At 42.3% G+C, this 144179-nt stretch overlaps 2 protein-coding genes across 9 annotated transcripts; both read right to left on the bottom strand.

The window, feature by feature from the left end:
- Positions 1 to 35507: 35507 nt before the first annotated feature.
- PSAT1 (phosphoserine aminotransferase 1) lies at positions 35508 to 65895 on the bottom strand. The gene is made up of 9 exons (XM_007182298.3): positions 65741 to 65895; positions 61884 to 61944; positions 60880 to 60949; positions 58312 to 58517; positions 57306 to 57478; positions 55272 to 55441; positions 47607 to 47735; positions 37352 to 37489; positions 35508 to 36683 (listed from the first exon to the last, which is right to left on the bottom strand). Exons 1-9 carry the CDS (start codon positions 65798 to 65800, stop codon positions 36578 to 36580), a joined length of 1113 nt encoding a protein of 370 aa, XP_007182360.1. The 5' UTR covers positions 65801 to 65895; the 3' UTR covers positions 35508 to 36577.
- A 10511-nt stretch (positions 65896 to 76406) lies between these two features.
- Positions 76407 to 132573, bottom strand: CEP78 (centrosomal protein 78). 8 transcript variants are annotated; one of them, XR_009008546.1, is made up of 19 exons: positions 132052 to 132551; positions 128764 to 128936; positions 128600 to 128672; positions 127443 to 127546; positions 125266 to 125440; positions 123140 to 123253; positions 121307 to 121371; positions 120905 to 121016; positions 116963 to 117098; positions 115731 to 115776; positions 114222 to 114350; positions 105122 to 105199; positions 103738 to 103904; positions 102713 to 102884; positions 102343 to 102390; positions 101532 to 101793; positions 95965 to 96815; positions 86515 to 86701; positions 76407 to 76481 (listed from the first exon to the last, which is right to left on the bottom strand). XR_009008546.1 is itself a non-coding variant. In XM_057547791.1 (17 exons), exons 1-17 carry the CDS (start codon positions 132302 to 132304, stop codon positions 96805 to 96807), a joined length of 2118 nt encoding a protein of 705 aa, XP_057403774.1. In that variant the 5' UTR covers positions 132305 to 132551; the 3' UTR covers positions 92464 to 96804. The 8 variants fall into 8 exon arrangements, 7 of the variants coding, with proteins under 7 accessions (XP_057403774.1, XP_057403775.1, XP_057403770.1 ...); XM_057547791.1 differs by lacking the exons at positions 76407 to 76481; positions 86515 to 86701 and having other exon boundaries at positions 92464 to 96815; XM_057547792.1 differs by lacking the exons at positions 76407 to 76481; positions 86515 to 86701; positions 95965 to 96815 and having other exon boundaries at positions 101161 to 101793; positions 132444 to 132573.
- Positions 132574 to 144179: the final 11606 nt, after the last annotated feature.

Genomic DNA, 144179 nt, shown 5'->3' with positions numbered 1-144179 from the left:
TTTCACACTAGGAAGTCAAGTATTCGCATGTCTGTCTGTCTCTCTCCATCAACAAACTCAAGATCTAGTTGCAGGCAGGTTGCAGCTCTGCTCATTCCTAACTGTTGCCTAAGCCAGTGCTTCTCCAATGTTAAGGATCCTCCAAACCATGAGTCACAGGGATCTTGCTTTAAAAGCACACTGATTCAGCAGGTCTGGGGTGGGGCCTGAGAGTCTGCATTTCTAACAGGCTCCCTGGGATGCCATTGCTGCCCGTCAATGGACCACACTCCCAGCAGCCAGGCCCTAAATGACCTTCAAACCCAAACCCAGCCTCTATGTCATATTGCCAGTGCTTAGTACACAATACAAGGTTTGAGTGACTACCTCCGCCAACCAGTTGTTAAATGACTAAGTCTACCTACCAATTCTCCTGTCTAATAAGCCCACAGTAAGACCTCAGTCACTTAGGCTGCTTGTCACTAGAAACAATTCAGGTGCGCAGACAAATGGATCATTAGCCCTTACTCCTGTGAAGGCTCACCTGGCTCACCTCTAGAGGAAGCTGAGTCCTCCCTCCTCGCTCCCCGAAATCCGTCAGCCCTGTCACTCCCAACAGGTCCAGCACGCTTCGTTTTCTTTGCAGCACTACTACTGCACTCAATTTTAAAAACCATTCTATCCACGTGTCTCTTCCCTTGCTCATTGCCCATCTTCCCACTGGAGGGCAAGGTCCATGAAGGCATGTCTGTCTCTCGCTCCATCACCTCATCAGTGCAGAACACAGCGCCTTGCATTTAGGCATCAGAAGTGCTGCCCGAACCACTGGGGCTCTTCTTCCTCTTATCAACACTGAATGATTCCAAGAGCCAAAAAGGCAGAGACCCCCATGGAAGACACCCTGTTTTCACCCTGGAGCAGAGACAGGGGTTTATCTGGAGAGCACTCTGTCATTTTTTTAACCTCAGTTGGTTTTTTAAATGTTGGAGTCCTCTGGAAATGCTGATTTGCATGAAAAGCAAACAAGTACCCTTCTTTTGTAATGATCTTTATTTCTGAGGACCCTAGTACCTCCTGTGCTGTTAACATGTGCTCTGAGACTGAGGAGAGCTTTCCATTTTCCTCCCAGTGCTTCAATCTTCTAAGGAAAACTCTTGAACAAAGAGCCCACCCATGAAGCTTGGCTGAAGGGGAAAAGCTGGAATATGATTTCAGTAAGACAGCTTTGAAATTTAGAACAATACTTAACATTGCAGCCGAGGAGATCTGCATCTGGGTAAGATGTCTGGGTAAGAACACTGAAGGTTTTCCTATTTTCCTTAAAAATTCAGCTACACAAATTTCAGAAATTGTTTACCTGGAGAAAATTGAGAAACAGGGTAGGAGGGACAAATATAGGCCTGTCCACCCTCCACTGTGAATTTCTGAATTTCTCTGAATTTCTGAATCTCTATTTTGTTCAGAAGTGTTTTAGGAGTAACTGACAGGAACCCAATTCATACCAGCTTAAGCTGAAACATAGAAGGAATTGATTGGCTCATGTAATTGTCAAGTTCACAGAAAGATCTAGCATCAGGCTTAACTGGACCCAGGATCTCTACAAAGGTCAGGTGTTAGAAGATCTGTATTTTCAAATGCTTCAGCACAGACATATGAAATCATGTCTATGTTGGTTAAGCTTCAATTCTAGGGACAATCTGTAGCCCTAATAGAAACATTATACAAAAAATGGGAACCTACAAGAGACAACTACACACAGTTCTATCATCCAAATCTCTATCAACACCAAGGCTTTGCCAATTAACAGTGAGACTAAGAGGATAGCGGCTAATTAATTAACATGATGAATGTTAGGATTAAGTTCTTAACAGTCAAGTTAAAGATATTCAAGATATGTGGACTGGCAAATCTTTGAGACGTTCTTCCCCTTGCAAGAATAATGTTTGCTTATCATTTCTGCAAGACCTATGGCTTTTACCCCTGGCGATCCCCTCCCAGTGCTTCATCCCTAACCAGGCATGTGCCAAGCCACGGGTTTGGAAGATTTCTAGTTACTTATGCTGATCTTAACGGAAAAGAATCTTGCCTCTGGGATACCATCATCTCTGCCTCAAGCGAACCTTCCACGCAAAGACCTTGATGTGGCCACTCTGCAGACACAGGAGGGACTCCCACCCAGAACTGGGTTCGGAGGTCAAGACTGAAAAAAAGGAGACTGGCCCGGGTTCTTACTGTGATTAGGAGGTGGGGCTGGAGAGAGAGTTTGCACAAGGAAAGGGGTGCGTGGTTTGAATCCCGCCCCCTCACCAAAGGAAGGAGCACCCAGGCTTTCTGACCTGCTTACCCACACGTGGGACAGGAGGGGAAGAGGAAGGAAAGAGGTTTAAAAGATGGCAGCAAACATCAAAAAAGGAAGTTAGACTCCTTACTGCAGACCTAAAAAAATAAGGATTTTAAATTCATAAAGCTAATAGAATAAATCAAACTACGTGGCTCCTGCTCACACTTAAATGTACTTATTAGCTGTCTGTATACGTGACAGAATTTGTGTGAGACCGGCTTTCCTTATCATCAGGAAGCAAGGTTAGAGAGCAGTCAACCCTACCCACCTGAAACATTCTGATGGTTAACATTACCAGTCAAAAACCGCCTCAGGGTTTCACATGACCCACTTGTTTCAGGTAGGGTTACAAGACCCCTGCTTTCCTTTATGTCACACCCACGCTCAGGCAGATTCTCTGCAAGTGCTGACAAAGGTTAGCACACTGTCCCGCAGCGACGCGAGCCAAGGGACAGGCCTCTGTTCCAACCAATCCAGATGCGGCTTGGGTCACATGCCTGAACTGGAACCAAGCTTCTGATGGACCAGGCCTGGTTCCCCTGCCCTGGCCTGAGGATCAGCTTTTATACGGCCTCTGAGCAAGGAGCAGAGGGGCAAAAACGACAGCTGTCCACCTCACACCCTTCCCCAGTCGCAGAGAAGACAGGGTCCTCTCCGGCTACCATCTTTCTTTCCCAAATGGCAAATGCAAGATGGTGTACCCAACAATGCAACATTATTCAGCCATAAAAGGGAATGAAGTACTGATACATATTTTTAACACAGTTAAACCTTGAAACATTTGGCTAATCAAAACAAGCCAGGCATCAGAAGACCACATGTGATTCCATTTATGTGATGTGTCCAGAATAGGCAAATCCAGAGTCAGGAAGTAGATTGGCGGTTGCCAGGCAGTGGAGTGGAGGGGGATGGGGAGTGACTATAATGGGTACAGTGTTGCTTTTGGGGGTGATGAAAATGTTCTGGAATCAGAGTGATGGTTGTACTTACAAATATCCTTATATCAACCTTATGAATATCCTGACACCACCAAATTGTATACTTTAAAAGAGTTTTATGCTTTGAGAATTGTACCTCAACCAATAAATAAATTAACTGAAAATTATATATATATATATATATATATATATAACAGGCAGCAAATGTGGCCTTACAGATAAAATTACTCCTGGCAGAGAAGAGTTTGTGCTGCGCGGTTTGGATCCCCTCTCCCTCAGCCTCTAATGTGACCCAAGGAGGCTTTAACTATCCAGTGGTAGTTTATCCATATTCTTGCTTCTCCCCCTAAAGCTTCCTTCCTTCAAATCACAATTTCCCAAGCTGGTCTACTGCTGATCACCTTGAAGTTTGGAGACACTGCATGGATTAAACAAAGTCAAAAAACTTCCTTCTGCAGTACTTCTGGGGCTCTCGCCGTGCTAATGAGCACTGTGGACCACTGAGAAGAAAATGGCACTCCTCACACTGGACTACCAAACAATTTGGTTCCCCTCCACCACCCCTGGAAGAAACATCTACTGGAACGAATTCCATGGAAAGTGGTTTGAAAAAACACTGTTCTCCAGAACTAACTGGTTCTTCTTTTCTTTGGATGCGGCGAGATCTGTACATAACAGATCTCATTAAAGCTTTTTCTTTTTTAATCTGCTCCAGGGTTTGATTCCTGCTTTGCCCTTATTTTGGCTGTGTGACCTTAAACAATTGCCTCAGTCTCTGAGATTGTTTTCCATCCATCAGATGGAGATAGTACCTACCTCTCAAGGTTGTTAGAGGAATCCAATAAGAACAAACGTAAAATGCCTAGCACAGTACTTGGTACACAGTTGGTGCTTAATAAATGTGCATCTTCTTTCTTTACCAAATATATTGACATCAAACCCTTCTGGAAGAAGCAGGCACATCTCTCTCTAATCCCCACGATGCTGGCACGTGCTGTGTCCATCACGGACTTGAAGTATTTGCTAAATGCATGGATGAATGAATCGTCAATGCCCTGCTAGACCCCCGTCCCTGAGCCACACAAATCCAAGGTAGATGACCCATGACAATGGGACAGTCATAAAATGGGAAGAGTTCTGGCGCTTACAACTCGATATCTAGAAGAATAATTTTCACCAAACCCCCCCAATAGATATTTAAAGTGCAAGGCAGGGAGATGTAAGTGTTCCTAATCTCTGCTTAAGGACACTGATGACATGATGTTGCTTTTCTAGTGCAGGCAGATGGACGATCCTAACTCAGAAAGCATTAATGCAGAGAGAACAATCAGTACCCACAGAAAACCCAGCACTTGGACCTTGGAACGAGGCCACAGGGGTTTGAATCAGAGTCCGGTCAAGTGTGACCTTGACCTCCTCACGTCTCGGTTGCCCGTCTCAGCACCTACTTGTAGAGCTGCGGTGAGGATTCGAGTTAACAAGTGAGATGTGCTCAGAGCAATGCTGAGATCATAGTAAGCAAGCAACAAATATGGACTGCTATTATATTCATGGTAACTGACACTCTTACTAATGCCTCATCATAAACCCTTTGCAGCCCTGTTCCAAAAGCCTTCTCTCATCTAACTGTCCTCTAATCTCGCAGGTGAAACAGAAGAGACTCAGCCATGCAGAAGGAGTTACTGAAGAAACCTTATTCACAGAACAAGTGTGAAAATGTTTTTTTATTGGTATTAAAAGGGAATTTTAAGGCTGTAATACCAGCTCTTTATTCCTTAAAGGGAAGCAGTTACTATAATGATGTACTTGGAGCCACACAGCTACTTAGCACCTTCCCTCTTCATTGGGGAACCATGAAATCTATTATGTTCCCCCAGGAGGGCAGTTTTCAATGAGAAATTGCTACATTTGTAAAGAACATATTGACCATGATGAAAAGACTTTATCCACACCTACACGACGATGACAAAATTGGACATGACTAAAAGGTTTGGGCAGCCCGATTCTCAGGAACAAAACCTAGAAACAAATGTCATGATACCCATAAAAATGCCTTGATGTGTCACAGGACACCAATCTAAGCCTTTAATTCACATTCCAGTGCAGATGGCCTCAAAGGTGTTTTGGATCAGCGGTTTTTAATTTTTTTTTTTTTTTAAGCGGAACAGCCCTTTTCTCAAAATTTTACATGGAACCCAAATATGTAAACAAAAAACTATATTGCTGGGCCAGTCTAGGTTGAAAATCATAGGATGGCAGTTATACCCAGCAGTGGCCCCTGAGCTCCTCAAAGAATTTTCCAGGCACCATGAGATCTCATGAGCCCCCCTCATGAATTGATACTAAATTGAAGAAAATCAGGAAAAATGAAGGAGGGGGTATGGCAATAGAAGAGACTGTGCAATTATCTCCCAAAGACTGATCACACTCTAAAGGGACTTTACAATTACTGGATCCTACCAAGTTCTAAACCACATTAGACTTCATAGTGTTCATTTTTTTCCTTCAACCTGGTAAGTGGGGCTTTTGAGGAATATCAGACCAGCTCTAAGCAAATTTAAGAAACATTTTCTCTATACATTTCAGTAGTAGTTTCAGTAAATTTACAACCTGTGTGCTAAGGATATTCTCATTCTAGACCTGGCTTTCTCAACCTCAGCACTATCTGCACTTGGGGTTGGATAATTGGGGGGGTTCGGGGTAGGAGCTGTCCTCTTCATTCTAAGATGTGTACCTAGATGCCAGTAACAAGCCCCAAGTTGTAACAACCTACAACACTTCCATACGTTATCCAGTGTCCCTTGGGGGACACTATCCCCAAACCCCGTGAGGATTCTGTTCCGGACTCACCCCTTCCAGACCATTCCTCACAGTGGCAGGCAGGAGAAATTTAAAACAAATCTAATCAGGGGCCTCCCTGGTTTGAAGTCCTTCCTTTCGTTCCTTCAGCAACATGGTAAACATTTGTGAGCACCTGCTGTGCGCACGAACTTGCGCTGCTCCACGTGGCCTCCAGAGGGCGCCCTTCCCGACCTGAGCCACCTCCACTGGCACTTCCACCTGCAGCCCTCCACCACCCGGCCATCACGTAAACCTGGAGATCTGTTCATACTCCTGCGACTCTGTACTTGCTGTCCCCTGTGTCTGAAATTCCCTTTCTCAACACATCCACCTCCTTGGGAGTCTTTTTTTTTAACCATTGAACAAAGCTCCATCTACGCGACGTTCCGGGGATAAAGTTAGTAACCCTACACAATCCTTGCTGCCAAGTCTTAGCCACCAAATACAATCAAACACCTCTCTGAACCTATTGCAGCTGAGGGCTGATCATCTGCCTCTTCCTAGAGACTGAAACTCCTTGAGGAGTTCCTATAAGCTCAGCAACCACTGCAACTGTTAGAAGAGTAACTGTAGTAGGATAAGAGTTTCCTGTAGTTAATCAAACATTTGAGGGCCACTCCCACAGTGTTAAATGCCACTAGAGAGGATAAAAAGCAGAGAAACAATCCACAAAGGAATATTCACTAGGAAAAGACACTACCACTTTTTATAATTCATTGTAAGGACAGCAAAACAGCAACAGATGTTTGACTGGAAAAATGGGTAATCGACCAATTGCAGTTCCACTGATTTCAAGATTGCTGGAGAAAGAGAACCCTGGTTGAAGCTAATTTTGAGCCCTCTTTTCAAAAGCTTTGTACCAGCCAAAAGCTGTTTATTAGGCTAAATCTCCGTTGGCTTCTCTAAATTTGTGTCCAGACAAATTGCAAATATCACACCATCCAGTGGTCACTGTGAGTCTGCTTTTCACAGGCTGATTGATTTTTATAATGTTCCAGGCAATTTCAAGTTGTCAGTAAGAACTAATTCTGTCTCGTTATTGCCTTCACTCTTGGCAGCTCCGTGACCACTTATTGGTTTTTTTTTTCCCTTCATGTTCATTTTCTCCTGCTAACTCGAAAGCCTTGTTTTCCCTCTCTAGCCTCATTCAAAGGTCTGAAGCTCTAATCATAGGGAGCTCCCCCAACACAGTTACAGGTGAAAGCATCAGCCCTTCTCATGGGCTCCAAAGTTGAACCTTAAAGCCCCATACCCCATGAAACCTCCTGCCAAACCTATTACGGCCTGCAAAGCTGTATTACTTCATCAGTCCAACAACTCTGTAGCCGAAGCCCTCTCTCAAGTTGATATTAAACCAACTTGTCAGTCTGTATTCATGGAGTTACACACACTCAACTTACACAGCTGGGGAATAGAAACTGGCTCTGGCACGGCTCTCTGTGTATCATCATACAATCTAAAACAGGCATCATTTGTGAACTTCTTTACTCAGAATCCATATGGTGGGTGAAGCCTCAAAGTCATGAGATCTCAAGCAGCACATTTCATAGTAGCCAAATTATTAAATATAGTCCTAGGAGGGCTTACAGACTCAGAATCAAATTCTTGCCATTAAGCAGAAACACAGGCAATTACTTCCTTTGTATCACACATACTTCTTAGGCAGTGGAAACTGCTGGAAGACCTGTACTCAAAATAAACACTAGCTGCATAGCATGCCAAGTATTAGAAATAAAATGCTCTATGCATTTTCCCTAGTGGATGAGATCTATGTTTTAGCAGGAAAGTACAAGTCTCTAACAAGCTTATATACATATCTTACTCACATGATTACCAAGAACCAATTCTTTAGCCAGAACCAGTAAGATGAATAAAATATGCTTATGCCCTTGAGGAACTCAAAATCAACTGAGGCTCTTAAAACTGAGGCAGTGCCGTAAAAGCGGCATAGACTCTGGAAGTCCACAGATGGGAAAACCATGGATCCTCCCAGGTGTGAGTGTCAGGGAGAGTCCCACAGAGAAGATGAGAAAAGAGCTGTGCCCTGCACAGGGAGGGCCCTGAAAGGTACCCAGAGAGGAGGGACACGCAGGAAGACGTAAGGCTGCACAACACTTTCTAGAGTGGCCCAGACACAGCCAACAGTGCGGGGGTATCAGTAGGCCTCAGGAAGAGGCAGGGTGGACACAGATGGGGCTGTAGCAGACTAGGAAACAGTCTTGATTATCCTGAAGATGTCAGAAATTTAATAGGAAGATGATGTATCTGTTTTAGAAACTGGCCAAGATGGCCTTAATCCCCTCCAGCTGACTAAACTTGAGATAGGATTCTCCCTGACTCTAGGCCCCCAACTTCCCTTTTCTTAAAGCATTCTCTTTAGAAAACTTGTAAATTCTCTCTGCCCCCTTTAAAAAGTACGTACATCTTTTTAAAAGCCTCTTGGTTTTCAGCCCAGGACTGTCTTTCTCCAGGTCCTGGGAAATGTCTCTTGAAATACAATCCAAGGGGACAGCACGTTCATCACCCAGTTTCTATGAAAGGGTAGGAGCCTAACCTCAGTGGGCACCTTGCTCCAAGTTGTAAAACTCCCTCCTGTCACTGAGATATGAGAAGTTTACTTTTCCTTGGAGTAAAACCAATTAGCAAACATGGATGGCCTACAGCTCCCTCTCACTACAGCCCTTAAAAACCCTACCACCCTCTGCTTCAGCTGAGTTGGGCTCAGACTGAGATCTGGCCTCTTCCCTATTGCAATAGCCTTGAATAAAATCTTCCTTGCCCATTGAATTTTGCTCAGTATAATTTTTGCCATGACAAAATATCCTCTTGGACCCACTTTCCCCTTCAGCTACCTCCCTATTTGTCTCCCCTTTTACAGCAAAACTCCTTCCAGGACTTGTCTAGACTCACTGTCCCTCTCCTCTGCTCCACTCTGACTTTTGCCCTCACCATTCCACCAAGACTTCCCTGTCAGTCCCATAAGTGGCCTCTCTTTGCTAAATCCCGGGTCACTTCTCAGTCCTCAGTGGCATGTGACCCAGCTGATCACTCCATCCTCCTGGAAATGTCTTCAGCTTCCTCCATGTCTTATTCTTCCTCTTCCCTCAAGCTGCTCCTTCTCAGGCTGTTACTGACCCCCTGATCTGTAAACTCTGGAGCATTCCAAGTCTCAGTCCTTGTACCTCTTCTCTTCTCCACCTACCCTAAACTCCTAGATGTTGTCATCCAGTCTCACTGCACTTAGTACGATGGATTTGCTGACTGCCTCTTCAGCCTGTACCTCGACCAAGAATTCCAGATGTGCATTACAAGGGGTTATACGTAAGTGACTACTAAACATCTCCACTTACATGTCTAACAAGCATCTCAAGCTTGTCCAAGACTGAGCTCCTGTCTGTCCCCCCAACCTGCTCTTCCCAGAGTCTTCCCCATCAAAATAAAAGGAAAGTCCATCCTTCTAGTTGCATAGTTTAAAAAAAGCTTACAATCACCCTTGATCCTACATTTTCACATAACTATGTCCAATTTGTCATGATATCCTGTCACTATCAAAATACATCTGGAGGGACTTTCCTGGTAGTCCAGTGGTTAAGAATCTGTCTTGCAATGCAGAGGACGTCAGTTTGATCCCTAGTCAGGGAACTAAGATCCCACATGCTGTGGGGCAGCTAAGCCTGCACACCACAACTAATGAGCCTGCGGGCCAAAACTAAAGAGAAGCCCACGCACTGCAACCAAGAGCCCACACGCCGCAATGAAAGATCCCGCGTGCCACAACTAAGACCCGATGCAGCCAAAAAATAAATAAATATTTTAAAAAATACATCTGGAGTCCAGTCAATTCTCACTTCTGCCCCTACAGCCACCCAGGGTCCAAGCCATCATCTCTTGCCTGGATTACTGCAGTGACCTGCGACTGGGTCTCCTCTACTTCCCTTCTGGCACCACCTCCATAATCGACTCTCACCGCAGCAAGCAGACACATCATTTTAAAATATATGTCCGTTAACATCACTGCCCTGCTCAGAACTTCCCTGACACGTCCCACCTCCGTCAGCACGGCCACGTCCCTGCAGGCGTCCAGCAGGCATCACGTGACTGGTCTCCACTCCTCCGCTGATCACAGGCCCCACTACTTCCTCTCCTCCCTCCACTCCACTGATTCTCTCCTTCTCATTCTTCCACAAATCTTCTCCCACTTCAGAACCTTTATACATGCTGTTCTCTCTCCCTGGAGAGCTTTTCCTTGGGCCTCCAACTAAATGTTATGTTCACAGAAACGCCTGCCATGGAACTCTATTCAAAGTTGTTCCTCTTCTCCCTTCCTTGATTGATTTTTCTCCAAATCTCTAATTCTCTCCTATACTGCATATTTTTCTCTGTATTCTTTTTTTTTTTTTTTTACTATTACATAGCTCCCTTCACTAGAATATAAGCTCCATGAGGGCAGGATACTGTTGTATCCCCAGCAACTAGAACAGTGCCAGCATCCAGCATGGGCTCAGCCATGAGTGAATGGAGGTAACATGTAAGATGAATCAAAGATGGTGGGGAATAAGGGGATGTGGGGATACGAGAAATAAGGCTACTGCAGAGGTCCAAACAAGCGAGAAAAGGGGTCCTGAACAAAAGCTGTGACAGATGGAATGGAACTACAGACACACAACCTGTTCCTCTGAGAGGGGGATGTCATAGGAGGGATTCCCAAACTTAACTGGGCATGGAACCCTTCTAGGTGGAAGTGACTTACAGGCCTACAAGTTTCACGGAACCTAACGCAGGAAACCCAGGATTCGAAGTTCTCTAAAGTTGTTCCCCCAGCACTAAAGTCCAATGATCCTGTGTCAAAAGTCAGATGACTCAGTACACTTAGGCCATGTGCTCTCTTGGTTACATAATAGTCACAATAATGAAAACCCATCTGTGATGTGGGCGTCTAATCTCAAAGACGAGTATTAAAATGCTGCATCAGTTAGAATCCTTCCAGTCTCCAGTAACAGAACCAGATTGGCACATGTGATAAAGACATCTCATCGGCTCACGTAACAGGAAATCTGGGAGCAGGCAGTCCAGTTTGGTGACAGCCTGCCAGTCAGGCCTCACCTGGTTTCTTTGATTTTCATATAGTTTTTAAACTTAGGGCTGTAAATTGGCTGCTACTGCTCCAGATACTGTATCATCACAATAGCATTCCACCTTGGGAAGAAGGAGGGGCATAAGGCTATTTCATTACGTTCTGTCTTTATATGGGAATTTTTTTTTTTTTTTTGGCTGCGTTGGGTCTTCGTTGCTGTGCCCGGACTTTCTCTAGTTGCGGCGAGCAGGGGCTGCTCTTCATTGCGGTGTGCGGGCTTCTCATTGCGGTGGCTTCTCTTGCTGCGGAGCACGGGCTCTAGGCACGCGGGCTTCAGTAGATGTGGCACACGGGCTCAGTAGTTGTGGCGCATGGGCTTAGTTGCTCTGCAGCATGTGGGATCCTCCTGGACCAGGGATCGAACCTGTGTCCCCTGCACTGGCAGGCGGATTCTTAACCACTGTGCCACCAGCGAAGTCCTATATGGGAAATTTTTAAAAAATTTTTCCTAGAAACCACCAGACTCGTTGGCCAGTGTCACATTGCCACTTGGAGTTGTAAAGGAGGATGGGTTTGGGAATGGGTTTATTATAACTGGCCCAGACCTCCATGCTTCATCCCTTAGGATTAAAAGAAGGGCCCCTGTTCCCTAAGATCAAGGGTTCTCCACCCTATCTGAACAAAAGAGCAGTCTCTTAACGGGAAAGAAGTGGGGAGAGTGGGCAACGAACAATGGGCCACGGCTGCGGGTGACTGACTGTGCCTGTTACCTTTAATGCCACCACACCAGTCCCAGCAGTTTCTAACAGTACATGGGATGCCTATCACCCAGCAACCTTGACTGACTAGCAGTGGCACCCTGGAAACGCTGTGTTGGGAAGTACCTACGAATGAAGTACTTGTAGGACCCCAGGAAAGAAGAGCTGTACTTTACAGCATCAGCTATGACCCAAATAGCCAAGGAGGTAGCAAGCAGCATGATATCTGTACCGCAGATCTTTTCTTGTAGCTGGAAAGCCCCAGCCTGTGATGGCAATTCCTGTTTTCTTCCCTCTAGAAGATCAGTCCCAACCTCACTACCCCTGCTTCTGCTTCCTCTGAGTCTGAATGTCATCTGCTCACATTGAGGAGGAAAGGAGGAAGCCCAGGAGAGGCGTAGGCAGGAGGAATCCCACATTCCTCCTGACATCTGATTGAAGCACAGGTAAAGTGAGTCTTATGCTGTCCTTACCGAGTTCTAAGTATGATGGACTGTACTATACACACAACCCCAGAATAAGAACTGGAGGTAAACCAACTTGCAAACTTTGTATCTGAAAAATCGCCTCAAATCTGGTATCACCAATATTTCTACACCATTTCTAGCATCTATTTTTACGAACCAGTTTTCAAAAGCACCATCAGCAACAGGTCTAGAGCGTTCCTTTCCAAACCTGAATATTTTTAAGCAAACTTTTCATCTTCCTTAGTTAGCCGAGTTCAGGAAAAACATTTCATTGATTAAAAGGGCTGCATTACAAAGGTTTGCCCCAGGACAACACAAGCTCCTCGAGAGCAGGGATTTGGGGCTGGTTTGCTCAGTGTCCCAGCATTTACCCCAGGTGTCCTCACATCAAAGCATTCCATAAATATTTGTTGAATTAATGCCATCGCATGACCGGCCTTCTTGTGCTGTATGATGTGAACTGCATGACTTTCCCCCTGAGGATTAAGATATTGATGGAGCATCCTTCAAGATCAATGGCATGCCCTAGATGAGAGATAGGGATGTGTAGGAGGAAATCTTGCCAGTCAAAGCTATCTATCTATTCAGTCTTAAGTGGAAACTCAAAAGACATGCACCACGGGAGCTGGTTGTAGGCCCAAAGTCACAGCTCTCCTTACAAGGAACTGTGTCATGCTAGGAAGTCACTTAACAATCATAGCAGACACGTATGTAAGTGTCAGGCCCTATTCCCAGTGCTTTATATAGATTATCTCACTTAATCTTCACAACAAGGCTGTAAAGCAGATTCTGTTACCATCACGTCCCTTTAACGGATGAGCAAACTGAGGCACTGAGTTAAATCACTTGCCCAGTGTCACATACAGAACATCAGAACCAAAATTTGAAACTGGCAATCCGGCTTAAGTATCCGTGTGAATAGCACCTGCATTGTGTGGCCACCTTGGCCTCCCAGGACCTCCGGGATTTCAGTTTCCTCACTGTCTGGGGGTCGGGTGCAGACAGTGAGGAATGATGGATACATCAGGAGGTTAGCAAACCTTCTCAGCTGCTTGATTGCTTTTTGAAGAGAAACCTTACTTGGCTAGTCAAATTCTTAGGAACAACGTAGAATGGTGGTTACCAAGGGCTGGAGGCAGGGGAAAAGGGGGAATTGTTATTTAAAGAGAATAGAGTTGCAGTTTGCAAGAGGAAAAAGTCTGGAGATCTATTTAGCACTGAGTATACTTAACACTACTGAGCTGTACACTTAAAAACAGTTAACAAAATTTTCCATCTTATGTATTTAACCACAGGAAGGGAGGAAAGGAGGAAAGGATAGAGGAAAGGACGGATGAAAGGACTCTTATCTGGCAGCTCAAGAAGTAAAACAGAGGCGGAACTGCTGAATCAGTGGGAAAAGGAGCCTAAGGTCCCAGCCTCTCAGCTTCTTTCCCCAGATCCTCCCACCAGAACAGCCCCTCAGGGAGATCATCAAAGCAAAGGTTTAAAACCACTAGACAGGAAAACTTCTCAATTCTCTTTAAGACAATTTCAAAAGCCTCGGGTCAAATCACACTCTCAAAAGTCTCCAGCTCAAAAACCCTCATGGCCCCTCAATGCCAAATCAGTTCACACTCATCACCATGGTCCTTGAGATTGTCCACAATGTAGCCCCAGTGTAAGTGTCCAAGCTTACAGAGCACCGCCGTGGCCCCGTGCACTCAGAGTTACTCATCACAACGGTCTCTTGAGCCTCTGTGGGTTGCCTATTTCATCCTTGTTTGTGAAGTGAGAACTGCGTGCTCACCCGCCGCCCCAGCTCAGAAGGCTGTTTCTACTCCCACCTTAGTTATGGGCGAGGCGCTCCATCTATGCCACTGTCACCTGCACAAGGTGCCCAATTCCCCCACCTCGTCTGTTCTGGGGGCTTAACAAGTATCCAGGACTCTCAGATGGAAGGGTGGATAGGGAGTAATTCAGAAGAGACTTAGGCACAGGGGAGCATGATGATACCCCATCCCTCCCTATCCCTCAACCATGGTTCTGAGCCATGGTTCACGATCAGGGAGAGAATGAACGCTGGGAAAGCAGCCAACGCCATAACCAGCCTGTAGTAATGAGGGCCAGAGAACTAAGACGAAAGTACGCGGGGGCCATTGGAACATATTGTTCAGTTAAAAAAAAAAAAAAAAGGAATGCTAACTAAAGGACAGAACAATTATTATCTTTGACTGTAAACCTCTCTCTACATCATCCTTGGGTCCTAAAGTGACCTATTTCCAGCACACATACATTCCACCAGCAGCCGAAACTCACCTCAGCACCCATGTTATATTCTGACCCAGTTTACATGGAGCTGACTGAAAGGCAAAGAATAAGAAAATGAGGCATTTGAAAGGGAAATCCATGCTTCCTAGTTTAGAGCTGCACGAACTCCTTTGCCCACCACATGAAGGGATTAGGCTACTCAAACCGAGTAACCCATTTCTGTTTGTTTGGGAACATGGTGATTATACTCATAAGGCATAAATAAAATAAAGGACCCACGCATGCTAGATTTTTCATTTGGCGAGCAGAATGAAAATCTGAACATATCCCTGTGGGAAAATAATCAATTTTTCATAGACTTGTTATAGGCTTCACAAAATCTACTGCACACATATTTTTAAAAGAAAATGGCTTTTTAATGATACTTAAAATATATGGCATGGCAAAAATTATTTAAAATGTGTTTCTGAGGCCTGTAGTTTGGTACTGCCTGCTAAAATATAGATGATTTGGACAAGGCTGTCTTCTCGGGATAAACGTGAGACCCAAGCTCATCTTATTATAAAGCTAATAGGAAGGTTGGTATTCAGGCAGTTAAGTAATTGGTATAAATCCCCTGAACTCACAACAGTTAGCGGTTGTCCATTGGCCTGTGTGCATTAAATAACTCCTCTTAACCCAGAGGCCAGCAATACATTGTTCACATAAAGTCAACACAAAGCAGAGCAAGAGGAAGCAGAGCTGAATCCAGGAGATATATGACCACGACTCACCCAACAGGTGTTTCCCGAGCAGCACGCCAGGCCTGGGAAAGTGGACACGTGATCCACGTGGTCTGGATTCCCAGTCCCCATCCACGCAGACTGGCTCCGTTTTTATGAGCCATAGGCTTGACTGTCCACATTGATGGGCATGCTTTTCGCAGGAACACATCTCGGTTCTAAGCTGAAGGCTATGCCTATACCTGGGACCACCCCTGTGTGAGCGTGTGTACGTGTGTATGTGCGTGCGTGCGTGCACATGCGTGATTGAATGAAGTTTTTTTTTATTTCTACATAAAGCGGATGTAATATACGAAGATCTCCGTTTACAAAAAGGTTTTCATTTTTTTTTATCACGCAGCAAGTCACTGAAATATTACACTATTTTGTGTCCAGCATCTCCCTTCAAGGAGCTATGAAAACAAGAAGCATCACTGATGTCAGAAATCACAGCCTAGCTGAGAAGACAAGTGACAGACCCGAAACAGAGAGCACAGCAAATGTCTGACACCAAGTGTAAAAGCTTCAGGAGTTCACAAAATCCAAAGTCGCTAAAAACCCAAGTTGCTGAGAGGACTTGGAGCAGTGGGCATTAAGAAGGGCAGCAAAGATGGTAGGCTTTAGGTTACTAAAGGGGCGGAGATGGCGTTTCACGGAGGTACAAAAAGCAGAAGCAATGACTTAGAAGCAAAAAGAAGCCTTCTGTTTGCCGATAGCAGTGACAGCACCTGCCCTGATCAGAGCCACAGGAAACAGGGCTCATTATAGTGTGGTTACTCGTTATGAAGGGGTAACAAGATGCCCAGAGAAGTTGATTTGTTACATTAGGGAGTCATTTTAGGATCCTGAATGGGAGCAACCAGGTGTTCCTTCCGCATGGTGAGAACTCACCCCAGGATTCCTTTAAAGAGCACGCTCCCCTTGACATTGAGTTAATGATTTCATTTGCACTCAGCTTTCCAATATCGCATCTCAGTGGTTCCCAAATTATGGACCACAGAGTTATGGCAGAGGTCCCTGAAGGCAGATAAGCACCGCCCAGAAACGACTTGCTCCTGGCATATTGCCACTGTCTCGTTCTACTATCTGTAGATACCGTGTGAGACATAAAACGCAAATTCACTCCAAAGCCACAGTCACCTGAGTGGCCCCAGGCACCAGGGCTACACATGGAGTCACTTTAACAATAACCCAAATGTCACTAGCTCCAATCTCCTTGCTGTTCGTGCAGGACTTCAGCCTCCAGTAAAGTGCCCCTCAAGCATTCCTAGGAGTTCCCAGGGATTTGGTGTCTGTGCCTGCAAACAACGCCGTCGTCCTCTCAGCGGCCACTGGGTGGCGCTGGGTCTGCACAGCTCCCTCTCCTGCGCCTTCAAGCACCCCGAGGCCTCCGCAGGCCAAACTGCAGGATGGTCCATATGGAGTAGGGGAAACATCTCATTCCTCCTGGGAGCTACCATTCCCAAAGCAGTCACACCGGTGCCATACACGATAGCTTACCGAGGGTATTTTAGAAAAACAACTCTGACAGTTGTTACTTACAGCCCTCAAGCTGTGAATGAAAACTGTATGTGAAGGTGAATCTAGCGGAGGTTGGGCAGGAAGAAAAATACCAGGGACACAGCCCATGCTGTGCTCACAATCAACCTTCCCATAATGTGCTATCAAAATGCACATCCTGTTTGACCCAGCAAATTAAACTTTTAAGCGCACAAGGAAGTGAGAAGTGTAGGAGGATTTTCAATGCAGATTATTTGCAAGAGTGAAAAAGGATAAACACACATCTCCTAGTACAAAAGGGGTTAAATTATGACACACTGACAGGGTAGAATACAGGTAGCTGTTAAAAACAATGATGTCAGCTTGTAAGTACCACTGGAGATCTCTGCGATGCATTGTTAAGTGAAACAATGCCAGTTAGAACAGGGGTCCACAGCCTGTTAGGAACCAGGGTGAGCGGCGGGCAGGTCAGCGAAGTTTCATCTGCCGCTCCCCATCGCTTGCATGACCGCCTGAGCCCCCAACCCCCCATCCCCCATGGAACCATTGTCTTCTACGAAACCGGTCCCTGGTGCCAAAAAGGTTGGGGACCGCTGAGTAAGAAGACATTAGGGACAGCGTGATTGCATTTCAAAAATGTGGAGGAGGGGCAGGGGAGATGTACATATGGATATTATATGTCAGGAACAAAACCTGTGGAACTATTGACAACCTTTCTCCCTCACACCCATTCCTGAAGGGGAGTCGTTTTTTTACCACTCAGATCCTTTATGGAACTGATCTGGGAGACAGTAAGAGAGATACAGGTGTTAAAGAGTCCTCAAATGGCCCGATTTGTCTTCTTGAGAAGAGATGGAAGAGGAAGTAGTGGATGAGAGAGGCAGGCAGGCAGCCAGCCAACCAGGAGATGGAAGAAAAGAAGTACCTGGAGTTTTTAAAGAGGGGGGAGGTGGAGGTCCTGGAGCAGCTACTGAAGACTTGGTGTACGGGAGAGAAAGCTGGGTGATGTAGGTTCAACATGTTTTGCTGTGTCATGTGCTGTGTGACCCCCTCCACAGAGTCTACAAATACACCCATGACAAAGATCTAGAACACGCATGAGGTTTTGAGATCAGATTGGTGTTTCTTTCCCATGTTTCTGTGCTGCCCATGAGATGAGAACAAAAGCTAGTTTAAGGTTGTATGAAAAACGCCAGGAAAGACACCCCAGAAATTGTCCCAGCGGTAAGCTCTGCCAAGGTTAATTAGGTACAGGTGGACTTTGTTACAACAAAAGTGTATCACATTTATAACTTTCATGGGCATGTATTTTACTTTCACTCAGGACAGGGATTTGGGTGAGGCAAGCAGGGTGACTAGAGTGCAAAATTGAAGGAGACACTGACTCTCAGCGTCTTGCTGGTTCAGAGCCGCATGTAAACACCCCCGTGATGGAGTGCCTCCTTAACTTAGCACCCTACCCACCCTGCTTGCCTCACCCCATCCTGGCTCTGCTTACCTTGTTAATCATAGTTCTGAATCTCACTTAAATTCAAACTGGGATGCTATCTGCCACACACACTGCATACAGAGTACATTGCCATTCTGAAAGCACTTTCGTATATGTATTTCACTGTCTCTTCATGACACTCTCAGAGGAAAACGAGACTAGTATTATAATTCCCATTCTACAGATGGAGACCAGAAATGTTCAAAGACCTGTCCAAGATCACACTGCTAAGTGACAGCAAACTCAGTTCAGCTGACTCTAATAATTACCATCCCCAAGTATTTCCATGATACCACCCACATACAAAACAAAGCAAACAAAAATTATCACTCATACCTATCAGGAAAACAATGAATCTCTGAAGTGAGCCTAGCCCAGATATTCATGTCTGCCATCAAATAAGGCCCGGCAGCTCCCATCTGCCCCCTTGGAAACCACGGAGGCAAAGCCCACAGAAGATGCAGGCAGCCTCTAGCCAAGACGGCGCCCCATGAGGAGCAGCCCCTCTGGATTCTCGAGTAGCAGCAGGTTTTCAGGACGAGCAGCAGGCCTTCACGAGGGCCTACAGGCAGGGCCGCGGCTGCTGGCTGGCACCAGGTGTGAGCCATGGGAACTCTGGGAGCTGGGCGGGGGTGTGTGTGTGGGGAGCATCTGCACAGGAGGCATGAGCCTAAGAGAATCTCTCAGCATTGGACATCCCACAAGGCGTACATGCAGCTACTGGTGGTCGGCACTTCCGGGTTTTCGCCCTGAGATGAGCGGAAAGGAATAACACGGCACCACTAGCCACCAGCCTGGAGCTCAACCAGCCGGCCTGGCAGCCTAGAAATTTGCTTAGGGAGTTAATCCAGGCAGACCCTGAACTACCCTGTTCATCCAGCTGTGTTTCAGGGCACAGCACGATTCCAACACTGCATGTAATAAAAATGAAGAATACCCCTCCCCCTGCCCTCTGCAGATTCGTTTTTCTCCATTCCCACTGGTACTTTCTTTTAAAACTAAGTTTAAAAATAAAGAAATCAGCAAAGCACACTCATTTGCCAAGTGTGCTTTTTTCCCTTCCTTCACAAACCTAATTCATACCTGGCAGAATTCATCCTGTTCTTGTTTACCGGTTCCTCTAAGAATATGAATCCATTTCCCTCTAGCCTGGGTTTTAGGTACATTGTTTAGCCAAGCCTTTGCCTCCCTCTTCTGTTAAGAAGAGGAAAAACATACAGCAAACTCAAGTTCTATATTTGTGAAAACGTTAAGAGGAAACTACCCTAGGGTGTTTACACAAGCTGTGTAAAGTGGCTTTAAAGAGGCTCTAGTATTACAGTATTACCCATACTACATTCGAATTAATACTTCCCAGAAAAAGTAAACTTTAAATAAGATCAAATCAGGATCAATTGCACACCCACGTGAGTAGCTGAACAAAATCAATGGAGCAATTCTTTGGTCATCGGACTAAAAGATTCAAGATTGATTTTTTTTCCCCCCTTTTAGTAAAATATGAAACTCCCTGGTAACCTGAAGTATTATTGGGTCCTGTATCTTGCAAGGATTTACGGGCAATCTATCTAAAAACTGTCTTTCAACAGCTACACAAATGGCTGAAATTGCTTAATCTCGTCAGGCAAAGATTTTTTAAAAACATTAACCTCACAAACAGAATATATATATATATGTCTCCTGCTAAGTACCAGAGTTTTCAATCATGAAATTAAATATTCCTTTGCAAACTCAGCTACATCCTAAAACAGCCAATGATAACCTCTTGCAATACTCAGCATTCTGCAGAGAATTGAGTTTCTAAAGGGCCTTATACTGTCCTGAACGTAATGCGAGATTACTTTAAGGGAGTTTTTCTTTCTGAGGAAAACAGCTACACACCGTGGACCACTGAAAAGCCCTGCTGGGCCTGTCTTATTTATGAGATGTTTCCACAGCGGGGTCTTCTGTGTTTACATGGCGCTGCTCCTCTTAGTGAGGGTGACCACTACCGAGCCTTGGATTAGGCTCTCAGCGTATATACACACACTGCCAACCGGGCACCATGACCCTCACTTCTCAGCGGAGGAAACAGGGTTAAAAGTCACTTACCCGAGGTGGCGAAGCTCAGGGAGAAGCGGAGCTGGGACGCAGTCCTAGCAGTGAAACCGCGAGGCGTGTGCTCTCCAAGGCAAACTACCCCCAACCCCCCACCCCCGCAACTGCCTCTTTTAAAACCTCCTCCTTGCCTGGTAGGCAGGCACACCTGAGACCAGTAGTTCCCTGGGGATAAGAATCACCTGGGAAGCTTGTTCACTCTACCTACCCAAAGCTCCTTCCCTGGAGATTCTGACTCAGGGGTTCCAAGCTGGACCCAGAAACTGTCTTTTTAACAAATGATCCAGGTGATTCTTATCATCAGAGGACTGTGGGAACGGTCTTAGATCAGGGGTGGCCGGGGCCAGGGAGTATTTTTGGCTTTGTGGGCCGTTAGGTCTCTGTTGCAACTACTCAACGCAAAAGGAGCCAGAGAAAATTCCTGAATGAACTGGCCTGGCTGTGGTCCAATAATTTATTTACAAAAACAGGCTACAGTTTGCTGACCCTTCTCTTAGACCATTCATCATACCATTAAAAAAGAGACATTAATGCCTGCTGTTTGTCACCTCACTAAGGCTGTGTCTCAATCAGGCAATTGACCCAACGAAAATATTCCCAACACCATGAAACATCACTCTCATCAAGAGGATAAAGTCAAGGTTGTGTCTTCCCTCCCTCTTTAGGGAGCAGCACTTTTAATGTCAGATGCAGGTTTGTGACATCCTCTGGCACATAGGGGAGGACGTAAGTCAGGCACCAGCAGATAAACAAAGCTTTCACTTTGGCATTGGTGAGTGCAGTAGGTGGAATTCTAAGATGGCCTCCAGGATCGCCATCCCCTGCTGAGTACACACCTTCCTCCAATGATCCAATCACACTAATTTAAGTGCTACTTTGCAGGGATTTTGCAGATGAAATTAAGGTCCCAAATCAGTTGACCTTAAGATAGGGAAATCACCCTGATGGACCTGATCAAATCAAGTGAGCCCTTTAAACCTGAGTCTGGACTTCAGAGGTAGAGAAGTCAGAGAGAATTAAAGGGAGAGGAGGATTCAACATGGAAGAAGAGTCTCCGTTGCTGGAGTTAGAGATGGAGGGGCCATGTGGCAAGGACAGTGGGTGACCTCTAGGAGCTGAGAACACCCCTGCTGACAGCCAGCAAGGAAAGGGGTGCTCAGTCCTACAACCATAAGGAACTGAGTTCTTCCAACCAATGTGAGCTTGGAAGCAGACACTGAGCCCCACATTAGAACTGGAGCCCTGGCCAAGGCCTTGACATCAGCCGATGAGACTCCCAGCTCAGCAGAGAATTCGGCCATGCCATGCCTGGACTTCTGACCTATGGAGACTGTGAGATAATAAAGTTATATATGGCAAACTATTAAGTTTGTACTGATTTGTTACAAGGCAATAGAAAACTATTACAGAGATGCCCAGGACTTTGATGTCGGAATTAACTGCTGGGGACTTTTAAGTCCAATAACTTCTGGGTTTAAATATAGATGGATGTGTCCCTTTAGATCCATATTCATTCATTCTGTCTGAATTCTCATGTGGCTCAGGCCAGTGTGCACAGCCCACCTTTCAGGAATGTGATTATCAAGATACCAACTGCAATAATGTTTACCCAAGACCAACTTGCAGGCTTATTTCAACACGCCTGTCATATGCAAAGCATCAAACCAGATATTGGGGGTGGATGGGTGATAGGGGATGAAAAGATAGACAAGTTTACATCTTGGAGGAGGGACAGACGTTTGGAAAATTAACTGCCAGGCAGGTATTATAATTGAAGTGTAAGAAAACCATATGGGAGCTCAGAAAGCAAGAATAGATGGAATTTACATGAGAGGATGCAGTCTAAGCCAGAGAGAAGAAGCACACTGTATTTTAAAGGACAAGAACGAGGTGGTAAGTATAAGATGTTGGTGGAGATTGTAGAGGGTTTTCTTTATGCAATGGATCTTCGAGGGCCCCCAAAACTCTTCCTGCATCCTGGGAATTAGTAGCTTGGACCACCACATCACTTTTCCAGGTGCCTATTGTTATATTCTTTTTTACTCCCTCATGAGGATGACTGATGCTCAGCTGAATTCAGAGGAGCATTTGATTTGCCTGCCATCCTCTGGGAATACCCCGGCTAAATGCATGAAAAGTCGCTCAACATCAAGGATCATTCAGCCACGGACGTGAGAGCTACTGTCACCTTATAAAGCTTACAATAGCCAGCGTCCTCTTAAAATTTTCCCCAGTGCAAGCTACAGAGGTGGGGAGGGCTGGAGGGAGCACGGGTTAATACAAGGGAATTTCCTTTGGCACCAGCTCCAAGCTATCTTTTAACAGAGATGTTTAATTGATCTTTATTGAGCAGAACCTTGCCTTCTGCTTATAAAAGAAATGATTGCTTTTCCCTCTGGTTCTATCTGGAGAAGTTAATAGCCCCAGTTTTCTCTTACAGCAGATACTTAATGACTGGGAGACTATCATAAATAGAGTTTATTGTCCAAAATACAAGCCCAATTCTAAACAACCTTCACACTGAGATTGCCTTGCTTGTATCTGTTGATACTTGGAGGAGCTTTTCCCAACTGACGAGTGCGTTGTTCTTTCCACTCAGGGTCTGCTGTCCAATTAACAAATTGGACAGTGAAGTAATCTATAGGCCTTTGCCAAAGACCGCTGAGGATGCCCTAATGTGTATCAGTTTGATCCTCACATGCAGTAGCTCCTAGATGAGGCCCAAGAGCGGAGCCATAATCATTTGCGTATACGGTGCAGGAATATTTTGCAGGTGTGAAGACGATCATTGCAACACTTCCAGGATACAGAGACACTTCTGGGATTCAGTACAAATAGAGCCTTTACTGCTCAGTAGCTATGAAGAGTGACTGAAAAAAAAAAAAAAAAGTAACACTTACCGAGTTCCTTTAGCTCATTTATAAAGGGTTTTATTGATATTAGCATTACTTTTTGAAATAACTTCCAAACACAACAAGCAGGTATTAATATTTCCGTTTTACAGCTAGGAAATTTTGTATTAAATGTTCTGACGGCTGTGCTACTTGAGGACTAGATTTAGCAGTAAACTGGAGGCTAGGACTTGCTGCTACAGTAAACTATTACTATTTGGGAATTTATTCTAGAGTTATGAATTTCCTGGGTCTTTTTCTTTGTCTCTCCTCCTTCTGGCTGCTGGCTTTCCCCACCTGCCACTGGCCACGCCCTCCCCAGCCCTCCAAGTTGCCATCCTGGCATGGCAGGCACCATGACCATGATTTCTGAACCACATTTTGGAACCTGTAGTATGAAAAAATACCAGTGTTCTTAGGTGGACAAGAGGACAGAATTTTTGAAACCACGATTGTTCAGAAAAATCTGAGATATGTGATCACTCTTACAGTGTAGCTCTAGCATATTCTCCAATGATGAGCAAAGGAAGGTGTGGAAGGGAAGCACCTACCATTTACTGACCCAGTTAATAGGAATATAATCAAGGCAGGTGTAAGGCCTGGGCCTGAGGTCTTCCCGGGAATGTGAGAGGGAAGGAGGGAGGTTTTATACCTAAGGTATTGGATTCCTTTTTTCCCCCCATTTTACTGAGGTATAGTTGTCATATAACATTATATTAATTTCAGGTGTACAACATAGTAATTTGATATGTGTATAAATTGCAAAATAATTACAATAAGTTTAGTTAACATTTATCGCCTCACATAGCTACAATTTTTTCTTGTGATGAGAACTTTTAATATCTACACTCTTAGCAACTTTCAAATTAAAAAACAGTATTGTTCGGTGCTTTGTTTCCACCTACAGGGGTGGGATAGGGAGGGTGGGAGGGAGATGCAAGAGGGAGGGGATATGGGGATATATGTATATGTATAGCTGATTCACTTTGTTATACAGCAGAAACTAACACCATTGTAAAGCAATTATACCCCAATAAAGATGTTTAAAAAACAGAAAAACAGTATTGTTAACTATAGTCATCACGCTGTACATTACATCCTCAGGAGTTGTTCCTCTTATAACTACAAGTTTGTACCTTTTGACCATCTTTCTCATCCCCCCCCCCACTCCCACCTCTGGCAACCACTAATCTGTTCTCTGTTTCTGTGAGCTCAGTTTTCTTCGATTCTTCATACATGTGAGATCATACAGTATTTGTCTTTCTCTAATTTCACTTAGAGTAATGGCCTCAAGGTCTGTCCTGGCTTTTTTTGCATCTGGTATCACAGTTAAACATTCAGGACCATGTTGGTGTTGTTATCAGGTCCTTGTCAGGTGTCATGGGCTGAGTTGTGTCCCCCCCCCAAAATTCACAGGATGAAGTCCTAACCCCCAGTACCTCAGCATGTGACTGTATTGGGAGATCGGGCCTTTAAAGAGGTAATTAAGTTAACATGAGGCCATTAGGGTGGATCCCAGTCCAATCTGACTGGTGTCCTTATAAGGAATGGAGATTAGACACACAGAGAGACACCAGACCTGCCCAGAGGGTAAAAGCCACGTGAGGACATAGGGAGAAGGCAGCCCTCTGCAAGCCAAGGAGAGAGGCCTGGAACAGGTCCTTCCCTCATGGGCCTCAGAGGAAACCAACCCTGCTGACACCTTGATCTTGGACTTCCAGCCTCCAGAACTGTGAGAAATAAATTTCTGTTGTTTAAGCTACCCATACTGTGGTGTTTTGTTATGACAGCCCTAGCAAACTAATACAGATACCAAAAAGTAACACGGAATGAGGCCTGGAACACCTACCACTTACATGTTGTTTGCTACATGCCAAATACATGCCAAATACTAACTCGATCCTCACCATAGCCCTATGAAGTGGGCACTATTATTCTCACCCCCATTTTACAGACAAGAAGACTGAGGCACAGAGAGGTTCAGTGAATTGCCTAAGGCCATACATCTGACATGTGGAAAAGCTGGAATTTGAACCCAGTCACCAGTCTCGGAGTTCTCTGTCTTGTCTCAATTTTCTTCTACCTGTTATCCTCCAATCGATCATCCACAAACCTTCCAAAACTGGTCCAGGAGGCAGCGTGGAAGGCAAACCTGAGGATACTGTGCCCCACTCTTGAGAGGCAAGGACTCACAACCTGGGAAGCTTAGGAGAGACAAGGAAAGCTGGTTCATCTCAGAGGCCCACGGATGGAAGGAAGAGACACCTGGGCCTTGTGAACCGAAGGCCTGGAGGCAGGAAGGTTTTTCCCATGATGGCTGTCACCCTGATCCACAGCTCTGCAGGACACAGCTCTGCCATCAGGTAGCCTTGGGTTCCTCCAGGCACGTTGGCCCTATGAGTACATGGTACACTACAGGCTGCTGGAGCATACTGGATGTAGAGTCAGAAATGGTTCACTCCCTCTCCAGCAGTCATTTCTCCAGAACAAGCAGGGAAAAGATACCAGAGACAGGGAGGTTCACCTTCATCCTCTAGACCCGCGTTTCTCAGCCCCGGCTCTAGTGACATTTTGAGCTAGGTAATGTGTGACTTTGTTTCTTTGTTATGTGTGACTGCCATGTGCACTGTAGGATGTTTAGCAGCATCCCTGTCCTTACCTACTAGATGCCAGTAACACATCAGCTACTTGTGACAACCAAAAATGTCTCCAGATATTGCCAAATATCCCCTAGGGGACAAAATCACCCCCACTGAGAAGCACTTCTCTAAGAGAAACAGAAAAAGGTACTTCCTCAAGACACCATTTCCATCTGTCAGAAGGCTGTCATAATAATATATGCAAACGTTCTACATTTATGGTGTTGTACAGTGCACAACCTGCCCAACTGCCCATGGTCATCCACCTCCTCCCTCCCTCTCCTCAAGCTTCACAGGAAAATGAGGCTAATCTGCCCTACACTTTATCATTCCTTTCTACTTTCCCACATTTCTGAGATAATGTAAGGAACCCGAGGGCTTCCTGACCTAAACTTGGGGTTCAGTTCGGGATTGACCTTTCTCCACTCTGAGGTAAGGATTAAGAAAATAAAACCTGTGCTGACCCTTCTGATTTTCTAGTTCAGCCATTAAGGTGACAGGCACGAGGTGCTGATAACATTTTTTTCTCCCTCATTGCTGAAGCAATAGATAATTTTATAGCTGTGTTCTCCTATCCCTAAAGCAGGCAGTATTAATTAGGAAATAAAGCAATGACAGGGTGTGCGTTAATGGGCTATTAATGCCTGCCGTGGGTGCCCGGCATGGTCTGAAGCCAAAGGCCAAGCGATTTCCACCACCCGGTAAGCGCACTAATGGCCAATTAAAGTCCATCCTGAATCGGCTCTTTCCTCTTGGTCGGGAGTTTTTTCAATTTAAAAAGTAGTGAAGTTTCCAAGTATGCATAGGTTTGTTTTAATGCAATAAGAGGTGAATCCGCCCACAGAGGATAAGGGGGAGAAATCAAAGAAAAGACTGGAGTGTCAGGGACCGACACACTGGCCCTCAAGGCAGTCCCTTGACTCTGTTTGCTACAGGCCAAGAGGCCCCTAGTGTGGGCTTTTTTACTCCACCCATTTCTTTCCTGTGTGTTCAAGATGCAGGAGGGAAGGAGGCTGACATTTTTGTAGGAGCTTTTGTTTTAGAGACTATTTAGTCTTGTTGACACCATATCTTCTAACAATACTGGTCTCCTAATAAAAATAAGCGCGAAGGTAACGCACACTGGGTGTCTCCCATGTGCCTGTGCATGCGTCTATATCTCACTGAACCCCCATAACAGCCCCCAAGAGAGGGACTTTGAGTGTCCCCATGCTGCTGGTGGAGAAAGAGGCCCAGGAAGGTTCAATAATCTACCTAAGATCACACAGAGGGTGGGAGAGCCCATTTTTAAACCATCTGCCTCCGATTCCAGGTGCCAGGGGGCAGACTCTCTTCTGCTCGCCTGGAGGTGAAACCATGTGTAATGATTAGTCAAATCCTGTCTTCGCTCATCAAGGTAGCTTGAAGACTTGCATGTCCTCCAAGTAGCATGTAGCATAAGCAATAAGATGTTTGCCCCAGTATTGTCCAGGAACTTGGAGTCAGCTGTGTCTAGTTAGGCTGAGCTGGTTAAAACTGGATAGAACCACCGATCTTCCAACTGGGTAAGTGCATTTTGACCTTCTCCCATCAGAGGGCCGAAAACTCCACCCTGAGAACGTGCTGAGGCCTGTAGCCTAGTTACACCAGCTCACAACAATGATGAGCACACCTTTTCCCAATCACCTTTCCTCATGCTCCCCACGCCTCATACTGCCCTGCTTCTTTATTCTTTACCCCATAGATACCCCAAGCCCCTTGCCTTTGGGGAGGCGGATTTGAGACCTTTTCTCACGTCACTTCCTCGCTTGGCTGCCTTGTGAATAAACCTCCTCTTTGCTGCAAACCTCAGCATCTGAGTGTTTTGGCTGCTGCGCCTCAGACAAAATGGTTGGGAGCAGTGGTACAGGTCCCTTGCCTGTGAGGGAAGCTGGTTACTAGTAGTCACGTTGCGGATGTTTTCTCCTCCCCGGGGGGGGGGGCAGACGTCCTGCTCTACCGGAAAGAAGGGAGAAAGGCAGGAGCCGGACCCTTGCTATCAGGGTCACCGTCACCTAGGAGCTTGTTAGAAGCACAGAATCCAGGCCCCACCCAGAACTACTGAACAACAGCCTGCGTTGAACAAGACCCACAAGAGAGGCGCACCCATATTAAAGCTGGAGAGGCACCAAGCTGGAGTCCAAGTAGCTCATCCCTACGGTCATCCTCTTCTCCGCAGCTAATGAAAACGAAGCAAAGATTCATCCCGAGCCTACTCTGCCTCTGTCACTTGGATATCACATGAGCTCATTTAATCCTCCCCAGAACCTGCAAATGAGACTGAGGCTCAGAGTGGTCAAGCACCCAAGGTTCCATAAAAGAACACGAGCAAGGCTCACTGGAGCCCAGACCTCCGAAGAAGAAGGCCCCTGGGCACAGCATGGCATCACAGCAGCCCAAACCGTGGGCCTGGAGGGGAGGCCAGGGTCCCCACGCAGAATTCACACCATTCGACAGATGCCCACGGCAGACCACAAGGCAATGTGAGAAGCAAGCTCTTATTGTGAAATCTCTGAATTTTGAGATTTAAAGAAAAAAATCTGTTTTTCTGGGCTGGTTAAAACAGTTCTACTAAGGAGTAAAGAGAGGGCATCTCAAGGCCCCTTCTGGACTTAGAATTTAATGCCTATTTATTGAGAACCTCTCCGTGCATTTGCTCAGTCCTACATCAAGATGAAGTTGTTCTCTGTGCCCTGAAAGCTTAGGTTCTAAAAAGGCCACAGAAATGGGTGAGACGTAAAAAATGCCAGAACAATGCAACGGCCTTAATCAGACTGTCTTTGCTTTGCTTTGCTTAGAAGTCACTGACTTTAAATTTAATATAGTGTCATGTCTTTATTTTTCTTGAAGTCTTTTTTTTTTAAAAGACCGTATAAAGATTTTCTTCCATGGTAAGACTTTTATATTGTATTTTTCTTAAAATGGAGTATGGTACATTTACCCTCCATCAGATGATTACTTATAGCTCACCTTGCTTTATTAAGAATACCGCTAGAGGCTTCTATGCCCCTAGTAATAAAAATGTATTTTCAGGCCCATTCAAACCAATGAAAATCCAAGTTTTCAGAGCACAAGATAATGAAAATTCTCTAGATCGGTGTCTTTTACTTCTTTTAATCTGTTAACAGACCCTAAGTGTCTCAGATGAAAGGTACCGTAGGGTGAACTGCCATCGTTAACAGCATTCCATACAGGTAACTCTTGATTATTCCAATTTCTCAAAAATTTGGACACTTTTACTGCCTCTATAACATCTCTAGGGTGTGTGAAAGAAAAAAAAGAGGCCTGTACAATTTAGTTCTCAAAATATACACAGAAATATTTTGCACATACAAACAGGGAAACCTTATAAATAATGTATGAGGAGCAATGTAATGTCGATAACGGAACTACTCATTTCGAAAGACAACACTGTCACCAAGTGTCCCCTCACCAAAACTGATTGGGAATTTTTAGAGGCCGCCAAACCAGAGGTGGAGATTTATAGGAACCTGGGATGTTTGAAAAATGGTTTTGGACGACCTCCTTGAGGAAGGCAACAAGCGTCATCCCAAATTGCAAAACTGGCTCCAGGTTGACTCCTTGTGTCCTCACTCTTTCAATGTGACATTCCAACTTCTCCCATCAAGAGGCAGAGTTGATTTCCCCACCCTTGAACTTAGGTGACTTGCCATGGCCAATAGAAGGCAGCAGAAACGATGGTGTGCCAGTTCAGAGCTAGGTCCCAAGATGCTTCTACTCTTCCTCTCGGAGCCCTGCTACCCCCATGTGCACAAGCCCCAGTTACTAGCTGGGGCATAAGAGGCATGTGGCCCAGTCAGGCCCCTGGCCCGGCGGACAGCCAGCCCCCAGCTGACCCCACAGGTGTAGGAGCAATTCCAGCCATGATAAGCAGGGTTGTGAGGAAGAATTAAGAGCGTAAGCATATGCTATAATTTATAAACCACTCTGTCAACTTACGACATTATTTTTCAAAAGCATTTTTGTTATTTTGAATCCCTGCATGGACATATTGAAAACAGCACTCCAATGATTGTTGGAGAGCAAAGGATGCAAACTGAAATTGAGAGTAAAATATATTCGTTTATCCAAATTCACATATTTGTATAAATTAGTAGACAATCATCTGAAGAAAAACAGACATGAATGAAAAAAACAGTCCAAAGAACACAGGTGAAGAAACATGTCAATTTAACACCAACTAGTACATCAAAGATGTAATGGAAAGTATATGTTTGGTTCTCTGTATAATTTTGTATAATCTTCATGACAAAAGCATTATTTGATTTGTACATACTTGGAAGAAAACAAAGCATTAAGATTATCTGCTGGTGTGAAAACTGGCCCCTATACACAGAGGGCAAGGAGAGACTGAAGAAAGAGGCAGCCCCCTCCAGACTAGTCGGTGGCAGTTTTAACAAGCGAGGGAACCTGCTTACAAGGCTTGCCTTGGTCAGGCGAAAGACGAATAGATCTCAGCACCCACCCGCCAGAATCTTGAGTTTACACAAAGACCTTAACAGGGTTCAGTCACGTATACTGTCCACCTGGTCCCAAGAACACATTACTCTCTCAAGCCTGCGTTCTTGAAAATGGTTCCCACTGTGGGAATGGTGGGCAGAATGCACATTCCAAGGTCAGGGGAGGGAGTGAGGAGTCTCTGATTGCCAGGGTCCAGCTCTCGGGTCAACTGGCGGTTATGCCCTCTCAATGGCCTCCTCTGACATTTCAGCAAGGAAGGATGCCAGAAAAGATAGCCTAGGGCAGAAACCACTCAACTTGTTATCACGAATGCCAGGGCAACCCAAGCAAGTGGATATACAAGCCTACGTAGGGCCTGGAAGTAGGAAGCATTGGGGGACTACACCTGGGCTGGTACTGACCTCCCTCCCCAAAGGGACAAGGAGAGCAGAAACCTGGATGGAGTCAAGAGAGAGAACAAAGAAAGGCAAGGTTAGACATGGAACAACGTGTGGATCCAGGAGCATATGTCTCACAACTGCCGGGGCTCTGCAGACCAGCTGCATCCCCTTTCTCCTTGACCCTCATTGGTATAATTAACTCAGGGTGGGCTCATTCTGGCTGCCAAGTCACTTCCGCCTGTCCATGGAGTTGACAGTTACTTGCTCACAGTGAACCAACCTCCCTGGACCTAACAGCTACTGCAGGAGGCGGTGGTGGACAGCAAGGTGACGACAACGACCAGATGCGAAGGAGCAAGAGACACTCAGTGGACCGACTGCGTGGATTGATGGTGTGGGGTTAAGTCTGCAGAGCTAAAGGGGGCAGATGTAGAAAATGCAAAAGGGGGCTTCCCTGGTGGCGCAGTGGTTGAGAGTCTGCCTGCTAATGCAGGGGACGCGGGTTCGAGCCCTGGTCTGGGAAGATCCCACATGCCGCGGAGCGGCTGGGCCCGTGAGCCACAACTACTGAGCCTGCGCGTCTGGAGCCTGTGCCCCGCAATGGGAGGGGCCGCGATAGTGAGAGGCCCGCGCACCGCGATGAAGAGCGGTCCCTGCACCGCGATGAAGAGTGGCCCCCGCTTGCCGTAACTGGAGAGGGCCCTCGCGCGAACCGAGGACCCAACACAGCCAAAAATAATAAAAAAAAAAAAAAAAAAAAGAATCACTTCACCTTCTCCATCAAATAAATCCACCTGAATTTCCAGTTCTATGAACCAGATATGTAATTCAAAAGTTTGATGAAGAACAGAATACTCTGAGTCTCAAAATATCCCTCCATAAATTACTTATTAACTACCAAGGGACAAATAATAACTTGACAGTGGAGAAACTTCATGGGCACCACCTTAACCAAGATGCTAATGAGACAGAGGACCATCAGGTGACTCCTGTAAGGATGCACAGAGAGACACACTGTCACCTCTGTGGAACCCCATCCAAAGCACATAACATGAAACAACCATGAGGAAACAGAGGACAAACCCAGACTGAGGATCATTCTACACAACAACCAGCCTATACTCGTCACAAACTCTCAATAATATGAAGAACAAAGAGGCTGAAGAATTATTTCATACTTAAACCAAAGTGACATGAGAACTAAGTGCAACGCATGATTGTAGACTGGTTCCTGGCCTGAAAAAATTAGCCATTAAGGATGTTACTGGAATAAGTGGCAAAATTTGAATATGGACGGTAGATCAGTCAACAGTATCAATGTTAAATTTCTGACTTAGACCACTGTGCTGGGGTTTGGTAAGAAAATGTTGTTTCACTTAGGAACTAATCACTATTTCCAGGTAAAAGGGCACAATGTCTCCTTACCCTTAAGGGGTTCAGGAGAAAAAAACATGTATATATGGAGAGACAGTGAATGCCAAAGCAAATAAAGCCAAATATTAATAATTGGTGAATCTAGGTAAAGCATATACAAGAGTTCTTTGTACTAATCTTGCAATTTTTCTTTAAGTTTGAAATTATATCTATAACTATATATCTACCTCTATATAGATATGTAAAATAAACACACAATTCAAAATAAATGCATCAACCTAAATTCCACCCTATTCTTCAGGTATTGTTAGGCAATCTGAAGAGAAACAAAGGCTAGGATACCAACAGGGATTGGGTCAGTAGATTCATTCATTAGGACCCTGAGTACATTTCTACTAACTTAAATTACACTTTCATTTGGATAAAACATTTTGGACTCCCTTAAACTCAGTGCCAATTACTTATATATTTAAACACTCAAAGTATGTATTCCATACTTTTCCCCAAGTGAGGCCCAAGGCTGTCAATATTCTCATGTGCTAACAAGTAAGCAAGGCCAATTTCTATAACCTAACTATAGAACCTCTGTGTATGTAAACTTTTTCTAATATGCCCAGTTCCCTATTTTCTTAGAAAATCCAATTTGCTCTGGGATTTCAAATATCACAGGCTCTTGTTTTTGTCACAACAAACAAACTATTTTATTCTTTAGCTTCTTAGAAAGAAATTCAATAAATCTTTGCTCACTGCTAGCTTTTCTAGCTCTCTCCCAATATCTCTTTGATCAAGCTTTTCCACCCACTCTGGAAAAATCCAGGGGTAATTAGAACTTCTTACCTTCTTTAGCCCAAAAGGAGACAATTTATCACTAACTGTCATGGATTCCGATTCTAAATTACCAAGAGTCCAATTACTAACAGAGGCGAGGAATCTTCTTTCCAATTAAAGTGATTGATTTCTTTGCAGCCGCAGTAGCATTTCACTTTTAATTATGTTCATTCTGATCAAATGTGAGAAAATTCTTCTTCATTTTATTTTCCTTCCAAAGAACACGATACAACAAACATTAATCACAGAGTGATACAAGGCCAGACCTGCAAGTGCCTTCGGCAGAGCGGGACATCTATCAATGGGTCTTGTCCATTTTACGGGGTCTTAGTGGCTCCTTAAGCTCTAAAGGGGAAAAAAGGGAATAGTTATTTGTTACATCACATAGTTCACCTAAGGGCTTGCCAAACCTTCCAGCATCTGCTAAGTTGTGACGAGACAGCATTAGATATTTAGATAAACACAGACTAGCGCAGAACAGAACAATTCCAATTTTGTTTCTTGTGCAGGCAAAGAACAGAGCCACAGGGCTGGGGATGAAGCAGTGTGTGGAGGTAAACATAAGCAACGTGGGAACAAAGCTGTTTTTTCTCACGTAGGTGGTATTAACATGATTATGTGTTGTCAAATTTTGAAAGAGAAAAATAGTCAAAATCAGTTTGGGAGAAGAAGGACACTTTGGAGGATCTAAAAGAAGATGAGGCCACCAAGCCTTACACAGATTTCCCAAGGCCTGAAAGACACCTGTCTGTCCACTTTGCTTTTAATCTTAAAGACTGGCCAGTGGTGGCTCCCGCAGCCTGTTGACCCGGGGCCTGCATCCTTATCTCCCCTTCCACCTCTCTCCATGTGGTCAGCAGACTGGCATCAGTTCACTCACTTGACACATACAAAGGTCAAGGTTTTCCCTCAATGAGTATCTTCCAGCGATCTGTGGTCCAGACCACAGTGACTACCCTTTGTCCTGGTATGAATGCAGTTGCTGACCGTTTTCCAAATACTTTCACACAAATATAAAGAAGAGTCTGGGAGCCCTCCAAGATTCTAAATTTTAGTAAAAAATGAAATTACATAGTAAGCTTTTGAAAAATTAAAACATCCACGTATGTGAGATTGTACCTCTGCTTTTACTGCAGGCTGTTTGCGAAATTCAGGAAGCCCTGCCTTTCCATTCATTAAACGGACAGTCGTTGAGCACCTCCTAAGGGCAAGGCAGGATGCCAGGTGATGGAGGTGGAGAAACAGGGCTTGTTCCTTGCTCTGATGGGGAAGGCACGTAAGCAGGCACCTTCGGCACAGGAAAACACAGAATGGAGGTGCTGTGACGGGATAAAAGGGTCACGCTCATAAGAACAAATGAAAAGAGCATCCTTCCAATGCAGGAGACACAAACAAGGTCAGGAGGTTGGCAGGTGTCTTGAAGGAACGTCAGTCTTGCTGAGCGGGGGCAGGAACTCCAGGCTTACCTGATGTAGCATGGGCATATATGCACGCCACATTCCAAGAACCAGAAACACAAGAAAGAAGAAGCCAGACCAGACACCACAAAGCTGTGACCGTTGGGCTCAGAAGCCTGGGCTTTTTTATGAACCAAGGAGGAGCATGAAGGGGAAGTGATGGTCCAACTGGCTGTGCTGGTAGGGGCAGGTGGGGGCAGATGAGGCTGCTGAAATGATCCGCTGAGAGCTGACAGAGCTGGCTGTGGCAATGGGAATGGAAACAAGTGGAGATTCAAGAGATTTGGGGCCGGTACAAACCACAGGGACTTGTCACCATCATATGAATGGATGAGGAAGGAGGCAAAATAGACTCTGAGCACTATTCTATGTGAACACTTGGATGGCGTCCAAGCACTGGCTGGCTTTTGCTATTTAAAAATTTACTGTGGTTATTAGTCACATCCTGAACTGAGCCCTCGTTTTAAGCTCTTCAAACATCCCTGAGATAAGTGGGGGAGTTATTTCAATTCTCCTTTTCACAGATGAGAGAACCAAGATTGGCAAGGCTTAGCCCTAAGCAGGAAACACAACTAACCCAACTAATTGGTGCAGAGCTGGGATGAAAGATCAGTATAGTCCTCATTACACAATCCAACAAAACACGAAGATAGCTCAATACTGTCCTACTGGCATGTTTCCAGCCTAAGTGGGACAAAGTTCATAGAACCTTATACCATGAGCTGTGTTGTAACGTGGTTTGTTGATATTGTCCATTCCAAAAGCCAACAGAAAGCTACCAGTATGCTGAACCATTAAAAACATGGATGTACAGGACTCAAGTCTTACACCTTTTTGAACAAAATACCCTTCACAGATGCTATTTTTAGACTCAAGTTTTTCCGACATAAAGTTTTTAAAAGAACAATCTGTCTAAAAAGCATGTAAAGAAATTCATTGACAAAGATTTAGTTGTTTTAGGACTTTAATGTCCTTTGCACGGTCAACATAAAACACTGACAATGGATAAACAAGAGGGGAAAAGACTCTTCAGCAAAGATCTTCCCGAACTCATGGCATCACTGGTCAAACACCATAAAGAGAACAGTCACGTGAACAAACAGTAAGGGAGTTTAACAGAGATTTTTAGTTTAACAGCAAAACTGAAAAGCAAAGAACCAACCAACCAACCAACCAACCAACCGTTCTTCTACCCACTGAAAGGAAAGTAAAAGTGAATCAGGGAGCTTCCAAATCTTGTGAAGCAGCTTAAAAAGGGAGAGGGGAGGGGGAAGGGGAGGCACACAGCTGTTGAGAACGTAACACTCTAATGCACAAGGTCAAGGACCCTAACAAATTCTCAAAGTCTCAACATATATCAACAAGAACCGTATTATTAGAAATATAAATGCACAGAGATATAAATGCATAGAGATATAAACTATTTGGTATTAAAAACAGACCTTGCTACATAAACATATAGTATGTCACTTTTATCTCTTTATGAGAATAACAGTATAAAGAACGATCTCCAGTTTGCCTTTGAGTCTGGAACATCACAACACGGTTGGTGGTGACCTGAATTAATAGCTGCAGAATCCAGAAGACCCCACTGCTGTCATCTTGCAAAGGATCAAAATTCAGCACCTAGAGGGCTCCACTCACCCTCCATGCTGTGTGTTTGTGTGTCTCTGAAAATAATAACCTGCAATTTGCATATAATTAAACTCATAGGCAGCTTTGAATATGAGATCTAGGCAGAAAAAGTAGCAGCAAAGACAACAGTAGTTAGAATTTGGTAGAAAAGCAAGAGAAGATTTTTTAAAAGCTTCCAGTTCAAGTCAGAATTAAGGTTAAGTTTCAACAGCTTAGCATAGCTGTGGATGTTTTGCTGTTCTCTGAAAAAAGAAGAAAATCTATCATAAGCATGTTCATTCGAGAAAAATACTATGTTTGTTTAGTTTTGTTAGCCATGCCCAAGTGACTTTCAATTTTGTACATTGTTCAAGGGCAGAGTGTATATTCGTTAGGATGTGCTCATAGCTGGTGCATCTCCAAAAAATGCTTCATGAAGGCTGCCAGCTTCTGGACATCTTCGATGGTGACAGCATTATACAGAGAGGCCCGAATGCCTCCCACGGACCTAGAAGAACCACAGATGCAGCCGTTAAGAACAGGAGCATCTGGTTTAACATCAGGACGACCCTCCTTCCCGTCACCAGCTCCTGAGAGCGTCACGGCACCTGAGACCATCGTGCCCAACCTCCCACCTGAAAGCCCCCGCAGGTGGCCAGGAGCTCAGTCATTAGAAAATTCCTTTCCAACGCAGTGAAGGACCGTCACGCTCACATGGAACCTAGGTTAGCTCAACTCTTCGATGAGCCTGCCGTACAGGGGGCAGGGAGCGGGCAGCTATTCTCATGCGTGAGAACATACATTTTTCATGGAGCTTACAGGATTAACTACTCTCTCTGATGTTCAGGGCAGCAACAGTGATCTGTTCTTACACTGAACAGGCTTGTGCCAGCTGCACCAGAGCTGGGATGGCACCTTTGTGCTGTCAGAGCAGAGATTTTCAAAGGTAGTTTTGACCAAAGCTCCTAGAAGGTGTGGCCCCGCCATGCTCTCGGCCGTGCAACCGTGCTAAGGGGTCTGTAAGCAGCAGCAGGAGAACCCCCGTAACAAACGGTCTTTCCCAACTAGTTACAATAACTGCTACTCCAGGATGGGCAGGCTCCTAGATGTGTTTCCTTCAGCGTCTGAAAACTAAACCAATTCTCTGATAAGCTTCTGGATGGGTCATGTACTCACCTATGCCCTTTCAGGGAGATCATATTGAGTTCAAGAGCTTTGTCGAGAAATCTTTTTTCTAAAGCATCATCTCCTTTGGTGTTGCCAATGCGGAATGGAATATTCATTCTGCTTCTATTCTGGGGCTCCACTGGACATCTGAAAAACATGGTTTTTGTTCCAGCTATTTTTCTGCAATGTGCAACTGCCATTAACAAAGCAACAGAAAAAAAAAATTTTTTTTAAATCCAAATAAACCCATTTATATATTATACTTAATCATTCAGTAAAATAAGAATCACATAATTCCAGGAAAATGAATATTATTTAATAAACAGAGAGGGATAATTGTAGTGCTGTATAGGGAAAATTGATTTAGATCTAAAACTTATACCCCAAATTAACTCTATGTCAGTTATTTGGTTATAGAAATGCAAAAAGAAAAAAAAAGTAAAGCATTAGTTACAAAAAATAGTTATGCTAACATATGAAGAAACATCATAACATTGGATTACTTGGACATTTTTTGTATGTTTGAACTATTTCCTTAAGTCAGCTTCCCAGAGTAAAACTGTTGGTGTGCGCACACACGCACACACACACACACACACCCCACACAAAACACACACACACAACACACACCCACACACACCCACACATACCCCCCACACACGCACACACACCCCCCCACACACAACACACACACCCACACATACCCACGTGCACACACACCCAAACACAACACCCACACACACACCCCACACACACACACCCCACACACACACCGATGCACACACACACACACCCCACACACACATACACACCCACGCACACAACACACACACCCACACACAACACACACACACACACACACACACACCCATGCACACACACCTACCCATGCGCACACAAACACCACACCCACACAACACCCACACACACCCACACACACACACACACAACGCATTTACATGGTTCTTGACAGGAGTTGGGAATCAAATTCAGAACACATGTTTTGAAAAATATGAGAGTACATATTTAGAGATGGAATTAAACAAAATATCTGAACTAAAGCCCATCCAGAACATCATATATTCTGTAATTAATTACAACAGGTAAAGTTAGAAACGACCTATGTCCACCATAGAAATAAAATAAATTATAACATTTCTTTATAACTAAATATTAAGATGGCACATAAAAAGATAAATATAAAGATTAGGCTGCCAAATGGAAGTGGTTTATGATCTAACAAGTGAAAAGTTTTAGATGTTATGGCTACTCTAATTAGAGTATAAATGTGGATATAAAGATTCTAAGGAAGCAAAGAGAAATAGAAAATATTTGTGTTCAGGATGTGAGAATATGGGATAATTCTATGTTCCCTTTAATGTTATTTTAATAATATGTTATATATTTAAATATCATAATGGAGTATACTGAAATGTACAGGTGATTAGAGTAAGACTGTTCCCATCAACTTGCAATTCTATTGCCACTAGTTAGGGTGAAAGTAGACTATGAAGTAAATGTAATAAATGTGAACTGGATGCCCTAAAGCACAGCTGCTATCTAATCCAGTTTTAACTGTCAGCAACAAAAAATTTTTAAAAACCATTTTCCAGATGCAAACAAGAGATTAAAAAAAGATCTGCGCCAGGACATTTATAATTTACTTAGGAAGACCACTCTTGCATATGGAACAGTGAGTTAACATTCTCTTATATGACTCATACTTAATTTCCAAGAGCCTCAGTTTCCTCATCTGAATATTGGGAATGATAATATCTCCATTTCATACTAGTTATGACAGTTCAGTGGTACAACATATATGAAGCTTCCAACCCATGGCAGCCACACAGCAATGTGAATGACCCTTTCTCTACAAGGCTGCAGAGAAAAAAAAATAAGTTGGTCCGAAGAGTGGCTGTAAGATTTAAAAATAATGAGCAGCAGCTTTCAAAGCACTTAAAACACTGTATTGTCCCAAGCTGTGTGACCTTGAACAAGTTACTAAATCTCTCTGTTGTGCCTCTCTGATGTGAGGACTAAATGGCCACAAATTCTCTGCAGCCCTCCCAGCAAGAGGTGGGGTCTAGTGCTCCACACCTTTTGAATCTGGGCTGGCCTTGTGGACTTGCTTTGACCAAGAGACTGCAACAGGAGTGATGCTGTGCAACTTCCAAGCTGACGCCTCAAGGGGCATGCAGCTTCTATACCTGCCCTCTTAAAACATCACTGCCATGTAAGCAAGCCCGAGCTAGCCTGCTGGAAATAACAGGCCCACAGCCAGCACCAGCTGCCAGACAGGTGAGGGGGGCCATTTTAGACTCTAGGTGAATCACCAGATGACTTTGGTTGAATAAGTGATCTCAGATGAGACCAGCAGAAGAAACCACCCCACTGAGCCCAGCCCAACCTGCTGACTGAAAAGAATCCTGAGCAAAAGAAATGGCCGTGGTTTTAAGTCACTGTCTTGAAGTGTTCTATGATGCAGAAGTAGATAACTGATAGAATTTAGAACAGTGTCTGGAACACATTCAATGCTATGTAAATAACTATTGAAGTCAATAAATTTGTCTTTTTATTCTCAGCACCTTACACAGGGCTCACACAGACTCTCAAAAATGAATGAGTCAAGTTTCATCTAGGATACGTTAGTATTTGACTTCAGTTTCTGATTTGGAAAGTAAGCAAGCCAAAATTATCTTCCATTGACAACCAAAGGAGACAAACAGAAGAAGAGATGACATGCTACTCTGGATTACAAGGAAGATATGTAACAACTCTCTCCATTTTCTCAAGCACATCCTATTTCATTCTTCCACTTCTACAGGGTGGGATTCATTAAAATTAAACAGCAAATAAAAGCAGTGTGAGGATGCCCCCATTAAAAGCTATGCTCGCCCCTCAGGGCACACACATAATTCCTGTTAAAGTTAATATGAGTCAAATGCACATCGACGGACAGAAGAGACACAAGAAGGGAAACCAAGTATCTGGTAATAGGCTTTGAGCCTGAATTCTGGGCCCCCCTTTTCACAGGTAGTAGGTATCCTGGTTGACATTTAAATTAAAAATTTAGTGTCTACACTCTTTGATATTCTGCTGCCTCAGGCTCCCCAGGTGAGAGTCCAATTATAGAGCTGGAGCAGCAAAAAGGACATGTGATTTAAGGGGAAAAAATATTAAAAGGGGGAAGAATGAAGAACCTGGATTTACAAAGAATCTGTATTTACAGTCATCCCCCACACCTTTACCCATCCTACTGTGAACGTAGGTGGTATCATGACAGCAACAATGTCATAACAACTAGAAACTGAAGATTAAATTTGCACGGTGCCCGAGAGTGTCCCTGGTGTGGGGCTGAGGGAAGGAAGAAAAAGATGAAGGGGAATTGGCTGCTCCCAACCTAGCAAGATGGCTGTGGAGGGAATTCAAATTCCACAGGACAAGTGCTGTGGAAGCACAGAGCTGAGCAAGTAACTCTGACTGAGAGAAGGTTGAAGATTTCAGAGGAAGGGAGGTGGGAGGGGTCAGCACAGGGGGAGACGAAGGAAGGGCATCTGGCAGAGAGCTGTGTCTGCCAAGGCACGGGGGACCCCAGCAAGTTCTCTGCAGCACCTGGGGTGCTGGGTGCCTGGCTGGGGTCAGGACTGCAGACCGCAGAGGGCCCTGCAGACACCCTCTCCTGGGAGCTGGATCGATCGGATCCTGGAGCAACGAGGAGCAATCAGGTCTGCACAACAAGGAGTTCTGCGTTTTAGAAAAAGCACTATGACATAGGGGCTGGAGGGTGGGGACACGGAGGGAGAGGCCTGCTAGAAAGCTCCCACAAAGAACTTTCTAGGTCAACAGAATTCGGGCTCGTGACCAAGACAGGGACACTGGGGAGTTTCAAGCATGGGCAGTAAATGCAAATGCCAATAGGGACCCAACGGTCATATAAATGAGTATAACAGGCCCATCATGACAGACTGAACACAAACTCCCTACGTTACCTGTTAACTGTGAGGGCCCATTCTTTACTTCCACAGAGAAATAGAGTCTCTCTTTTTGCTTGAAACATACGGCCCTCCCAGTCTGTTTCTGCCACTTTCAGAGACACGGGGATTATGAAATAAGACATCTGGATTTAAATCATCTTCCCATGTTCCAATAAGGGCTCACATTGTGTGTTTTAAACCCTGTGAGCCACACCGAGCACTGCCGTGGGCTGTGCTGGGCCACCGCTCCCAGGCGTTATCACTGAATCCCAGAGCGGGGGCAGGGCCTGGGGCCTGAACGAGTTGGGGGGCAGGGAGAAGGTGCCACGCTGACAGAGCGCTAGCACAGGGCCGGGTGGGCGTGGAAGCAGCGGGTAATCCTGGGACTACAAAGCTTCCAGGACAGAGTCTGAGCAGCGCTGCCCAGGGAGTCTATGACAGAAGCTGATGAGGATGGTTGTGACTGGAAAAGCGGTGCCACAGTCAGTCACAGACATTTAGGAAATCCTGCATGAACAGGGCTACACAGGTTTCTTGACTCAACTTCCTAGAGCGTCTCAAGAGCTCCTGTGAATCGTGAACTCCCAAGAGAATAATTCATATAGGAACACAGTTTTCCCCAAATGCATGTGGCTGAAAAACCAACCCATTGCATCTCTGGGATGAGTATTCTAGAATGCCCACTGAGAAACCCCGGGACTTCCCAAGGTACCAGAGGGGTATGTGTGTGGGGAAAGGCACCGCCTCAGCAGGAAACAGCATCTCACCAAGGTGGTGAGGGTTAGGAGGGCGCAAGAAAACCGCAGGCAGTTGGCAAGCGATGACAAGACGCTCATTTCAGCGGTGTCTGCTCCAAAAGACAAACCAGAAACAAGAAGGGCGTGAAGAGTGCATCCTGAGGTGAGAGAAGCCCACAGAAGAGTCACTAGGCCTCTCCTGACTGCCTAACTTTTAAATAAAAAATTAACTCTAAATTTGCACACGATTAGGAAAACTAGAGTAAAAATATGAAGATCTATTCCCTTCCACAGAGGTGGTTGCCATTAAGTCTTTTGCGCATTTTCAGGATCAGATACACAAACGTGTATACGTGTATATATGCGTGTTTCCACATGTACATATATACATATATAGTATTTACAAATACAAACATTGTGGGTTTCTAAGTGGAATAATAGACATGTCCTTTCTACACCTGCTCTTTTTTCTTTTGACCTGATGACGTATCGGGTCATCTTCCCAGTTTGCTCACAGACCTTCCCCATTCTCCACGCACACGTTACTCCATACTACGGATGGATCTTAATTTCCTTCATCAGACCCCTCCTGAAGGACACCCGGGTTATCTCTAGATTTTCCCCGTTACGTAAGTATCCCGCATTGGACTTGTGGGTGCCCGATTTTGTGCACACTTCTGTGCAAGGCAGAGTACTGGCAGAGGGCAGGTGCCTAGAAGTAGAAGTCTTTGGTCAAAGAGCAACAGAGTTTTGAACTTTGATGTATGCTGCAAACCTCGCTCCAAAATTGAACACATTTTTTATACCTAACATACGCAAAGTGTGTTTGTTCCCTTGCCTACACCAGATGTTATCAGTCTTTAGAATTTCTGCTGATCAGAGGGGAAGAAAATCTCATGGTTTTAATCTGCATTTCCTAAAGAAGTTGGCCCCTCTTCATTCGTCTATTAACCAGCTGTGTTTCTTCTGAGTTGTTTGCTCATACAGTTATAAACCACCCCTTGCCTTTTTAAAATCTGGTTATCCTTTTTCATTTATTTGTGGGTTCTTCTCTATATCAACAGTAACCTTTATATGTTAATACACTACCAAACTTTGGTGCCTGTCATTTTGTTTTGTTTATGTCTTGAACTGTAGAAAAGTTTTAAATTTTCATGTAATGAAATATCTTTTACTTTATGGCTTCTGAGTTTTATGGCTTATTTAGGAAGGCTTCTGTACTCGCTACACTTACACAGAAATTCTCTCCTGTATTTTATATTTGCTTCTTGCATTTAGTTGCATTTGCACCTTTTCGACTGACTAGAATTTGTGTATGCTGTGATGCAAATATCTAATTTCTGTTTAAATGAAGTATCAATGCTTCAATCAGTCAATTAGACAAAAAGTCACGTTAGACTTTAAAACTAATTTAAAATGCAATTCTCAAGTAAACATGGACCAGTTTCTGGACTTTTCCACCTATCTGTCTTTCCCTCTGCCAGTGGCTTTATACGTTAATAGATCATATGTTAACATTACATTTTATTAATGTTAACATATATGTTTAAAAGGTTTCATCTATCCTTTTGCACTAACTTTTTCAGGTGAACACTGAACTGACTTCTAGATATTTACTAATTTTTGTGACTACTGCGAATGGGATCTTTCCTTGTTTTTTATTGTTATTTCTGGAGTATGGGAAAGTAACTGACTTTTACATATTTAGACACAACTGATCACAATTCTGAACATGATCATTTCTAGTTTTTCCACTGATTCCTGCATTTTCAAAAAAAAAGTCATTATCATCTGTGATTTTTGTTGTTTCCTTAGTAAAGGCTCTGGAACCAGCCTCCCCGACTCTCCCCATGTTCTTATCCTGCCTGATCCCACTTCCCCGCTGCACCTGACCCTAACCTGTCTGTGCTGCTGTAAAACACTGTCTATTCACAGGGTTGTGATGACAATAAAATGTATTAATATCTGTAAAGCGCCAAGGGCTCTGCCTGCTTTATTTTATTTTGAGGTTGTCACTAGACACATCACATGCTTCCCTCTCTTTCCTAAGGTCTGGACCCCACATGAAAGTGAGAAAAGGTGACCTCAGATGTGGATATGGATTTGATCACTTCAACAGCTTTATCATATTAAAATTAATATCTAATACACATTAAACACTATGTGTCAGGAACATCCTAGGTGCTTTCCATAATAACCACAAATACTATTAAGAGCTAACCCTTAAGGAATGCTCCCTAGGTGCCAAATACGGTTTCTGGTGCTTTACACAAATTACCCAGTGCAAGAGCCCATGTTCTTAACCTCTATATTACATACTCTTTATTCACATGCATTTTCATTTAATTGCTCACCTCCCCTTCAAGGCCGTATTTCCATAGCGAAGAACTTCCTGAAAACCCAAGTGCACACAGAGACAACTAGTGAGCGTCCAACTGCTAACACAGAGGAGAGAGGGAGCAAAGCCTGCTCCTGACCCTGGTAACAAGGTCCCAGAGGAACACCATGAGCTGGATGACCTTTTCCAGGCAGGTGGCCCAGGGGGTGAATGGAAGTTCCCAGAAAGAGGTTTATTCGGAAGAGGATGCAAGTTCGGGGTCGAGGCTGTTCATAAGTGCATGAGGAGTTTTGCATGGGAAGGTGATGAGATTCCTCAGATGACCTGCCTGCCACATTGGCTTCGACAGGCTGCCTTCTGGAAAATGCCAGGTTGGGTGCTTGCAGTTAAAGGATCTCAAGTGGGGGGAGAGAATTCAGGGGATTCTTGGTGTTCCTTCTATGCTTTGTTTTTAATTTCCTGGATTTCTTCTGGAGGTATCACCATGCTTTCTGTCCTCCCATTTTGTGCCTTCACATCTCCTGAGAAATATACAGAGCCAAAAGCTCATAGAAAATTGGTCTCCCCTCCACAATAGCTGCCATGTGCTCTCACTCACATTCAGATCCTGAACACTCTTATGGAGCCAGGAAAGGTGACTTATTCTTCTGGGTATCCCCAGAGCCTAGAACAAGGCTAGCACAGAGGAGTGTTCAGGCGCCATCTGCTTGATGGATGGATGGACGGACGGACGGATGGATGGATGGATGGGTAGATGGATGGGTGGGTGGGTGGATGGATGGGTAGATGGATGGGTGGGTGGATGGGTGGGTGGATGGGTAGACAGACGAATGGATAAATGAGCTAGTGAATTAAACATGTCTTCAGACCTTTCCAAACTTTCTTTCCAATCCCAGCACAAGCCGTGCCCTTCAGGGAGCCCACTCTCTGCTCTCCAAACACACTACTTTCTTCCCTCAGTTCTTTGCAGAGGCCATTCCCTGCCTTCCTAAAAATTCCTAAAAGTACTTCCGCCTTCTTCTCTGCCTAATTCTTACTCCTGTCCAAGGCTCAAGCTCATGTAAAAGCCCTCCCTTCGCCTCCAGCCAAAGCAGTATCTCCCTGCCCCCAGCTCATGGCTCATTATTTAGCCCTTGGCCATGAACTCCTTGGACCATCTACTGCTGATCATGCATGCTACAATGGCTCCAGTAAGTGCTAGTGGAGTACCCTGGCCTCCTCTCTCACACGTCAGGCTCTAAAGTGGAAGATTCCCAAGGGCCAAGCCACAGAACCACAGAGCAGGCAGAAATGCACAGTGTGTACCCCTTCCCCCAGATGGCATGTGGAAGAGGACCCCAAAGGTCAAGTCATTCAGCCAAGCCAGACTCCCTGAGGGCTTGTGGCTGGGGTGTCATTGCAAGCCAAGAACTCATAGGAGCAGGCAGGCATTTAAGGGCAGAGGGGACAGCAGCAGTTAGGGCTGTCCCAAAAGTACAACCCCACCCATGGATGGTTATGGAGATGTGTTAGCAAATCTTGGGTAAAACATACAATTCTAAGGCAGGATTGAGGCACCATTTTTTTGTCCTACGAGGCCCACTAAATTCTTAAAAGAGTGAAAATTCTTGGGCTTCCCTGGTGGCGCAGTGGTTGAGAGTCTGCCTGCCAATGCAGGGGACACGGGTTCGAGCCCTGGTCTGGGAAGATCCCACATGCCGCGGAGCAACTGGGCCCGTGAGCCACAATTACTGAGCCTGCGCGTCTGGAGCCTGTGCTCCTCAACAAGAGAGGCCGCGATAGTGAGAGGCCCGCGCACCGCGATGAAGAGTGGCCTGCACTTGCCACAACTAGAGAGAAAGCCCTCGCAAAGAAACGAAGACCCAACACAGCCATAAATAAATAAATAAATAAATAAAATTTAAAAAAAAAAAAAAAAAAAAAAGAGTGAAAATTCCCTTGTTATTGTCAGCCAGATATTTTTTCTTACAACACACTCAACTCCAAAGAGTAAAGGCCGCTAAGAAGGGGGTCCTGGCTCGGCATATGAGTGTAAGTCTTTACGCATGTATGTGTATAAACACACGTGCATACAGAGCATAAAGTCTGGTCCTCCCACAGCTGTCCCCTCCTTCAAGGTGGGGAAAAGCAAATGAAAACATCATCTGTCAAGCTCCTTGTTTGCCAGGCACTGTACTAGGTACTTTATATCTGGCATTTTGGTGACAGGCCTGTTGTAGGGGGTTGAACGGTGGCCTCTGCAAAGGTTTATCCACGTGCTCACCTCCAGAAACTGCAAATGTGACCTGGAAAAAGGGTCTCTGCTGATGCAATTAAACTAAGATCTCTAGATGAGATCAATCATCCTGGATTATCTGGGTGGACCCTAAATCCAATGACCCTGTAAGAGACAGAAGACAAGGCACACAAGAAAGGATGAGGCCATGTGAAGGCAGAGGCAGAGACTGGGCTGAGGCAGCCACAAGCCAAGGAATGCCTGAAGCCCCTGGAAGCTGGAAGAGGCAAGGAATAGATTCTTCCCTGGAGTCTCTGGAGGGAGCAAAGCCTTGCTGACAGCTTGCCTTTGAACTCCTGGACTCCAGAACACTGAAAATAAATTTCTCTTGTTTTAAGTCACCAAGCTAGTGGTACTTTGCTCTGGCAGCCCTAAGAGATCAATACCAGGCCCATACGTTCTCTGGCGTTGGTCCAGCGGTCAACACACGTTCATGAATCAATTAGTCACAAAAACATTTAACTAGGAGTCAACTCATACCAGAGCCAATTCCATTCACCAACTGCAGGCCTGGGATGGGAGCGTTTGTCCTGTAATAAGCGAAAGAGTAAACTTTCCTAAAAGGGTAAATAACCCAGAGGAGGGGCCAGGAGTGGGTGTTTATACCAAGGGTCTCCAGTGAGTCCTGAGGTAAAGCTGAGAGCTTCCGGCAAGTATGTGTTTTGTCCCCAGGGGACATACAGAGGAGGTGAGGTTGGGGAGAGTGGTCTGCCCCCGGGGTCTGTGGTGTGAGAAACGTTACCACCCATTGGGAGACAGGTCCCAAAGCCCGGGATTCCTGGGAATGGGATGCAGGAGGGAAGACTTACCTAACTCATGCTCCTGCGGACTTCAGTGTCTCAGAGAAAGGTGGCTGCATCCATGTTCCAAAAGGACATGGCATATACACATTTTTAAGTTCACAAGAGGCAAAATGTGAGATAAAACCCCATCAACTTACACGTAGAATCCTTGAGAATTATCAACAATATCATAGATCATTTGCGATTTGATGGAGCTAAGCTTCTCCATGGCTGCTGCACCGCCGTTGTTCTTAATCCACTCCAGGACCAAGCCCATGACATAGATGCTAAAATAAAGAGTAAAAAATACATATATCCACGTAGAGAATGGACTTGAGGATACGGGGAGGGGGAAGGGTAAGCTGGGACAAAGTGAGAGAGTGGCATGGACTTATAAATACTACCAAATGTAAAATAGATAGCTAGTGGGAAGCAGCCGCATAGCACAGGGAGATCAGCTCGGTGCTTTGTGACCACCTAGAGGGGTGGGATAGGGAGGGTGGGAGGGAGACGCAAGAGGGAGGAGATATGGGGATGTATGTATATGTATAGCTGATTCACTTTGTTACACAGCAGAAACTAACACACCATTGTAAAGCAATTATACTCCAATAAAGATGTTAAATAAATAAATAAATAAATAAATAATTTTTTAAAAAGTACATATATCCATTGAGTTCAGCTTTGCACAAGTGGAAAGACATCCAAGCAAACAGTCTGAAGTTGTACTAAAACAGACTTACAGACACCCTTAGACACAGACAAGATGAAAGTGGGCCATGTGTACACCAAGGACAAGAGCGTGTCACAGAGCAAACACGAAGATCAACCCAACTCTAGGCCCCTGAGGGCCATTCAGAAAAGAGGGTTAATTAGACTCTTCTCTAGAGGTCACATCAGTGCCCACCTGTCCAGCCCAAGCCCGAACGCAAACTCTTCATGACACCGGGAACACAGCTCCCTGTCTCCACCCCTGCTGACATTTTATCCCTGCCACAAGCATCCTCAGACACCTAGCTCCCCACCCCTACCAGTTAACTCTTCACTTTCTGAACGCCCACACTTCCCCTAGTTTTTACCACTGGCTCTTTATTTTCTATTCCCAGGTGCCCGTGTCTTGGGCCCTGCAGTCCTGGAAGGCTGGAAGCACAGTGCTCACCTTTCCTCCCGCAAAGCCCTGCCGCACAGCCCACCAGCGGGCGGAGGCAGGCTGGCAGAGTGCCTAAGAGCCTGGGCTCCAAGTCCCCGTCCTGACTCTAGTCCCAGAGCTGCCCCTAACAGGCTACCCAGGATTAGTCAGCCCAGAGATCCAGACCTCGACTTTCCCACCTGCAAACAGGGAGGCCTACCCACCGACGCTGGACACCCAGCATTTTAGCTGCCCTGCTCTTCCTAACTCCACCCTCCCACCCAGCAGGAGGACCCAGCGGGGTCCCTTGCTCCGCTGGTTTCAGAGTTGGACCAATCAGAGCCCTCCATAGGCTTTTCTGAATTGGGAATGAGAAGAGGCAGGATTGTGTGTTGGGGAAACGGTGAGTTATGAGGTAACAGCGACAAGGAACATTTGAAGGAGGCTCATCTGAGACACAGGAGTGCAGATGGGGTGGGATTCGGGTCCCTGGTTCCGGGAGGACCCGCTGCACCTCGGCCCTTCATAGAGCTTGGGTGCATCGTTTACCGAGCCAAAATATCAACTCTGTCACTTAGAGACCTCAGTGCTCTTGTGGGGACTGCAGGAAATGGGTTGGGTGACGTGCTTAGTGCAGGGCTGGCACATGGCAGCTGTAGTTAGTAGTATCTTTACTAGTTAAGTGCTCAAAACTAAGCCCAAAACACAAGACGTTGAAGAGCCGCGGATGGTTTTCCCAGTGATATTCTGAAAGCCCCTCTGTTTAAAAGGGTGCTGAGGGGACTTTCCTGGCGGTCCAATGGTTAAGACCCCGCACTTCCACTGCAAGGGGCACAGGTTCGATCCCTGGTCAGTGAACGATGATCCCACAGGCCACGCGGCACAGCCAAAAAATTAAAAAATAATAAAAAATAAAAAGGTGCTGAGGGCTCTCTGTGCACCTCACTGAAAGCCCACGGGACAGGAGCAGAGGTCTCCCGGGGAAAAGAGACCATCCTCCTCGAACTGGGAGTGTGGAAAAGGTCCGTGCTCAGCTATGGCCTCTCTCTGAGTGGGACAAAGGTCCCCCACAAGAATCTGTGCAAACATAGTTGCTGAGCATCAATGTGCCGCAAAGATCTGGGGTAGGGACCCCCAGACACAGCTGCCTCCTCGTTTACTTACTAACACCATGACAGGGTGGGGAGGGGAAAACACTCGAACACCAGAAGCTTGTCCCAGGGAAGCCCAAGATACTTGACTGGCTCGTTCACTGCCTCCAGGTGCGTGGAGAATCCCGGCGTTTCTACCCCAGAAGGTAGCAGAGCCCACACTGGGCTGCCCAGTGGGCACTGGGCAGGGAACAGCCAGCACCCAGAGCCATGCGATAGCCCCTGTGGAAGCCTCCCCGGCCTGGCTCCCCAGACAGCCCTGGGAGGAAGGAGAAACGGCAGCTGGGGGCAGCAGCGAGGGAGCTCAAAGCAGAAAACAGCCTCTGAATAATTTACAGCCTCGGCTGGAGCTCTCTGGATAAAGACTGCGAAATCAGAGGGGCAAAGGAGAAAGAAGAAAGTAAGAGAAGGGAAGGACTATTCAGCGGTCCAGGACTCTCCCTTTTATTGATCAAAAAAATCCGAGGCCAGAGCTGCCATTATCCCACTTTACAGATGAGGAAACAGGCTCAGACAGCTTAATTTGGCTAAAGTCATCTAATAAGTGGCTGAGGAAGCCAGGACTCCAACCCCAGTTGGTCTGACTCCAAAGCCCCAGCTCTTTTCACAGTAGCAAAGGCCTCTGGTTTACTAGGGGCTCCAGGACCCTCACCCACTCTCTCACCTGCCAGCGGGACAGGCAGGCTGGCACCAAGCCACACAGACACAGCTGCCAAGAGCAGCCGCCACGGGGGCATCACAGCACACGCGCGCGTGTGTGGACGTGTAGGCATGTGTTCCAGATGCGGTGCTGCCCTCCCACTTCTCTGTTCCGTAAGGTGCTCTCGAATTTCCACCTAACCCCAAACTGCTCACTCCCCCACAGACCACAGAAACACACCCTGCCACACGATCCAAACACACCGAGCCACCTGCAGATGCCTGCCTGCTCAACGGCTCTTTTTGGAAGCCGAGCTTCACTTCTACCTGCAGCTCTGTTACCCCAGGGCTCCCAAGCTGCTGCTATTTGATTCATCAAATCAAGGCTGCAGCAAAGGCTCAGGCCAGGTCCACAGTCCCAGCCAGACCTCAGCACCAACACACTTCTCTCTTGGTGTGTGAATCACCCCCATGCCCAGACTCACTGCCCACGCTCTCTGGCTCATCTTAATGAGATCCGAGCAGGCACAGCCAGCAGAAAGCCCACCCATTTTACACGCTGCCCAGAACCAGCACCTTCAGCCTCGGTCTACAAAGCCGCAGCGTGAGGTAGGGGGCTCAGATGAAAAAGGCTCTCCTGGAGACCAGATGCCCCTGGAGGGGAAGGATGTCCGGCCTTGTGAGTCGACTGGAGCTTCCGACACATTATTAACTCGTGCTGCTACCCCCATACAATCCGAAACCTTCAAGACACAGGGGCCCTAAAATGCTTATGCAGCTTTGAAACCTGGTCCCCACTCATCAGGGTTAACTTTTAACTGATGCACGGCTTCACTTCTAAAATGCCCCCGCCCCACACAGGGCAGGTACACTGTCTCAGCCTGCGTGCTAAATGACTACATGAATCACAGCAGATCCATTCTCTGGAATATCACTCAGCAGTTCAAAGGGGGAAAAAAGGCAGGCGTCTGAGCTGACATGGCAGTGTTCACAGTACATTACTGGATAGAAAAAAAGGATTCACAGAACAGCCTATATGGTAAAGTTCCATCTGCATAATTAAATATACGGCTCTGTTTGCATATGCCCTACACAGCAAGCCCTTAACAATGGTTACCCCGCAGGCTCTGCTCGCCTCGGGAATCTTTGCCAAGACCATGTGTTAATTTTTTAAGGCAACACGAAATACTCTGTGGGCACTAGGGATTAGAAAAGCACACCAGAAAGTTCCCCGGGAAACTCTCCCTGGCTGCTCTGAAGAACTAGGCCCCCTTGGCAGCCCACACTCCTATGCTGATAAGTAAGGCGGCCTGGGTCAGTGGGGTCATTTTGTTTCTCATTAGTGACTTTACCTCACACTACAGCTAGTTAGTCGTGGTAAGTAAAAATGTCTTGTGGGCTTAGAAGGGAAGTTTAGGCATCCAGTTTGCTTGTCCATGAACTGGGCTTAGTGCGTTCCACTAAAGGGTTAAACAGAACGCCCACGCGGTCCTTTATTCCACCCCAATTCACTGCTCAGGGCTACAGGCAACTACAGGAAGGCTCAGTTCAAACCGCCCAGGGCCTGTGGTCACTTGGCTCCGAGTTTAAAAGGAAAAAAAGAGCTTCTTTTCAAACTTGGGACACTTTCAAGGACTTCCATGTGATACAAAGTTGCAGTGTTCTGGGCGCCTTGCCCCCTTACATCTAGGGCCTGGGGACAGTGTTCTGCACAAAGCTTCCTCTCTCCATGCACTGCTCGTTCTCACTGCCTGAGCTACAAGTTTCTAATCTTGAAAGCTGAAGTACCCCAAATGAAATCTAAGTTTTTCAAGTCATAGATTTAGGGTAACTACTCAATTATACAGACTTACTTTTTTTTTTTTTTTTAAATAGATTTGTTTTATTTATTTTTTGGCTGCGTTGGGTCTCCCGTGGCTGTGCACGGGCTTTCTCTAGTTGCTGAGGGCCTCTCACTGCGGTGGCTTCTCTTGTTGCGGAACACAGGCTCCAGGCACACGGGCTTCAGTAGTTGTGGCTCACGGGCTTAGCTGCTCCGCGGCATGTGGGATCTTCCCGGACCAGGGCTCGAACCTGTGTCCCCTGCATTGGCAGGCAGATTCTTAACCACTGTGCCACCAGGGAAGCCCCCAGACTTACTTTTTTCCTTTTCTCTTCTTTCGGGGTAAAAGAAAGCAAGACACCAAGGGGTGTCTTGGGTCAGAATACCTTTAACCCAATCCTTTTCGTCCTCCACGTTTATATGATTCTGATCAAATACTATTAGCAATCCTGCCCCGAGGTGGTCTCAGTGTTCACTCTTCTGATCTGTCTGGAGAGGAAACTTCGCCCCTTCTCCACCCCTGTTTCCGGGTGTCTGGCTGAGCCCACTCTTCGGGCAGGAAGGCTCTGAGCGGGGAGTATCTGCCCTGCCCCAGCCTGTGCCCCACCTCCAGGTGCCCAGGTTGGCCAGCTGACCCGACCGGTCAGGGCCAGGGGTGGAAGCCTGCACAGGGGCTGGTAGGGGAGTGACCCTCTCTGAGTCACTCACAGGAGGACTTTCTCTCAGCGCCCACCAGGTCTGACCCCAGACCTTTTTATCTCCCACTAGACAGACTGACCTGCTTTCTCACTGTTTCTGCTGATTTTTCACTCTAATATTAACCGACTGCATCTTAACATATATCTATTAGAGTTTTTAAAAATGTACTTCCAGGTGACTCATGGAGAAGGTGCCAGAGGGCAGGACAGCTCCCCCTGCTCTCCAGCCTGTGCTCAGCCCCGTTTCAGGCCCCATTTCAGGGCCAGGGCTCTCCCTGCCTTCTCCCACCATCTCACTCGTGGAGCTGTGGTGGCCTCTGCCCCCCTGGAAAGACTCACCTGCCCGCAAGCCAGGCCCTGGCTGCACGTCCTAACAGGTAAGGACAGACGCCTCCCACCACCTCCTGCCACCTCGCAGCCTGGAGCCGAAGCTCCTTCTCCAGGGGCCCTGCACTCAGGCTCCCCAGCCGCCCTGCACCGCTCAGCACGGCAGTGCTCCTTTCCCAGTTGGCCGGTGGTCACGGGTTTTCCCACTGCCAGAAACCCCTGAGATAAGACGGGCAGGTGAGACAGGTTCAGCCCTGCCCCCCAATCCCTACCAGGCACTTCAGAAGCACTTTCAACCGGGGTGAAACAGCGTGGGATCGACAGGTGACCAGGAGAGCAAGCACTGGAACCCCCTCCGCGCTCTGAGGAAAGCAGGGGACACAAAGCGGGGAGCTGCGCCGGCCCATGTGAGCTGCACAGAAAACCAGCAAACATTTCCATCAGAATTCTAGCTTTGGAAAAAGCTCCTTTCTTCCTCTGGTAAATTACGTGGAAGAAATTTCCTGCAGGCAGCGCCTCAGAGGGAGACCTCTAACAAAGCCCCAACCCCACGGAGCCGCGGCCTGTATTGTTGTATTTTTAACATGTCAATCTGTCAGTTCAGAGGTGTTGTACACGGTGTTTGTGGCCCTGGCTGACATGAAGCTCTTCTGTGAGATTTGCTCATCAACTAATTTGACTTAGTGATGAGACTGTGCAGTAGTTTGTCCGTTCTGGATTTTAAAAGTTTTTTATGATGCATTATATCAAATTTACCACTGTATGAGTGGAAATTAAGACTTTATGTAGTTTTTATATGTTGTAATATTTCTTCAAATAAATCTCTCCTATAAATCAAAAAAAAAAAAAAAAAGGGCCCAAACCCCTCTTCATCTGCTCTTTTAAGAGAACTTCTACCATCCCTGGAAAACCCGGGAGACTCAGAGAGCTGGACTCCCAGCAGCCAACCGTTCTCCAGAGATGGGATCTTTCCAACACAAGCCCACACTGAGAGTTTCGCTTGTGAAGAGCACAAAGATACAGGGTGTGCACACCTGGGCTCTCAAGCCAGATCGCCTGGGTTCAAACCCTGGCTATGCCACTTCTTGAAGTATGGCTTTGGCTTCTTCACTTGCAAAATGGGAATAATAATAAGAGTACCCACCTCCTAGGGTGCTTGGGAGATTAAGAGGGTCATACACATGACTATTTTACATCATAGCTGCCCTGGAAAGATAAGATAATCTATAAACTCTGGCTCTTTTATCCCTGCTGCTAAGGCTGGGGATAAAACAGAAACCACAATAATAATACAGAAGCTAACATGTATAAGTCACTGAGAGCCAGGCACTCACCAAGCACATTTTATACATATGTATTAATCATTCAATCCTCACAGCAACCAATTACTCCTGGAGACACCTGTTGCACAGATAGGTTAAGCAACTTGCCCAAGGTCACACAGCTTGTTAGTAGTAAAATCTCTCAGGCCATTGCTAAATCCTAGGTGTCACAAAGATTTTCACAAGCTACCTGAGTCTGGGAGTTAAAAGACTGTACGGTGGGGTATCCTTACTCTCCCCAAAAGTGCTGTAATGCAGCCTCTCACTCGGATAAGGGGAAGCCAGGCTAACAGGACCCCTGCAGACTGGGTGAAAAACCAGAGAGGTGTTTGTTCCAGCCGCTGTGTTCGATGCCAGGCAGCCAGCTTCAAGCAGACCCAGTAAGGAAAGAAAAAGACCAGTAGTCCGGCCTCTGAAAGTCCTTCTCCAAAGCCGCACTGGTTGTTTGAGATGCAAGCATGACACTTCATGTGCAGAAAGCTTTTGGGTTAATGGTGAACCACCAAGGCTACCAAGATCAAACAAAAACACCCCAAAAGAAAGGCAAGGAAAGCTGATCAAACAATGCACAGAGGGGGACAAGGGAGAGGTGAGCTGGGCAGAGAATCCTAATAGGATATCTGGGCTATTAGATCACTGATTCGTGGCATCATGCCCTACTTTAAAAAGTCAACTAGTATTGATGGGAAATACTGAGACCTCCTCACTGGTCCCCAAGCCATACCCTGGAGTTACCTGAAGCAGGGAGGTGTGTTATACAGGGAGTTATTTCCGGCCTGCACTTTGTAATCCAGGACCGAGGGGCACTCTCTGAGGGCGAACCCCAGCAGGTCATCTCGGACGATCACCACCGTGACCCCTGCAGAGCCAACGTTCTTCTGGGCACCAGCAAAAATCACACCAAACTGCAAAAGAGAAAGCCTGCTGTTCTAGATGCACTGGGTCATTTTTCATAAATGTAGTCAAACTTCCCAACCTCCTTCCAAAGCACAATTTTTATGAGGAAGTGACTCTATTTTAATCCTGTTCGGAGTGCATTCCCTTCTCTAAAGGAATCTCTATCCGGGACAGCAAATCGATACACAAGAGTTCAGAGCCTGCAGATTACAAATCTGTCTGATCCTTCTCTCCAGGGAGGGGCCAGCCCAAACCCATCACTGTGGAGACCTTATATTTGTATTCACTCTAGTATACCTCTTTTCTACGTCCAAGCCCATCTTTAAAATAAGGCTGCTGTCCTTGGTAACCTAAAGAAATCAATTTTTTTATCCATTTATATGTGTATAAAGGGATAATCAGAAGATACTGAGAAATAATGGGACAAGCTGCCTGAGAGAGAAGAAATTTTAGAAAAAAAAAGATGTTTAAAGATACTCTGGGGGCTTCCCTGGTGGCGCAGTGGTTGAGAGTCTGCCTGCCAATGCAGGGGACACGGGTTCGAGCCCTGGTCTGGGAGGATCCCACATGCCGCGGAGCAGCTGGGCCCGTGGGCCACAACTGCTGAGCCTGAGCGTCTGGAGCCTCTGCTCCGCAACAAGAGAGGCCGCGATGGTGACAGGCCCGCGCACCGCGATGAAGAGTGGCCCCCGCTCGCCGCAACTGGAGAAAGCCCTCACACAGAAACGAAGACCCAACACAGCCAAAAATAAACATAATAAATAAATAATAAATAAAAATTTTAAAGATACTCTGGGAAATTTTTTCGTGTAAGATGTAGAACCCTCTTCCATGTCTCCCCATGAAACCTGTAGGAAAATTCAGAGGCATCCCAAGTGGGAGGAGGGGGGAACAGTGTGGCTCGACAGGGAGTATTTTATAGTTAACTTTGTTTAGAATTGCCAGTGCATGGTGAGTGAAAATAAAAAGCAGGTTATAAACAAAATGTGTACATCCATACAACAGAATATTACTCAGCCTTAAAAAGAAATGAAGTTCTGACATGCTACCACATGGGCGAACCCTGAGGACATTATGCTAAGTGAAATAAGCCAGACAGAAAAGGACAAATATTGCATGATTCCACTTACATGAGGTTATCTAGAACAGTCGAATTCACAGAGACCAATAAAAAAAAGTAGGATGGTGGTTGCCAGGGGCTGGGGGGAGGGAGGACTGCGGTTATTGTTTAATGGGGACAGAGTTTCAGTTTGGGAAGAAAAAGTTCTGGAGATGGATGGTGGTGATGGCTGCACAACAGTGTGTGTGTACTTAATGCCACTGAACTGTACGCTTAAAAATAGTTAAAATGGTAAAGTTATGGTAAGTATATTTTACCACAACTTTTTAAAAGGCAGACTACTTCTTAAGTCAGTTTGTTTTAAATTCCTTACAGCTATTGTACCCCCCATGGCATGCACCTGGGGCACTGCTCCCAGTGCCCACCCTGGGGAGCTGCTCAGCAATCTACATGTCATGTCCATGCTCTTGGAGCTGAGCTGGGTACAAAGCAAGGTGGGGCTCCTTCATAGCCCCCTAAGCTTGGATAATGCACATCTTTCCTTGATGACAGCAAATAACTTCCAAGATGTTGACAAAAGAATTTTCTAAGTGCCACTCTCAGAGGCAGATGAATTCCCCAAGGACTCAAGTGGGACCCCTGGGAGACGACAATTAACACAGGGCTGGGAACATCAGGACGTAAACATTCTGACAACCAACACTGTCAGCCTTTCCCTTTTCTGGTATATATTAAAATGTCCTTAGAGAAACCGAGAGGCTGGTTCCCCCCCGCCCCGCCCCCCGCTGGCGCAGGCCTCTTTTACACTCTACCTTGGAAACATCCACTGGCTTGGACAGGAAGTTTGAGGACATGTCGCAGACCAACACTGCTCCGTTGACATCAGGGATAAAGTCAAACTCCACTCCATGCACGGTCTCATTGGCGCAGTAATACACATAGGAGGCGTCTGGGCTGAGGTTCCAGGTGCTCGGATCTGGAATTTCTATCACAGGAGACAAGTTGGGGACTCCACACGTTTCCTCCCCTCTTTCCTTAGGGAGATACGAGGCAACCAGGAATGACACCCCTCCCCTAGCAGGGGAAGACAGATCCCAGAGCATTCACAAGTGAAAGCACCCTATCCATCTTACATTACAATCACCACCAACAGCCTAAAGGGATGACCCATCCCACCCCTTTGACTGTTATGGGGGGCAAATAGTCTTCAAGAATGGCGTGGTATTTGGGTTTTTTCCTTGTTGCCCAGTATCCATCCATCCTATGTCCACTGACAGTTTCCTGTGGGCGTCAGCCTCCGCGACTCTCAGCCCATGTAGTTCCAGTAGAACCAATTCCACCCACAGCCCTGAAGGTACAATGCAACTCAGGCAAGGCCGCTTGACTGATACAGAATGGGACACAGGAGACATGAGACTGTTACTGGAAATGCATGAGCAAAGGCATTGAAACGTGGGAGAATATAAGGTCAGGAGCAGCTGCAGCCATCTTCTAAAAAGGAGGGGGCAGCTTTCCTGACTGTGGAGGAGACAGGGAAAGACACCAGAACCGGGAGACACTGTTGGCGGCCCTTGATCAAGCCATACCTAAAGCCAAACCAGCCCCTGGGCTTTGCAGCTAAGTCAGCAGCCTAGGCATACTCTTTCTGCAGCAGCCAGTTAGTAATCTTAACAGGAACAGGCAGCCAATCTAAATGGTATCAAACTAACTACCAACAAGGGGACGAAAGGATTGCCCGGGGCAGGGGTGACCTGCTAGCTGAGGAGGGACCACTTGCCAGCCAGCATTTCACTGTCCAGCTCAGCTCCCAGCACTTACTCGTGTAACTCCCAAGTTTGGGGTGGACAATATTCACAGTTCCAAACTTCTTGGCTTCTTCCGCGGCCTTAGCTGACCAGGATCCCGTCACCACATAGTCGGCACACCTTCCTGCTTTCAGGCCAATCAGGTTTAAGGGGACAGCACTGAACTGGCCACACCCACCTCCTTGTACAAAAATCACCTTGTAGTTGTCTGGAATGGCTCTGGGCAGAAGCAGAGGTGACAGTAAACAGGGTCAAAAATTGAGAATGAGTGATGCTCTTCCAGCACTTTACCCTGGGGTGGATACACTACAAGAACGATGGTCAAGCCCCATCTCTGCCTTCCCCAACCCAGTCATTTATCTACTCAATTCCGTGCACAGATATTTACTGGGCCCTGTGGTGGAAGCTTATGGTTACTCTTTGGACAGAGCTAGTAACACCCTGCTGTTCCTTTAGGGAAGCACCGGCTGCCACTCTCAGTCCACCTGCTTCAAGGGTGGCCAATCCCAGCTCCTGGGGATGAGCACGTGACCCAAGCTGGCCAGTGGGGTTTGGTTCTGAGACCTGGATCCAGACTTCTAGAAAAGAGGAGCTGTTTCTATTGAGGGAAAGAAAGAACTCATAGGAGCTAAACCTGCAACCACTGGTGGCCATCTGGTGAAGCCAACACACAAAAAAGCAGAGCCAGGAGATGGAGAAAAAGACCTTCCTGACATCATGTGAGCTCCTAAATCACTCCTGCACTTTTCTGTTATATGAGATAATACATTCCTTTCTTTTTTTTTTTTTGCGTAAGCCAAGAGTTGGGCTTCTGTCACTTGCAACCAAAAGTCCTAAAAGTATATATGTGCTGGTCCATGCTATGAACCAGGTGGACACTGTACAGGATCTTTGATAATCCTTTAGACCTAAGCATGTATCACCTACCCAATATATATCAAGATTAACAGCAAAAATATTTGATTGCAACATGGAAAATTAAGATGATGATTGGCATGGCTACAGGCAGTAGGGTAAGGCCAGCTCAAGCCAGGGAAACTGGACCCAAGCCTTTGAGCAATGTCAGAGCTTGGGAACAGGTTACACAGACGGCCAAGGGACAGAGCTCCAGCACAGAGGTGTAAGGAAAGCACCAAAGGGCAGGGCAATGTGAGAGGGTCTTGGTCTCGCCAACACGAGGGATGGTGTGCATATATCTGGTTTTGAACCGTGCCTGCCTATATCCAGGGCTCAGGAGGCTAGCAAAGCACGCAGACAGGTCTCAGGAGACTCTAACCATGAGGTTCTCAGCAGCTGGGAGGATGGCAGCCCAAGGCAGCGTTCCTGGTTTATGTTATTCAGATGCAGGGCAGTGAACAAGGCCAAGAACTGGATGGAAGGACACCAGACAGAGGTCTAGGTACAGGGGTACAAAGAAATCGGCCCATAAATTGAACCAGAAGTTCAAGCTGGAAAGGCTCACAGGCGTGTGGGTCAAATGCCACATCTCTTGAGCCAACATTCCAAGTACCCACCCCATGAAGGATGCGATTGTTCTGTGAACATGACAGGGACCCAGCAGGCAGCCCTGGCATGCTAAGCCAAGCAGATGATTACCAGCTCCAAACACGGACATTAGCACGGGTTTCGAGGGCTCCTCACAAAAATGTCACCAAGCCCGCCCCATCTGAAGCATTTTATCAATGCAATTTAAAGGGAAGGTTATTAAATAATTAGTATAATTCCAATTTTGTTAATGAAATAATGCAAGGATGGACCCTAAAACGTTAACAGTGATTACCCCTGACTGGTGGGGTTATGGATAATTATGGTTGATTTTGTGAGTTTCTTTTTTCCCTAAACTTTCCACCATGAACATTCACTAGTTTTGTGAGCAGAAAAAAAAAAAACAAAAAAAAAATGTTTTGTTTTCAAGATGACCCTATTCATATGTCTATGTGAATATATTTATATAATATATAAAACCTCTCCTTTAAGCAACAATCTATTTAAGAACACAGTTTCCTCTGGGTAAGAAAAGCAGTGCAGATAACTAGGACAGTTCATTTGAGAAGCAGTTCCCAGAGTTCAGAACCCTTAAAATTGCCCAAAGAGCCCGTTAAAAATGAAGTTTCTACAAAGGCTCTGATTCAACAGGTCTGGAAGGGACCCAGCACTTGAATTTTTTAATACTTCCCCCACGAGTTGATTCTGACAGGTTGTATGAGGCAATACTTTAAAAGCCAGTGAACTAAGTTATAGTTAATTATGCTGACAAAGATGACCACTTCTTTGTCATTTAAATCCCTTTTAAGCCAGTTTAACTTCCACAGTGCTAAAAATATCTTTCCCAGATACAATGATTTCAAATCTTTGGAAAAACCACATAAAATAAAAATAAACATACAAATCCAGGATGAGGAACAAATAAAAAGCATTATGTACTGATCTAGTGAATTTGGGAGAATCTTAACAAGATTATTTGTAAGAATAGAATATTCTGAACACACAGCAGAGTCTAGAAAATAATGCAACAGACACCCACGTATATGGATTACCAAACAAGAATAACACAATTTTGTCTTTAAAATTTTAAACTTACAATAATTCCCGCACAAGGTTCTCTGTGTTGTTAATAATCTTAGAGAAATCTGATGACCTGTGGCTCATTTCTGTGGAAAGAAAGATAAACAAGAAAAAAAATTCCAGTTCAAAACCAAAGCAACAAAAGTTAACTATAGCTGTAACTACAAAATTTACAAATCAAATAACAACGGGAAATGTCAGTTATTTTCCATTCAAATTGTGGGCCACACTTACATTAAGGGAAAATCCAAATTGATTTTCAAACTGCAAACATTTTAACCTTATTGTCACAGCAGAATGATTTTTCAAAAGTGGCAATATTCACTGAATGAGCCATGTACTAATTTATCCTTTGGTCTCTGATTACTCACATCTTTCTCACAAACAGGAATTGTGTGCAAAGGCTGCCCTTAGGACAACAGCACAAAATTCCACACTGTGCTCTCACTTCACAGAAATCTAGGTGCATGTGCCAGATCCACAGGAACAAAATTTAATAGCAATGAGCACACAGTTAAACCCACAGTCTCTTAATAGTCTGTAGCCTTTGGAAATATCAAAAAAGAAAAAGAAAATTAAATTTAAAAAAAAGTAAATTTTAGAACTCAAAGAAACTTCATGAAATTATTAACATGCAAGATCTTCAAAAAAAGGCTTGTGTACTTTTAAACATTAATGAGTTCATGTTTAAGAACAGCAAAAACTGTAAAATGAATGTGAAGCAATTTTATAAATGTTTGGGCACTGTTAATGCAAATGTACAGGATCTTTTGATCTCAGATCTTATGCATAGCAAAAACCAATGATGCGACAGTAAGCTGAGACATATAAACCCCTCACCAGCATTTATGTTGCTTTCAAAATTGTTTCGATCAAACATGCTATGGAAGTTATTAAAATTTAAAAATATATCTACAAAGGCCTACAGGAAGACCCAGTAGAAATTCTAGGCTTGATGATGCATTTTAATTGGTTCCCTTTGAATCCTGGACATTCACAGAATCCAAAAGTAAATCTTACCAAGAACACTAATCCCAACTCCTTTGTAGTCTAATAACTCTTTTTGTATCTCTGACAATACCTAGAAAAAAAATAAAAGAAAATTTAAGATGATTTCAATATGCTGTGCACAGCTCTGGACATACAAACTGCAGTGGGGGAGGCACAGGGGAGAGGATCCACCCACCAGGCCTGTGAGGAAGCTTATGTCCCTGCCCACAGCCAATCCCCTTCCTCCCCCTATCCCCACAGAGCCCCGATGATGCAACTTACACTCAAGTTGAGAGTGAAATTATGCAACGTGACTGATGCTACGACACAGTTTTTCCAAAGGCATGAATTTACTTAGAGATAAAAACTCACTTGGACTTAAAAAAAGATCAAGTATAGAAGTTTTCTGATAACAACTCTTTAACTGTCAACTTCAGATCTTTGGGAAAAGTCTAATTCCCTAGAAAAATGTCCCTTCCACAATTGCATTTGCACTCTGACAGCAAAGGCACAAAAAGCATAAAGTTCTGGGGGACAACAAAAAAATCAATTAGGCCCAAGTTAAACTGATAACTCAATTTTCCATCTTTCTGGTCTGCTGGGATGGGTGGGGTGGGCAGGAATTAGGAAGCACCTGCTGTGAATTAAGGTTCGTCAGGGGTACTGATGTACTGATCTCTCCCCTCAACAACAGCCCTGAAGGTGATAGTCTCATCCCCAATTTGCAGGCGAGGAATCTCAGCTGTGGCCCCAGAGGTACTTAGCTGTGTGCCCTGTCCAGCCCCTTGACCCATCTTGTAAGATCACTGCAATCCCATAACCACCTTCTGCCTTACAAGGACAACTGGACAGGTGGGACCCATCTTACGGCCAATCTACCAGTGCCAGGAAACGGGGGGTGGGGGGGCAAGGCTCATTCCCTACCCCCACCCCCAAACACATAGCTCACTTGCTAGGGAGGTGCCTCATTGTTTTTTTCCCAAAGGCGAGTAAAATGCAAATTACTACACACTGAAAGAAAAACACATATTTCATATACATATCTACATAGATATATGTAGATATAGATAGCTAGATAGATAGATAGATAGATAGATATACACACTTCAGTAAGAAGAATAGAAAGCCCTTATCAGAGATGCATGCTGCATTGTTTACGAGTGAAATGACATGATATCTGTGATTGGCTTTAAAATTATCCAGGGGCAGAAGGGGAGAAAGAGGGTATGGGGGAGGGAGCGCTGAAACAAGATTGGCAAAATGTCCTTAGTTGTTAAATTTTGGATGGGTCCGTGAATTTAGTTATATTATTCCCTCTCTACCTTTGTGTATGAGCGACCTGCCATAAAGTAAAAAGAGAGAAAGAAATGCTCTAAAAATGTACACAAAATAGGTGAGATAAACCCTCTGTAGAAGCATCCTTCCATCAAAGGAGGTTCCCGTAAAAGATACAGGCTAAAGACCTCATAAAACATAATCTAGGGCTTCCCTGGTGGCTCAGTGGTTAAGAATCCGCCTGCCAATGCAGGGGACACGGGTTCGAGCCCTGGTCTGGGAAGATCCCACAGGCCGCGGAGCAACTAAGCCCGTGCGCCACAACTACTGAGCCTGCGCTCTAGAGCCTGCAAGCCACACCTACAGAGCCCTCATGCCACAACTACTGAAGCCCAGGCACCTGGAGCCTGTGCTCCGCAACAAGAGAAGCCACCGCAATGAGAAGCCCACACACCACAACGAAGAGCAGCCCCCGCTCACTGAAACTAGAGAAAAGCCTGCGTGCAGCAACGAAGACCCCATGCAGTGAAAAATTAAAATTAAAAAAAAAAACATAATCTAAACTGGATTGCAACTTGTCTGAAAAAAACACGACTTTAACAATAAAGAATGAGACAAAAAAAAGAGGTTCAAGAATTTGTCATCGTTTTTGTGGGACACATTAGCAATGGCTGATCAAACAAACTTTTGGCAAATCCTTGTCTTTAGTAAATACAAACATCTGTCTCTGATAGAATCATCCTTGAACTTCTGTTCAGACTGTATTTCTCTCATAGATAGTATTCCTTGAAAAGACATCTATAAAAGTTTATAACCAAAATCATTATAACAAGTTTTAAAAACTTCTGCCCAAAAAGCATACCCCTCTAATCCAGTGGAGTTTATTTTTTTCAAACTGAAGAATGCAACCACTTTTGTGGATAACTAATTTTTTAATGGACTAGAATAGACCAGAGCAGAGTAGAATACAAAATTGTGCATGTTGTAGTCATTAGGCTAAATATTTCATAAGCCTTTTGTTTTAATTATGTGCAGGTACTTGCTCATTTTGTGAAATATATTTTTCATTGTGGTTACAGACAAAAAAAGTTTGCAAAGCTTCTCTAATCCTTATACTTCAATTAAATCAAGAAGACACATAAATAGCAACATCTGCCCCCCCACCGCCAGCTTGGAGAGCACATAGGAGGGCATAAATCCTCCCAGGAAAATAAATAATAAGTAATTGTACTACTGATAACAACTGCCTTTATAATAAATGCAGAACAAATTACACAGGAAACAAAAAATGCGCAGAAGACTCCAAAACACAGAGAGGGAAAAAACGGTGAGGGTAGAGGAAACGTTTGCACAGCTCTGGCAGGGAATCTCACCTAAAACAGACCGCAATAACTAAGAAAAAACGAAGCCCTGTACTCTCAGCTCCTAAGAGCGCTGCCCCCAGAAAAGCAAAATGTCCTTTCCTTTCTACAATTGTAAGATTCTCTGTTCTCATCACAACACAGAGAAGTCTCTGTCCCAGAGAGATTCTACTCAGTTCAACAGCAGATAATTGTAAAGCACTTGGCTATGCCCCATGTTGCTACAACATATCATCAGAGTCATCCTGGTTAGAAAAATAAAAGTGTAACAGCAGCGGCAGGGGTCAGCGCGTCCAAGGCACAGTAGAGACTTGGCCTCCTTCACAGCTTGGGCGGTGGGAGGGGAGAATGGATGTGGAGGGAGTGGGTTTTGGAGGTTAGGGGAGGAGCCGGAACCCGGCTGGGGGCTGGGAAGGCAGGGAGTAAGTTCCACTTGCACTCGAAAGGTCTGGTAATGGCCCAGGGGAGAATTCAGTCATTCATTTGCTCCAGAACAAAGTGAACCGAACTGGGCTAGCAGCCCAAGGCCTACCAGAATTTGAATATTAGAATGCCTTTAGGGGACACTCCAGTTGAAAAAAACAAAAACAATCTACGCGTGAAACAGAGAGGAGAAAAAAGGCTTTAGGGACGGGTGGGGTATGTGAGAGACAAGGAGGGAAAGCGTGGCCTGGACTGAAGGCTTTTAAATTTACATTTCTGAAAAGCAATGTTTCCAAGTTCTGGCTAAAGGCAACACTGCTTCCGAGGGGTCGTGCGCGGGCCTCCAGTTTGCAGTTCCCTCCAGTTAACGCAATCCTCATTCACCATTCATTCACAGTGTCCATTCACGCATCCACTCAACACTGCCTGGTTCGCAGCACTGCGGGACGAGGCGAACGCAGAGTTGAGAGCTTTTTCTTTTCCGCCGCGCCCCCGGCCCGGCCGGATTGAAGGCACAGCGCCGGAGTTTGCAGGTGCGCAGCGCAGCGAGCCAGCACTCCCCGGCCGGCCGAGTTCTGCACGCGGCGCACCCGTAGCCGGCGCCAGCGACAGCTGCACAAGTAAGCCTCGCCGAGGTCCTTCCCTAATGTATTCTTCTAGAGGCCCACCCACGATAGATCGTAAACTGGGAGTGCACGCCAGTGCAGAGCGTTCGGGGAACTCCGGGCAGGGGGTGGGGATCCGGGAGCCCCGGGCAGGGATGCACAGCCACCCACGCGCCTGCTCCCGCCCGGACCGCCCTGCCGGCGCGCGCTATGGGGGACTTACCGAGCGCGGCAGTTTGGCTGGCCCGGGCCCGAAGTTGACCACCTGCATCAGGGAGTCCATGGTGCGGAAGCGGGAACTGGGAGTCTGCTGGAAAAGACCGATCGCGTGGGCAGCGCAAGTCTGCAGCCGGCGCCGACTCCGTGCTTTCTTCCAGCGACGAGCCGGCGCCCCCATTGGCCCGCGCTGTCGCTGGCCCTGCGCTGATTGGTTCGCGCAACGGGGCTCGCATCCCCATTGGTCGTGCTCCCCAGTCGAGACTCGAGAGCAGTTGCTCCTCCTCGCGTTTACTGTTTCAACCCATTTTGATCAATGCAAGGCACGCGGGAGATTGCACCAGCCAGGCGGCTCGGCTGCGCGCCCACCGGAGAACCTTGGGCGGCGAGAGGAGGCTACCCCTGCCAACTTGCGTTGGTGCTTCTGCACGCTTCATGAGGCGCTTTCCAGTCCTCCAACGCGGACCCTAGCCCCTCTCTCTGGGCTGCACTGGGAGATGGCGGAGTAAATCACCCCTCACCCCCATCCTCACCAGACCCTGGACTGGGCTCTGTTGCATTTGTTTGAACCAGCGGTCATTAATTCACCAAACTTTCCTAAGCACCCCCATGGGCGCCAGATACTCCAGGGGGGAGGAAGGGCCCCCAAGGATGGAATTGCAGGGTGAACTATGGGCCGGGGGTGGGTGCGTGGGGCATGAGGTTCTCTGCAAAACACCAAGGGGCCAAGGGTTAAAGCAGGATTAAGGGATGGAGGCGGCCAAGGACACTGAGAGAAGCCTTGGCCTAGGAAGCCTAGATGCTTCCCAGGCAAGTCCTTTTAAGTTGCTGATTCTCTATTTCCCCTTGGGAAAAGAGCGAGTTGGAACCTGGCAATACCTCTCAGGTTGTGTAGGCGCTGACAAGCTGAGTTTAGAAACGTGAGCAGATATTAACAAGAACGCGATACCCCTGAGGAGCCTCAGCCCAAGCCAGGGGAGAGGCCCAGAGTCAGGCCGGGCGCAGAGCCAGCGCGGCTCCAACTTTTCCACAGAAGTGTTCTTCTCAGAAGAACTCCAGTGGAGATCCACATGGGGTTCTGAAAGAGGGAGGTCCCCTTCCTGCGAGAAAAAAGTTCCTTTGAAGTCTGGAATTTCGTCATTTTTTTTGAAATGTGAATTTTGCCTTTTACTCCTTAATTTAACCCAGTTTCTTATAAAAATATTTTCCCAAATCTTTGAGCAAAAGAGATGCGCCAGGAATACACACAGTGCCTGTCCTGGGGCTTTCCATCACACCAGCCAGCGTCAACCACCTCAGTTTGAAAAGATTTGTAAACTGACAGGGCTAGGACTTTTGTTTGCTTTTTTGTGGTATGTGGGAGGGATGGGGCTGGGATAGGAGGCACTGCTTTAGGTTTGGGAGGTGGAGGGCAAAGTTTCTAGAAAAAGCTGAAATGAACAAGGTCACCGCCTTCCTCAGCACCTTCATTTAGAAAATTGCAAAACTGAGTAGAGGGTATGAACGTCAGTCCATAAACTCAGGTGTGCAAGAATTGTCGCGTATCCATTATTGTATATAATGACTTAGTGTAGACCCCCTAGCAGCTAATCTACCAGGGGAGTGGGGGAGTTAGCCTTCCTCCTTCCTGGAGTCCTTAATCCCAGGGATTTACACAGTCCTGTGGTATGGGATAGGGAGGGAAGCATTCATCCATTTGGTCCTCCTTCCCCAGAAAATGTGGCTGAGTTTTCTCCACTGTTGAAGTCTATATGCTGCTTCAGTAAATTAGCTCTCTACCACTTTTATGACCCACTGAGGAATACAGGAAATTTGGGTGGGGTCAGGGCGGCTATCATCCCATCTGCCAAGACATGCCATGCAGTCATTCCTCTGAGGGCCTTGCAGTTTTCCTAGATGATATTACAGGGAAGTAAGGCACACAGACCCTCTGCCCAGGGACATGCTGACCTCTGTCTCTCTCTCTCTTCCAACTGAAGGAAATCTCTTTTTCATTCTAAGAAGAATCCATCTCTTTGTATGTTTCTTCCTCACATTCTGTCCACAGACACCTTAAGCCGGGGCCACTTAGGGATAGAAAGACAGTGGTTAAGATTGTGGTGAACTGAAACGCACATGCCCATTTGTGGCAGAGTTGCACCAGCCCACCATACATTTATGCCTCCCCTTCCATGGAATAGAGTCTTTGTCAGGCTCCACATTTCACAGCTCCCCTTGCATCAAGGCAGGTCATGTGACTGGAACCCACCAATGGAATGAAACAGAGGATGTCACTTTCAGACCAAGGTGGTTGAGAATAGTGTGCTTCTCCACTGCCTTTTTCCCATTCCACAGGCTGAAATCAAAGAATCCAAGGCCCTTGTGGATGGTGGAGACACAGAAAGGAAGGAGCCCCAGTCTCTGAATTACCTGCCCTGGGCTCGTTGTACATGAGTGAGAAATCAACTTCTCCTGGGTTATGCCACTGAAATCTGAAGGGCTATGTTATCCTAACTAATACACCATTCTAAATGCAACAGCTGCAGCTCAGATCCAGCTGGTTGTTGCCAGGTGAGGCAACCAAGGTTGCTCAAGCTATCTTCCCAATTTAAACAGAAACCAGAAACCCAGATTTTTATGTGAAATTTCACAACTTTTAAACATCTACACATTTCAGACAACACTGTACAGATCAATATTGTGAGGGGTCAGACCTAGCTTCCCTGCAGGCCTGATTCAGCCTGCTGGTCGCCAGCTCTCCTTCTAAGGACTGCTTTATAGTATTCTGCCACGTATTTCCCCTCATTCAGCACGGAACACCCTTCCTCTCCCTGCCTGAATAAGGGAACAGGAAAAGGGAAGACACTGGGGAAAATATAATCTTAAAATATTATTCTGTCACCCTTGCCTATTCTGCAGTGCAGGTGTATAAAGATAGCTCAGGGAACCCCTGCATTTCACGTGGGCCCCTCCCCTCCTAGTAGATTCTCCTGAAATGTATATTTTGTAAATATCAGTTTTTCACAGGTATTATTTATTGAGCCCTTACTATGTGTGAAAGCTGGACTTCACTGCCATTTCCAGTCAGATTGGTGTCCTGTTTAGAGGGGAGTAGGAAGAGAAGAGAAGGCAACTCTGAGGAAGGAAGAAACCTATTGGAAATGAGGTGAGGTTATTTCTGCTGCCCTTTTGGTAGCTGGAGATGAAGATCCTTTTTCCTTATCATTATTTCCAGAGAAAATAGGGAATGGGGTGAGGGAGTCATCACAGTTTATGTAGCAAAAGAAATTAAAAGTCACAATCCTATTACACTTTTCATTCTGACCCCAACTGATAGGAAAATATATCTATCCTACTCACTGTATTACCTCAGTTTATTTCCTCACCCTACTTTCTTATTGTGATAAAATATACATAAAATATACCATTTAAACCATTTTTAAATGTACAATTCAGTGGCATTCGTACATTCACAGGGTTGTGCAACCATCACCACCATCCATCTCCAGAACTTTTTCACCTTCCCTAACTGAAACTCTGTCTGTACCCATTAAACAATGTCCCCATTCCCCCTCTCCCAGCCCCTGCAAACCACCATTCAACTTTCGGTCTCTGAATTTGACTGCTGTAAGTGAAAAGGAACAGGACTCTGTGGGGCCTTCCCGGGGACTGACCCCTGTGTCCCCTGCCTCTTGTTTATAGAAAAGCTTTAGGCACCTAGGCTTTCCCTGAGTTCCAAAGGGCAATTTTAATATCAGAGAAGTGAGAAAATGCAGAAACAAAAGAAAGCAGTCAAGCAAGACAAAATAATTTATCCATAAAACAAAGTCAAGGACCTTTAGTTCCTCCTCAAGGGCTGTAGATAATATCCTGAGTCATATCCTTGAATTGTTTTGCAGATGCTAAAGCCCCCACCAGGCGGGAGAAGTTAACTGCACGCTGCCCACCAGCACATAGAGCCCAGACTGGTTGGAACCACAAGGTTGATGACTGACATTCCCAAAACATCACCCTGTTGCCCTCCCACCCCATCAGTCAAGCAAGGTGATCACCTATAACCCTCAGCCCTAATGTTGCCTTTAAAAACCCTTCCCTGAAAGCCATCTGGGAGTTCAGGTCTTTTGAACATTAGCTGCTTATTCTCCTTGCTTGACACTTTGCAATTAATGCTATACTTTCCTTCACCACAGATGGGTGTCAGTAAACTAGCTTTGCTGCGTGTCGGGTGACTGAACCCAAATTTGGTTCGGTGATAAAAGTATCTCCTATAAGTGGAACATACAGAATTTGTCTTTTGTGACCAGCTTATATCACTTAGCACAATGCCTTCAAGGCTCACACATTTTGCTTTTTTAAAAAAATTTATTTAATAGACTATTTTTTAGAGCAGTTTTAGGTTTGCAGCAAAATTGAGAGGAAAGTACAGAGATTTCCCTCTACCTCCCACCTCTCCCTACACACACATAACCTCCCCCATTATCAATATCCCCTACTGGAGTGGTACATTTGTTACAACCGATGAACCTACATTGACACATCATTATCACCCAAAGTCCACAGCTTGCATTAGGGCTCACTCTTAGCGTTGCACATTCTGTAGGTTTGGACAAGTGTATAATGTATCCATCATTATAGTATCATACAGAGTAGTTTCACTGCCTAAAAATCCTCTGTGCTCTGCCTGTTCATCCCTCAATTCCCCCTTTTTGCTTCATTTCTAAATAATCAGTATAGAGAGCATTCCACCACAAGATTCACACAAGTAAAATCTCTAAGGGGATCATTTCAAGAGAAGTGATGTCTATGGACCAGTGGGCAACATTACACAGGGAACCGAATACTGCTTATATCTCCTGACATCCTAAAAAGATTCTGATATAGAAAAAGCACCAGATTTTTTTAACCTGAAAATGTATTTATTTCACTACTTTTTTTTTTTAAAGGAAAGGAACAAAACTCCTGGCACCATCTCTCTAGCTGTAGACACACTATTCATCACACCCAGCACCCTGGCCCTGGTCATATACATATGCAGTTTTTGGATCAGCACTATTCACCTGGGCTAGCTCATTCATTCCAGGGTCCCATGTGGAAGCATGAAAATGGACCACAGAACACTTGTTTAATCACCTGTCCAAAGTCTATGTGTGCCTACAATAGAAACCATCATCTCAGGGTTTTATTTCGTTTTGTTTTTTATAAATTTATTTATCTATCTATCTGTCTATCTTTGGCTGCATTGGGTCTTCGTTGCTGTGCGTGGGCTTTCTCTAGTTGCGGCAAGCTGGGGCTACTCTTCGTTGTGGTGCACGGGCTTCTCATTGCAGTGGCTTCTTTTGTTGCGGAGCACAGTCTCTAGGTGTGTGGGCTTCAGTAGTTGTGGCACACAGGCTCAGTAGTTGTGGCTCGCGGGCTCTAGGCTCACGGGCTTCAGTAGTTGTGGCTCGCAGGCTCAGTAGGTGTGGCTCACAGGCTCTAGAGCGCAGGCTCAGTAGTTGTGGCGCACGGGCTTAGTTGCTCCGCGGCATGTGGGGTCTTCCCTCCCGGCCCAGGGATCGAACCCGTGTGCCCTGCATTGGCAGGCGGATTCTTAACCACTGTGCCACCAGGGAAGCCCCATCATCTCAGTTTTAAGATGACTTTTGTAGTGTTAATAATCTGGTGGTAGTTTTGTTCTTTCCTCTTCTTTCTGGGGGCAGATCAAATACTAAGACAAAGGAAGGAGACAGAGCAAAGCCAGGGATATTGGGGGCGGGGGGGGGGGCGTGGGTGGAGCCAGTGCAGGACTTGGATCTTCCTGCTTCTCCCCTTTTTCTCATACTCCAAACTCCGAAGGACCACACACACTGCCTCAGAAATAAACAGTGATTGTGATTTAATTTATTTTTTGGCTTATGTTTGGTACAAGAAGGCAGCAAAGATTAATACAAAAATAACAAGAATTCAAATTCAAAGCTGCCATGGGTGAGAGCCGTTTCTGTAATCACAGAAATGAAATGGAAGAAGAGCAAGGCAGGCACTGTGGCTGGAGAGGAGTGACTGGGAACAAGGGGAAGACTGGTTCAACGTGTCATGGTTTATGTATATGGCGAACAGACTTTTTAATGACATAGAAATATTCCAGTAAAAAAAAAAAAATCTCACCTCTTTGGAGTCACAATACTCAAATGTAGACAAATTTATAGCCCCTAACAAAACATTAACAAATGCATTCAGACTCATTCATTCATTCAACAAAGACTGCATTCTTACCATGTATTACATAGAATACAGGCACAGTCCCTGCCCTCCTGGAGCGTCTGGTGTTTGATATGTTTATATAGAATTCTTCTATATTTTACCAGTGCCATCTGCCCAAAGAGGCCTGCCCTGGACACCCTAATGTGAAAGCCTCCCCCTCCATGCCTGGTGGTCCTGAGATCTCTTACCCTGCGAACATCTCTTCTTTCCATAGCACAAATCACCTCTAACATGCTACATAATTGGTTCATTTATTATGTGTATTGTCTGTGTGGTAGCATGTAAGCTCTGTGAGGGCAGGGCTTTTTTCTGGTTGGTTTACTAATACACCTAGAACAGTGCCTAGCCCAGGTAAACTCACAATAAAGATCTGTTGAGCGAAAGACTGAATTTATAAATACAGATCTACTGTGGTACATTTCCTAAAGCAAAGAAAGGTGTGTCCCAAAGTTGAAGTCTTCACCTCTAGCGACAGAAAACCGCTTGCCATAATTAATGAATTACCCCCACCCCATTCTGCAAGGTTTCAGAGGAGGTTTTATCTTTTCTCATTGTCTTATTCAGTCCCTTAGCAAGTCTGTTCTACTTCCAAACTTTTCTCCAGTCCATCTACTTCTCTCTATCACCTGCCTAGTCCAGGTTCCCATGGGCTCTTCTAGATTCCTAGACCTGCTTTCCTTGCATTCACTTTGCCCCCCTTAGAATCCATTCTCCAAACAGCAGCAAGTCATCTTTTAAAAACATGCATGGAGTATATCATGTAACTGCCCTGCTAAAGTCCTCTAACAGCTTGCCATTACATTTAGAACCGCACTCCTAATGGGCCCACCAGACCCCCCTGACCTGGTCCTTGGTCACCTCTCGGCTCAGCCCTTGACTTGCTCAATCTCCAAACTGCTCCTTCAGTCCCAGGGCCCTCTCAGGCTCCTTCCCTCCCCAGCTGGCTCTGCCCATCTCTGTCCATTTTAGGCTCCATCTTGTCAAATCTTGCCTGACCTCCTTATCAAAAGTACCCCCAGCCCACCCTCCAGTTCCTCATCGTCTTATTTCCTGGGCCATTTCTCTCATAACTTGCCAGTCTCTGAAATACTCATATACTTATTCATTATCCACCCCAGAATGTACTTCCTCTGAGAGCTGAGACTTTGCCTGCCTTATGTATGGCTATACCACAGCATGAGGTATGGTACTTCTAGAATGACTATACAGGGCAGGAAGAAAGAAAGAAATGACATTGCTGACAGTCTTTGTTGCTGAGAGAAAGAGATTATTATTTTTCTAGAACTTTCCATAGTGAATATTCAAAACTTAATCAACTTTTAAAAAGTTGGTTATTTTTAAATAGTGGGGTGAGGAGACGCATAAGACCACCAAGAAGCCCTGGTGATCCTGGGATGCCACTTTGCAGCTTTGGAGAGCCTGTGACTGCTGAGGCCCATCCTCCCACCAGGTGTTTCTGCTGAGGCTGAAAGGCTGGTCGCTGCATCAAGTACTAACACGTCGTCCTGCAGTTAGAATTCTAGGTCAGTGTTTTCACTGACGATGGAATCCCTTCTATCCAACTGACACTGGATCCAATCCCACTTCTCTGACTGCACAACTACCTAAAGTTTACGACGGGTCTTGGCGAGTTGCAAGTTGTTGAAGGGATGTGTTTTATGGGGGAAGAAGAGGTAGTTAGAGGAGCAGGGCTGGGGGGTGGGGGTGGGTAGTGTACAACTGTTTCTCAAACTCACAGAGCTGGAAGGAATCTTGGAATGTGATCTAGAATCATCTATTCACACATTCTGAGAACCAGTCTCTCCCAGCGTTGTCCTGGAGTGGTGGGCAGGAAAATTACATTCCCCTATAAGTCAGCACAAAGCCATTACCAGAGGATTGCCCAGAGATTGGGGTGGAGGCTTGAAGAACTGGGGAATGGGATGGAATTATCACCATCTTTATATTAAGGCTGTCTACCTATATCAAAATATGAAGTATTTTCAGCCTGTCACACACGTTTTTGGGTATCTGTTATCAATTTCAAATTGTAGAGCTCAGGAACTTAGTGCAACTCCTTCACTTTCTAATGAGGAAAATGGTCCAAGGGGTGAAGTGATGCTGTCAGGGTGGAAGTGATGCTGTCTCTGTGACCTGCTTGTAATCTCTTCTCACATTTCACAGAAGGAAAGGCTGAAACCCAGCTCACGGATCTGTCTAGGGTCACCAAGAATCGGGTGAATCAGACCAAGGAGAGGACACCAAACCATCGCCCTTCTATTCCAGAGTATGACCCTTCTACTTCCCCGCTTATTAAAATGATTTAAAGCTGTCAGGAAAGTAATTTAAATGCTCCCAGGAGAGAGTAAACTCAGAGAACTAGAACTGAACCTGAGCAACAGACAAGATCTAAAAATTGAAGTGTGTGGGCAGAGGAGGCCACCACATGGGCGCCCTGGGATGCTGCCACTCCCTCAGTAACAGGCTGCATCCTCTCAGGACAGCAGGCAAGGCTGCAGACAGCGTTCCTGTGACTTTTTACCGGTGCTGGTTCCTAGTCTGCCGGCCCCAGAGTTGATCCATGATATCTCAAGCAGCCTTGGTTAAGCTTTTCCATTTTTCTCTGTAGATCTCTGGTCCCTTTTCACCCTAAGCTACTTCTCACCTCTTTTCATTCGTTTATCTCCAAGTTAGCTGTTGACATCTTGCTAGTCCTCAGTCTTTCTGCAACTGCTCAGTGCCACAGGTACATTTTAAATCATCCTTAAGGGGACGGCTCAGAGGAGAAGCTTTCTGACCGGTTTGCAATATAATTTTTTTTGCAATATAAATTTTGAGACGCGTTTATATAGAAGGCCCGGCATTTGGGAGATTCTCTCTTCTTCCCTATTTTTTTTTTAAAGTTTTTGTTTATTTATTTATTTATTTATTGGCTGCTGCGTTGGGTCTTAGCTGCCCCACAGCATGTGGGATCTTAGTTCCCTGACCAGGGATTGAACCCGCATCCCCTGCATTGGAAGGCGGATTCTTTACCACTGGACCACCAGGGAAGTTCCTTCCCTATTTTTTGAACTTCACTTGTTTACACACTGTTTTGGTCCCTGGAGACACATATGGTACTTTGCCTTTGTTTTCCTAGATCTCCTTACACAAGAAAAATGTGAATAGCATTTGTTGTTCCAAAATGGTTTTCTTCTTTTTTTCAGTTTTCCTGAGGCAAATGTAACATATGAGCGCTTTAAAATATTCAGGCCTTCTAGAAATTCAGAGTGTAGACAGAGAATGTCCAAACTTCAAGGCAATTTTAGTTTAGGTATATATTTTGAATTGATAATATATTCATATGATTCAAAAGTTGAACATATAAAAGGTGTGCAGTGAAAATGTCCTAGTCTTCTAACCCTCTAGGTCCCACCCCGTCTCCACTCGTAGCCACTTTTATTAGTTGCTTTAGTACCTTTCCAGAGTTTCTTTAGCAAATATAAGCAAATACAAATATATACTTATTTCCTCCCTCCCTTTTACACAAAAGGTAGCACACTACATGCACTTCTTTGCATCTTGCTTTTTAAATTTTACAGCAGAGCAAAATTTGGTTTAGAATGTAAAGTAACCAGAAATAAACAGGCTTCCCTGATAGCGTAGTGGTTAAGAATCCGCCTGCCGACGCAGGGGACACGGGTTTGAGCCCTGGTCCGGGAAGATCCCACATGCCGCGGAGCAACTAAGCCCGTGCGCCACAACTACTGAGTCTGCACTCTAGAGCCCGTGAGCCACAACTACTGAGCCCACGTGCCACAACTACTGAAGCCTGCGTGCCTAGAGCCCGTGTTCCACAACAAGGGAAGCCACCGCAATGAGAAGCCCACGCACCACAACGAAGAGTAGCCCCCCTCGCCACAACTAGAGAAAGCCCGCGTGCAGCAATGAAGACCCAACTCAGCCAATAAATAAATAAATAAATTTATATTAAAAAAAAAAAGAAACCAGAAATAAAAGGCCATATACACATGTGTGCATACACACACATGGACACACACACTTCTTCTTTTGGTATAACTAAGCAGGATAAATTAATTGAGCCAGTAATTGTTCAGCCTGCTCCTCCTTATGGGCCTTAGGAGAAGGTCTGATGTTCCATTTCTGATGCAACAGTTTTGGATGAGAAGATCCTGTTCGACAGATAATAGCAGAAGACGGGGGCAGGTGAGCCCATCTAAGAGCCAGAACTGCTCAGGTTCATGCTTTGCTTATTCAAAGACACTGAGACTCAACTCTTTTAGGGCCAACCACAACTGGGGATGCCTCTCTGAGGTGATTCTTTTTATCACCAGGAAAGAGAAATCACAGCACACGGAGAGACAGAAATTGGGAAATGGGCTGCTTCTTTATTCCCTGTAAATACAATGTCAGTACAATTACAGAACTCACCATCTGTCTGAGAGTGAGACTTTTCAACAGTCCAAACCATGCCAGGGTGCCGAGCTGGTGAAGTTCACTCCTTATCATGTGGCCAACCAGGAAGTATGCTTAGAAGTTCAGTCACGCCTCTGAAAACATAATTGTTCTGAGAAATCCTCCCATTTTGTTATTTCTCCCAACACAAAAACTAAAATTTCATGGTGTCAACCAATCACAATCTTCCTTAACTTCTTTTGGATGCGTGTGCACATGCACGCACACACACACACACACACACATATTTATTTCAAAGGAACAACCAAGCCTATTTTTCCAGAGGGACTTAGCCCTTTCAAGAAACACCACATTATTCTCCTTCGTCACAACACAGACAAGCTATTTCCTGAAAGGAACACAGAAACTCTAGTGCATTTTGCTTAAGAACAATAGTCCCAGTTCTGTTAAAAACATCTTATATGTTTATGTTGGGGGAACTCAGACCTACACAGGGAATTTTCCCAAGAGTCTTCCATAATAGCAACTCAAACCACTCTTCAATCAGCAGAACTCAGCTTCTGGCTACATATCTTTTCCATCTTTGGCCATTTCTACCCTGCAGCAAAACATCAGCCAGTGACAGCATCCAACTTTGGGACCAGAATATTTGGAGGACAGTTTGAGATTCTTCTTTCTTTTGCTTCTTTACACCCTATACTGTCAATAAATAGCTGGCTTTTCTTTACTAAGTCAATTTAACTGGGGAGATATAGGGTATGCTATTTTTCTCTGTTTTACCTTCTCTAGCCAACTCAGGAAGAACAAAAGTTAAACCCTGTTAAAGAAGTGAGCAATGGACTTCCCTGGTGGTCCAGTGGTAAAGAATTTGCCTTACAATGCAGGGGACCCAGGTTCGATCCCTGGTCAGGGAACTAAGAGCCCACGTGCCGTGGGGCAACTAAACCCACTTGCCTCAACTAGAGCCCGCACACCCTGGAGCCTGCATGCCACAACTAGGGAAGAGAAAAAGCCCATACGCCACAACTAGAGAGAAGCCCGCCCACCACAACAAAGAGCACGTGCACTGCAACAAAAGACCCCGCATATGCCTCAACAAAGATCCCGTGGGCTGCAACTAAGACCCAACGCAGCCAAAAATAAATTAAATAAATAAAGGGAGATTGGTTCAAGATGGCGGAGTAGAAGGACATGCTCTCACTCCCTCTTGCGAGAACACCAGAATCACAACTAACTGCTGAACAGTCATCAACAGGAAGACTCTGGAACTCACCAAAAAAGATACCCCACATCCGAAGACAAAGGAGAAGCCACAGTGAGATGGTAGGAGGGGTGCAATCACAATAAAATCAAATCCCATAACTGCTGGATGGGTGACTCACAAACTGGAGAACACTTATACCACAGAAGTCCACCCACTGGAGTGAAGGTTCTGAGCCCCATGTCAGGCTTCCCAACCTGGGGGTCTGGCAACGGGAGGAGGAATTCCTAGAGAATCAGACTTTGAAGGCTAGCGGGATTTGATTGCAGGACTTCGACAGGACTGAGGGAAACAGAGACTCCACTCTTGGAGGGCACACACAAAGTAGTGTGCGCATCGGGACCCAGGGGAATGAGCAGTGACCACATAGAGACTGAACCAGACCTACCTGCTAGTGTTGGAGGGTCTCCTGCACAGGCAGGGGGTGGCTCTGTCTCACCAAGAGGACAAGGACACTGGCAGCAGAAGTTCTGGGAAGTACTCCTTGGCGTGAGCCCTCCCAGAGTCCGCCATTAGCCCCACCAAAGAGCCCGGGTAGGCTCCAGTGTTGGGTCGCCTCAGGCAAAACAACCAACAGGGAGGGAACCCAGCCCCACCCATCAGCAGACAAGTAGATTAAAGTTTTACTGAGCTCTGCCCACCAGAGCAACACCCAGCTCTACCCACCACTAGTCCCTCCCATCAGGAAACTTGCACAAGCTTGTTAGAGAGCCTCATCCACGAGAGGGCCGACAGCAGAAGCAAGAAGAACAACAATCCTGCAGCCTGTGGAACAAAAATCACATTCACAGAAAGATAGAAAAGATGAAAAGGCGGAGGGCTATCTACCAGATGAAGGAACAAGATAAAACCCCAGAAAAACAACTAAATGAAGTGGAGATAGGCAACCTTCCAGAAAAAGAACTCAGAATAATGATAATGAAGATGATCCAGGACCTCGGAAAAAGAATGGAGGCAAAGTTCGAGAAGATGCCAGAAATGTTTAATAAAGATCTAGAAGAATTAAAGAACAAACAAACAGAGATGAACAATACAATAACTGAAATGAAAACTACACTAGAAGGAATCAATAGCAGAATAACTGAGGCAGAAGAACGGATAAGTGACCTGGAAGACAGAATGGTGGAATTCACTGCTGTGGAACAGAATAAAGAAAAAAGAATGAAAAGAAATGAAGACACCCTAAGAGACCTCTGGGACATCATTAAATGCAACAACATTTACATTATAGGGGTCCCAGAAGGAGAAGAGAGAGAGAAAGGACCCGAGAAAATATTTGCAGAGATTATGGTCGAAAACTTCCCTAACATGGGAAAGAAAATAGCCACCCAAGTCCAGGAAGCACAGAGAGTCCCATACAGGATAAACCCAAGAAGAAACACGCCGAGACACACAGTAATCAAATTGGCAAAAATTAAAGAAAAAGAAAAATTATTGAAAGCAGCAAGGGAAAAATGACAAATAACATACAAGGGAACCCCCATAAGGTTAACAGCTGATTTCCAGCAGAAACTCTACAAGCCAGAAGGGAGTGCCATGATATACTTAAAGTGATGAAAGGGAAGAACCTACAACCAAGATTACTCTACCCGGCAAGGATCTCATACAGATTCGATGGAGAAATCAAAAGCTTTACAGACAAGCAAAAGCTAAGAGAATTCAGCACCGCCAAACCAGCTCTACAACAAATGCTAAAGGAAATTCTCTAAGTGGGAAACACAAGAGAAGAAAAGGGCCTACAAAAACAAACCCAAAACAATTAAGAAAATGGTCATAGGAACATACATATTGATAATTACCTTAAACGTGAATAGATTAAATGCTCCAACCAAAAGACACAGGCTTGCTGAATGGATACAAAAACAAGACCCATCTATATGCTGTCTACAAGAGACCCACTTTAGACCTAGGGACAGATACAGACTGAAATTGAGGGGATGGAAAAAAATATTCCATGCAAATGGAAATCAAAAGAAAGCTGGAGTAGCAATAATCATATCAGATAAAATAGACTTTAAAATAAAGAATGTTACAAGAGACAAGGAAGGACACTACATAATGATCAATGGATCAATCCAAGAAGAAGATATAACAATTATAAATAGATATGCACCCAACATAGGAGCACCTCAATACATAAGGCAACTGCTAACAGCTCTAAAAGAGGAAATCGACAGTAACACAATAATAGTGGGGGACTTGAACACCTCACTTACACCAATGGACAGATCATCCAAACAGAAAATTAATAAGGAAACAGAAGCTTTAAATGACACAATAGACCAGATAGATTTCATTGATATTTATAGGACATTCCATCCAAAAACAGCAGATTACACTTTCTTCTCAAGTGTGCATGGAACATTCTCCAGGAAAGATCACATATTGGGTCACAAATCAAGCCTCAGTAAATTTAAGAAAATTGAAATCATATCAAGCATCTTTTCTGACCACAATGCTATGAGATTAGAAATCAATTACAGGGAAAAAAACGTAAAAAACACAAACACGTGGAGGCTAAACAATACATTACTAAATAACCAAGAGATCACTGAAGAAACCAAAGAGGAAATCAAAAAATACCTAGAGACAAATGACAATGAAAACACGACGATCCAAAACCTATGGGATGTGGCAAAAGCAGTTCTAAGAGGGAAGTTTATAGCTATACAAGCCTACCTCAAGAAACAAGAAAAATCTCAAATAAAAACTCTAACCTTACACTTAAAGGAACTAGAGAAAGAAGAACAAACAAAACCCAAAGCTAGCAGAAGGAAAGAAATCATAAAGATCAGAGCAGAAATAAATGAAATAGAAACAAAGAAAACAATAGCAAAGATCAATAAAACTAAAAGTTGGTTCTTTGAGAAGATAAACAAAATTGATAAACCATTAGCCAGACTCATCAAGAAAAAGAGGGAGAGGACTCAAATCAATAAAACTAGAAATGAAAAAGGAGAAGTTACAACAGACACCGCAGAAATACAAAGCATCCTAAGAGACTACTACAAGCAACTTTATGCCAATAAAATGGACAACCTGGAAGAAATGGACAAATTCTTAGAAAGGTATAGCCTTCCAAGACTGAACCAGGAAGAAATAGAAAATATGAACAGACCAATCACAAGTAATGAAATTGAAACTGTGATTAAAAATCTTCCAACAAACAAAAGTCCAGGACCAGATGGTTTCATAGGTGAATTCTATCAAACATTTAGAGAAGAGCTAACACCCATCCTCAAAGTCTTCCAAAAAATTGCAGAGGAAGGAACATTCCCAAACTCATTCTATGAGGCCACCATCATTCTGATACCAAAACCAGACAAAGATACTACAAAAAAAGAAAATTACAGACCAATATCACTGATGAATATAGATGCAAAAATCCTCAACAAAATACTAGCAAACAGAAACCAACAACACATTAAAAGGATCATACACCATGATCAAGTGGGATTTATCCCAGGGATGCAAGGATTCTTCAATATACGCAACTCAATCAATGTGACATACCATATTAACAAATTGAAGAATAAAAACCATACGATCATCTCAATAGAAGCAGAAAAAGCTTTTGACAAAATTCAACACCCATTTATCATAAAAACTCTCCAGAAAGTGGGCATAGAGGGAACCTAACTCAACATAATAAAGGCCATACATGACAAACCCACAGCAAACGTCATTCTCAATGGTGAAAAACTGAAAGCATTTCCTCTAAGATCAGGAACGAGACAAGGATGTCCACTCTCACCACTATTATTCAACATAGTTTTGGAAGTCCTAGCCACGGCAATCAGAGAAGAAAAAGAAATAACAGGAATACAAGTTGGAAAAGAAGAAGTAAAACTGTCACTGTTTGCAGATGACATGATACTATACATACAGAATCCTAAAGATGGCACCAGAAAACTACTAGAACTAATCAATGAATGTGGTAAAGTAACAGGATACAAAATTAATGCACAGAAATCTCTTGCATTCCTATACACTAATGATGAAAAATCTGAAAGAGAAATTATGGAAACACTCCCATTCACCACTGCAAAATAAAGAATAAAATACCTAGGAATAAACCTACCTAGGGAGACAAAAGACCTGCAGAAAACTATAAGACACTGATGAAAGAAATTAAAGATGATACCAACAGATGGAGAGATATACCATGTTCTTGGATTGGAAGAATCAATATTGTGAAAGTGACTATACCACCCAAAGCAATCTACAGATTCAAAGCAATCCCTATCAAATTACCAATGGCATTTTTTACGGAACTAGAACAAATCATCTTAAAATGTGTATGGAGACACAAAAGGCCCCGAAGAGCCAAAGCAGTCTTGAGGGAAAAAAACGGAGCTGGAAGAATCAGACTCCCTGACTTCAGACTATACTACAAAGCTACAGTAGTCAAGACAATATGGTACTGGCACAAAAACAGAAACATAGATCAATGGAACAAGATAGAAAGCCCAGAGATAAACCCATGCACCTATGATCAACTAATCTATGACAAAGGAGGCAAAGATAGACAATGGAGAAAAGACAGTCTCTTCAATAAGTGGTGCTGGGAAAACTGGACAGCTACATGTGAAAGAATGAAATTAGAACACTCCCTAACACCATACACAAAAATAAACTCAAAATGGATTTGAGACCTAAATGTAAGACCGGACACTAAAACTCGTAGAGGAAAACATAGGAAGAACACTCTTTGACATCAATCACAGCAAGATCTTTTTTGATCCACCTCCTACAGTAATGGAAATAAAAACAAAAATACACAAATGGGACCTAATGAAACGTCAAAGCTTTTGCACAGCAAAGGAAACCATAAACAAGACGAAAAGACAACCCTCAGAATGGGAGAAAATATTTGCAAACGAATCAATGGACAAAGGATTAATCTCCAAAATATATAAACAGCTCATGCAGCTCAATATTAAAAAAAGAAACAACCCAATCAAAAAATGCGCAGAAGACCTAAATAGATATTTCTCCAAAGAAGACATACAGATGGCCAAGAAGCACATGAAAAGCTGCTCAACATCACTAATTATTAGAGAAATGCAAATCAAAACTACAATGAGGTATCACCTCATACCACTTCGAATGGGCATCATCAGGAAATCTACAAACAACAAATGCTGGAGAGGGTGTGGAGAAAAGGGAACCCTCTTGCACTGTTGGTGGGAATGTAAATTGATACAGCCACTATGGAGAACAGTATGGAGGTTCCTTAAAAAACTAAAAGTAGAATTACCATATGACCCAGCAATCCCACTACTGGGCATATACCCAGAGAAAACCATAATTCAAAAACACACATGCACCCCATTGTTCATTGCAGCACTATTTACAATAGCCAGGTCATGGAAGCAACCTAAATGCCCATCGACAGACGAATGGGTAAAGAAGTTGTGGTACATATATACAATGGAATATTACTCAGCCATAAAAAGGAACGAAATTGGGTCATTTGTAGAGACGTGAATGCATCCAGAGACTGTCATACAGAGTGAAGTAAGTCAGAAAGAGCAAAACAAATATTGTATATTAACGCATATATGTGGAACCTAGAGAAATGGTACAGATGAACTGGTTTGCAGGGCAGAAATTGAGACACCGATGTAGAGAACAAACATATGGACACCAAGGGGGGAAAGTGGTGGCGGGTGGTGGTGGTGGTGGTGTGATGAATTGGGAGATTGGGATTGACATGTATACACTGATGTGTATGAAATGGATGACTAATAAGAACCTACTGTATAAAAAAAAATAAAATAAAATTCAAAAATTCAAATAAATATATAAATAATAAATCTAAAAAAATAAAAAAAAGAAGTGAGCAAAACTTGAGCAAAGAACTGAAAGGGGGTTAAAATCAAGAGAACACTCAATAGTGATCCGAGCAGTGAAAAGCTGGAAGAAGGACCTCAGTTCTTGTCTTCTTTGAAGAAAGAATTCAGCAAAGAGACCAAGATTGTGACAAAAATACAAGTGTTTATTAGAAACAAAATGAGTGTGAAAGGACACACAGGTGGACTCAGAGTGAGTTATGCACCATAGGGGCAGCATAGGTTGCTTATATAGGGGCAGTTTTCCAGGTTGTCTCTGGCCAGTCATCTGCATATTTGGTACTGGTGTGCAAGCACATCTCTCAGCCAAGATGGATTCCAGCTGGCATCTTCTCCCTCCTTTTGTCCTTCCTCTAGACTGAGGGCCTTCTCTTCACATGTGTCAGGCCGGGAAATCCACAGGAATGCACCCAGTCAGGGCCTAGTGCTCCCACTGGTATCCCATCTCAAAGCCTTAGCAGGAGACCAGGTGCAGCTGCTCAGCCTGGTGCTTCTCTCTCTCCTACCTATCTCCTACCTCTATAGCATGAATCAAATTGCGGGTTAGGTATTTGAAAGACTATAAGGGCTGAAAGTGCCCTTCAGATGGTGGTGTCTAGCGCCCCATCTTATAGCAGACTAGAAAGTAACTCATCCCAGATCACGCAGCATATTAATGGCAGAGGCAGAAACCAGATTGCTCTCCTTTGCTCTTAGACCACTGTTCAAGGGACCATTTCCTGCTACTCCTCATTTCCTTATGGAGGGAAGGCAGTGGACTAATCCTGTCGCTAGTCCATATTCACAGGAACGCTGGGTGGCCTGTGCTCAATTCACTTAGCTACATCCCTGGACTCTTCTAATTGCAATTGACACAAATCCCGCTCCAACCATCAGAAGGGAAATGAATCCATTATGTTGAACCTGGAAGCAAACCTCAGGGCGGGTGGGAGGGTAAGGCTTGGCTTCAGGGGCAACCTAGACAAGAAACCCACGTGCTGGGACTCTCTTCCTTTGCTTCTGCTGTGAAAATCGTCGTGGAAGGACTACAGGGCCCTTGGGTCTCACGCCCACTCCTGCACTCAGGGGTGCAGAGCAATAGGGTTGGCAGCACCCACTGAGTCACAATACTGAAGTGAGGGGGGCCTAGTTCAACCCCAAAAGGGGGTGCTCTTGGCAGAAGAAAGGCTGAGGGCTGGGAAGGCAAACATGACATTTCCTCCTCAGCTTCCCCCTCCTTTGCACAACTGGGCCTGGTGACCTCACCCCAACTCGTGTCAGTGACCAGAATCCTGACACGTTCTGCTGATGTGCCCGGTCCTCCAGACATTCCGGTTCATCACTGTGCAGGCAGACTCCTTAGAGTGAGATACTAGCCCAGCAGAAATCCAAGTTTCAACAGAAAAATCAATAAATAACATTATATTCTGAACCAAAGTTCTAAGTCATATTCCAAAAGAAAGACGTTTTTATTTTTAAATCACTAAGTCCTTATTGCTGCAAATTGCACACGAACTTAAACGGCTAAACTCAGAAGACCATACATCATTGGAAAATATTTATCACAGGCAAGGACACTTTATTTATCCCAGAGCTTCGGCAAAAAAAAATCTGTCTTTCCTGCACTCCCTGTCATTTCAGATTGAACTTCTGAGATTTATTAGTTTTATTCTTCTCCATTCTTCTCAAAAAGAAGAGAAATTTCACCCTTTCCTTTTGACTAGTTAAAAAAACTACAGAATTGTTTGTTCTGCAAAAATCTCAAAGACTCTTCAGTTCCATGTATGAATTTCTGTGCCACAGGTATTCCTCAGTCACAGGATTCCAGAGCTTTCCAATGGCTCACTAGTTTCAAATGATAAGAAGGCCAGGAGCAGCAGACTCTTCCCTCCATGTGAGCGGAGGCTCAGATGTCCTGAGCTGACTCTGCCGGTGGTCACAATTGATTGCTGTAAGAGTTATCCCCAGACCCAAGGGGCGTTCATCAAAAATCTCTTACAGGATTTTAAGGTGAAATACATATAACAAAAATTTACCATCTTAACCATTTTTAAATGTACAGATCAATAATGTTAAGTACATGCACGTTGTTGTGCAATCTCCAGAACTCTCTTCATCCCACAGAACTGAAATTCCACACCCATTAAACAATTCCCCAGTCCTCCCTTCCCCCAGCCCCTGGCAGCCACCTTTCTGCTTTCTGTCTCTATGACTATGACTACTCCAGGTGCTTCATATAAGTACAATAACACAGTATTTGTCTTTTTGTGGCTGGCTATTTCACTTAGCATAGTGTCCTCAAGGTTCCTTTTGAGACTCCCTTCTTTAGCATATGTTGTAGCTTATGTCAGAACTTCCTTTCTCTTGAAGGCTGAAGAATATTCCATCGTATGTACATACCACATTTTGTCTACCCATTCATCAGTCAAGAGACACTTGGGTTGCTTCCACCTTTTGGCCATTGCGAATAATGCTGCTATGAATATGGGTGTACAGATACCTCCTTGAGATCCTGCTTTCAATTCCTTTGGGTATGTACCCAGAAGTGGAATTGCTGGATCATATGGTAATTCTATTTTTAAGTTTTTTGAGGAACCGTCATACTATTTTCCATAGCGCCTACCGCATTTTACATTCCCATCAATAGTGCACAAGGATTCTAATTTCTCCACATCCTTGCCAATGACTGTTACTTTCATTTTTTGTTTTTTGTTTTATAGTAGCCATCCTAATGGGTGTGATTTGGTTTCCCCAGGATTTTTAACTGGAACTAAGGAAGTCAGTCTCTTCCCATGACAGAAGCTATGGAGGTGAGACTCTTAATTGTCATGTTTCTTGACATGTGAAGGAAGACAGCCTGTGTTGAGTTTTTAGGGCACTGATTAATCCTACCCCTTTCCCCTCCAAAGTTTGGAACCCAATTGAAATCTATTCACAGAAGCCAAATAGACTCCAATAAGGATCAAAATAGCAGTGCCAGTACTTTTCAAGGAGGACTGGAGACTACGACTGAAAGCCAAGTCCAGACCTGTCTTCCCATTCCTCTTCCCCCACCTAATGGAACTGACTTACCGGCAATGGCAGGCCTGCTCTGCCCACCTTGCGAGAGAGGAAGAGAAGGCCCGGTGGGTTTACTGCACAGAAACGCTGCATGCTGCCTAGGGACAGGCAGGGTCCGCAAGAGAACCAGAGGAGGTGCCATGCTTGTGTAACCACCCCTTTGCCGATCTCATCAGCCAGAATAAGCCACTCCTTCATCCTGGAAGCAAAAAGGGAGTCTGAAAAGAAGAATGGAAGCGTAGCCCCCAGAAGCTCTGAGAAGACGTACGCTCATCTTTGTGGGCTTCGGCAGACACACGAAGGGAGGAGGGAATGTCCCCCCCTCCCCTGCCTCCCCAGCAGTTCTAACATTGGGGTGTGCTTGTTTTTAACATCTTTATTGGAGTATAATCGCTTTACAATGGTGTGTTAGTTTCTGCTGTATAACAAAGTGAATCAGCTATACATATACATACATCCCCATATCTCCTCCCTCTTGTGTCTCCCTCCCTATCCCACCCCTCTAGGTGGTCACAAAGCACCGAGCTGATCTCCCTGTGCTATGCAGCTGCTTCCCACTAGCTATCTATTTTACATTTGCGAGTGTATATATGTCCATGCCACTCTCTCACTTTGTTCCAGCTTCCCCTTCCCCCTCCCCGTGTCCTCAAGTCCATTCTCTACATCTGCATCTTTATTCCTGTCCTGCTCCTAGGTTCTTTGGAACCTTTTTTTTTTTTTTTTAGATTCCATATGTATGTGTTAGCATACGGTATTTAACATTTGGATTTCTTAACAAGTAGGACTCAGCACTGCACAAATGCAGCTGTTCTTCCTGCGAAAGGATGCTGAGTGCATGGCAGCAGGGCTGCTCACCCCTTGTGAGGCTGCTCCCTGACGTCATCATGACTTCTTTGTGAATCCTCCCGAGGTCAGCTATGCGACCTGAAGGCTCTGAAGTGGGTCTGCACAAAACACCAATTAAATTTACTCGAGGCTATCCATGGCCTAGCCTGAAAATTCACTCCCTAATCTGTCTTCCATTTCACATTCTCCCAGGGAGGACATTCAATAGAGCTCACTGGAGATTATGCAAGGAACTCAAATGAAGTCATGAAACAACTCCAAATAATAAAGGCCAGCAATATTAAAATGTCCTGATTTGAACTATATGAAATGCCTCACATTATTAAATTCTCAGGAAGGAATTAAAGTCCCCCCAAAATAAATATCCTTTCTCTTGAAGGTTGAGCTCTAGAGAAATTAAAAGTCCACAATTATTTCCTGCCAATTCCTTTCTGGTTCAGGGTCAGTCAGAGGGTCTCATTCAGTGATGGCGGTAGAGTCTGGCTCCTTCCACAGCTGCTTCCACTGCAGAACCATCTTGGCTTCAGGCTCTCCAGGCTGTCACTCCCTTGGCCCGTTGTCTGGAGTGCATGACTTATCAACTTAAGCTCCACTGGGAGAAACCCACTCTCATGGGGTCCGTCCTGCTGCCATGGGGCCCTCTCCTTGTCTGGTGGACGTCCAAGGCAGGCTGAGGCCTGTGTGCCACGGTGGCAGCTCTCCTCAGAAGCTGCTTCTCCTCAAAACCATCAAGAGGAGACCCACTGCAAACAGGCACCTCTGCCTGCTTGGAGGTAAGACTTGCCCAGCTCTAGCAAGCACCTTGCCTCTCCCACATGGGACTCTGCAGTCCCTGAAGAAATGAAGCTGTTTCTAACTTCTCCAAGAAGGGAGGCCTGTGATGTGAAGAGCAGCCTGCAGGACCGGAGCAGCAACGGAAGCTATCAGAGACTTAGAAGGCCAACGACCTGCAAGACCAAGGCTGTCTAACCCAAGGCCAGAGGCATTTGACTCTCCTTCAAGGGAGAATGTGGGAGATGGAGAAATAGTTAGGTAAGAGGCATCTTTTCATTCTAGATAAGAATTACGGGTTTCAAGTCGACCAGACATGGAGAAACCCTAAATGATTACAATGTCTCTGTAAGCTGTGGAGGAGTTTTACCTCAGGTTAGTGGAAAGTTCAATCCCTGTCCTCTTTGAAAAAGGAAATACTCAAAAGGCACGGACAACTGAGAGTCTTAGGCCTGATGCTTTAACCTAAAGTTAAAGGTTAACCTCCAGAGGATAAACAACAAGGTCCTACTGTATAGCACAGGGAACTATATTCAATATCCTGTGATAAACCATAATGGAAAAGAATATGAAAATGAATATATATATATATATGTATAACTGAATCACTTTGCTGTACAGCAGAAATTAATGCAATGTAAATCAACTATACATCAATAAAATTTTTTAAAGAGATTTTGTCAAGTTTTGTTTTCTGTTTTCCTTTTTTTTCTTAAGAGAGAAAAACTTCCTCTACATTTCAAGGACTTTGAGGACTATCTTTCTAAGACATTAAATAACCCAACTAATCCTCACTGATCTCTCAGGAACAAAGTTAATAATTATTTGGTCTAATAGGTATCCTTACCTACTTCTAAACTGCTTGGTTTCTTGTTGTTGTTTTTTGAATTCACACTGGTCTGAAACTTACAAACTGTACGAAGAGAGCACGGGCATTCGGTCAAGCCCTTTCAACCCTGTAGCACATGACGTGCCTGCGAGCAGCCAGCCACCCATGCCAAGCGGCTGCCTGAAGTCACAGGGCACTTGTCCTCTTGTTTTTGAAAACTCTTTGACCAAATGATATTTTAGACTTCTCCTGTAGATGTGTCAATTTGAAAACTGAAGCTTTCAGTATAACAAAAGGGTTTTTAAAAGGGGAATCTAACGTAAATTACCTTAAGACTGCTGGGAGTTAAAGAGCTCAAGAAAGCTGGGCTTTGGAAGTAATAATGCACAAATGGAGAAGGACTTTCAGCCATAAAATAACAAAGCAAATGGGGGAAAGACTTGGGTTCCCTGTGCAGCAGTTTTGTCAGCAACAGACACAGCAAATGTTTGAGGCCCTCTAGCCAGTGTTTTCAAACTGTAGGACATGATCCATTAGTGAGTGGATTGTGAAACCCACTCTGCAGGTTGCAAACACGACTCTCTTTAAAGGAATGCAGTAGAAAAGAACACATGAGAGTGAGTCACTAGAAGTACAGTAAGAACCGTCTGGTGAAATTTTCCATGCATTATATGTGCTCACAGGTAGGTGTGGGCCAGGACAATTACCTTTCCTTTTGCATAAAATCCAATTTTTACTCTGGGTTGTGGCTTTTAAAAAAAAGTTCGAATACACTGTTACGTAGGAACACCTCAGGGGTCCAAAGCTCTGAGAGGAGGTTACACAGTAAAGCTCATTTTCTACAGAGATATTAGGAAAGACACATTTTGAAAAATAAGTGGACATAGGACATACGGTATCAGAGATTATATATTTGCATTTTCCAAGTTTTCTGTGATAATGAAAATTACTTGTCATCCATAAAAATATGCTTATTTTAAAAACCCAAATAACCTAGAAGTAAATGAAGTAAATTATGTAAAGCCCCCTTTCATTCCTTCTCTCCCAATCCTAGTGCCTTGGGCACAGGAAACCGTCAACATCTTGATATGCGTTACTACAGACTTTTTTCTAGGCATGCATAGACACACACATGCCATATATATGTAAACAGGTTCGTAACCATATAAATGTAAACAGGAGTGTGCGATTCAGTATTATTGTGCAACTTGTTTTTCATATCACTATGTCTTAGGAATATTTTCATGTCCACAATATAGAGCTGTTTTTATCTGCTGCAGAATATTGCATGGTAGAAGTTGGTATGTAATGTTTCAACAATTTCTTCATTTATGTACAATCATGTTGTTTCAAACTTTTTATTATTTCAAAAAATGTTTCGATACACATGCTTATACCTGACTCCTAGGACTTGCGTGAAGATTTCTTCAGGTTGGATGCCTACAGTCAGAGCTGTTAAACCAGAGGCTAGACACCTTTTAAGTATTGATATACACTGACAAATTGTCCACCTGAAAAGCTACATGGATTTATACTTTCTCCAACAATGACAGAGTGCTCATCATGTCCAGCACTAGTTATTACCAATCCTTTCATAGCTGCCTTTTCAAGGGACAGGGAAATGGTATTCATTTTAATTTTTGACTGCTTATGAAGTTGAAAGTTTATACGTTTGTTTATATTTCTTCTTTATAAAAATATCTTTATATCTTTTGTTCATCTTTTGTTTGGTTTCTAGGTGCTTTTATATTAAGGATCTTTAACTTTGTTATATTTCACATAATCCCCCAATCTTTTGTCTATTTATAGTTGTGTACAGAAGTTTTTTTTTTTTAAGGTAATCAAATCTATCAGTTTCTTTTTTTCTCTTTCATGGATATTGGGCTTTGTGTCTTGATTAGGAAGGCCTTCGTCACCCATTTATTAGAGATTTTTTCCAATATTTCCTTCTTTTTTTAATATTTCCATGTTTAATTCACCTGGATTTCATTTCTGGTCCATGGTATGAAAGCAGAAAATGTTTTCCAAGTAGTAAATAATCTCAACATCATTTACTGAATAGTTCAACTCTTCCCTACTTATTTATAATGCCATTTCCAAATATTAAATCCCCATATGTATATACACTGCTCTGTTCCTGGATTCTCTGCTCTGTGCCTTTAACCTATTTGATTACTCCTGTGCTTATAGTGCACTGTTTCATTTACTCTGGCTCCATGGATTGCTTTGATAGCAAAAATTGTTTTGTGCGTTGTCTTGTAGATGATCTTTATAATTATATTGTTATAGCCATTTAAAAACCTTGCTATGATTATATGAAATTGCTTTGAATTTATGTTACTTTGATAGAACTGACATTTTTTATGTTGGGTTTTCTCATACAGAAATGTGGCATGCCTCTCCATTTTGGGGGTTTCCTTTTATACCGTTCAGTATAGATTTTTAAAATTCACATAGGCCTTGGATTTCTGCTGACCTTTTCTAGAGAATGCATTCTTTTCCACCATGCATTTCCTAATTGGTTAGCGCCAGTGTATACAGAAGCTTGCTTTATTTATTTATTTATGGCTGTGTTGGGTCTTCGTTTCTGTGCGAGGGCTTTCTCCAGTTGCGGCAAGTGGGGGCCACTCTTCATCGCGGTGCGCGGGCCTCTCACTATCGCGGCCTCTCTTGTTGCGGAGCACAGGCTCCAGACGCGCAGGCTCAGTAATTGTGGCTCACGGGCCTAGTTGCTCCGTGGCATGTGGGATTCTCCCAGACCAGGGCTCGAACCCGTGTCCCCTGCATTGGCAGGCAGACTCTCAACCACTGCGCCACCAGGGAAGCCCCAGAAGCTTTTGATATTGTGGTGTTGGTGGTGTGCCCTGCCTCTTTAACAAGCTTTCTCATTCGTTGCAACAGCATGCCAGTAGGTAACTACAAGGTTTCTTTTTGTCCAAAAAAACTTCTTTACAATCATAGTTGTCTCACTTTCCATCGAGTTTACTTTTTAGACTATTTTTGTCTTCTTTCTGAGTCAGCAAGATGGGATGCTAAGAATGTTTCCTTCTACTTCTAGATTGTTGAGTATCAGAGGATGTTGAATTTATCAAATGCTTTTTTTAGCATTGGATATGGTATTCTTTAATCTGTTAATTTAGTGAGCCACAGTGATTCTGCACTTCTGTTGAGACTGGCCTATACTTTTCCTTGTTTTATTTGTGCAGTTTTGGTATCAGGATTATGCTAACCACATGGAACGAATTAGGAAGTTTTATGTCTTTTTTTCTACCTTCTGCAATGGTTTACAAATAAATGTGTTCCTTAAAGATGTGCCAAGTAGTATTTGCCTTTTAAAAAGAAGTTTCAGGGGCTTCCCTGGTGGCGCAGTGGTTAAGAATCCACCTGCCAATGCAGGGGACACGGGTTAAATTCCTGTTCCGAGAAGGTCCCACATGCCACAGAGCAACTAAGCCTGTGAGCCACAACTACTGAGCCTGCGCTCTAGAGCCCACGAGCCACAACTACTGAGCCCGTGTGCTGCAACTACTGAAGCCTGCGAGCCTAGAGCCCGTGCTCCACAACAAGAGAAGCCACCGCAATGAGAAGCCCGCACACCACAAAGAAGAGTAGCCCCTGCTCACTGCAACTAGAGAAAGCCTGAGCGCAGCAACAAAGACCCAACACAGTGAAAAATAAATAAATAAAATAAAATTATATTTAAAAAAAAGTTTCATACTGCTCTTTCAATTTCTCCTAAGATGTTTGGTCTATTTACATTTTCTATCTTTTGCCAATTTTTAGAATCTCTATTTTTTTTAAGTTATCGCATTTCATCTAGTCTTTCAAAATTACTGGAATGAAGTTATACGACCATATCAGGAGTAAATTATAAATAGTACTCCCTTGTAATTAAAAAGTCTATTTGTAGGTATCTTTCTAAAAATTATTCCTAATGCTAGCTATTTTTGTCATATTTTCCAAAGGTTTGCCTTTTATTGGTTTTGATTTTTAAAACCTTTTAGTTTCATTGATCAAAATTTTTTGGCAATTTTATTAATTTCTGATTTTAACATTTAAAATTCCTCATGTCTTTCTTCTAGTTTATCATTTTTTCTAGCTTCTAAAGTTAAATTGTTATTTCACCTATTTTCAGTTTTCTTACTCCCTGAAAAATGAAATCTACAAAATCTCCTCTAACTCCTGATTTGGCAGAATCCTGTAGGTTTTGAGAAGTGGTTTTTTACTAATTCTAAATAGTTTGTAATTTGTTCTGAATTCCCCTATAAATGAGTTATTTAAAAGGTAATTTAAAAATTTCCAAGTGGACAAGCCTTTTGTTATTAGTTTTATATCATGAAAGAGAACAGGTCTGCATTCTGTACTTTTTTACCCTTACATGAATCCCTTTTATAAACAGTTCATAAGTTTTCCAAGAGAACGTTTTGTATTCCTAATGGATAGAAAATATAAAGAATGCTTTGAATTCATGATGGATACAAAATATTTATGTATCTTCCCTCTCCTAACCTACTGATGGGAGGGGGGTGGGCCTGAGATTTTTGTTTTACAATTATTATACAGTAAAAATGATGTTTTTTAGGGGGGTACAGTTCCCTTACATTAAGTATGGATTCATGTTACCAACACAAGCAGAACAAGGAGCAGCCCATCACTGAAAGAAACTCCCTTGCACAGCCTCTCTGTATTCAAACCTTCCCACCCCAACCCCTGACAGCCACTCATCTAGTCTCTTAGCACCACAGTTTTGCCTTTTCAAGAGTATTATATAAACAGGACTTCCCTGGTGGCCCAGTGGTTAAGAATCCGCCTCCCAGTGCAGGGGACGTGGGTTCAATCCCTGGTCGGGGAACTAAGCTCTCACATGCTGTGGGGCAACTAAGCCCGTGCACCACAACTAAACTAGAGCGCCCGTGTGCTGCAAACTACAGAGCCCACGTGCTCTGAAGCCAGCACGCCTCAACAAAGATCCCGCATCCCGCAACTAAGCCCCGATGCAGCTGAAAAAAGAGAATATTATATAAATGGAATCATGAAGTATGTATCTTTTGAGATTATATCAAGATGTAACCTTTTGGCTTCTTTCACTTAGCATATGACTTTCAGATTCATCCAAGTTGACATATGTATTAATAATTTATTCTTTTTTATTGCTGAGTAGTATTCCATTGTGTGGACACACCATCATTTGTTTATCCATCCACCTTTTGGAAGACATTTTGATGATTATGAATACAGCTGCTATAAACACCATGTACATGTTTTTTTTTTAAATTTTATTTATTTATTTATTTATTTACTTATGGCTGTGTTGGGTCTTCGTTTCTGTGCGAGGGCTTTCTCCAATTGCGGCAAGAGGGGGCCACTCCTCATCGCGGTGCACGGGCCTCTCACTATCACAGCCTCTCTTGTTGCAGAGCACAGGCTCCAGACGCACAGGCTCAGCAATTGTGGCTCACGGGCCTCATCGCTCCACGGCATGTGGGATCTTCCAAGACCGAGGCTCAAACCCGTGTCCCCTGCATCGGCAGGTAGATTCTCAACCACTGCACCACCAGGGAAGCCCCATGTACATGTTTTTACGTGAGCGTAAGTTTTCATGTAACTTGTGAAGCTGCTGGTGTATTTGTTTAAAGACACTGCCAATCTGTTTTGAGGGACTCCATCATTTTGTGTTTCCACCAGAATTTCAGTTACTTTGCATCCTCACCAGCCCTTGGTTCTATCAGTATTTTCTTATTTAGTGAGTAGTAGCAGATCCACTGATTTGGAAGAGAGATGTGTTAAAGTCTCTCTCATAATTGGTTTGCTCACTTTTCCTTGTATTTCTATTTTTGCTCTATACAGTTTGAAACTGAGTTTTTAGATTGCAGATCCGATTTCAAATAATCTTTCTGCAAAACTATACTTTTTATCAGCTGAAATGTTTTTACTTTCTCCCACTTAATGGTTTTCATCTTGAGTCCTACTTATTCTGTTTATTCTGAGGTTAACATAGTCACATACACTTTTGTTAGCATCCGCCTGGTATGCTCGTTTACTTCTTTAAAATCTATGAAATTCTTTTAGATTTTTTTTTGCAAATAGCACATAGTTGGATTGTTTTTTTACTCAAGCTTAAGGAATTCCAGAATTTAACTTACATTTATTGTGAGAACAGCATTTGGTCTTGCTACCGTCTGTATGTGTGTGTTTGTGTGTGTTCGTATTTATCTTGCTTTCTTCCTTCCTGCCTTTTCTTGGATTTTTAAATTCCATCCCCCCTTTCCTGGTGGTTTGGGGGCTATTAAAGTTGTTGACGTATATTTGCTTCTCTCTCTCCTTGTCTTGGCACACAGTAAGTCTGTACTTCCCTGCTCAGTTGAATTCAGCTGTGGCCATGTGATTTTCTTTGGCCAATGAAATGTGAGAAGTGACATGCGTCACTTAAAGCAGAAGCTTTAAGTCAGGGTATGTTGCATCACAATCTATTTTTGCTTGGTATTGTAACAAGCAATGTTCCAAATAGTGATGCTTTGTCAGCTGGCTCCCAGGTTGAGGGGGATATGGAGTAGGGCTTCTAGCCAATCTGCCAAAGACATACAGAATGAGCACAAATAAACCAATGTTGCTTTAAGTCACTAAGATTTCAGGCTTGTTGCTGAAGTATCGTCACATAACCTATCCTTACTGATATGCCTTTCACTTCAAATATACTTAAACATATTTTTCTATCAACACATAGAGGTAAACACCATATTCTTGCCTTGAATAAGACGAGATCCTGAACACTGTTCCACTTTCTATATCCTGCCCTGCCTCCATTCATGTTAAAGCCTAGCATTTTAGCTCACTTCAGTTTCACATATGCATAATATTTACTTAGATTTTTCCTAATTATAAGCATCCATGGTGACTATAAAGGGGAAAGACAGATCACATGGCATCACCAGTTCCTTTGATTTAAAATCTTCCATGGATTCATTGCTCATACTGATATCTGCATTGTCTCATACAACAAATATTTGTGCACTTACTGTATGCCAATTCCCATGTTCTTCTAGGAGTCTCACTTCTTTTTCATAACTTTTATGTTTCATCCCTTTGCAATGCATATTGAGGGTATCTCTCAATCAGATCTTCCATTTCATGAATTGAAGCTTCAACTGAATCTATTCTGCTATCTAGTCCATCTTCTGAGTGTTCTATTTTCACAATCGTATTTTTAATTTCCAAAAACTAAATATCTTTTTCCTAGCATCCTATTCTTTATGGATGCAACATCCCCATGACTCTTTGAAGATCCTAATTGTATTAATTTTTAAACTTCTTCTGTTTCTTCTAGTAACTACTTTCTTGAACAGGTTAATTTGTTTTAATTTGGTGTCTCCTTTTATGTTAGTGGTTTTCTTCAAATTTGATGATTCTTGGCATATTTATAGATGAGGGCCTAAGACTAAGGTTTGAAGTGACTTTCCTCAGCCAAATGAGAATTCTGGTTCACTTTCAATGAATACAAATTCTGATTACAGGCACTCTGGTGATTATAAAGGGAGTGGCAGGTCACCGTAACCGGAAGTGTGGCAGCTTATCTTCAGTTCCTGCTTGTAGTCATTTTGGATAATGCCCTTGTTCTCCAATCCCAGTGTGTCCTGTGTCAGGACCCCCACTTCAGAGAGCTGCTTTCCTAGCCTGAGCTTGATGGCAAACTCCATAATTAGGTACTCCATAAAGCGGTAAGTGGAACGGCTTAGCTGTTCCACTCTTCAATTAACTCCTCTTTCAATAATCTGCTCTTTATCTTCTAGGAAGTCCACATTGTTCATTTTCTGGTTCTGCTATTAATTTATTTTTGTTTTAATATTTCTCCAGTCATTTCAATGGGATTCTGGAAGAGTAAAAGAATGTGTTCAGTGATCCATGTTAAACCAGAAGTTCTCGTATGTAGTTTATAATCAGAATCTTCTAAAAAATTAACCATCTTGCTGATCTTCTGAAAATCCAGTGTTACTATTTTGAGATTAGGGATTATTTTGTAAATATCCATTTGAAATTACACTGATTCCTGGACATAGTATTGGGCATGCATACAACAGTAATTTTTGACCAAAAGTAATTATGGTAGATTTAGGGCAAGATGACAAGCTCTTTGCTACTGTATCACATCTGACACTGTTTAAAAAAAAAACCAGAATTCCTGTTTGCATAGATTGCATATGCTCTGGTAAACACTCAGCAAAGGTACACAGTAATTTCTCAGTAAAGGTACATGCTCATAAACTCTAACCCAAATGAAAATATTTAATTTCAATTAAGTGACATTGCTTTAGGTTTAGTATTGAAAGTTTAATGAAGTACTAAAATTGTACATATTAAGCAGCAAAGTATCCATATTTATCATTTTTAATGGTACCACCTCAAATGATCAATGAAACATGTAAATATGAAAGAATTTTAAAACTATAATTATGTATGTGTATATATGTCTCTGAAAAATCTGTGTGAAAGAAAACTGAGGCTATCAGTATAAACTCATTAAACTTCTATCTCTTCTTACCTTTATTTCCTCCCAAACTTACCAGTATCCATCCAACTCGAAGGATACAAGTGATTTTTATATATTGTGCAAGGTTTTTTTCTTATCCATATTTCCATGTTTCCCCAATTCTCTAAATTACTTATCTACATCTTCAGGATCTCCTTTATTGGTTTCCTCATTTCAACATATAAAATATAAGTCCTTCTCATTCTAAAAAATTCTTTTTTTGCTAATTATTTTCTCTTTTCATCCAAACTCCTTCAGAGCAGCCTATTCCCACTGTCTTCACTAGCCCCGCCTGGTCCCCACAGGCAGCCCTGGGCCCTCAATTTATTGCAATCTGGCTTTCTTGTCCACCACTTCACTGAACTGCTCTAAGGTCACTTGGGGACCTAACTACCCAAATCCAATGGACACTTACATTCTCTGAAGTATGACACTGTCATCTACTTCCTCCTTCTTGAAACTCTATCACCTCTTTCCTTCCCAGAATTCTTTCTCTGCTTATTACTTAAACTTTGACAGTACCCACAATCCTCTGAAACCTCATCCATTTTCATGATTTTAATGACTGCTTATATGTGCTGATGACATTCAAATTTTTATCTTTCCATGTCTTCACATGTATGTCCAGTTATCTACCAGTTTATCTCCTGAATTCTACAGGTGCTTTAAAATTCAACATGTCCAGAACTAAAGTCTTTTCCCCAATTCAGTCCTTTATTCCCTATTTCCAAACTCAGTGATACCACCACCCAACCTTAGTCACACAGATGGGGGTCCAGCCTCCGCCTCCTACATCTTCCTCACTTCCCAAGACCAAGTCTTGCTTGTAATTTTCTAAATAAAATTAGAACTTATTTCCTCCCTTCATCTATACCTTATTTCACACCCCTTTCTTCTTGCTATTACCTGGTCTAGAAGTTACCAAATTGCTGTTTGGTGGAACCAGCTGTTAGACACTTCTATTAAAAAAGGACTCTACAATCAAATAGATTTGAGGATGGCTGTATACCATACGCCTGCTGTGACGATCCAGAATGAACATTAGCCGACAGCAGCCCCGAGAAGCTGCGCAGTAAAGAAACCTGATTACCTTTACTTAAGCCAGGTTCTCCCTTCTGCCGGCCTATAAACCTTTCAGTAGGCACAGGAGAGGAGGTGGCAGCATGTAAGTCCCACTTGAAAATAAAAAACACTGCTTCTCAGAAGAGTGGGGCATAATTGTCTCCAGGCTTCTTCACATTCCTCATCCATACTGACGTCAGTGGTCTAAAATGCCACCTGAGCTTGTCCTTTCCATTCTTAGCTACTTTCTGAGGAAACCAGCTCCACACACATGCTAAGGCTCTTAGTATGCTAAGAGCAGCTAAGACCCGCTCTCCTCCTCCTCGCTGCCTCCTTTAGGGGCGCTTGCCACTGCCTGGTGACACTGCACCGACGCGCCAGAGCCTGCGCCTGTGCCTCCGTGACACACGCCTCGCACACTCACGGCTCTGGACTTCCGCTGTCCTCTCTGCCTCGAGTGCCCTTGCCCTCCACCGGCTGACTCACCAGTTTTTCACGAGTCCTTTAAGACTTAGCTTAGGGACTGCCTCTTTAGATGACTTTTCTTTGCCTCACAGCTCCCCCTCTTCTTCCACAAACACTGACTAAATGCCCTGAATATGCCCGTCATAGCATGTCACGTGCAGGAGGAGACATCTGCTGTGCGTCTTCCCCTCTCACTCCACTGCTAAAGGGCCAACGCTACATCTTGGTCATTGTTTCACTCCTCTAACACTCAATCTATGACTAATGAACTAACTAGTACTGTAGTAGCCCTCTTAGTAACAATCAGGCAGGACCTTCTAGAAGAAATCTGACACTCCAGATTTTCTCTGATCTCACCTTTCAGTCTGGTTGAACTAAAGACTTATCTGTGCATGTTTACCAGGGAGACATAATTTAATCCAGAGATGTGTCATCACATACTCTTACATACTCTGCCGTTTAAAAATTCTGCTCAGATGGGGGAAGGAGACAGGTATGCTTTCTGATAGCCCCACTCTTTTGCACTTCTAGTGCTCACTGGCTTCTCTCTCGGTGTCTTCCTTAAACCCTTCCTCTCTTAACAAGGAAACAGGATAACAAAGTAATTAAGAGCCTGGGTTCTGCCTATCTGTGAAACAGAAACAGAACCAGGGACATAGAGAATAGACTGGTGGTTGCCAAGGGGGAGGGGGTGGGAGAGGGTTGGATTAGGAGTTTGGGATTAGCACATGCAAACTGGTGTATATACAGGATGGATAAACAAAAAGGTTCTACATGGGACTTCCCTGGTGGCGCAGTGGTTAAGAATATGCCTGCCAATACAGGGGACACGGGTTCGAGCCCTGATCCGGGAAGACCCCACATGCCACAGAGCAACTAAGCCCTGGGGGCCACAACTACAGAGCCTGCGCTCTAGAGCCCGCGAGTCACTACTGAAGCCGGCGTGCCACAACTACTGAAGTCCATGCACCTGGAGCCCGTGCTCCACAACAATAGAAGCCACGGCAATGAGAAGCCCGTGCACTGCAACGAAGAGTAGCCCCCGCTCACCGCAACGAGAGAAAGCCCGCACGCAGCAACGAAGACCCAACGCAGCCAAAAATAAAAAATAAATACATTTATTAAAAAAAAAGTGAATGCATTTTAAAAAACCAGAAAGGTCCTACTGTATAGCACAGGGAACTATATTCAATATCCTGTGATAAACCGTAATGGAAAAGAATGTGAAAAAGAATGTATATAAATGTATAACTGAGTCACTTTCCTGTACAGCAGTGATTAACACAACACTGTAATTCAACTGTACGTCAATAAAAACTAAAATTTTAAAAAATTGTCCCAAAAATAATCACATAAGGGGGACTTCCCTGGTGGTCCAGCGGTTAAGACTTCGCCTTCCAATGCAGGGGGTGAGGGTTCGATCCCTGGTCGGGGAGCTAAGATCCCACATGCCTCGCAGCCAAAAAACCAAAACATAAAACAGAAGCAATACTGTAACAAATTCAATAAAGACTTTAAAAATGGTCGACATCAAAAAAAAATCTTTTTAAAAAAAATCACATAAATCAGAAACAAATGAAACATAATAAAGTCCATACATTAAAAAAAAAGAGCATGGGTTGTGGTCAAATCCCAGCTAACCACTTACTTATAGCTGTGTAATTTTGGGCAGCTCACATAATGTCTCCTCAGACTCCTCATCTATAAAATGGGGATGGTAATAGTTCCCTACCTCATAGCGTTGCTGTAATCCATAAACACGGTTAAGTACCTCGGTAAATGTTTGATGCTCTCTGGTTATTGTGAATTAAAATACATTAATGGCTTCTGGTCATATGATTTATAATAGTTTGACATTTAGCCAAATGGTAAAACTATTCCATTTATTATTCCCATCTCTTTTTACCCCTTACCCTGCTTTGTTGTTTATGTTTTCTCCCACCAGAGTGTTAGTTCCAGGAGAGTAAAGGCTTTTTTTTGTTCACTGCTGAAAGCAATAGCACCCAGAAAAGTACTGTACATATGAAGCCCTCAGTAAACACTAGCTGAGGAATGGTGCAAAGTGTCACAAGGAAAAATACACCAAAACTTTCATTATAATAAAAAAGTATAGATAAATTTTTCTCTAATGGCCTCCAGTCAAGTATTTTAAAACACCATGTGCTATACTAAAAACATAAGTAATTTATTAAAATTTGAAGGCAAAAACATAATTTTAAAAGATTTAGACTTATGTTAGGCGTGATAGAGTATGGATGCTTTCTTGAAATTCAAAATCAGATCCAAGAGTATCACTTTCAGAATGTTCTAGTAGACTGAGTTTACTTTTAGTTGTCTTTGATGAAACAGTCACTATTCTACTCTCTTTCTTAACAGAAATGTGTTTTTTCGAAGACTCACTTTTAATTGGTTTATTAACCAAAGAATTATTTTGCCCAATTCCTTGGCTTTTCTGCTTTACAGGTGAGTCAGAGCAGGAATGCAGGTCCTCCCCAGGTTGTTTCTTAGCAGAGTATTTTTTGGTATATTCACCTGCTTTGGTCATTTTCTCTGAAGAAGACCTGCTATTTCTAGATAATTCCTCTTCTTTTCTTTGACTTCCAGTTCCAGAAATGACATCTACTGAAGGAGGACATGTTCTAGCAATGAAATCTTCAAAAGACTCCTGTCGCTGCTCTGTGACTGTAAACCCCAGGTTATCTTTGGAAGTTTCTAAGGCCTCCTGAGTAGAGACTGGGACCTGGAAGGAGTCGAGAGACAAAGGAATCCTAGCATCACCTGTAATTTTCTGAAACTGGAAGGAAAAACAAAAGACAAGACAAAAATTCAGTGATGAACAAAGCCAACCATCAAAAAGTAGAGTTCAAGACTTCAATGTTACTCTGCGATATTATTATTAAGATAGTCAATTGATTATTCAGAAGATTTCAGAGCCAGTTTCTTTCTAATTATATCTTGCCAAGTAATTCTCAACTTAACCTAGATATATCCAAGACTATGTCCGCTACATTTTCAGACTTTGGTGATTGGGGTAGTTATTACCCATTTCCTTTCCCTCGCTAAAAATAAAACCCTATTCTGTAAGAAACTTAATTTCTTTTCTATCCTCCAGGCACATGTAAACAGTATATAGTTTGTGACAAGACTGTGTTCTCAAGCTGTCAGTTCCCAAGACTAGTCTGAGATTGGCTGAGGTGGGCGAAGGGGGCTCCAAGTAAGGCTAGAGGAAAAGCTGACAGGTTTCCCCTCCCATTCCCATGACCAGGTGAGTCACTATAATATGTTACCTATTAGCTATGTCTGGATTACTTATTTTAAAAATTATCTATATCAGTACGTGTACCTTCATTAGTGTTCCTTCATTGTAAGCTGACTGCATACAAATAGAAACCTAGATAAAATATGAATAGAATAGACATTTATACAATTTAAAATCTGGAATATTTTCTCTAATGTTTTCTTTCTTCATTAAGGATAGTTTGCTTTAACTCATAAATTTTCTAAAGAACTTCCAGTTTTCTTATATACAACAATACAGTATCATGAAATGGGCCCACATTTACTAATCTCAGATTTGGAGAGGACTCCACAGTCTTCTAGCTCCCGAGCATGTGAACTATTAGAGACTGACCATTATTATTTTCTCTCTGACTTGGTCATTTCCTTTTTGCTGATCACTCTTAGAATCATTAAGTGCTGTTCTGTCCACTTACTTGGATATTTTGCATTTGTCCTAAGGCATTCTGCTTTGATTCTGATTTTTCTTCTTCAAGTGCCTTCTTTTCTTCTTTAGGTGGACTACTAACAGTAGAATTCATCTGGGGACGACCTAGTAAATGAAAATCTGACTGATCTATACCAGCCATTGTGGCCAGCTGACCAAGCCTGGACCAGAGGAGGAAAGGAGAAAAGATAAGGTTATTATAATCACATAAGAGCAGTTTAGATTTCCCCAGACCTACAATCATGAAATACTTCTAAAATCTTAAAAGCCAACATCCTACCCCTGACTACAAGCCTCTCTCTCCCCCAAATTCTTAGCCCTTTCCAGATTCATCTTCTAGGACACATCCCATCTCCTTACCTATTACCGCTCCATTTTAAACACTGTCTCACTAGCAGCTTCAACATCTACCACACACCTCGTCCACTGCCTGTCACACCTCCATTCCCACACTTCTTTACCACCTTTCCTGCAGTTTCCAAGAATGTGTTTGTTCCTTCCTGCCCAACACCAATTCATTCACTGGCAAAACACCACTCCATCAACTATCAATCTCCACTTCCCTCTTTCAGCAAAATTGCTCCCAGTTGAGAACCACTGACCTATATCTTCCCTGCAGATTAATAGTAATTTTTATGTCTAAGACAAAAATAACTTTAATTTAAACTTATCAAACAAGCAAATAAGTGAAAGATAGGAAAACTCTTATGCATTCCCGAATATTTTCAATGAAAATTGCCTTCAATTTAGTCTTTAGAAAAAACTATACCTACTAATTACTCTGTCTACAGGTTACTCTTCTATAATGGGCTCCCCACTCTACCAAAGCAGGCTCCCTTATTTGCATTTCTTAAAAAATTTAATTCCTCATTTTAAAAAGTCAACTATATTACCTATAATTGCACTAAATTTGGCTAAATATGCCCATGGAAGTGATGAAAACTGCTCCAGTTCCTCAGCAAACTACCATTATAGTCACAAAGAGAAGAACGCCATGAAGAGGAATGAACTAACCCAGCATCTTTAAGGAGATCCAAGAAAGCATGGAACTTCTGAAAAGAATTCTCAATGCTGCCCAAAACACCTTCATCGTCCAGGATCATGCTTGTCAATGAGTGTGCATGAAGGGCTTCAGACAAAGAGAAATTTATATTTCTTAACTGGGCGTTTTCATGTTCCAGCTATAAAAGAAAACTGAAAATGTCTGACATGATTTTTTCTCATTGTCATCAAAAGTAGTCCTCTAGTTTCAAGGAACAAAACTAAAACACTCAAAATGTAATTAATCTGTAATTAACCTAACTCTCCACCAGTAAAGACAGAGACCACATCACATAATAACCAAAACCCACAGGCATGAAACAAAGTTTCTTATATAACACTTAGGTAGTATATAAATAAACCAAAGTTATCATTTTAATAATGATCTTTCACAAAAGATCACATTTCTAACTGGTTAAAATCATATTGGAGCCTCATTCCACATTAGAAAATTACCTGCTTTAAGTTTCCCTTAAATTAGAAAATGAAATATAGAATGTGATTTGGACAAAACATATTACAACTCTGCTGAATGTTAAGAATTAACTTTAGTGAGCAAAATATCTAATGCTTACGTTTAAAAGTGCTAAATCATACCCAACCGAATTTATTAAATGTACAATCACCAATATTTTCTTTGGTTTCTTGAAAATATTCACTGCCGTGCACTCTTCCCCTTCCGCTCATCATCTATGCACTTAAAACCCCCTATAAGCTCAACTCTAGTATTTCTCAGAAAGGCCATTATGTTCATGATGCCCCTTTTGCCTTATATAAGCAGGTGCTCGACATTTATTGAATGAGTGTCTGCCAATCCAATGGATGCACTTTCAAAAATTCCTCTCTACATTCACCCTGTGATAAATTATATTTATATAGAACTTTTTAGATTATGCCCTGCTTTCATGCACATTACCTAATATAATTATCAAAGTATATATTTTTATCTCTCATTGCATTCTTAGAAGTTTTCCAATATCTTAAATTTATTTAAATGATTCACTTTCCTAATTCATTGCCAGGAGAGTCTCATCATGTTTTTATGTTACTGTATATACAGTATATGCACAAAAAGTGCTTTCTTAAATCAAAGAATCATGAACAGAAAATAAGCTAATGTCATATAAAAGCACACACACACACACACACAAAACCAGATTTTCACATTTTTAAAAATATGCTTTCTGGAATATAGATCATATGATCACTAAATACCAGTAAATGCAAAAGTCCATATGATACAACCAATTTGCAACATATTACAGTTTTAAAGTTTACAAACTATGTGTATATGGCTTAAAATCTAATCAAAATAAAACCAAAACACTCTCAAAAGTATAAGAAGAAACATGTTTACCTCACTGACTCGTTTATCAGCCTTAAGTCTTATTACTCTTTCCTCCTTTAACTGCTTTAGGCACTCCTCCAGTTTTTCCTACACAAACAGAGTAAATATTATAATAATTCATAGTATAATATCCAAAAGCCTTTCCAGCTATAGGTCTCATCAGGATTTAGGGGCAGAGCCAGAAGTGAACTCAGATTTTAGTCTGCTACTGGTAATATCATACCATGCTAGTGAAATGAATTATCAAAATATATCAAATTAGCATAGTAAAGATTTATTTAAATTCCACTTTCCAACATAAATTTGTGGCAGCCCACCATACAAGCCATATGCGTATAACATAGTAAGTCAGAAATAAAAGTTCAGACCAAGAAAGAAAAATTCTAGTTTTATTTGTGGGTCTCTTTATAGTAGGAAATCCTATTAATGAACATGCTTAACATACCTGAATTGTGTAATTGCAGATTCAAAAGCATTTTTTTAAAAAGTAATCACTTTTAAACCAATTTACAGTCAAGCACTGTTCCTGGAGTTCTCTGGGCATTAAGTAATCTAATCATCAAAACCGTAAGGGGGGCTTCCCTGGTGGCGCAGTGGTTAAGAATCCGCCTGCCAGTGCAGGGGACAAGGGTTCGAGCCCTGGTCCGGGAAGATCCCACATGCTGCGGAGCAACTAAGCCCGTGTGCCACGACTACTGAGCCTACGCTCTAGAGCCCATGTACCACAACTACTGAGCCCATGTGCCTAGAGCCCGTGATCCACAACAAGAGAAGCCACCGCAGTGAGAAGCCTGTGCACCGCAACAAAGAGTAGCCCCCGCTCGACGCAATTAGAGAAAGCCCGCGAGCAGCCACGAAGACCCAACACAGCCAAAAATAAATAAATTTATTTTAAAAAAACCCCATAAAACCCTACGAGGGAAGAACGATCACTAACTCCATGTTATTTTACAGATGAGGAAAACAGAGGCAGAGAAGTAGAGTAAGTAGAGCAGCACAGCCAAGGTCACACCACTAAGTAGCAGAGCCACACTGGGAACTCAGGAAGCTGGGTGCCATTCCTGTTCACGGAGGTGGTAGTCTTCCCATCACCAAGGTCAATAAAATAAAATGAACACTGATAAACTCTCTTTTGAGTTTTAAGGACTAAGACACTTAGGTCCCTGAAGTGGGGACACTGCTTGCAACAGGCAGAATTCTAAAAGAGCCCCTAAGACTCCTACTTCCTGAAGTACACAAACCTTCCACTCATCCAATCAAACCCTAAATCTAGGTGCTGGAGTGAAGGGATTTTGCAGATGTAACTAAGGTTCAAAATCAGTTGATTTTTTAAGAAAGGGAGATTATTCTAGGTGGATGTGACCTACTCAGGCACCCCATGAAAAGGACCTGAACTCTTCCTAAATTGAAGTACAAAAGGGACAAGAGGGAGACTCTCCATTCCTGGCTCTGAAGAAGTCCAGTGTTGCAGCAGGGAAGGCAAGCGAGAAGCCTCTAGGAGCTGAGACTGTCCCCCGACTGACAGCCAGCAAGGAAATGGGGACCTCTGTCCTGCAACTGCAGAATCTGAATTATGCCAACAAGCCAAAGAAGCTTGGAGGCATTCTTTCCCAGAGCCTCTGGATGTTAACACAGCCAGACTGACATCTTGATTTCAGCTCTGTGACCCACACAAACTATGGTGAACATCCAACGTTTGGGGCTCAATGTCTTACACTTAAATTTCACGTGCTTTAACACTCTCAGGAGGGAACCCACATGTTCCCGTGTGTATCTGAGCAGGAAACCCAGTCACGCTGTGCCTGGACTTCTGACCTACAGAACTGTGAGCTAGTAAAATAGGTATTGTTTTCAGTCAGTAGGTGTGTAGTAAAAGAATTAATATTCTACTCAACCTCCAGGTTCGTGAACAAAATAAATGACTGTCATTGTTTTAAGCCACGGTTTTGGGGTGGTTTCTTATGCAGCGATAAACAAACAGAATACCTATACTTATGAAACTGCTTTGAACAATCACTTTAAGAATGAGGAACTCTCTTATATGCCATCATTGGGAGAGGAACTCGTATCACTTTCTGGAGAGTAGATTTTGGTACCTAACAACAATCCTACATCAGGAGTTTACCCTAAGGAAATCAAAGATGTGGGCAAAGATTTATGTACCAACATGATGTCATAAGATTGTTTATAACCAAACCCTAGCAGAAAGCTAAGAGCCTCCAAATTGGGATTGGTTTAAATAAAAGTAGCTCACTGTATGAAGGAATGTGCTATGAAGCCACTAAGAAAAGAATGACAAGAGGTCTCAACCAGAGTTAAAGAATGGGCTTCAGGAGTTCTACATTCAAAATATACCTGTGCGTTCTTCCTGGGAGATGGTGCATAAGCTTAATCAAATTCTCTAATGTAGAAGAGTATTTAGTGACATGACAAAATATTTTTGATACTTTTTTAAGACAAAAGAGCAGATTAGGTGTGTGTACATGCAGAGGTGGCTTTTATTTCCTTCAATAAGTTGTTCACTGTTTTCAAAAATTTGCTCAATGAACATATATTTTTATATTTAGAACATACTTAAAAAATTGACAGTCTAATAACTTCAAATTCTTTAATGTTTCATTACTAAAGCCAGCCAAGTTTTCAATGGGGAAAAAGGGAAAAAAATTGCAAAATTCCTCTGCTTTTAATATAATGGTTTAATAAATCTTCTAAAACTGATTTCAAAGAAATTCTAAACATATAAGCAAACAAACAAAAAAAACCTCACCACAGTCAGAGGAAAGTAGACTAAAAATTCCTGACTGGTTCTAAATAGCACATCAAAGTGCAATTACATGAAATAGTTTCTCCCTCTAGTGGAGGGAATTAGAACACAGTGTTAAATTTCTGTGAAAAAGTGTACCCTCCTCCTACAAAGTATTAATAATTCATGTCCCTTACATGGAAATATGGAACCAAAAAAGTTAGAAAGTAAAATTGCTTGATATTCTATTACTTAAATAAGACTAATGATAAGGCTTTGGAATAATTTTCCTTCCTGTCATCTGCTCTCCTTCCTCCCTCCTGTACACTGGCTAGGGTGATTTTTCTGGGACAAAGCTCCCATCATATTGGATATCAAATTTTATGTTCAACTTTTTTCCATTTAACATTGAAACCAATCATTGCTCATATAATCAGGGGATTCATAACCCTGATTTTTTTTTGTGGGCTACAAAATATTCCACTGAGTGGGTTTACTGGTTAACCATTTTACACATTTAAATTCTCTCCAACTTTTCAATATTATAAGACAAAATAACCGTTTTTATGCATGAAGGCTTTTTCCATATTGAGAATGACGATCTTGCAATAAATCCATAAAAATGAGTTTGAGATCAAAGCAAATGAACATTTTTAAGGCTCTGAGGTACCTATCTCCAAACTTCTTTCCAAAAGATTTCTAAGATTTTATACTGCCATCAGCGATGTATCACTTGGTATATAACCTCTACTATAACTGTTGGCTTACTTCCTCACTTAAAGGGCAAGTTATTTGAAGAAAGGGGTGTATTTTATTAAGTGTTTATCCCCAGCACCTGTGCCTAGCACAAAGTAGACGGTCAATAAATAATTGCTTAATAAGGAAAATCCCTGCCAATACAAGATGTATGTGTGTGAAAGATAGACTATATGTTTTTCTCTAACTGGATAGATGAAAACTTGTCATCTTCTTTAATGTGCAATTTTTTTGCTTATAATTAGTAATTAAATTCTCTTTTAGATTATATTCAGATTAAATTCAATAAAAATTCAGATTCTCTGAGGCAAATGGGCCTGGCCCTACCTATTAGCTATATAACCTTGGACAAGTTCTGTAACTCTAGGTCTCAATTTCCTCATCCATAAAATGGAGATAAGCTCCCATATCACAGAGCTCTTGTGGGGATTACATGAGTTAAAATACATATAAAATTAGAAGAGTGCTTGGTACACAGCATATGTTCAATTAATGCTAAATGAATGAACATGTGAACGCAAACAGTAGTGAAGGGCTTAAAATGAAATAGTCTCATCCCACTCGCACATCCAGCACTCAAGAAGCGACCGATTCTTCAAGCAGGTTTTTAACTGTAAAATACGATATGCGTACTGAGAAGCGCACAGAAAAAAACTGTCAATGTGACAAATAAAAAGAGAATACTTACATAACCACTACTCAAATCTGAAAGTATTGATACTTGTCAGCATCTCAGAAACCCCCCATATCCTTTTCTCATCACAAGCTCCTTCCCTCTTCCCGGTTGAACACCATCCTCATTTCTCGACAATCATTTCCTTTAACCAGCATGCATCCCTAACAAAGGAGTTTAGTTTTGTCAACATCTAACTTTATGTAGAGGATCATAGTATATGAAGTCTTTTCTATCTTATTTCTTTCACTCAACATTGGTTTAAAAAATTCATCCACATTGCTGCCTGTAGCTCTAGTTCATTCAATTTTATTGCTTGATAGTTTTCCCACTGTACGAATACACATAATTTATTTAATTTTTGACTCTTAATGGACATTTGGGGTTTTTTCAGTTTGTGCTAATGCAAATAATGCACACGAATCCTGCTGTACCGGTTATTCTGGTGCATTTATACAGGGCGGGGGTGAGGGCTGCTGGGTCACGGGGTATTTATATACCTTCAGTTGATGGAGAGTGCTAAATGCTTTCCAAAGTAGTTGTGTCGATTTATACTCCAGTATAAGCAGGGTAGAAGATTCCCATAGTACTCCAGGTCTACAATACTTGATACTACCAGACTTTATGTATTTGTCAATCTGATTGGCATGTAGTTTCACTGGTTTTGACTCACTTTTCTCTTATTACTTAATGAAGTCGTATGCTTTTCTGTGTTTACTGGCTGTTTGGATTTTCTTTTTTATGAGGTTTAAGTCAACTATTGCTATTTTTAAATTTTTTAATTATTATTTATTTATTTTTGGCTGTGTTGGGTCTTCATTGCTGCCTGCAGGCTTTCTCTAGTTGCGGCGAGCGAGGGCTACTCTTTGTTGCGGTGCGTGGGCTTCTCATTGCGGTGGCTTCTCTTGTTGTGAAGCACAGGCTCTAGGCACGCGGGTTTCAGTAGGTGTGGTTCGCAGCCTCCGTAGTTGTGGCGCACGGGCTTCGCTGCTCCGCGGCATGTGGGATCTTCCCGGACCAGGGCTCAAACCCGTGTCCCCTGCATTGGCAGGCGGATTCTTAACCACTGCGCCACCAGGGAAGTCCAACTATTGTTATTTTGAATTCTTCTCCATTTCCAAGTAATACTCTTACATGACTATTTTCTCACTAAATTTGAGGCATTATCTGTTCACTTTCTAATTTACTAAGTAAGGGTTTAGTTCCTTTACACTCTTTCCTATGTCCACACTGCTCAGTAAAGTTATGTCATCATTAGTTACTCCATTGCTCATGATCTCTTTGACTTGTAGTGATATACTTAAAAACCTACACTGTTGATCCACTATAAACGCTCTCAACGTCACGCTTTGTAAAATGAGGACATTCATACCATCTTCCCTTTTTTCTACCTCCTGTCTACCTTCCAAACCTAGCTTTTACGTTGTCAAAGTTGAAATTTATATTCTGTTCTATGTGCAGTTAAGTCTTCCGTTATTTGAGAGTCAGTACGGAGTAATGTTTAAGAGAACAGGCAGAGCGCCTAAACTCAAAGCCTCAATCCAGCCCTAAATTAGGTACAGCCTGGGCAAGTTCCTTCCCTGTCTTAGCTTCTTTTCTGAAAAGTGGGAATGATATTAGCACCAACCTCATAAGGCTATTCAGAGGATTAAATGAGTTAATATATGCAAAAACACTTAGAGCATAATATATACTAAGTACATACTAGCACACAATACATTTCAGTACATACATACCAAGTTAATACTAATACATACTAAGTATAGTTTAGGTTAGTTATTTATTATTATGTGCAAGTTGACAATAAAAGCTGCAAATCAAGATAGTATTTCCATTATTACAATTAAATTAATATTGCCCACTGCAGATGTACTGTGTCTCTGTGTATAGACTATACCTCCTTCTATACTGTTTCAGTGTCACTGCCCTTGTGTAGGGTGACCACATACCCCAAGCTGCCTTGGGCTGTTCCAGTTTATACCTGTTGTCCTGATGTTACAGCATTATAGCGCCTCCTTACACTATTAAAGTGTTCTGGTTTGGACAACAAATTAGATAGGTGGTCATTACCCCTGTGTGTCACTGAAAAGGGGGACATCTATAGTGTCAAGTCTAAGTGGATTCTTCTCTTGCTCACCAATGGTAGGTTAAAAATCAACCATAGTTTAGTCTGCTTCATGTTTATGTCAGTATAGCCTTTTCTTCTCTGGAGTTCAAGTTCCTTCTCCTCTTCCTCTCCCTCCTCCCTTCCAACAGTGCCTAATACATAGTAAGTACAATATGTCTCAAGGTGTTTCTAAGCTCTCAATCACACAATCAACAGAAGCCTCTCAAATCTAGACTAGCTGCTCTTTGCACTGAATCCCCTATTACCTTCCTTCTTGGTTTATTCCCTCATTTTGCTGGATTATTTCTATAAATAGCCTAAGGTGTAGCACAGGAGGTAAATTTTTCAAATTTCTTTATGTACAAAATATCTTATTCAGCCTCCACTTATGACTGATAGTTTGGCTAGATACAAAACCTTAGGGTGAAAATTATGTGCCTGAAAAACTTTGGAGGTATCTTTCTAATGCCTTCCAGGATCCATGGTGTTGATGACAACTATGATTAAGTCAGATTTTAACTTTTTTTTTTAGGTGACCAGTATTTTTCTCTCTGGAATGGATGTATCCTCTCAGTAGTTTATTCTATTTTATTTTTTCAGTATTTTAAAATTTCACAATGAAGGGTGTCTAGGTATGAGTCTATTTTTGTTCATCTTGCAGCTATTTTCAATCTGAGGCCTGATGTTTACTTTCAGCTGTGGGGAATTTTCTTGCTCTCTGACAGCTTCACTCCATTTTTTTTCTGGGTCTGGAGTTTCTAACAGTAACATGTTGGATCTCCTAGATGCAGCCTCTCTAACATATTTCTATCACATTTTCCATTGTGTCTTACTTTTTTATATACTGAGAAATTTTTTTAATTCCTACTGAATTTATTTCAGCAACCATATTTTCATTTCCAAGAGACCTCTTTTGCTTTCTGACCATTCTCTTTTTAATTAACACCCTAGTCTTATTTTATAGTTGCTAGCTCTTTTTAAACCTCTCTCAGGATACTAATTAGGAGTTTTTTATTAAATTATTTTGTTCCCTAAATTGTCCCTGGTCCTACCAGGATATGTTTTCACTCTTTTTCCCCCTCTCTCATGTTGTAAGCTTTACTCAACTATCAGGCAAATGACAGTTATTTTCTATTTAAGAATGAGCGCAGAAAGCTCCCTGAAGTCAACGACTGATTGGCTTCTTATGCAGGAAGAAGTGGGGAGTAACTGTAATAGGATCCCCCCCAAACACTCTTTTCTAGGGTGTAAAAACTCACACTAGCTGCCCTAGTTCTCCCCAGTTTCACTGTTTTCAAAATGAAATCATCTCTTTTCAGGAGCGTGAGGGCGGGGCTGGGAGTCCACTCCTCCAAACACAACCCTTCAATGAGCTCCCCTATTTCAGTCCACTTTTAACTAACTCCACCCTCTCTCCTTACACGTGCATCTGAGCATGGAGCTGCTTCTGCAGGTGGGGTCAGATTCCCCCTCAGCTGAAGGTGGTCCGTGTGCATATTCTAGGTGATGGTTTTCCTCTGTTCTACTGCTTCAGTTTCACACTCTTCCACTTGTCTTCCGTCTTTCAAAACTATGTTGAAATCTCTTGATTGTTGTGGGCTTATATACTTAAACACTTTGATACCATCATTTTAGTGTATTGTCAAAACAGACAAGAGCTGAAAGGGTTCTCAGTGCATTCTGACTCTGCTATTCTGTGGTCACAGTGGTTAAACTTCTTGGTCTTCCCCAGGGTCTATAACTGCTTTTAGAAATACAATCTCCTGGTCTACTCGTGAAGGAAATGAATACAACACATCTAAAATGACAAGGAACGCGGGTTAGATGCTCTAGGGTCTTGTCGTACTCTGCAACTTACTAATAAACCACTTACGTGCTACAAATTGTAGGTGCTCATTTATAAAACGAAAGGGGGTAACTCTAAATGAACTATAGATTACGCTTACTCTAACATTTCATAATTTTCTAAGTTCTTTTCTTAAAATTTCTCTATATTATCATTAATTTTAATTAAAAAAATAAAAATCTAACTTTCTCTTTTGAAAATCAAATAGTAATTTCCATAGTCCTACAATAATGGGATAATTAGTTCTGAAACCTCTCAAGTTTCATGTTCTATATGAAAAGAAAATCATATTAAATAATTTTTAAAAATTAAACATGGACTTTGTAGCACAAAGACAAGGTCCCCCCAAATGTTGTTCCCTTATTTACTAGAAATTTTCAGCTCTGCATTAAAGTTGAAATAAAATAAATGTATTATTTTTGAGGTTCAAAAATTTGTTATGAAAATCAATTTTTCTTTTATGTCCATACAAACAAAAGTATGGAATGACATTAGTTATCAGGTTTATTGGGTAATATAATGTAGCTTCTTGATATTTTTTATTTTAGGAAAGGAGAATATCAACATTAAAACTTTTTTCAACTTTACTTTTATTTAAAATGAGGTCATATTTTCCTCTTATAAAAAGAGAGTTTAACTAGAACTGCCAATTTTCTCATCTGTAAAACAAGAGCACTGAATCAGCTGACTATATTCATTCAGAACTCAATTTCTTTATCTTATGATCACTAAGGTTCTCCCTAAATCTAATATCCTAAGGTTCTAAGGAAAGAAAAATATATTACTAATGACATGTTTTGATTTTTATTTCTTAGACTTCAAATGTCCACCATTCACCTTGGTCTAAGCTTAAGGAACCATTCAAGGGGATACAATGCAGATGGGAGAGGAAAACAGAACCCTCACACAAGCTATGCAGTGTTGCAATCAGGCTTCCGTTTGAAAAATAATCTTCTCTAGAGCTTTAAAGCGATAACTTTGTACCTGCAATGCTTCTTGTTTCAAACTGATTTTCTCTGGCTCTTCCTGAATACTTTCTGAGGAATCATCGACCTCTTCGATTTCTGAGGAGGAAGGACTCTCTACTGTCACAGTCACAGGAAATTCTGATTGCTTAAAGAAAGAAGACAAGATTGTATAAGAGATAACACAAGCCAGATACCAAATATCCAAATATTAGAGGACATTTAACAAAAGTGATCTGAGGTATCATTATTTATAAATAATGCTCCTTAGTCTAAAACAGGCAATGACTAAGTAAAATTACAGTAACTTATTTTTGCTATGTTACTGTACAGACCTCTGTTGTACATGGTTAGGATTAGTAATGGGAATTGCCCATATTATTTTATTAAGTTTCTTTCGCAGAAGCCAAGTGAAGAGCCAAGGTAAACATTTTTTCTCAGATCAACTTTATACTGCAAATGAAAAATTTATTCTTCACCATCAGAAAGAAACAATCTGGAAGAAAATGTAGTTTTTCGGAGGAAAATTCATCAGTAAGGGGACTGATAAAGAATCAGAAGAATAATCAGAAAGTCAACATATCTAAGCTGTGAATAATAAACATTAGAATTTTAAAAAATAAATCACGTACACATACACAACTAAAACTGACCCATCAAAAATTTCATCTTCTCATCACCCTTAAGCCAAAACTAGTGTAATAGTAATACAATTCTCCTGTCAAGCTTCACTGCCACTGCAATGTTGTTCAATATGACATTTCCAAACATTTAAAAACTGACCTGGCCACAACCCCATAAAAGTCTACAGATCATAAAGGAGTGTGCTGGGATTATATAACTACGCAGAAGACAAGTCACTAGGACATCATTTTGACAACAAGCAGCAAACCCTGCAGCACAGGAAAATCCCAACAGGAGAACGAGGCGCATACCCCTCCCTCTGGGCATGCAAGGGCAGGACTGATACCCAAGGTGTCTTCTCTCAATCTCAGCAGTGTTGCCTTTCACAGAGCAACTATGCAGTCTCCCGAGACCACTGGGAAGGAGAATCTGATACTGACAGTATTAGCTTGCCATGAGGCCAGAAGAGAGGGAATGTGTGTGGCCTTGGTGAGAGAGCAGAGGTTTGGGATATGTTGCTTTATATTGGCTTTAAGATCAGGAATTTGTACATATAGCCCGCAAACAACATTTCTTGAAAACGTATGAACATTCTTGAGTATGACAGCTCCATGTGAGGGGTCAGAAATGGCAGTCAAGTTCGTTTCACTGGGTAACAGCTGATTTGCGGACTGGAGAACAGGCTTCCTTGTTTACAGACATAACCACAAGGCTGCCAGTTGTGTGCCAAATCCACACAACTACACAGTTGCATTGGGAGAGCGACCAGACAAGTTTTAAATAGATTTATTTCAGAGAGGGAAATGCTTCTTGTAAGGCTCTGTCAGTTTAAAAAGCAAAAAGAATGACCATCCACCTTTCCCAGTTCAACCCCCTATACATTATAAATATGATAGCTACATACCTGCAACTGATTACATACATCACGAGCTTTGATGAATGGAAAACCCCTAAAAAGATATCAACAAAATAAAGTTATATCTTGATGTAAATACATCACCAGTTAAACCCAGTTAATACAACTATTTAGTATTATGTACAGTATCCATACAGAATTGTGTATAAAAATAAGCTCAAAAGAAGGACCTGGAGGGCTCTGCTACGGAGAAAACTGAACAGAATTTAGCCGACTGGCTTGGTGATAACTCTCTGAAGTGCTGAGAGGCACATTCAGTTCCTATGTTCAGGATGGTTGAGATTTCAGTCTCACTTCTTTAACTGGTGATATTAATCATTCTCTAATTTACCACTCCATGTGACAAGGATGGACCTGAGATGAAGTGTCTCAGGAAGAAGATAGGAAACCACAGAGTTGTTAAACTCAAGTGCAAAGACTGGGGATTCAACACTATAGTTTATGCAACAGCAATTCACACTACCATTTGCAAAAAAGTAGTCGGTTGTCCAATGGGGATTATAAACATCAATTTAACATGAGCAACTGAACAGATATTTTACACAGTAACTACTTCAAGTACTATTTAAAATCAATTCTCTTTGTTTTCTTAAGCAATTGTTAATCCCCAATTTCGTAAATACTACCAAGTAAGTCACCTGAAAATCATCTAGAGCAATCTATTTCACTTAGCAAGCCTAAAGCTATAGTTCAACAATTTTATTTACAGTTCTATGACAAAAATTACTATGAACAGCTATCCCCTGGATAAGTAATCAGCTAAAGCTAGTTTGACTCACTAAAGCTGATTTACTGAGTTAATAAGCCAGTTGATTTAGAATAGGTCTAATGCATATTTCTCATCCATTCTGCATTAAACTATTTCCCATGCCTAAGATGTCTTTTTTCCCATTCGTACATATCCAAATTCCTACTTCTGTGCTGTAGGGCTTGGCTCAACTACACCTGCCTTTAGTGAAACTTTTCTCACCTGCACAATTGGAGATAATTTTAGTCTCCTCATGACTCCCACGGGTTACCTCTGTTGTGACACTTGAGAAACAACTTGAAACTCCCAATTATTTTTTTGTTTTTCTTCCTTAGAGGGCTCATTAGGCAGAAGCCATGTGTGAGTTATCTTTTTTGCTCTATAGAAAGCACCAGAGACCACCCACATAATAGAAGTTCCAAAATAAAGAATTCTGAACAACTGAAAAAGACAGGGAATGCAAACACGTTACCTGTTCCTTTTTGCACGTTCTGCAGTACGCCACGGCAGGAAACCAGACACACCAGGTGGTAGAGGTTCAGGAGCATAACATTCTTTACCAGCAGAGTGTTTCCTTCCATTACTTACAGGTTTCTTTGTGGCCAATCCTGTTTGACAAAGCATGATAAGAAGGAATCAAGATGCACCAAAGGTCTACAGAGCAACTGTCACACGTGTACACTTTGAAAGGAATCAAACAGGCACTTGACAATGATGCCAAGGCCATTAAAAAGAGGATCGTTTTGTAAAAAGGTTTTACATAAGCCAGCATTTTTAAAAAATATAAGTTCTCTACAGTAACAAGTTATTTTAACTAAAACAAAAGTACTGAGATGTGCAGAAATGCAAAAATAAATTTTTTAAAAATCCCAAAGAATGATACATTTTATGTATCATGCAGAAACACTCAAGTTTATTGACTCTTAGAACACCTTTGGCATTTCTGAATCTCCAGGATAAACACAGATACACACCCATGACTTCTGCCAAACAGAATCTTTAGAATTAGACCAAAATTTCAATTTAAGATTAATTTTTCTATGTAAAAACAATAAAAGTTATAAGGCTACAAGTTGCTGGGTGGTAGGTGAGTCAATGTTACCCTCCTGTAAGTCTGTCAACATTCACTGCTCATTTGATTTCATATAGAAAACACACAAAAAAACAAATGAAACCCACTGGATAAAAGAGTGAAATGTGGAGACTTATCCTATATTTCAGTAGTAAAGAGTCAAGTATCTTTATATGAAATATTTGGTAGCAAAAACTAGACCTACGTGTTAATATTTTATTTAGAACAAGCCATATATTAAAATTCACACTTAAATATTTAATTTGAATTTACTGAAAACAAACATCGTAGGTTAAAATGGTTATATTTATCCTTCAAATCTACTATATTTTATGTTATTTTATTTATTTATTTTAATAGATCTTCATTGGAGTATAACTGCTTCACAATTCTGCGTTAGTTTCTGTTGCACAACAAAGCAAATCAACCATATGCATACACATGTCCCCATATCCCCTCCCTCTTGAGCCTCCCTCCCAACCTCCCTATCCCACCCCTCTAGGTCATCGCAAAGCACCGAGCCGATCTCCCTGTGCTATGCTGCTGCTTTCTACTATATTTTAGCAGCATTAGGATGGAGTGTAACATAGAGTGCATGTGGTAATACAGGACAAATATTTCAGAGTGTAGCTTATTGATAATCACCACATGATCCTGTGTGACTTATATGCCTCTAAAAAATATATAGGAGCTCAGTTCATTTTGTGCTATTCTATTTTGTTTAACTTAATTACCCTCAAAAAAAAAAGTTTATATGCATGTGGTTTGTATGTGTATACCCTTCCTTTACTTTCAGAAACTAATGCAAATATACTTGTAATAAAATTTTTTTAAATTACACTTTTCTTGTTAGGAGATTAAAAAAATTTCTAATAAAAGTTCCCATCTTTTTTTAGGTATACATAATTACAATATAAATGTGACACAATTCACACCATTATTTCACCCCTATACTCACCTGGATCTAACTATATACCCAGTCACTGATTTGGCTTACCTCTATGTCTCCAAATAACTGAGGCAAATACAAAAAAAAAGCCCAAGAAATAAAATTACTCTTAAAATAGCTCAATGAGCTTGTATACTTCAGTTACATTTCCACTTTGTTTAATCATGCTAAATAAAAAAAAATTTTTAATTGTTTTATTCTCATTCCATGATGCCCTATTATATACCACCAGGTACTAATATTATAGAATTCCTAATATGTTTTACATATACATGTTTTATTTATATATATTTCTATTTCTAATATTATAGCAAAAGTCAACTTAGCTGTTTTAAGAATGCTTTACATATGATATAAAGTTTTAATAATAATATGTAATTAGTGTGATATCACAAATCTTTTTTTTTTTTTTAATTTTTTATTATTTGTTTATTTATTTATGGCTGTGTTGGGTCTTCGTTTCTGTGCGAGGGCTTCCTCTAGTTGCGGCAAGCGGGGACCACTCTTCATCGCGGTGCGCGGGCCTCTCACTATCGCGGCCTCTATTGTTGCGGAGCACAGGCTCCAGACGCGCAGGCTCAGTAATTGTGGCTCACGGGCCCAGTTGCTCCGCAGCATGTGGGATCTTCCCAGACCAGGGCTCGAACCCGTGTCCCCTGCATTGGCAGGCAGACTCTCAACCACTGCGCCACCAGGGAAGCCCACAAATCTTCTTTGTATGTACTATTTGATTATTAAAATATCACTGTCTTGAAATAACAACTGGCAGACAAATCATAAGCTTTTTTTTTGAGTTAATAAACACTCTTAACAACTTCTATTTAATACACTACTGTCCAAGCAAGTTGATTAATGGAGAATCAAAAAACATACATCTTTAAGCAGAAAAAAAAAAAGCTGTATTTATGAAGATGTTTACAATAGTTTATTTTAGGTTATTTCCAATTTTTCACCAATTAAAAAAATTGACCAATGAAAACTTGTGAATACAATGTTAAAAAGTGTAACTATGAATCATAAAATTTAAATTTAATGTGAAAAGATAAGAATGGCAAATTATATTTAAGCTATGTGGAATTATGTTTATAGACAACAGGAAGAGAAAATAAAAATGTAAATATTGCTTGATAGGATAATGAGATTAGAGGTGGTCTTTTAAATTTTTCATTCTTATGCTAATACAATACCTTTATAAAACCTAAAAATCTTCAAACAACACGTTTTTTTAAAATTGTGGTAAAATATACAAAACAGAAAATTTATCATTTTAACCATTTTAAAGTGGACAGTTCAGTGATATTAAGTCAACAAATTTTTAAAACTTTCGGATGGCACCTAAATAAAAGATGTGTTGTTGTCCATTGGTGATTTTAATGTATCTGGTATATAACTAAAGTCACCACAAAACTTTTCCTGGGAAATTGGCAGATCATAAACATAAAAATTTATTTTGCTTTATATTAAACCTTATTGTTTTACTGTTTCAAAATTCAAATTTACTCACAAGAAAGAGTCAGTTTCATATTAGATTTGGTTTAACAAATGTTACTCCTGCTATTCATTCTTATCAACAACAAAAAAAGACTATTTGTGACTAAAGATAATATGTTCCAGAAAATAAAAAGTTAAGGTCTCTTAGAAACAATACAAACGTTATCAGTAGAAGTGAATTATACCACATTTATATATTCAGGAGAATGTGAAACTTATACCACTGATTGTTAAAGGGTTTTAAAAGCTTTTTATTACGTTTGGTAACAAAATTATAGGCTTAGTTGTAAAATCCTGGGTTAACTATCATTTGGAAAATTAAATACACATTACAGTAAACATCTAGAAAATGTTTTTCTAAAATGTTCCATGTAGGTCAATAAACTTGTCTGTAGAAGTCTTTTGTAAGGATAATACGTATTTCAAGTTTTTGTTATCATTGAGAGAAACAAGATATTACCTGAATCAAAAACTTAGGTAAGAATGTCTAAGAAAGAAGAAGGGAACAATGGGAAGGTTGGAACTGGGAAGAAATTTTGTCTCTTATAGCACAAAAGGTAAGTCTTCATTAAAAAAAAAAATCATCCCTCAAAAGCACCACTACTAAAATTATCATCAAAGCGCACCCCAAATTTCAATTGCAAAGTATTAGAAGTAATCATCAACCAGGAAATATTTTCAAAATAATGAACTTTTTATGAAATCCAAACCATAATGTTGGTTAATATTAACATCTCTTTAAATTCATTTATTATATCTATATTCTATAAATTCTCATAAGTATCAAAATAATTATAGTCCTCCTAATATGCATGTGATTAATATTGGCTGTTTTAATTTTAGCACACTGGAAAACATAAGGGGTATAAGTTCTAGTAGCATTAAAAACAAGAAACAGTTACCAATTCTAATAGTAGCTTTTCCTTTTCGACCACTTCCCAAAATTATAGTTCTCTTTTTCTGCCTAGCAGCTTTGGATGGTTCCTTCACAGATGGAGAAGTTATCCACTGGTACTGAGAAAGAAAGAATAAATATGCCATTTAAGTTCCAGGTAATTTATGAGGGTTTGATCTTAACTGGAAATTAAGATATTTTAAGTTAATAAAAGGTTTTCAATCTGCATTTCTCAGAACCTAAATTAAAGAATCACACAACATTTTCAAACACAGAAAAGCCATTTGATTTGACTAAAAACTTAGTTTTAAGATGGCAGAAAGTACCTTGATAATTTTCTTTTAAGGAAGAAAGAAAAACCAACCATTAAAGAGAAATTCTTCCAAGAGAACTAAAACACATTATATACCTCTGACTTGGCACTCCTTCCATTCTGGAGAACTTTTTTGATAACCGCTTTCATCACAGAATGATCTAAAGTAAAATAAATTGAAATTAGAATAATTATTTCCCAATGAGTGACTATTTCCATTTAAAACCAAAAGCCAACTAATTATTGCTTTTCCCATAAAATTAAATATGAAATCTACATTACGTAATTATACACTTATTTCCCCCTTTGTGTATTCTAATTTCTTGCTCAAAAACCTAAGATGCCATTTTGCAGACTGCCCCCAATGGCTACTATTTTGGCAGCAGCAAAGGTCAACTTTAAACATTTTGCATCTAAAGTGGCTTTGGATACCTTTGGATAGAAAGTACAGTCTGAGCACTGTCCAGACACTTAGATACCTAAAGCGCATCTAAGATAACAAACCAAAGTCCTGATATTCCCTCAAAAGCTGCTCCTCCCATCAGCCCCCTTCTTCTAAGTGATACCACCCAGTTGCACACATAATCATCAATGACTTGTCTCCTTGTTACTATTTCCTTCATACCCCACACCTAATCTATCTGCAAGACTTGTTAGCTACACCCTCAAAACACAACCTGAATTCAACCACTTTTCACTTGCTCCAAACTTCCAACCTAAGCTAAGCCATAAACATCTCTTATTTGGACCACTGTGATAGACTCCTAACTGGTCTCCCTGTTTCTCTTCTTTATCCCCCCAAGTCTATTCTCTATACCAGGTCATCTTATTGAGATACTATTTGGATCATGCCTTTTTCCAGTTCAAAACCCTCTACTCATTTAGAATAATCCACATCTTTACTCTGGCCTTCAAGACTTTACAAGAGCAGACCCCTGGCAGAGCAGACCTCCTTGACCTCATGTCATACCACACTCTTCTTCACTCAGTACTCTGGCCATGTTGGCCTCCTTGCTTCTCCTTAAATACTCCACCCACCTACATGCCTGCATACGCATTGCCTCCTTGTCCTGGAATGTGCTTACCCCAGATCTTCCATGGCTTGATCCTCTCTTCATTCAGGTCTCCATTCAAATGCCACTTCTCCAGTGAAGCTGTCCCCTAACAAACCTATCCAATGGAGTCCTACCTGCCCTCCCTCACTCTCCTTACATTAAGATATTTTTGCACTTCCTTCTATCTAAAATTATATTACTTATCTGTTTACTCATTTCTACCTGAACTCCTTCACTAGAATGTAAGCTAGAATGTAAGCTCCATGAGGGCAAGGCTTTTGTCTGTCAGGTTCACTGCTTTATCCCTAGTGCCTAAACCCGTATCTGGCACACAGAAGGTATTAAAAACATTATTTGTTAAACTGACAAATGAATAAAGTACTCCTTGCAAGAATTCAGAGGTTGCACAAGAAGGAAATAATGCTCTTGGTGGAAGCAGGCTTAGTATCTAGGTTCACCTCTATTCAGAGTAGAGATAAGAACAATTTACAAGTATAACTCACTTTAATTAGTAAATTATCTGCTAAAAATATAAGGGAAGTGCAACATTAGAAAAGTACAGTTGACGCTTGAACAACATGGGTTTCAACCTCGCGGGTCCATTGACACATGGATATTTTTCAATAAATATGTACTATCATCCTACACGAGCCAAGGTTGGTTGAATCCGCAGATGCGGAACCACTGGCTATAAACTTATACCAAGATTTTCAACTGCGTGGGGGTTGGCACCCCTAACCCCACGTTGTTCAAGGGTCAACTGTATACGATGAGGAAAGTTCAACACATTAAGTTTTAAAAATTGTTAATACGTGAACAAATTCTTTTTGTTTTGCTATGTGTTAATCAATTAAAAAAAAAAGTGACCACATACCAACAAGTGGATTTTTTCTTATATCCAGAACGACCAGAGTTCTGTTGGTTTCAAGGGCCTTTAGTAAAGCCTTTGCTCCTTCACTGGTGAGGCCACACTGCTGCAGGTCAAGTGCTTTGGATGAAAGACAAAAGGTCACTTGCTAACTCTATACAGATTTAACATATAGACAACTCTCATTTTCTCACGTGTGGAAGAGTCCTGCACAAGACCAGTCATGGCAGGTTTGTAATTTTGGGTATGGAAAAAAACAGAAACGTATACACACACACATAATGCATAATCCAATTTAAAAACCTCTTCTTGGATGTGCAATGATAACCCTGCCTTTAGTACCAATAAATCATCCAACATATTTTACAATTAAAGAATTGAAGAATAACTGTATATAACCTATGAGCAAAAAACATCACAAAATGAATCTCAGTTCATAATTAGCAAGGGAGGCAGTGGCAGTGTAAACCTCACAAGCAAAAACTGGTGGAGCTCAGAAATGCACTGCATTCTTTTGATCATGATCTTGAGCTCCAAATCACACTTGAAACTAGTTAAAAGGGGAAAACAAAATAGAAGAAATGTAACAACTTTTTTGTTGTTCTGTTAGTTTTAGAACAAAAAGACAAGTCTAAGAGGATACAAATAATAACAAATTCAAAGAATGTGTGAATAGAGAATATATACTAAAAACCCATCATGAAAGTATCATGGTCAAGAACTCTCTCAGTAAAAAGTCAGACAAAACCCAGAACAAATGATCATGAATTCCAGTAGTTCTGGGGCTGAACAACCTACTCATTTAAACCAAAGGGATCATCACAAAAGCACAGGTATTAAAAAATATTACATGAAAGGAAACTATCATGAGTCTTTTTTTTAAGTGCTGTGTGTACCATCGCATTAGTGACTGAAGTCTTTCAACACCCCGTGACACACAGAAATAGCAAGTCAGACATATGGATCTGACAGGATATGATACAACCCTTACAAACTCTCACTACAGAAGAATGGACACAGGGTATAATTAAGCAACTAGCCAAATTAATACAAACAGCCAGTAAACCTCACTTGTAAATCAAATGAATACAAAATAAACAAAATGTGGTTATTCTCCTATCAGATTAAGCCAAGATTCTGTAATAAAAGTCTTTAAATGTATATACCCTTTTGATCCAACAACTCCTTTTCTAAGAATTTAACCAAAAGAAATAGTCAGAGATATAGGTAAGGATATATATCAGAGTACTATTTGTAACTGAAAAACTGGACATAGCTTATATACAAGAATGGATAAGCTATGTGTACTGTGGCATATTCATACAATGAAACACTGAACAGTCACAAAAAATGATGCAGTAGATGCAAATTTACTGACTTGCTAAAATGCTCATACTAAATTAACTGAAAAAAGTTATAAAATTTGGAGTAATCCTACTTGCATAAAAAATGGAGAGGTACTCATTTTTGTAGTTTTACAGTTTTTTAAAAGTGCTACAAGCCAGTGTTTGTGAGAGGCAGGCTTCCCATCCACTGTTGGGGTGGACTACAAATTGGCATAGCATTTCTGGATGGTAATTTGGCAATGTGTATCAACAGTCTTAAAAATATGTCACACTTAGTCATTCCACTTCTAGTAACTTATTCTACAGAAGTAATCCCGATGGACACAGAGATGTATATACAACGTATTCACATTGTTTCTGACAGGGAAAAGCAAACTAAATCTAATTGCAAAGAATTGATTAAACTATGGGACATCAATACAATGGAATACTACATGATACATCATTAAGTGAAAAAAGCAGGAATATGAAATAGCAAGTATACTACAATTCTATTTTTGTAATCCCTAAGTGTACAAATATATTTATAGAAAAAAAAAAAGACTGAAAGTATATACACCAAAATGAACAGTGATTACGTTTGGGTATTCAGATTATAGGTAATTGTTCTCTTGTTACTCTGTATTTTCTATAAAGAATATATGCAACTCTTAGAGAAAGTTTAAAAGCAAAATAAAAGCTATCAGAAAAATGAGGCTTTAAAAAACAATCCTATCACAACGTATCATGCCAGAAGCTAAGCATATATAATATTAAAAATTCAGTATTTTCAATTTTAGAATTTACCTCTAAGCCACAAATCCTCACTAAGAGATTCTGCCAAAGCACTTGCACCCAGGTCACCAATGAGCGTGTTGCCGTTCAGAGTGATGCGCCTCAAGCCAGCCATACAGTCAAGATCAGGTCTCCGGTAACGAAGACTCTCAGCCCAGGTTTCTTCATGCCTTCTGATAGTCTGATACTTCAAAGATTTAATGGGATGAAATTACGATGCTTGAAGAAGGAAACACGGTGTGCCTACTGAGTATGGCTTACTATGTCAGAGACTTACACACACACACATCAAGCATATATGTCAGGAGAATCAACCTGAGAAATTAAACAGTCCGTTCTGGTTTACGAGTCCAGTGACCCAGATTCTAGTCAGTCAGTGATTAGATTCCAGCCACTGGATGACCTGTTCTTGAACAGTTATGTAAAGTTGGACAACTCAATTACAGTCCATGAATTATTTTCCTTATCTTCTAAGTCAGGGAATTGGCTCTAAATTCTATCATTGCTGAGGCTCTAAATTTCATCATTCCGTCCTCCTATGGTCTCCAAACACCTGACTGGGCAACCCGTAAGAAAACTTTTTAATATGCATCTTATTTAGTAACAAATTATATACACGAAGTTCTATACATATAATTTATGTACATTATAAACTACACAGATATTTTTTAAATGATACAAAGGTAAACAGGTTCTAATATTTTCTTTTCCTAACTCCTAAGGCATTATTTTTATTTATTTTTTAACAAATATTTATTTATTTATTTATTTGGCTGTGCCGGGTCTTTAGTTGCAGCATGCCAGATCTTTCAGTTGAGGCATGTGGGCTCTTAGTTACAGCATGCATGTGAGATCTAGTTCCTTGAGCAGGGATCGAACCCAGGCCCCCTGCATTGGGAGCACAGAGTCTTAACTGCTGGACTGCCAGGGAAGTCCCAGGCATTATTTTAAAAACTATATTTACAAAATGGATCTCACATGCTCCCTAGGATATGCACACCAACTTCAGAGGCCTGGACTATGCACAGCCAGTTGGATGCACCTTGGGAAAATAGTGGTTTGATATTTAACCACAAGTATTGTCTTAAAGACATTCAGTTCTTTATATTCATAAAATAAATTTTGGTAACAGGAAACACTGACTTGAAATGAAAAAAGTCTTATTACATTCTTGAAAAAATAAGACTCAAAGTGCCTCTGACACTCTAAAAGGAAAATCATTAGTGTCATTTTTCTATTAACAATAACTTATAAAAGCTACAAGCAGAAATAACAGCAATCACTTACACAGTGCTTATTATGTGCCAGGCACTATTTATACAAATTAGTTCATTTAAACCTCATAATGAGGCATAGAGGTTAACTGATTTGCCCATGGTCACTAGCTATGAAATGGGAGAAAGGGAATTTGAACCTAGGCCATTTGGCTTCGGCACCCAAGTTCTTGACTGTTTTCTACCCCAGGGGTCAATGGACTTGCCCTGTATAGGCTCAAAGAATTTTTCAATTTTTAAAATCTAAATTTAAAAATTTCCAGCTTTGTGGGCTATACAGTTTCTGTTGCAACTACTCAACCCCACTGGTGTAGGGTGAAAGTAGCCACAGCTACCATGTAAACAGTGGGTGCGACTATGTTCCAAAAAAACTCTCTTTACCAGGCGACGGGCTGGATCTGGCCCACCAGCCATAGTTTACCTATCCCTGATCTGCACCATCAAACTATTAAAAAGGCTTCATGTCAAATTATTAAATAACTTTAAGCCTAAATACAGTAATTATAACCACTGTAAAGTTGTTAAGGCATTATTTTAAAAACTGTATTTACAAATTGCTGATGTAGTGATTTTTATTAGTTTATAAACTACATCAGCTAATAAACACTGGATTCATTTAAGTCTTGAAGACTATAAAGGCATAGTTTCTTCACAGTATCACAATAAATGTTTTCAGTAACTAAAAATACATGAAAGTATTATTATGTATTATATATTAAATCTCTGATTTCTAAAATTAAGTGGACTATCTTTACTAAATGGTAGAATCCCGAACTGAAAACTGGTCATATTCTTTCAACAAAACTAAAGCTGCACTCACATGTATCAAAAGACAAAAATTAACTGCCATCTGTATCAATATATTAATGTGCTTCAATCACATATGTTTTCATGAAAGTTTAAACATAAAATCACCTTTAAGATCTTGGCCATGTGATCTGCTCCCTGCCATGTCAGATTACACCCCGTGAAGTTTACTGTCTTAAGAGTGATAGAGTTCTTTATACCTTGACAAATAACTAAAAGGAAAAAAAAAACCACACACACAATAAGAGCCTATACATTTGTCAATCTTGACTTATTTGCTTTTCTTGAGTCAATTGGAGGTTTATAGCCACATTCTTGAAATCATTAACTACAAGCTTCCCAAACAGGTAATTGACAAACAGATGCATTCGAAAACTTGTCAGTAACAGTGTTATTCCAGTTTACAGCAACAGTTTAATTCTATTTAGATACTAAAACTGAATACACTGAATACTGCAAACTTTATTCCCAACCACTAAAGTACTACATACCTTTTGAGACATAGGAAAAAAAAGAAAAACCTAAAAAGCATAAGACTCTTCCTATTTTCATTTCCAGTGATACATCCCAATCTTGATTATCAATCAATGATTTAAATGTCAACTATAAACCCAGTATTTTATTAGGTGCTATGCAATATACTAGAGCAATAGAAGATAGAGGATCTCAAACCCTCTGTTCCCTCAAATTGAAAGGCAGGCTTCCTGACCCCTCCAGACCACTACTGGACACAGGGAACACACACTAATGTTTCAGGACCCCAACCAACAGTCACCTGCTTTGTGATTACTTCCATGATACAGCCCCGCCAACACCACTGAGTTTACTGCTCCTACGGGACGTTACATATATTTCCTATTTTAACACATACCACAGTGCATTATAATTATGATTGCAGACAGATGTTTTAACAATTTAAAGATAATGATGACTTTTTTGCTCTTTACATCTTGCTATTTCCCTTCCCATAATATTTCTTGAAGAGAAACCATAAAAATATAAACAAACACAAAAAACAGAAAATATACAAAATGTGTGGTTTGTGGCTTAACACAAACTTAAGCAAAATTAGTTCTGAGAGTATCCAGCATGACAAACTTCCACGGTACAAATGAGAATGGACCAAGGTTTGAGCAGGTATAGGAGACAATCCAGGCATGAACAACACCAAGAAAAGGTAGACAGGAAAAGGTAGACAGACATGGTGTGTAGGAAATTACAAGACCAGTCTGATGGGAAGAGACTTAAACAAGACTGAAACTCACTTTCTAAACCTCCATCTCCAATTGGACAATTCGCAAGACACAGGTGCACCAAAGTGGCCGATTTATTCAATCCCTTTAATGGGGAGAAAAAGTTTAAAATTTTATTGGTTTAGTATGCCCCAAAAGCAACTATCAAATGTTGGCAGGACACAATGAAGGCTTACCTTTGTTAACATAGTTAAGTCTCTCTCTCTCAGAACTAGCCCATTTAGCTCCAGGTTCCTTAGCACACCCGACGCACTTACACAGCATTTAAGAGCTTTACACAACTGGAAGGTCACATCTTTATTTCTTATCGCAGGAACACGACTTCTGTAAACTTTATTTCTGTCAGAACCTAAAGCAAAATTATTGTAAAATGAGTGATTTAAACCATACATTTTATCATCATTAAAAAGCATCCAAAAAGAAAAAAAAAGCATCTGCTCTGTGCTAAGGATTAGAAACGACTCCTGCCCTTAAAGCCTTCATTAAGGAGGGACATGTGTAAACTCAAAATTTCAATCACATGAGATAAAGAAACATAACCTTTATGCACAGAGATTCTTTTGGAGGCAAAAAGTTATATCTAAGTGATGGCTTCATGATAACCCTGAAGTAGAATCTAGAAAGATGAGACTATGCAGAGTTGCAGTAGGAGGTGCATTAACTGCACAGGGAGAACCTGTGCAAAGACACTCAAGCCTGACACCTGCTGGGCACTGTAAATACTGCAGGTGGGGATGACTAAAGGCCAGGGGGCCAAGTGTGAGAAGAGACAGAAATGAAAATAGAGTTGTTGGCCGTAGCAAGCCTGGGAGAGAGCATGGCTTGCATCCCACAAGTGATGAGGCCTGGGGCTACCACTGGCTGAGTAAGGGTGCCTCCGCTGATTAGAAAAAGGCGCCCCGCTGCTGAAAGACCGATTAGATAAAGGGAGTGATCACAGAAAGCTCCTCTTCCTCAGGGCCAAATAGCCCCATGAGGCTTGGCCGAGCACAGTTCAGACTACACACCTCTGTGCAGAGCACACGCTGGGCGGCTAGTATGCACTAACTCTGTGTGCGCAAGCCATTAGCAGCGTTATTTTAAGCGTATCTTTTTATGTTAGAAGATCACTCAACCCGAGTAGGCAGATGAACTTAGAGGAACTGAGCCCAGGGGCCGCGAAACCACCTAGAAGCTTCTGCCATAGTCCGGGCAAAATGTAATATGGATGAAGAAGCAAATTTAGGGGGCCAAAATCTACAAGCTAGACCCCCTGGATGCAAGACATAAAGAAAGTTCAGTGAAGGGACTCTGAAGAGAATGGGCTCTGCAATAAATTTTCCTTACATTCAATGTAAAATATTAGGCAAAATTAAGTACACTGTCCTTTAAGGTCCCTTCCAGCTATAATTTCTTTTGATTTCTAACTTATTACTCTGGTTAAGTAAAGTCCCTTCAGAAGTACAGAACAGTTCTTACACCTGAATGGGATGCAAAGAATAATCTGACTTCTCTTCACCAGGGGATGAGTTGAAATGTCCTTGCAGAAGAGATAACACATGGTGTGAACCCCAGACCCTAGAAAAGGGCCAGGCAAATGACAAGTATTCATGTTTTTGAAAACAAATGAACAATCATTTCCTCTCCTAAATCTTCACACCCTTCCTCTACTGGCTACTTTCTCTCAGCTTATAAACATCCTCAAATATACCCACTTAAAAAACTCTCAGACCTATGATTCTTTGAATCTTCTTGTGGGTAACCTAAGTCTCTTCCATGCCTTCAAACACCTGTCCTCCCCAAAAAGCCCAGATCTGTACCTTGGGCCCAGACCCGTCTACCAGGCCCCTCTAAAGCACTGAAGATGAAGTAAGATCCTCTCCCCACCCCCAATCCCTTCCTACTGTGCTCTGTATCTCACAAAAAGATGCAGCTGTAAATTGTCACCCACGCTTGCTGCCCTCACTTTTCTAACTGGTCACCAGGCCCCACCCATTCTCTCTCGGATCTCCAAAATCCAGTCCAACCTTTTATAACTTAAGTGGGACCCTTAGATTACAATTCACCCTGCACCCAATCAACTGCCTTCCACACGGAGGTCCGAGTGAGCCTCTAAACCGGAATTCCATCTCACTGTTCTTCAGTGTTTCCCACAGCCTTCAGGATAAACATCCAAACTTCTGACAGGACAAACAAGGCTCCTTTCTGTTGGGCCCCACTAGGTTTCCAGTATCAAATCTCATTTCTTTCCAAACCCTGAGTTCCAGTCCTGTACCTTAGTTTTGCCATATTTTCTTATATTTCTCAAACTTTGACACACACTGCTCCCTCCTGCTACCCCAGGAGCTTCTACATATCCTCAGAAAGGATGGCACCTCCTCCAAGAAGCCTACCCTGAACTTTCCCTTCCAAGATTCTGTGTTCTGCAAAGCAGAAAGGGGGGCGGGGAGGGATAAATTAGGATTTTGGGATTAACATATACACACGACTATATATAAAATAGATAATCAACAAGGACCTACTGCATAGCGCAGGGAACTCTACTCCATGTCCTGTAACAAACTGTACGGGAAAAGAATTTGAAAAAGAATGGATATGTGTATAACTGGATCACTTTGCTGTACACCTGGAACTAACACAATATTATAAATCAACTATACTGCAATAAAAAAAAAATTAAATTAAAAAAAAAATTCTGTGCTCTGTAGCACCTGAACTCACTTCTTCCAGAGCACTGACTACTGTGCTTGTGTTTACCTGCCGCCCAGTAGAAGGGGAGATTACCTAGGGAAGAAGCATCGTCTCCAGCAGCCCTTGGTTCTGACAACTCATTCAAGTGCCAGGATACTTTCCACACATAACCTGCTTAATTAATTCTAAGAATCCACAGAAAGAGTGGTTTTTAATGTCATTTTACAAGTGTGGGGATTGTAGTTCAAAAGTAACCTGCCCAGGCCACAGAGAGCATAAGCCCTAGAATTCCAGCCCTAAGCTGCCTTCACACCTGTGCTCTTCCCACTATATGATACAACTATTTAAAAAAAAATTTTTTTTTCCCTGAGCCCCGTTTTAACGGAAAGGAAATGAAGCTGGGATATATCAATTTCCTAATCGCTTTGGTCTGTACCGACAAAGTCATTCAACAGACCAGGTAACATCTGTGGAACAATTAACGATGCTCTAAACTGTGCTAAGTGTTCTACATTGTAGAGTCTACAAGCATTAACGGAGTGCCTCCTTGTAATCGCCACAGAGAGTGGGTCCTGTGAAGCCCATGCTACAGATGAGAACACTGAGACCTAGAAGCCTTAAGGCACTCGGCCGGGGTCACCGAGCCGGCAGGAGTCCTAGGCCGCACGCCCCGTCTAGTGCACGCACACCCGGCCACTGGGCACCGGTTCTCGTGCCCACCCTCCACCTTGCACCATCTAAAACCCCGCTTCGCAGCGCCCACACGAGAGCCCCTGGAAGCGGGAACTACAAACCTGTCTCGCCAAGCCATGGCTGGAAGAAGCTCTTGATACAGATCAGGGGCAGATCTTTATTAATCTTGAGGGTGCTCAGGAGCGGCGCCCAGTCCACCCCGCGGAGGCGGTCGGCGTTGAAGTCCAGCACGCCCTCCCGCAGGGAAGCGCGCACGGCGGGCAGAGGCACCGAGTCCTGCAGCGCGCACAGGTACTCATAGTGCGAGGCGAAGTCGGCCGCGCTGTCGCGGCGCAGCTTCACCGAGTGAATCATGGCCCCACCGCGGCCTCGGGGGACGCTGCCTGAGGATACGATGCCCACACCCGCCTGGGGACCCCGGCTCGCCTCCCGGCCCCTTCGGCGCCCACCGCCCGGCGGCTGCGGCCACACAGCGTGCGCAGGACCTGCGTACCAGTCAGAAGAGGGAGGGCCACGGGCCCCAGCTAGGCCAGTCTCTCAATGCCGCGCTCCCGCGCCGCCTCCCGCGCCGCAACGCCGGCCGTTGGCGCCAGCCTCATCGCCCTCCGCGCCGCGGGGCTGCGATTCAAGCCGGTTGGCGGCCCCGTGGGGGCGGGGCTCGTGACGTCAGTGCGCTCGCCGTGCGTCCGCACGCAGTCCCGCCTCCCATGGAGACCCGGCCTGAGGAGCGGAGGCGGGAGCTTCGAGAGTAGGGCGGTGCGAAAAGTAGATGGTTTGGAGAATTGGGGGTTTCCAAAAAGCGTTTGCTGACTGATCCAAATAAAAGTGAGATATGAGTGTATCAATGCATTTTAAAAGTAGTTAAACTCCCGATAAGTGCCTGTGCTCGCCCTGCCCAGGAGAGAGCGTGCACTCCGTGAGGGACACTTGAAAGGCTGAGTGAACGTCTGCCTGTGGTCCGTTACCTCTTTCATGGGTGTTCTTAATTTCTGTAGTTTCTGCTGACTTGACAAGGTGGTTGGCAAATGGTGACGTGTTCCATGCATTCAGGACATGATCGTGGTTACTAATAATCACTTTGTTTTGTACTGATAATGATGGCTAACTCTGGTAACTAGTACTTTCTCCTAGGCATTATTTTAAGCACTGTTTCAGTATGAAATCATTCAGTTTTCCTAACAACTCCACAGAGAATTTACTACTGAATATCCACTTTACAAAAGAGAAACTGAGGCGTAGGAAGTGAAGTAATTAAGTAAGAGGAAGAACTCAGAAAATTGGTGTTAATAAATTAACCCTGCAAGGAGGCCGTTAGCCTGCGGTGGCTCTAGTGATGCGGCCGCCTACGTAAACCAACCAAAATCTAAGCCTGTCAGCGCCTCAGGGTGACGAACACCGCTGAGGACAACCAGTCACAAACCACCAACTAGGCTATAAAGCTATAGCAAGTCAGTCATTTCCTTGCTTTGCTTCTGCCCTTTTAAAATAAAAATCTCTGCAGCTCCTGTGGCTGGAGTGCTCCTCACCACTTCCGCTTTGTGGTGCCTGAATTGAATCTATTTTTGCTCAAATAAAGTCTTAAAATTTTAAATATGCCTCAGTTTGTCTTTTAACATTGGCCGTAGAAGTTGGATTTGTATCCATTTTCTAGAACAGTGGTCGTCCTCTGGTCAGGCCTTAGGCGTTATGTGTACAACGTTCCTTTTCTACCACCACCAGCTCTCGCGCATCAGATCCCCTAGATGTGGTCAGCAATGGCTTTTACATGCAGCGTGCTCACATTATAACATCGCAGACACTCCTCCATCCACCAGCCAGCTTGTGAAGTAAACCATTACCATTCCTGTTGAAGAGCCTGGTGTGACCACTTTCCCAAACACAGCCACTCCCCAGCTGACCCTGGGTAACCACTGTTCTGAACTTGGCCTCCATCACTGCCATGGATGTCTTTAGATTTATGCTACATTTTTAGGTATTCTTAAACAGCATATAGTATTCTACTATGTTTTCTCTTGTTACTTGCTTTATTCAGTGTTCTCTTTGCTAGGTTCATCCATGCTGACACATAAAGATCTGTCTAGTTCATGTACTTTCCTCGCTATGTAAGATTCCCATGTAGGGAAATACAGTAATTTATATGTGTATTTTCCTGTTGATGGACATTTAAGTTGTTTCCAATTTTCAGTATGATTTCTTTTTTAAAAAATTTTATACAATCTTTAAAGGTTACATTACAGTTATTAGAAAATATTGGCTGTATTCCCTGTGCTGTACAATACATCCTTGAGCCTATCTTACACCCAGTAGTTTATATCTCTCACTTCCCCACCCCTGTATTGCCCCCTCCTCCCCCTCCGCACTGGCAACCATTAGTTTGTTCTCTATATCTGTGAGTCTCCCTCTTTTTTGTTATATTCACTAGTTTGTTGTATTTTTTAGATTCCATATATAGGTGATATCATACAGTATTTGTTTTTGTTTGACTTATTTCACTTAGCATAATGCCCTCCAAGTCCATCTATGTTGCTGCAAATGGCAAAATTTCGTTCTTTTTTATGGCTGAGTAATATGCCGTTGGTTACATGTACCACATCTTCTTTATCCATTCATCTCTTGATGGACACTTAGGTTGCTTCCGTATCTTGGCAATTGTAAATGATGCTGCTATGAACACTGGGGTACATGTTTCTTTTCAAATTAGTGTTTTTGCTTTTTTTGGATATATACCCAAGAGTGGAGTTGCAGGGTCATATGGTAGTTCTATTTTTATTTTTTTGAGAACCCTCCATACTGTTTTCCACAGTGGCTGCACCAATTTACATTCCTACCAACAGTGTACGAGGGTTCCCTTTTCTCTACATCCTTGCCAACATTTGTTGTTTGTGTTCTTTTTGATGATAGCCATTCTGACAGGAGTGAGGTGATACCCCAGTGTAGTTTTGATTTACATTTACCTGATGATTAGCAATGTTGAGCATCTTTTCATGTGCCTGTTGGCCATCTGCATTTCCTCTTTGGAGAAATGTCAATTCAGTTCTTCTGCCCATTTTCTAATCGGGTTGTTAGTTTTTTTGATGTTGAGTTTTATGAGCTGTTTATATATGTTGGATATTAATCCCTTATTGGTCATATCCATTGCAAATATTTTCTCCCATTCAGTCGGTAGTCTTTTCATTTTGTTGATCGTTTCCTTTCCTTGCAAAATCTTTTAAGTTTAATTAGGTCCCATTTGTTTATTTTTGCTTTTATTTCCTTTACTTTAGGAGATGGATCCAAAAAATATTGCTGCCTCCCCACAGCACCTCTGGGATCCTCTGACAAGCCAGATCCATGCCTGGCCCAAGACAAGCTGCCTTGGCTTCCCTGCAGGTACCTGCCCTGGGAGGAACATGGCTACTGGGCAGTACAAGACACGGGCTCTCCTCCTTCCGGGCTCTGGTGAGTGTAAGTTTGACTAGAATACAGTGTATCATTTTACCTCTGATTCCCTGTAGTTGACTGCTGGTCCATCACGACAACATTATACCCAGACTGCCAAGCCATTTTACCTTCCCATGGAACCTCAGTGCAGACGCATTCTGCTCATCTCTAACACTCATCTTCTCTGGACCTGCTTTCAGAGCAATGCGTTTGTTAGATCCAGTCACAGAGCTATGTCAACAACATAGGCTGTCTTATTTTAACTGACATGTGATGCCCATTTCTTTTTTCTACTCCCTTACTTATGGCTGTTAACAATGGCTCTTTCTCCACTCTTTTCATGTCCCACTAGACTCTGTTGTGTGTCCTTGCTCTCTCACCTGAAGAGGACACCTCTTATTTCACCAGGAAAGTGAGGGTTCAGACACACACTTCCTCGTCTTCTTTCTCCTAACTCTGGCTGCCTTCCAATCCGTGTTCCATGACGCAGCCACCACCACCTCCTCTTCAAATCCTTCTGTGACTTTCCCTTGCTCTTAGGATAAAGACAGACCTCCTCACAGTGGTCTAAAATGTGGAGTCACAGGCTGGCTGCCGGTTGAGAACTGTTGCCGTTCTGTAAGATAAGGTGCTTGCTTCAGAATGTAAATCATATGTCCACTAGATATACTGTTTAGTTTAACAGGCAAGACTTGTGTTGACTTGCATTCTAGAGCAAGCTTCTCATCTTGTTGTGCACTGGCACTCTGGGTGCAGTAGTCTGCAGGGCAGGGCATCCCCTGGGCATGATGGAGCATGATCTCTGCAGCCTCGTCTTGCACCTCCTTCCTTTCATTCTCAATCATCCAGCCCACAGTGGCCTCCTTTCAGGCCTGCATACTTACAATGGCACATTGCCCATGCTACCCCTCTGCATGAAACGTCCTTCTGTTTAGTTTGCAACTGATTAATTCCTCCTCATCGTTCTCATCTCTTCTCATGTGTCACTTTGTCAAGAGAGTATCCCCTTAGCTACTCAACTCATCAGATCCCCCTACCATACCTCACATAACACCAGGTACCTCTCGCTTATAGCCTTCATCACATTTCACCTCCAGTTTTAGATAGGTGTTTACCATATGGTCCGAGAGGAAGAAATCATGTCTGTTTTGCTTACTCTTGCATCCCCAGCGACTAGCACAGTTACTGATAACCTTTGTTAAATGGATAAATGAATGTATCCAATCAATGACCAAGCCCTGACAGTTTTTCTTTGTAGGGTCTCTCATACTCCTCCCTTCCATCAGTGTAGCCATTACTCCAGTTCTACCATTTATTATTTTATACCTGGATTACGATGATTGCTTCGGAGAATAGCATGTCTTCCTATCTTCCTCCCTACAACCTCTATTACACCTCCTAAGGTTCTTGGATTATGCCATTGCCCTGTTCCAAACCGTCCATGACACCCATTGCCAACACAATACAGCCAAACTCTTACGATTGACATTCAAGACCCTCCATAATTTGGCTTTAATTTCACTTTCTAGACTTTTAAAAAAATAACTGGATCTAATTGTCTCTGCATCTTTGCTCCCTTTCATATCTACCTATTACATCAATTTTTTTTTTCTAGTCAATCTATTTTACACCTCCTTCTCTGGGAAAACTTCACTGAGAATCCAAGCAAGATATGGATCCCTTCTGTCCCCTGAACTTGTAAACAGTTTAACAAGACATATGTGGAACTGCCATAAGGCATCTACATCTTATCTCCCTCTCTGGTATCTAACCTCCCTGAGAACAGGGGTACATCTCTGTGTTCTGTGCAGTTCTCAGCAAAGTATTATACACATAGTAAATATTTGGTAAATGAACAAATAAGTGAATGAGTCACCATGAGAAGGGTATCTCTCATTCTTTCTCTCTTTTTCCACTTTCAAGTTTCTTTAGTTAGTTTCCTTAGACAAAGGTTTCTTCGTAGCTACACAGTGTCCAAGCTCACAGAGTGTTGCAAATAGCTGCTAAGAGCATCCCTCCACCACTTTAGAATAGCTTGCTCTCCCTCTCAAGTGGAGAGAGCAGGATTCAATATTTATTAAGTGCCTTTGTCCACTTGGCATTTAGAGGCACCAGGGGCATCAGTGCTCTATACTCAGTGAAATGCGTATTTTGTTTATAATTTTCCTTTGTGAATAACAGCTATCTACAAAGATGTTTCGTTACAATTTTCCATCCTTTTAGATTCATAAAAAGCATTTTAACTATGTAGAAGCAGAAAATGAATAGAAAGAACTTTGCATTACATTTAATAAAAGTTTAGGGAGATGTTTGTGGTACATTATTGAACTTATTTGGGGAAACTTTAACCATGTAAATTGTGTTGGAGAGGCACCAAGAGTTCAAGAATTCTCAAAATTTGAGTACACAATTGCCTTACATGTAGGCATGGTGGCAGCCATCTACATAACAATGATTTGGAGGATGTTGTATTAGTCAGCTCTTGCTGTGATAATGCTTTGGAACAAATGGCCCCAAAACTCAGTTACATAAACAAGAATTTATTTTTCTTGGGCCTATGGGCTAGCTGCAGTGACTCTCTTTTAGACCTCTAGATGGCTGCTTTTGCTCCATGTTTTGGGTCAGTTTGAGGTCTGTCCCACACATCTTACTCTGGAGCCCAACTGTGAGGAGGCCACAGCTCCCAGGCCCTGTCTTCTTACAAAGTTCACTGAAACATAAGAGGTGAGCCCAACCGTACAAGCCCATTTAAGACCTCTGTTGCTCATTTAAGGCCATCATGTCTGCTCACACTTCATTGGCCAAAACATGTCACAGATCTAAGTTGTATTTAGAATATGTGTATTTGTTTAAAGTTGGGTGCTCTCACAGCATTTTGGACAGTGTTACCTTAGCATTTTCACTGGCATTTGCAAACGTGATAAACGTCGTGTGAACTTTTTCACCTTTGAGAACTTTTTGAAATTGTGGGGCAATTTCTATGGGAAAAGAGGAAGGTACACTTTAGAACTCAACTATAGTTATGGCATTGTTGGGAGAAGAATTAATGATGATAAGGTCAATACAAATGAAAGATTTGGGATTCACATATTCATCATTAACATCAGCATTCTACAGAACATTCCTGGAGAATTGTGATGCTAGCTTTATGTGATTTCTATCATAAATCATTATAATTTGACAAAGCCACGTCAGTAAAACATACATCATACAGTACATCACATTTTAGTTTTTCCTACCACTCCACAACTTATCATCAATACTGTACCATAACACAGACACAGAAACAGAAACTGGGTGAATTCATTGTTAGCAAACGGGCTTCACAAGAAATACTAGTGGAAGTTCTTCAAATGATAGCAGGCAGTAACTCAAGCCATAAAAACAAAACAAAGAATGCTGCCTAGAGCAGTTGTGTAGGGAATTATAAAAGATAATGTAATTTCAAATTTCTTCTCCTTTCTTCTCTTAACTAATTTAAAAAGTAAGTGCATAAACAATAAGATTATATTTGGATTGTTCTGTATATAACATAAAGAAATGTCATATATTTGATGATATGGCACAAAAAAGGCAGTGACAACAAAGCTGTATTAGAATAAAAATGACACTAGATCATAACCTGAATCCGCAGGAAGAAAGGAAGAGAACCAGAAATGGTAAATAAATAGATTAACCCAACAAACTCTATAAATATTTATTTGCTCTACTTTCTTCTCTAAGCTCCTTTAAAAGATAAGCTTGTGTGAAGTAATAATTATAATAATATGTTGTTAAGTATGTAACATATATAAATGTAATAAAAACAAAAAAGAGGGGAAGTAATACAGCTCTATAAAAGTACAGTTGCTGTTTCTCACTGGAATGAAGTTAGTATAAATCTGAAGAGATTCTGAGAAGATGTATTACATAAGCCCTAGAGCAGCCATTACTCAAAAAATGTGGTTAAAAATCATTAAAGGAATTAAATGTTACAGTAGAAAATATCCACTTAATATAAAAGGAAAATGGAGGAACAACAACAATAACAAAAAAACAAAAACATGAGACATGTAGAAAACAAAAGGTAAAATGATAGACATAAATAAATCCTACCATATAGTAATAAAAACTAAATGTAAATGAATTAAACAATACAATCAAAAGAAGGCAGATATTGTCAAACTAGACTTAAAAAAATGTTTTCTATAGGAGATGCTCCTTGGATTCAAAGGTCTAATGTGTACAAAGTAAAAGGATGAAAAAATATACATCATGCAAATAGCAACCATAAGAATGCTGAAGTAGCTATACTAATACCAGAAAAAATAGACTTTAAAACAAAAAAAAAAGTTACTAGATATGAAAAGGGACATTTTATGATTAAAAAAAAGGGAAGATACAAAAATTATTAACATATGTGCCCTGAATAAGATAAAACCAAAATACGTGTAGAAGAAAATACCAAAATACATGAAGAATTGAAGGAAGAAATAGATAATTCCACAACATTAGGCAGAGGCTTCAGTACTCCATGGTCAATAATGGATAGAATAATTAGGCAGAAGATCAACAAGGATATAGAAGACTTGGACAACACTATGAATTAACAAGACCTAATAAATGTCTATAGAACACTCAACTGAACAGTAAAATACACATCCTTCTCAACTACATGTGAAACCTTTTCCAGCATAGATGACATGCTAGGCTATAAGACAAGAGATTGAAACCCACATACATTGCTGGTGGGAATGTAAAATGGTGTGGCCATTTTACAAAACAGCTGGACAGTTCCTCAAAGTGTTAAACATAGAGTTACCCTATGACCCAGCAGTTCCACTACTAAATATATACTTAAGAGAAATAAAAGCTTATTATCTGCACAAAAGCTTGTACATGAATGTTCATAGAAGCATATTTATAAAAACGAAAGGTGGAAATAATTCAAATCTCAATCTGTTAAATGAATAAACAAAATGTGGAATATCCGTACGATAGAATAGCATTCAGCTATAAAAAGGAATGAAATATTGATCCATGTTACAACATGGATGAACCATGAAAGCATTATGTAAAGTAAAAGCAGCCACTCACAAAAGACCACATATTGTATGGTCCCATTTATATGAAATGCCCAGAATAGCAAATCTGTAGAGACAGAAAGTAGATTAGTGGTTGCCTAGGGCTGAGAGGGTTGAGGATAATGAAAAAACATTGTTAATGTGTAATTGGTTTTTTTGTGGGGGGACAAAAATCTAAAATTGGATTGTTGTGATTGTTACACAAGTCTTTTAGTGGTTACACTAAGAACCACTGAATTGTATACATTAAAGCGTTGAAATTATGGTATGTAAATTATATCCCAATAAAGCTGTTAAAATTATGATAATTTTATATTTATAAATTTGAAAATTTATCCAAAATTATAAATTCTTAAAAAATGCAACCTAACAAGACTAACCCAAGAAAGAAAAAATATCAAAAAATCTATATCTACTCAAAAAGTTGTTTGTATAATTAAGTACCTTTACAGAAAATGATTTCCGGATAAATGGCTTTCCAAATAAATTCTTCCAAATATTTAGGGAAGAAATAGCAGTAATCCTACATAAAAATCTTCCAGGAAAAAGAAAAGAATATATTGCTCAGAATTTTTATAAGCCCAACATAAGCTTCAGATCAAAACTAAAAAAGAATATTACAAGAATAGAATCACAGGCCAGTTTATCTTTTGAACATGCACGCAAAATGTGTAAACAAAAGAACTGTATCCATGGTATGTAAAACAATAATATATCACAATCAAATTGGCTTTATTCTAGTAATGTAAGGTTGGTTTAATGTTCAAACATGAAACTGATCCCAGGATTGAATTAGAATGGGAAAAAAAGTCATTTAAAAAAGAAGTCTTGGGAATTCCCTGGTGGTCCAGTGGTTAGGACTTGGCACTTTCACTGCTGGGGGCCTGGGGTTCAATCCCCGGTCAGGGAACTAAGATCCTGCAAGCCATGAGGCAGGGCCCAAAAAAAAAAAAGAAAAGAAGAAGTCTTAACCAGGAGAAGCACAAGATTGAATAAACATAACATAATACCTTATGAAAAGTAGGTGGAATATTCTAAAATTAAAAAAAAAAAAAAGAAATTGTTAAAGATTCAAGAGGATGTGACAAATATTGTATATAGGCAAAAAATAAAATAAAATAAAATATACAAATGATGGGAGCCCCTAAAGAAGAAAATCAAAGCAAGGAAACAGAACAAATACCAACAAAATGATTCAAGAAACTTTTCTAAACTAATAATAAGAGTAATAATAGAAACTGCATATTGAAAGAGTATATCACATGCCTGAGACTATTAAGCCTGAACAACCAACACCAAAGTGTATTCTAGAGAAATTTTTAGACTTAAAAAAAGAAGTGAGCTTGGAATTTTAATCCCAACAAAACTAACTTTCACTTATAATTGGAGACAGGCCGCCTGTTATCAACATACAAGAACTCAACTTATCTTTTTTTTTTTTTTCACACTCATACTATGTCATAATATTGACTTTCAGTCCAGTAATCCTCCACTGTAACAGCTCCTTTACTTTGCAGTGAAAATTGATTTCTATATTCTTTGCCTCTGAGTTCTTGTGGGATTTTTTTTTTTAATTCAAACAGAAAGTCACAAAAATTATAATCATCCTCACTCAGTTCCGTGTAATTAATTATTTTTTTTCATCTTTATCTTTTGTTAGCACTTTTATGAGTTCATCAGTTTTTCATTAGAGTTCTGAAAATGCTTATTCATTCAGTTCAGCAGTACAGTTACCAGAAACCTGTACCTGTCAGAGTCTTTTCTATGAATTCCTTGAAGATGAAACCCTTTTATAGGAACATATTTGCAAAAGCATCAGAGTACACCCAGAACTGTCTGTAACTGACAAAAGACTTAAAAATGACCACGGTTAAAGATTTGATGAAAGTTCATAATAGTGCAATTGACAAGGAAATTTAGTTATTTCTGAGATATACATTTTAAATTAATAACTAGAATTATGGCTTATAACATTATACCAGAACATATAAGATATTTAGAAATTTCACATGTCTGAAACATTTATATTAATATATTTCCATACAGATAACCCAATGAAAGTTTAGTATTAGTTGTTTTGTTTGTTTGTTTTTTTATACTGCAGGTTCTTATTAGTCATCAATTTTATACACATCAGTGTATACATGTCAATCCCAATCGCCCAATTCAGCACACCACCATCCCCACCCCACCGCAGTTTTCCCCCCTTGGTGTCCATATGTCCGTTCTCTACATCTGTGTCTCAACTTCTGCCCTGCAAACCGGCTCATCTGTACCATTTTTCTAGGTTCCACATACATGCGTTAATATACGATATTTGTTTTTCTCTTTCTGACTTACTCCACTCCGTATGACAGTCTCTAGATCCATCCACGTCTCAACAAATGACTCAATTTCGTTCCTTTTTATGGCTGAGTAATATTCCATTGTATATATGTACCACAACTTCTTTATCCATTCGTCTGTCGATGGGCAATTAGGTTGCTTCCATGTCCTGGCTATTGTAAATAGTGCTGCAATGAACATTGGGGTGCATGTGTCTTTTTGAATTATGGTTTTCTCTGGATATATGCCCAGTAGTGGGATTGCTGGATCATATGGTAAATCTATTTTTAAAGAACTAAACTTATCTTAATTACATAAACCCTGAAAGAATCTATCAGAGAATAAGCATCATACAACCAAAATGACTAGAGGCAATCAGTGTAAGAACCGATGGTGAGAAGTAAGAATAGAGTTGTTATAGAATTAGAACTAAATGAAGGTTAAAATGGAGGGAGTATAGTATATAATGGCAATATGCTCTGGCAATGGAGATGTCAGTCCTTTAAATGAGAGAGAAAGATTGAACAAATGCCAAATGAAGTTAAAACTGTTTTCAATAAACATATTGTTTACCAAACATAATATTAGAATTTCTGTCCTGAGTCTGTTTTGTAATATGGAGTAGAACAAATGAACAATTATGAAATAGTCTAATTATAAAACCCCTTGTGAACTTGAGAACTAGGGTTCTCAGGGTGGGAAGAAGAGGAATACAGAAGTAATATAGAAGAGGTTAACTAAAAACTCTGCAGTGCTGAATTAGAATTAGAATTATCTGTACTAATAAGGTGTTTTAATGATATATATATTTATACATATATTTAAATTATACATGTAGATAGTTAGGCCTATGTCTATAGATACATATTAACTGTATATCTGTACTATATAATTATATATGACTATATATGTGTATACGTGCACATGTACACACACAAAAATACATACATACACATTCTATCTCTGTTCATTGACTAGGCCTAGAAATAATGACCAACAATATAGCAAAAATCATCCATAGAGTCCAGATTGTGGTCTAGAAAGCTGATTTCAGGTCTGGATCATTTGTGTGAGATTAACTTGGAAAATCTTGTGATACCAAATAACAAGAAAATTATCAAAGACTACACGGGTTATTTCAAAAGGACTTAGCCAAAGGTAAAGAGGTTCTCAGTGGACAATGGAGCAATTTGAGCACCAATAAGGATAATAATTACAATGAATTGAAACTCATCAACTGTGTTTAAATCCATGGGTTTCTATGGATATAAAAAAAAGCCAACTTGTGAGTATAATTGGGAGAAAAATCATTATAATGAAAACTGATTTTTAAAAAGGCAGTGATGTAGTGAGGTGGGGGAAGAAACAAGCCTTTATCCTGCCTTTCCACTATGAACTGTACCACTATGTAACCAAATTGT

This window comes from Balaenoptera acutorostrata, chromosome 6 (assembly GCF_949987535.1).
Source record: "Balaenoptera acutorostrata chromosome 6, mBalAcu1.1, whole genome shotgun sequence".
Classification (NCBI taxonomy): domain Eukaryota; kingdom Metazoa; phylum Chordata; class Mammalia; order Artiodactyla; family Balaenopteridae; genus Balaenoptera; species Balaenoptera acutorostrata.
This window is presented reverse-complemented; position numbering and strand designations above follow the sequence as displayed.

Excerpts from the sequence above, each read along its gene's own strand:
- CEP78 (XM_057547787.1), bottom strand. The coding sequence starts at position 132,304 with ATGATTCACTCGGTGAAGCTGCGCCGCGACAGCGCGGCCGACTTCGCC. Across the intron at positions 128,937-132,051 it reads GCCATGGCTTGGCGAGACAG|GTTCTGACAGAAATAAAGTT; the intron begins GTTTGTAGTTCC and ends ATTTTGCTTTAG. Across the intron at positions 105,200-114,221 it reads TGAAACAAGAAGCATTGCAG|GAAAAACTGGAGGAGTGCCT; the intron begins GTACAAAGTTAT and ends CTGTTTGTGTAG.
- PSAT1 (XM_007182298.3), bottom strand. The coding sequence starts at position 65,800 with ATGGACTCCCTGATGCAGGTGGTCAACTTCGGGCCCGGGCCAGCCAAA. Across the intron at positions 47,736-55,271 it reads AACACACCTCCCTGCTTCAG|CATCTATGTCATGGGCTTGG; the intron begins GTAACTCCAGGG and ends TCTTTATTTTAG. Across the intron at positions 37,490-47,606 it reads AATTCTCAAGGATTCTACGT|ATGTCCAGTGGAGCCCCAGA; the intron begins GTAAGTTGATGG and ends CATGTTTTTCAG.